The sequence below is a fragment of the Grampus griseus genome (assembly GCF_964374135.1).
Source record: "Grampus griseus genome assembly, chromosome: 2".
NCBI classification, from domain to species: Eukaryota; Metazoa; Chordata; class Mammalia; order Artiodactyla; family Delphinidae; genus Grampus; species Grampus griseus.
The window spans coordinates 8,052,385-8,196,563 of NC_139018.1; the positions used below are offsets into that span (position 1 = coordinate 8,052,385).

The window sequence follows — 144,179 nt, forward strand, 5'->3', positions numbered from 1 at the left end:
AGAGCCGTTTCTAGACCAACGTGAGAGTTGCAAGATTCCCCTCCTGTTGTCATGCATGGGGGCGCCTCCCCACACCAGGCTGGTGTGTGAGCCCCCAGCCCAGAATCACCACCCCAGGAGCATACTGCAGTTCTAGGATGCCCACCTTGGCTCTCGGAATTACATGCTGTGAACTATTGAAAATAAAACCCTGGGACCACACAGAGCATCGGAAAGAAGGACTGGCATTTCCAGGCTGGGAATTCCAGATCGAGGCGCCTGGGTGGGGTCTGTGGTCCCCGCTCCCGAGGGCAACCGGGGCGGCTGGCTGCCCTGCTTTCCACGGGTGCTGACGAGCAGGATGACGCCGTCATTCACCAGGAAAAGTTCACTTCCCAAAATACCACACACTGCAGGTAAACGGAAGAAAGGTCAGAGTGATGTAGGTGTGCATGTTATAAACCATCTCGTACATAAAAATTGCCTAATTACTGGGAAGATACGGAAGAGCACATACTACTCTGAACAGCGAAGCTTCGGGGCTGTGCAGGAGGGGAGAGCATCTTGGGATGTTGAGAACTTTAGACTTCCTCCAGCCGCAGAGAAGATGCCAAAATTCTTTATGCCCCCACCCCACTCCCACATTATTACATATAAAGCAACCTCTGTACAAATAGCAGGGAAACGTCATGTATATTTGAATCTTTTGTATTCATTTCATACTTAAGTGATGTGACTAATCATTGCTTCTTACTCTTTGCTCCTGGATTTTCATTATGAAGATTCAAAAGGTATAAATTTCATATATTAGGTTTGGAAGCATGTATAGCATGATACTTGGATGAATTACATTTTGTTGACTTCTGTCTATTTCAATCAGATTTTGAAATAAAATGGGTGAACACAGTGTTCCCCATCTCCTTTTATTTTGCTGGGTACCCAATCTCTCTGTGACCCAACTCAGCAAATATGGGTTCTTTACCATTCAATGATCAAATCCCTTCTGAAGCAATACAATTCTTCTTTTAAAAATAACTTCATAATTCATTTATCCCACCAAAAAATCATTTATTAAGTGTCTCTTATGTTCTAGACATTGGGCATCGTTCCAGTATTTCTGTGAGCTTTTTATAAAAAGACAACATATAGATATGTAATTATAAAAATAGTTGTTTATAAATGTAAAGCAGGGAGCAAATAGTAGGTTGATGGGATCAGGGAAGGCTCCCTGGAGGAAGTGAAGCCAGACTCTTAAAGAATTAATAGGAATCAGTTAATTGCAAAAGACGAGAAAGGGCTTTGGGGGCAGCAGGAGTGTCCCATGCAAAGACACGGAGGTTAATGGTGGAGTAGAAGGACGTGCTCTCACTGCCTCTCGTGAGAACACCAGAATCACAACTAGCTGCTGGACAATCATCAACAGGAAGACACTGGAACTCACCAAGAAAGACACCCCACATCCAAAGACAAAGGGGAAGCCACAATGAGACGGTAGGAGGGGCGCAATCACAGTAAAATCAAATCCCATAACTGCTCGGTGGGTGACTCACAGACTGGAGATCAATTATACCACAGAAGTCCACCCACTGGAGTGAAGGTTCTCAGCCCCACGTCAGGCTTCCCAACTTAGGGGTCCGGCAATGGGAGGAGGAATTCCTAGAGAATCAGACTTTGAAGCCTAGTGGGATTTGATTGCAGGACTTTGACAGGACTGGCGGAAACAGAGACTCCACTCTTGGAGGGCACACACGAAGTAGTGTGTGCATCGGGACCCAGGGGAAGGAGCAGTGACCCCAGGGGAGACTGAACCAGACCTACCTGTTGGAGGGTCTCCTGCAGAGGCAAGAGGTGGCTGTGGCTCACCGTGGGAACAAGGACACTGGCAGCAGAAGTTCTGGGAAGTGCTCCTTGGCATGAGCCCTCCCAGAGTCTGTCATTAGTCCCACCAAAGAGCCCAGGTAGGCTCCAGTGTTGGGTCACCTCAGGCCAAACAACCAACAGGGAGGGTACCCAGCCCCACCCATCAGCAGTCAAGCGGATTAAAGTTTTACTGAGCTCTGCCCACCAGAGCAACAGTCAGCTCTACCCACCACCAGTACCTCCCATCAAGCCTCTTAGATAGCCTCATCCACCAGAGGGCAGACAGCAGAAGCAAGAAGAACTACATTCCTGCAGCCTGTGGAACAAAAACCACATTCACAGAAAGACAGACAAGATGAAAAGGCAGAGGGCTATGTACCAGATGAAGGAACAAGATAAAACCCCAGAAAAACAACTAAATGAAGTGGAGATAGGCAACCTTCCAGAAAAATAATTCAGAATAATGATAGTAAAGATGATCCAGGACCTTGGGAAAAGAATGGAGGCAAAGATCGAGAAGATGCAAGTAATGTTTAACAAACACCTAGAAGAATTAAAGAACAAACAGAGATGAACAATACAATAACTGAAATGAAAACTACACTAGAAGGAATCAATAGCAGAATAACTGAGGCAGAAGAATGCATAAGTGACCTGGAAGACAGAAAGGTGGAATTCACTGCTGCGGAACAGACTAAAGAAAAAAGAATGAAAAGAAATGAGGACAGCCTAAGAGACCTCTGGGACAACATTAAACGCAACAACAGTCACATTATAGAGGTCCCAGAAGGAGAAGAGAGAGAGAAAGGACCCGAAAAAATATTTGTAGAGATTATAGTTGAAAACTTCCCTAACATGGGAAAGGAAATAGCCACCCAAGTCCAGGAAGCACAGTGAGTCCCATACAGGATAAACCCAAGGAGAAACACGCTGAGACACAAAGTAATCAAACTGACAAAAATTAAAGACAAAGAAAAATTATTGAAAGCAGCAAGGGAAAAACGACAAATAACATACAAGGGAACTCCCATAAGGTTAACAGCTGATTTCTCAGCAGAAACTCTACAAGCCAGAAGGGAGTGGCATGATATACTTAAAGTGATGGAAGGGAAGAACCTACAACCAAGATTACTCTACCCGGCAAGGATCTCATTCAGATTCGATGGAGAAATCAAAAGCTTTACAGACAAGCAAAAGCTAAGAGAATTCAGCACCACCAAACCAGCTCTACAACAAATGCTAAAGGAACTTCTCTAAGTGGGAAACACAAGAGAAGAAAAGGACCTACAAAAACAAACACAAAACAATTCAGAAAATGGTCATAGGAACATACATATCAATAATTACCTTAAACGTGAATGGATTAAATGCTCCAACCAAAAGACACAGGCTTGCTGAATGGATACAAAAACAAGACCCATATATATGCCTGTCTACAAGAGACCCACTTCAGACCTAGGGACACATACAGACTGAAAGTGAGGGGATGGAAAAAGATATTCCATGCAAATGGAAATCAAAAGAAAGCTGGAGTAGCAATATTCACATCAGATAAAATAGACTTTAAAATAAAGAATGTTACGAGAGACAAAGAAGGACACTACATAATGATCAAGGGATCAATCCAAGAAAAAGATATAACAATTATAAATATATATGCACCCAACATAGGAGCACCTCAATACATAAGGCAACTACTAACAGCTATAAAAGAGGAAATCGATAGTAACACAATAATAGTGGGGGAATTTAACACCTCAATTACACCAATGGACAGATCATCCAAAATGAAAAAAAAATAAGAAAACACAAGTTTTAAATGACAAAATAGACCAGATAGATTTAACTGATATTTATAGGACATTCCATCCAACAACATCAGATTACACTTTCTTCTCAAGTGCGCACGGAACATTCTCCAGAATAGATCACATCTTGGGTCACAAATCAAGCCTCAGTAAATTTAAGAAAATTAAAATCATATCAAGCATCTTTTCTGACCACAACGATATGAGATTAGAAATGAATTACAGGGAAAAAAACGTAAAAAACACAAACACATGAAGGCTAAACAACACGTTACTAAATAACCAAGAGATCACTGAAGAAATCAAAGAGGAAATCAAAAAATACCTACAGACAAATGACACTGAAAACACGATGATAGCTAGTGGGAAGCAGCCGCATGGCACAGGGATATTGGCTCGGTGCTCTGTGACAGCCTGGAGGGGTGGGATAGGGAGGGTGGGAGGGAGGGAGACGCAAGAGGGAAGACATATGGGAACATATGTTTATGTATGACTGATTCACTTTGTTATAAAGCAGAAACTAACACACCATTGTAAAGCAATTATACCCCAATAAAGATGTTAAAAAAAAAAAGAAAACACGATGATCCAAAACCTATGGGAGCAGCAAAAGCAGTTCTAAGAGGGAAGTTTATAGCTATACAAGCCTACCTCAAGAAACAAGAAAACTCTCAAATAAACAATCTAACCTTACACCTAAAGGAACTAGAGAAAGAAGAACAAACAAAACCCAACGTTAGCAGAAGGAAAGAAATCATAAAGATCAGAGCAGAAATAAATGAAATAGAAACAAAGAAAACAATAGCAAAGATCAATAAAACTAAAAGCTGGTTCTTTGAGAAGATAAACAAAATTGATAAACCATTAGCCAGACTCATCAAGAAAAAGAGGGAGAGGACTCAAATCAATAAAATTAGAAATGAAAAAGGAGAAGTTACAACAGACACTGCAGAAATACAAAGCATCCTAAGAGACTACTACAAGCAACTCTATGCCAATAAAATGGACAACCTGGAAGAAATGGACAAATTCTTAGAAAGGCATAACCTTCCAAGACTGAACCAGGAAGAAATAGAAGATATGAACAGACCAATCACAAGTAATGAAATTGAAACTGTGATTAAAATTCTTCCAACAAACTAAAGTCCAGGACCAGAATTCGCAGGTGAATTCTATCAAACATTTAGAGAAGAGCTAACACCCATCATTCTCAAACTCTTCCAAAAAATTTCAGAGGAAGGAACACTCCCAAACTCATCCTATGAGGCCACCATCACCCTGATACCAAAACCAGACAAAGATACTACAAAAAAGGAAAATTACAGACCAATATCACTGATGAATATAAGTGCAAAAATCCTGAACAAAATACTAGCAAACAGAATCCAACAACACATTAAAAGGATCATACACCATGATCAAGTGGGATTTATCCCAGGGATGCAACGATTCTTCAATATATGCAAATCAATAAATAAAATAATTTAGAATAAAAGCCATATGATCATCTCAATAGATGCAGGAAAAGCTTTTGACAAAATTCACCACCATTTATGATAAAAACTCTCCAGAAAGTGGGCATAGAGGGAACCTACCTCAACATAATAAAGGCCATATACTACAAACCCACAGCAAACGTCATTCTCAATGGTGAAAAACTGAAAGCATTTCCTCTAATATCAGGAATAAGACAAGGATGTCCACTCTCACCACTATTATTCAACCTAGTTTTGGAAGTCCTAGCCACGGCAATCAGAGAAGAAAAAGAAATAAAAGGAATACAAATTGGAAAAGAAGAAGTAAAACTGTAACTGTTTGCAGATGACATGATACTATACATAGAGAATCCTAAGGATGCCACCAGAAAACTACTAGAGCTAATCAATGAATAGTAAAGTATCAGGATACAAAATTAATGCACAGAAATCTCTTCATTCCTATACACTAAGGATGAAAAATCTGAAAGAGAAATTAAGGAAACACTCCCATTTACCATTGCAACAAAAAGAATAAAATACCTAGGAATAAACCTACCTAGGGAGACAAAAGACCTGTATGCAGAAAACTATAAGACACTGATGAAAGAAATTAAAGATGATACCAACAGATGGAGAGATATACCATGTTCTTGGATTGGAAGAATCAATATTGTGAAAATGACTCTACTACCCAAAGCAATCTACAGATTCAATGCAATCCCTATCAAATTACCAATGGCATTTTTTTACAGAACTAGAACAAAAAATCTTAAAATTTGTATGGAGACACAAAAGACCCTGAATAGCCAAAGCAGTCTTGAGGGAAAAAAATGGAGTGGGAGGAATCAGACTCCCTGACTTCAGACTATACTACAAAGCTACAGTAATTAAGACAATATGGTACTGGCACAAAAATAGAAACATAGATCAATGGAACAAGATAGAAAGCCCAGAGATAAACCCATGCACCTATGCTGAACTAATCTATGGCAAAGGAGGCAAGGATATACAATGTAGAAAAGATAGTCTCTTCAATAAGTGGTGCTGGGGAAACTGGACAGCTACATGTAAAAGAATGAAATTAGAACACTCCCTAACACCATACACAAAAATAAACTCAAAATGGATTCGAGACCTAAATTTAAGACTGGACACTGTAAAACTCTTAGAGGAAAACATATGAAGAACACTCTTTGACATAAATCACAGCAAGATCTTTTTTGATCCGCCTCCTAGAGTAATGGAAATAAAAATAAACAAATGGGACCTAATGAAACTTAAAAGCTTTTGCACAGCAAAGGAAACCATAAACAAGACGAAAAGACAACCCTCAAAATGGGAGAAAATATTTGCAAATGAGTCAACGGACAAAGGATTAATCTCCAAAATATATAAACAGCTCATGCAGCTCAATATTAAAGAAACAAACAACCCAATCCAAAAATTGGTAGAAGACCTAAATAGACATTTCCTCAAAGAAGACATACAGATGGCCAAGAAGCACATGAAAAGCTGCTCAACATCACTAATTATTAGAGAAATGCAAATCAAAACTACAATGAGGTATCACCTCACACAAGTTAGAATGGGAATCACCAGAAAATCTACAAACAACAAATGCTGGAGAGGGTGTGGAGAAAAGGGAACCCTCTTACACCGTTGGTGGGAATGTAAATTGATACAGCCACTATGGAGAACAGTATGGAGGTTCCTTAAAAAACTAAAAATAGAATGGGCTTCCCTGGTGGCGCAGTGGTTGAGAGTCCGCCTGCCGATGCAGGGGACACGGGTTCGTGCCCCGGTCCGGGAAGATCCCACGTGCCGTGGAGCAGCTAGGCCCGTGACCCATGGCCGCTGAGCCTGCACGTCTGGAGCCTGTGCTCTGCAACGGGAGAGGCCACAACAGTGAGAGGCCCGCGTACCGCAAAAAAAAAAACAAAAAACAAAAACAAAAAAAACAAAACTAAAAATAGAATTACTATATGATCCAGCAATCCCACTACTGGGCATACACCCAGAGAGAACCATAATTCAAAAGGACACATGCACCCCAATGTTCATTGCAGCACTATTTACAATAGCCAGGTCATGGAAGCAACCTAAATGTCCATCGAGAGATGAATGGATAAAGAAGTTGTGGTACATATATACAATGGAATATTACCCAGCCATAAAAAGGAACAAAATTGGGTCATTTGTTGAGACGTGGATGGATTTAGAGACTGTCATACAAAGTGAAGTGAGTCAGAAAGAGAAAAACAAATATCGTATATTAACGCATGTATGTGGAACCTAGAAAAATGGTACAGATGAACCGGTTTGCAGGGCAGAAGTTGAGACACAGATGTAGAGAACAAACGTATGTACACCAAGCGGGGAAAGCCGCGGGGGCATGGGGATGGTGGTATGATGAATTGGGCGATTGGGATTGACATGTATACACTGATGTGTATAAAACTGATGACTAATAAGAACCTGTTGTATAAAAAAATAAAATTAAAAAAATTTTTAAAAAGACACGGAGGTTAGATGGAGCAGCTCATTTGAAGAACTGCTAGCCATTTAAGATGCATGACATCGCCATGAACTATGAGTGGGAAGCCCTTTCTGGTTAGTTTTTCCTATGCAATAAATAGAGCTCCTTCTTGAGTCTTTTTTCTTCTTCCTCTCAGGGTGTGATGATGAATCAGTGTCAAAAGTCTATACCATTTTTTAGGAAATAGCCACTATTAGAGAGAATACATAAGCCAGGGTAACAGAGATTTCTAGGGAGATGGATGGGATTTAGAGGACAAAGGGAAATGGGAAGCTCTTGGAAGAAGGGCTGGTGAAATGAGAATCCAGAGGCCACAGGAAGCGACCCCCTGACCATCACAGGAAAAATGGCAGATGCAAAATCCACCATGAAAAGGGGCTGGGTTCTGCAATCCCATCTCCCCAACATGTGTGAACACACACACACACACACACACACACACACATCTAGGGGTCACCTGGGATGGCTCTTGGGTCATTTGTTCAGGTAGAGGGTTGATTAGACCAGCAAAAGTGATTGTGTGCTTGGGGAAGGAACCCCAGAAATGAGGGCTACTCTGTCAGAAAGGAACACTTGCAGAGCAGAGACTGAGTTGTATACATGCCAGGACTCACCAGGATCCTAGTCACAGTATCAAGGGTATCCCCAAGATCCTATCTGTCCACTCAGGAATGAAAGTGTCATGGCTATGGGTGAAGGGGACGACTTGACCTCTTGAGGACTTCTGGAAATGTTGACTCTATGTGATGTCCACCTACAGACCATGTCGTGCAAATACCATCCAAGGCTTTCCATTCACTGGAACTTCTTAACCTGGTGGTGACTTTGAGCTGTGTTCTTTTTTTTTAAAATAAATTTATTTATTTTATTTTTATTTATTTTTGGCTGTGTTGGGTCTTTGTTGCTGCGCATGAGCTTTCTCTAGGTGCGGCAAGCTACTCTTCGTTGCAATGCGCAGGCTTCTCATCGCGGCGGCTTCTCTCGTTGCAGAGCACGGGCTCTAGAGCGCAGGCTCAGTAGTTGTGGCGCACGGGCTTAGTTGCTCCGCGGCATGTGGGATCTTCCCGGACTAGGGCTCGAACCCGTGTCCCCTGCATTGGCAGACGGATTCTTAACCACTGCGCCACCAGGGAAGCCCTGAACTGTTTTCTTAATTTCTAATATTCCCATTTACCCAAAGCAAAGGGAAGTATCACAACCAGAACTCTTCTGAAAGGTCAATCTAGCCAAGGGAAATTCCTTATCAAATGTTATCAATTATGCCCACACCCCACTCAAACCATCTCTCTCAGTGATGAGTGCTGGCGATGCTGCCTGCTGTGCGGATCACAGGAGAAACAGAGGGCCTGGGTCTGGTGCAAATGAACTCATCATCCCGGGTGGGGAAATGGGCTTTCACATAGGAAACAGCAACACACAACACAATGCAGACAAGAGCCTGAGACGTGTGCTGAACTGGAGCCGTGGTCATCAGACCTTTACTGAAAGTTCACTTGATCACTGGTTCATCCAACTCTCCATTATCTGATGTTTGCCAAGCATCTTCCAGGTGCCAAGAACCATGGGGGATGCAAGGGTGAAGCAGAGTGAACTGCTTTTTGCTGATGAGGGGCAACAAGTGAGAAGACTTGCCCAACCCGCAGGATGGGGGCTTAGGACGGCTGCACCCCCCATGCTGTGGAAACTTAGAGGAAGGAGAGCACCAGCCCGCCCGCACCCCAGGCAACCCACGTATAATGACAGGGTGACACGGGGAAGGGCATACAGGGGAGCACAAAGGTTCGGGCCTCAGCCCGTTTGGGACTACCCTGCAAGGTAGGCCAGCTTCCCGGAGCTGCTGGGGCCTTTGTGTGACCGCAGCATTGTCTAACCTTACCCTCCGCCTCGCCTGGTTCCTTCACTCCCCACGGGCGCTGATGTGCTGGGGCCGATCCTGGGCACCTCTTCCCAAGTCTGCATCCAGTCACATCAGGGCGACAGCTGGAAATCGGCCATGGGGGTAAATTTACACCATGGGAATTAGCAAGCTGCAGATCAGGATCCCTTCCCACCAGAAAGTTGTGGTTAAACTTGTACCTGCACATGTGCCCGACTGTCAGCCCCCACTCAGTGAACTTCCTGCAGCAAGACCCCAGTTCAGCTCAGGATCCCTTCCCCAGAGACCCGGCTTAAGTCACCAGGTGACCTTAGGTGGGGCAGCTGTGCAACCCAAACCTGACTCAACACAGGGACTTCAAGAATTTCACCTAATCACACTGAGCCTTCTTTCTGCTTCTCCAATGAGAGGCTCGGCCTAGATGGGTGCGTTTTAGGCTGTGTTACATGGAGCACGGGATGCCCAGTGTGTCTGCAAGGCGGTGGAAAGGACACCTAATCCCAGCGAGGCCTACCCCTAAGCCCCAGCGTCCCCATCTAGTAAATGGGGACGAGGCCCTTGGGTTGTTACAACAAATGGAGAAGACCAGCGCCCAGCCCAGGAGCGTCTCTCTGCACAGGAATGAAAGGCTCCCGGACAGTGCTCCCATGAGGATGGAATTCGTTATTCTCCCAGAATCCCGTGGCTCAAAAACATGCCAAGTGAGATGAAATAGCCGAGGCCCCTTCTCTGCAATGCAGCCCACAGCATAGAGAGAAACGGTAACCAACCAACCCAAATGCAAGACTTTCACTCCCAACTTTTTCTTCTCTGTTGCCGCTGTAAACAGAAGACAGAATTCTAGGAGAGGCTTTTAATGGCCAAAGAGGTCAATAAAACCATCCCTTTAGAACCACTCTGGTTTGCTTCTCACTGTCAGGCTACTGGCTAGTGCAGTGGAAAGGCCTGTCTTGGGCTTTGGCAATCACACTCTTGCTTCAGAGAGGGGATTAGTTTTACCCCATTTATACGCATCCAGCTACAGTTGAGGGTTCATTGTTACCTTGCAGCGTGTTTGCTGCTGTGGCTCTCTTCTTGTGGAGGGTAATCAAGAGGATTTCTAGTAACCCAAGACGCAGTATCAGGCCTTCCTTGGAAGCAGATGAAAGCCATTTGTCTTTGGCATTCCGTTGTGCACCTGATTCCCAAATGATGTGTTTGGGAAGATGGTCTGAGACGTTGCTTCCATGTGGCTGTTTGGCAGTGTGCCTTCCCAAGCTCTGTCTCACATAATTTGAAAATTAGCAGCAGTTGCATTTCAGGTGGGGTGTAGCAGAAACACAAGACACCCAGTTTCATTGGAACTTCAGATAAATAATGAATCATGTTTTTTGGAGAAGCACGTCCCAGGCAGTATTGGGGAGATATTTACACTAAGAAGTTATGTGTTATCTGAAATTCAAATATAACTGGGCATCTTGTATTTTATCTGGAAATCCTCATGTTAGGGAACTTTCAGAAATCAAAAAGAGTAAGAGAAATCTGTGAGGTTCAACTTGACACAGATGCAGCCAGTTTTCTGATTCCAGGTTATGGAAGATGTGCTTCATGTCCATTGTCTCCCCTGGTCAACACTAACTCCTTGTATGCAGTAGCTAGAGGAGGGCCATCTATGAGAGAAGGTGGAGCATGGCAACATTCTCATGACCTGAAATGAGAACCTCCTAGCTTAGAAACATCATGAACTTTAGAGGTATTGCTGGAGTAGCAGGGAGAAAGCAGAGGAAAGAGTCCTCCAGACTCCACACACATTGAACATGGCTTTGGCCATCTGGAATGTCTTCTAAGTGATTTTAATTACTGCCCTGTGAGCAATTCCCGCCACTCTGTCCATCATTGCCATGTTCTTCTGGAAACAGAGGGGAGCTATGAGTTAAGAACCTCTGCCCTTTTCTAAGTTGGTTTATTTCTGGATTTGGTGCTTGATTTCCAAACAAGGACAGTGTACCACGTTATACCTGAGAAGTCAGCAGTGGGGTAGGGGGTGGGAGGAAGGGGTAGAGGATAGTGAGAGCCAGAGCTAGAGAGATGGAGAGGGAAAGAGGGACAGAGGGGGGAGTGCAGAGAGAGATCTGAAACTGTGTGTAGCACAGGACTTGCCCTCAGCTATGGACAGAAGATGCTTGATGGATTCTCACCTGTACTCCTGGACCAACTACCAGAAGAGATGGCGGGGGGGCATCCAAAAGCTTCTATACTTCTGTTGACTATAGAAGCAGTGCTATCGTGGCTCACTTCTGCCACCAAGCCCTGCACCCAAGGGAGTTAATGACTGAGGCCGTTCTTGCAGCCCATTGGTAATTATAAAATAACAAAATCACTTTCCATAAGCTACAAGGAAATTCAAGTCTCATTACTTAACACTGTTACCATTTAGGCCATGATCTGACACCAATAATTTGTTATTTTCAACTTCCTCCTGCTTAGGTATGAAAGCCATTCATGTTCCTCACCAAGTATTCCCAGTTCTTCTTCCCATTGCAACCTGGGTCATGGAACCTGGAAAAGAACAACAACAACAAAACTGTGGTTTTTAAGCCACTGAGATTTTAGAATTGTTTAGAGTTGTTTGTTACCTGGCCCACACTAACTGATACAATCAGGGTTGAAAATGTTTTGGAGGTGTGAGGGCCAGGTTGCAATGGCTGAGCACAGCACCGAGTTACCCTCAGAGATTGTGGCCACAGGGTACAGTGGCAAAAAGGGTGGCTCGGGAGGCAGACAAGTTTGGGCTCATATCACGTTGTATAACTCATTAACTGTGTGACTTTAGGCAAGTCATTTGACCTCTAAGCATCAGATTCCTGGAAAATCAGAGCAGCCTGATTTTCACTATGGTCACTTGTCACAAGGTCACTATGAAGATGAAATGAGATAATACATATAAAAGAGCACCATGCCTAGAACATAGTAAGCACTCAATAAATTAATAGTAAAATTTTATATTTATTATTACAAGATGGAGGCTCTAGGATAAGAACCCCACAACGATATTATTTAACAATCTCTCTCTCTCTCTCTTTTTGGCTGTAACACACAGCTTGTGGGATCTTAGTTCCCTGAAGAGGGATCTAACCCAGGCCCCCTGAAGTGAAAGGGCCAAGTCCTAACCACTGGACCACCAGGGAAGTCCCATATTTAGCAATCTCTGCTTGAAGCTTCCAGAGGTGAGGCGTTTACTGCCTCATTGGGGCTGCTGGCTCCCTTTGGATCTGAGAGCTATCAGTCGCTTCTCTGTGTGGTGCCGTCTCCCTTTAACTTCCACCTCATCCGGCCTGGTTCTGCCTTCTCCAGGGACTGCAGTGACTCTTATTCTTCTTCCACACGACAGATTTTCAAATATTTTAGACACCAACCTTCTCCACCACACTCCCCACACTCTTCTCCAAAATAAATCATCCCAGTTTTTTCAGTGTTTCCTGGTGTGACATGGTTTCTTAAGCATTCTCCACCCTTCCCACCCTCTTTGGAAGCACCTCACGTTGTCCAGGTCCATGCAAATGGGGCACCAAGATGTGGTCCGTTGTGTGCAGAGTGAATCAGCTGAGCAGCCTCGGTGTGGACATCACCTTCCTGGCCCAGAAGATGGTCATCAGCACAAGCCTCCTTCCTTTCCCCATGACCTGCTGCTGGGCCATGTCTTCATCCTGTTCTTGGGTAACTGATTCTTTTTTCCGAATATTAACACTTGGTGGATTAATTTCATTTCCCAGTTTTCCTCATCCTCTAGCCAGTCATTCATTCATTCAGCAAATATTTATCCCACATCAACCACGTGCCAGATGCTGCACTTATTACTGAGGCTCAAAGACCAAGACAAGAGGTTCACAGGCTACTGAGGGAGACTGATGATCAGAAAGACGACCAGACTCTCCTGACTCTTGCTATCATCCAAAGTATAAGCTGCTACGGCTAGTAAATTATTTCATCTGTAGACATGATAAGCAGGTTTCTATGTCTTTATATAAAAGACAATGGAAATGTGGACAGAAGGACTGAGCATGACAGCAGGACAGAAGGGACTCCTCTGGGGGACCTCTGCCAGCCAGCTATGACTCCACCTGATTATACAATGCCCACCTTTTTTTTTTTTTAACAGGAACATAAACATTTAATCATATATATACTACAGAGCTTTTTAGGATACCCATATATACAAATATTTACTTCAAATGTACCCTTTTCTTTTGGGAGTGTGAATAGGTAACACATTTCTTTTTCTTATATATGGCACGTATATATTTTTATGAATAACTAAACATATTCATAATCTTAGACCTAAATTGTATATATATATTTTTTAATTTTATTTATTTTTTATACAGCAGGTTCTTCTTAGTCATCCATTTTATACACATCAGTGTATACATGTCAATCCCAATTGCCCAATTCATCACACCACCATCCCCACCCCCCAACGGCTTACCCCCCTTGGTATACATACGTTTGTTCTCTACATCTGTGTCTCAACTTCTACCCTGCAAACCAGTTCATCTGTACCATTTTTCTAGGTTCCACATATATGCGTTAATATACAATATTTGTTTTTCTCTTTCTGACTTACGTCACTCTGTATGAGTCTCTAGATCCATCCACGTCTCAACAAATGACCCAATTTTGTTCCGTTTTATGGCTGAGTAATATTCCATTGTACATATGTACCACAACTTCTTTATCCATTCGTCTGTCAATGGACATTTAGGTTGCTTCCATGACCTGGCTATTGTAAATAGTGCTACAATGAACATCAGGGTGCATGTGTCTTTTTGAATTATGGTTTTCTCAGGGTATATGCCCAGTAGTGGGATTGCTGGGTCGTATGGTAATTCTATTTTTAGTTTTTTAAGGAACCTCCATACTGTTCTCCATAGTGGCTGTATCAGTTTACATTCCCACCAACAATGCAAGAGGGTTCCCTTTTCTCCACACCCTCTCCAGCATTTGTTGTTTGTAGGTTTTCTGACGATGCCCATTCTAATTGGTGTGAGGTGATACCTCATTGTAGTTTTGATTTGCATTTCTCTAATAATTAGTGATGTTGAGCAGCTTTTCATGTGCTTCTTGAATGCCCACATTTCTGCACATTCTCCAGGACCCTTTGCCTTAAAATAAAGTTTCACTCTTTTTATTCCTTCTAACTATTGGCAAAGTAAATATACAAGGGAGGGAGGGAGGGAGGGGGAAAGAAGGAAGGAAGGGAGGGAGGGAAGGGAGGAAGGAGGAGGAAGGAAAACTCAAAAATTTAAAAAAAAAAGGTTTAGGTTAGCATCATTTGTTTAAATAACTAAATCCAGAATCTGGTGACAAATATGACATTTGAAGATTTGCCCATTCCCGGTCACTGGCATTTTTTACTTTTTTCATGATTACTCAAAAATCGTTTCCACTACCCATGCCAGCACATTCTGGTGTCCCCTAGGGTGCAGGAGGTCAGTGCTTGGACACCTGGATTCATATGCCGTGTACAACTATTCCTCCCAACTCCACACTTCTCTTGAGCTTTGAGCATCCCTTAGAGAAGTATTTTTCCTTTAATAGTTCTGCTTGTCCTTTCATCTGCCAACACTTACACAGTGCCTGGCAGACAGTGGGTACCCACTGACCTAGCAGAGCAGAGGAAGCCCCTGAAGGGCTTCCCTGAGCAGCACAGGGCTCCAGGTTCCTCGGGGAACTGGAGAGAGAGCTGCAGGGGCTGAAAACAAGGTAGCCCACTTGGACCCTAGCCTTCCTTCCCCACTCAGCATGGCCTAAATCATTTAAAATCATCTCTAAAAATGTTTAAGGATAAAATGAAGGAAACATCCCCAAAACTGGGATGAAATACATAAAGAAAAAACAGGAGAGGTCCAACAAGTAACTGCTAAGAGGTCCAAAAACATAAAACAGAGAAATTGGAGGGAAGGACATAATCAAAGAATACTTCTCAGAACTGAGAAACAAAGTCTTCTGGTAGGAAAGGGGCACAGAGCCCAAGCCACATCATGTGAAAATCTGAAACAGCTTCCTCAGTGGTCACCGCTGGTTTCTACTCTTGTTCCTCTGCAGCCTGTTCTCCCAGAACAGCTCAGGTGGTCTTTTAAAAGGGGAAAGTGGAGCCTATCACTCCTCTGTGTGTAACTTTCCAAGCGCTTCTCATTTCAAGTAGAATAAAATCCCGACTCCTTTCCATAGCCCTGTGTGATGTGGTATGGCTTCTGCTGAACTGTCCAACTTCATTTTTGCGTCTTTTGTCCACCACTCCAGCCACACTCTACCCCCTGCACCTCAGACGCACTTGAGCTCAGGACCTTTACTCTTCCATTTGCCTCTATCTAGAACCGTCTTCTCCAGGTGGCCCCCTCCTTCTTGCCCTCCATGTCTCAGCTCTGACATCATCTCGTCAGAGGGATCTTCCCTGGTCACCCTGACTAACATAGCACCCGCTGTCCAACAGACTTTCTCCAAATTCATTTTTCTCTTGTATATTCTTCACTGTACTGTCATAATCTGAAATTATTGTAGTTATTTGTATATTTCTTATCTTTTTTTTCCCTACAAGATTATAAACTCTGGAAAACCTCATCTGTCTTATTCACGCAGAACCTTCAGAGTTTTGAACAGTGCCTGGAACAAACTGAATGTTCAATATTTGACAAATAATTGAGTTCCCAGTACAGCAAATGACAAGAAGCCTCGCCAAGGTATGAAATATTATAACGGCAAGGGGGGTAAAGAGAAGATCCTAAGAGTCTGAAAGAGAAAAGGGAATCAGAATTCATTGGAATTCCCCTAAGCAACACTAAATGCCAGGAGACAGTAGTGCAACATTTTAAAATATGGAAGGAAAAGACTTTTCAACCTAGGCTTCTATACCTAGCCAAACTATCAGATGTGAAGAGACATTAAAGGTATCTATTTTCAGACATGCAAGGATTAAAAAAATTAATAATAACCTCCATCACATGTTTTTAAAGAAGCTTCTGGAGGATGTACTAGTGCAAAGAGAGAAAATCAAGAAAGAAGCTATAGAAACCAGGAACAAGAGATTCAATACAACAAAGTGGTAGAGAAGTTCAGTATTACAATGAGGGGGAGCCCTAGGTGAAGAGCTCTGCAGGAACTCGGGGACTAACTAGTATTCAACGGAGCGAGAAGGAAGGCTCCAGGAGGCAGGCCTCTAATTAGAAAAAGAAAGAATTTGATAGATTTTTTTGATATGATTGAAATAAACAATACCTACCTAATTGAAATAATATAAACACTGACTACCAATTTATCTAAAAACATATAATTTTATTGAGATGATAGGAAAGAGTAGAAGAAAGCAAAGATCTCTCATTTTTTTAACCATGACAAGAACACAATACTTGAGTTTTAAAATTGATAACTAGTAAGTTCATTGATGTCACAAGATTCAAGATCAACACAAAAAACTTAATTACATTTCTTTACACTAACAATGAACCTGTGGAAACCAAAATTAAAAACACAACACCATTTACAATTGCTCCAGAGGAAATAAAATACTTAGGTATACACTTAACAAAATATGTAGAGGATCTGCGTACTGAAACTTAAATACTGATGAAAGAAATCAAAGACCTAAATAAATGGAGAGACATACTGTGTTCACAGGTAGGACGACTCAACATAGTAAAGATGTTGATCCTCCCAAAATTAATCAAAGTTTTAATGTCACTTCTATTAAAATTCCAGCAAATCTTTTTCATAGACATGAGTTTATTCTAAAATTTATGATAGAAAGGCAAAGGTTCTAGAATAATTAAAACAACCTTGGGCTTCCCTGGTGGCGCAGTGGTTGAGAGTCCGCCTGCCGGTGCAGGGGACACGGGTTTGTGCCCCGGTCCAGGAGGATCCCACATGCTGCGGAGCGGCTGGGCCTGTGAGCCGTGGCCGCTGGGCCTGCGCGTCCAGAGCCTGTGCTCCATGGCGGGAGAGGCCACAACAGTGAGAGGCCCGTGTATCACAAAAAAAAAAAAAAAAAAAAAAAATCTTAAAAATGCACAAAGTGGGAGGAATCATTCTACCTAACATTAAGGCTTACTATATCTTGCAATAATCAAAACAGCACATTGTATTGACAGAAGGATGAACACAGAGATCAATGGAACAGAAAAGAAAATCCACAGATACACCCACTTAAAATATGTCCAACTAATTTTTGACAAAGGTGCAAAAGCAATTCAACAGAGGAGGGGCAGTCTTTTCAAGAAATGGTTCTGGAACAACTGGATATCTATAGGCAAAAAAACTGAATCTTGACTTAAAACTCAGACTTTACACAAAAATTAACTCAGAATGGATGACAGACAAATGTGAAACACAAAAATAAAACTTTAGGGAAAAGTAGAAAATCTAGGGCTAGGCTGAGTTCTTAGACTTGATACCAAAAGCACAATCCATACAAGGCAAAATCCACAGTGGATGGGTGTTATAGAATGTTTGCATTCCCCCAAATTCATTATGTTCAATTCATACCCTCAATATGATGGCATTAGGAGGTGGGACCTTGGGAAGGTAGTTAGGGTTAGATGAAGTCATGAGGATGGAGCCCTCATAAATAGGATTAGTGCCCTTATAAGAGTCCAAGGAAACTCACTTCCCCTCTCTGCTCTCCTCAATGTGAGGATAGAAGCAGCTGGTAGTCTGCAACCCAGAAGAGGGCCTTCATCAGAACCAGACCATGCTGGCACTCTGACCTCAGACTTCTAATATATTTCTCCAGAACTCTGAGAAATAAGCCACCCAGTCTATGGTATCTTTATTATAAGCAGCCCAAGCTAAGACAATGGAGATCCCTTAAGTTTAGCATTCATAATTCAACTCTCTGGGCAAAAGAAACTTCTCTATGGAAATGGACTAGTCCAAGCAGAAAAAACCTTAGGATAATCACATGGTAGTGCATTGCTTCAAATCCTCTCTCATTCCAGCCCAAGCTGCAGTGACAGACTCCACACAGGCTTCCACCAGCTCGTGAGTGTAACCTGATGGCCTCTCTTATATTTCCTTCTTTGGGATTTGTATGAGATGCCTGCCAGGAAGAGCGGACCTTCCACATGTGCAACTCAGAAGTGTGGGAAGCTTCACACCCAAAGGAAGAGAGATGGGTTGGAGATTGTGAGATGCATTGCAATGGGCTCTTTGGAAGGTTCTGCAGGATGTGAGTGTCAGTCACTCTCAGGCGTAGACAACTTGATGATGCATCCCTGTAACTGTGCTCCCTCCTTCCCTGTTTCCATTCCCTTGTCCCTCACCTCTGCTCCCTGGGACCACATTCACAAATAAATTACCTTCACATAAGCCTTCATCTCAGGTGCAGTTTTCTGAAGGTCTCAGGGTAAGGATGGGGTTCTTCTAAAAATGGCCGATTCAAGTCGCTCTCCATGGAAGCCCCAAAATGCCAGCTCTAAGCCCCTCCCCCTCACACACACAGACTCGGAACTCCCATTCACCTTTTAATGGCTTGCACTTATATATAAATAGACAGCCAAGGAAGTGCCAGACATTCGAAGAAACCATCTAAAATAAAGTACAGGAACTTCCCTGGTGGTGCAGTGGTTGAGAATCCGCCTGCAAATGCAGGGCACATGGGTTCGAGCCCTGGTCCAGGAAGATCCTACATGCTGTTGAGCAACTAAGCCCATGTGCCACAACTACTGAGCCTGTGCTCTAGAGCCCATGAGTCACAACTACTGAGCCTGAGTGCCACAACTACTGAAGCCCGCATGCCTAGAGCCTGAGCTCTGCAACGAGAAGCCACCGCAATGAGAAACCCACACACCACAAGGAAGAGTAAGCTGCACTCACCGCAACTAGAGAAAGTCCTTGCGCAGCAACAAATACCCAACAACAAAGACCCAATGTAGCCATAAATTAATTAAATAGATAAAATAAAATAAAGGACAAAGATCCAAACAAGATGGGGGAGTGGGAATGCAATTTGTAGAAACAGAGACTATGTAGGAACAAAAAAGCTTCCAAATACTCTAATGAAAATCCTCAGCCATATAAGGAGATCCTGCACGCATGAGAAAGGACACTTGGAGAACAAAAAGCTCTTGGAAATTAAAAATATGACAGCAGAAATTTTTAAAAATCCTAAGAGAAGAAAATATTGAGGAAACCTCCCAGGAAGTAGAGGGAAAAAGACAAAAGAGACAGAAAGTAAGTGGGGGGAGAAGGAAGAAAGCTTAGAAGATCAGCCTATGATTCCCAATATCTGAACAGAAGCTCCAGAAAGAGAGAACAGAGTAGCTTCAAGTGCGCTCAACAGCAACTCTGGAACTAGAAGGTTATCAGAGTAATGCCTTCGAAACGTTGAAGAAAAATTATTTCCAATCCATAATTCTGTACAAGTCAAACTATCAGCCAAGAGGAAAGGTAGAACAAAGACATCCTCAGACATGCAAGAATTCAAAAAACTTACCTCCCACACACCTTTTTCTCAGGGAACTAATGGAGGATGTGCTCCTCCCGATAAGAGGGGTAAACCAAGGAGAAACACACTGGGCCAGGTAACAGGTGATCCAACACGAAAGAGATGCAAAGAGGAAACCCCAGGGTCAGCGGGAAGAAGCGACCCAGGAAGACTGCTGCGCAGGTGGGTGAAGCTTTGAAAACCTGGGCCCCAGGCCTGCACTGGGTTCTAGAGCCAGCCACTTGCCTTCAGCATAGACAGGCAAAGCTGCAGTCTCTTCTACTGATGGAATCACTAAGAGATCTTCAAAAAGGATAATATAAAACCGACTGAATAATGAGATGATATACGCCCATTGTGAGCAGTTACATTAAAATAGGTGTTTGACCTCATAGCTTGGCTAGAGCCTTTATCCCAATAAATTGCAATATAGAAAAAATAAGAGTTTGCATTCTTTCTTTCCCCTTCCCCATCCCGCCCCCCTCCATTAATGGATATGCAGATTGTGGCTTTGGAAGGCTATCCAAACCTGTAACAGTTTTTATTTCTGGGGCGGGAACCTAGGGCTACGGAAAAGGAAAGGTTCTTAATTTTTTTGTCATGGATTCTTTCAGTTTTTCATGAAACAAAAACAGGATTATCTTCTATCCAGATTCCTTGGTGGTCCATAATCTTAAATTTAAGACTTCACCATTTACCTTTTTTGAATGAAAGTACTTTTATATATTCTTGATGCTGGAAGTTAATTTTTAGCATATATATTTAATATACATAATAGGTTCCCATATGTGACATGGTATGCTATTTTAAAATTTCTGCCAATTACTTTCTTTTTTCCCATCATCCTCTCTAGTTTTTTTTTTGCAGTTGATGTAAAATACTATATGTTACAGGTGTACAATATAATCACTATTTACCTTTGTTCCTACTGATTTTTGTATCATGTACCATACATGTATTACCTATGAGTATCTCCTAAAAATTAGTTTAAAATAAAGTATGGGTAGGTGAGGTCTAACATATATTGTAGACATTATCACTTAAAGCCCACAAAGGCCATCCATCAACAGCTAGAGGGTCCCCTGAAAAACCACGGTAGGGCTGTTCCTGCCTTCAGTCTTCATGGGAGAAACCACCAACCCTGACCTCTTAAGAGAGTCTGTGACCCGATTTTCACAGCCAGTTCTATCTTTATCAAAGGCCAACTCGTTACCTATACATTTTTAATAGTATATTAATTTCACTGCATATCATCTAACACTGGATAAAATGATCTTGACCTCTTCCATCAGCTTCTGACAGAGGACAAAAACCACCAGAGAGGCCCTCCAGCATTTCTGGTCCTTTGTTAAGACAGGTGAAGCTCTTCATCTCTGTCAAGGAGGCCACACTCTCACTGATGGCAACCCAGCCATTTAACCAAAGGCTAGAGAAGCAAATCCAGACAAAAGATCATATGTGAATGTGAGCTACTAAACATATTTAAAATGGAAATATAATTATAACGAACCCTTGGGTTTCACTAGAATTTGTCTGCCAGGTGGCCTTCGGTAGGGAGGATAGCACCACCAAAGCTTACAGCTTGACAGCAGTTCTGAGTAAGAGAAAAGCTAACCAGAAGAATGGCCAGACACTGGGGCGTGGAAAGTATTCCAACCTGCCGCTTACTGCTTTAAAAATTAAGATTAAACTACAATTCCTAATATCTTCTGAATGGGGAAATAGAAAAAGTCACCATTTGGAGTTTAAGAAAAAAAAAAAAAGCCTGTATATTTTTGAGGCAGATAAACTCTTCATTTTAAAAGAGGACATCGGCAAATTCAACAGACTGGGGGTGGAGACGTTCTTCAGAGGCACTCAGCTGAGTCAGGGTGACAGGACCTATTTGCCTAGTAGTTTCTCTCCACATCTTCATTCCCGGGGTCCTGATGATTCAGAGAAAAAACCTCAACTGAACGTGCCTGCACCAGTCTAATTTCTTTTGACAGCCTGCTTCACAAATTCTAAAAAATTTTGAAATCAAGGATCTTTGAAAATGGAAAACAGACCCACTGTCCCAATATGGAGGGAGTGGGCACTCAATGAAGAAAGTAAAGTCTTGGCAAACCAATTTGCAAAGGGTTGGGGTGGGTGTGCGTGTCAGAGTTAGAAATGATCTGAATTAAAAACCACGAACAATGGGGACTATCAGTTAGGCACGAGGTCTGAGCCTATGTGCTGGCTCGTCTACAAATTTTTTTTTTTTTTAACGTCTGGCAGAATGTTTTACAGACTTAAACCCAGCAAGACTACAATTCCACCAGAAGGTGCCTCAGATGGTTTTGCTAATAATTTTGATCAGCTGAAATGGAGAAAAACATCATTTCAATTATTCACTTTTCAAACCCGTCAACTTTAAGTTGGAATATTAAATGCCCCTCTGCCTCCCTGTACCGCCATCAACCAAATAAAACCAAACCCCAAAGAACCCTCACGGAGAGGAAAAGGCAGTTGGCAGTGACAGTTCTGGATATGTTCATGTACTAAAAATCTCGTTGATGTTAATTTCTTGCCCCTCAGGAAGTTGAGTTCAGCTTATGTGTAACTTTGGGGAGAGAAAGTTCCTTTAGAGAACTAGGGGGGAGGCTGGCATTGCTCCTGCTGCAAAGATGCAAGTGCGAACCACCATATATTGGCTTTTGTTTTAATAGCCTTTTAACCAACTTTGTTAATGGACTGAGTGCAATTTAGATATGGAACTTGGCTAAAACGTAGCTTCAACTGGCTATTAAAATTTAAGAGCCAACTAAGATAGCTAATTACAAAAAAGCTCCAGTGATAATGCTAAGCAGAATTAGTAATAGCAAATGACAGTCTGTCTGGTCTTATTCCCATAGGGAAAGAAACTCTTAACTGAAGTCAACCAGACACTGTGCAGCCAACCTAATTGCATTACTGGTATTATGGGATACAAATCCGGCAGCTCGCTGGGACAAAACAGAGAGGGAAGTCTGTCAGGCTCGAGGCAGAAAGCAACTGACCCTCTTTTCCATACCAGTTACAGCAGGTTCCGGGAAATTTTATTTTTATTCACAGTTGATGGGGAAGTGTTCTTTCCTGAGGAAACTCCCTGTAAAACACTAGGGAGGAGTGAGGACGACAGGAAACAGACTCCAAAAAGCAGTTCAAAAGGAAAAGATCCTTCACCGACACAGGATGAGATTCTCCTGTTAGATATTTAGGTCTGAAAAAGACAACAATAAATATCAGACTGCTAAAAAGTTGAGCTTGTGGGGGGAAAATGTTTCACTTCTTTGCTTCATTACAGATACCCTCATTATGGCATCAGTGGAAGTGCAGGCTAGCTCTCCTGTGAAGATTTATCATGTGTGGTGGCCACTTTGAATCGGAGGTGCCGGAGTCTTTAACATTCCCCTAGTCAAGTGTCTCCCTGCTGTGCCTGTAAATGTCAGTCCAGTTTTTTCACGGCTGTGCGCACAGATTAGAAACAGCAGGAGAGCTGGGGAGTATGACTACACCAGTCAGGACACTTGTCTTCGTGGCACTGCTCAAGTGATTCTTGGAATGCAGGACCCTGCTGTTTTCTAATATTTACACACAACTGGAGTCATCAAGAGCAGTAAATGCGGTCTAAAGGCATCTTGCTTCTTTTGTTAGGGACTATACATTCAAATAGGGATATCAACAATAATACCACAAAAAAAAAAAACCCGCGGTTTTAAAAAGTTTCATATTCCTCCCCCCACCTCCAATTTTGCTGCTAAAAGACCAACCAGGTATTATCATGACTGTTCATTTAGCTCTTCTGTGTACATCACACAGTTCATTGGGAACAGCAGGGGTTCCGGATTCCTGACCTCAAATTGTGATTCTGCAGGCTGTGGCTCCTCTGACCTCCACAGGAACAGACAGGGCCTTGGGAACCATTTTGATATAATTTCAGCCACCTCTGCTTTCTGAACACTTTGCATGACAAATCAAAGACTTATTTTGGGCCTGTAGCACCTGGAATGCAGATGACTTCTTTTTCAAAAGCATAGTTAGGAAGTTTAACAAAAGGTGTGTCGGTGGGAAGCCCACTGTGACTGCATGTGTAATCTTAAGAAATGTCTAAATGATCCTTCCTATTTTTTTTTTTCTTTTTTTTGCGGTACGCGGGCCTCTCACTGCTGTGGCCTCTCCCGTTGCCGAGCACAGGCTCAGCGGCCATGGCTCACGGGCCCAGCCGCTCCGCAGCACGCGGGATCCGCCCGGACCGGGGCACGAACCCGCGTCCCCTGCATCGGCAGGTGGACTCTCAACCACTGCGCCACCAGGGAAGCCCTAAATGATCCTTCTTTAAATTATAAATTATAGGGTAAGTTACATATTTGTCTTAAGTTCTTAAACATCTGCCAAGGACTTTTACAGAAATTTGAGGGGTGCTATTCACCTTATTAAACCTATACAGTGATGTTTGTCAATTATTTCTCAATAAAACTGGAAAAAAAAAAACTTCAGGGGGCTGGTAGGAGGTGATGGGGTGTTACACAGGGACCACATCACACACCTTTGCAACCAGTGTTAAGCAGGTTAGGATGTGCACAATACTTCTCCGGCTGGAGTGACTCATGCATCAGCCCCAAAATGTTCTACAAGAGTTAATGAAATAAACGAAGACAAAAAAACAAAAGCTCTTTTTTGGGGGGTTGGGGGGGAGAACTAAAATGTTTAGAACATGAAAGTTTTCTTAAGGATCTTAAAGGCACATTCCTCTATCTAGAAAAGTTCAAGACGGAAACCATGACTCTCTTGGCCAGGCAATCTAACAGAATCAACATGTACTTCCAATTGTAACCTTCCCTGGACACATACTGCCCTAGAACTCTCCAGCGTTCAGGCTTAGCAGACCCTTCAGTCGTTCAGAACTCTTTTAAGTTCATATCCGACCCTTATAAGGAAAGTGTGAGGTATCTCTCACATCTGAGAATTATACCGAGAAGGCGCACCATGAACTTCTGTACTGCGCTTTTTATGTCAAGGTCAGAAAAAATATTAAATACAGCAATTTTTTAGTTATTAAACAACCTGTAGTCCAGGTGTTATAAGGTCTTCATTTACATCACTGTGATCACTTTTCACTTGCTTCTAAAAGATACCAGAAGCAGAAAGACAACCTACAGAAAAATGGAAACAGATTTCAGACTACTGTCCCACTTCCTCCCCAGCCCCCCACCCAAGGCGGGATCCATGCCTTTAATATTCCTTCCTGCCTCTGTACTCCAGGCACAAAGATTATCTTATAGACCAACTCCACTGATAACTCAGACCCTTAAAAAAGGGTTGACTTAACCAAGACAAAAAGAGGAAAGAGTGTTTTGAAGATCCTCTGCAGTGGTTCATAAATAAAACTGTACTTGCTTAATGGAGAAATTTTACAGGTAACTTCATGACGAGTCAAAATTACAAAAATTCAGGAACACTACTCATAAGTTGCAAAATACTACTGCTATAATAAAACTCACCAATATATGAATAACACATTCTTAGTACAATGAAAATAGTAAGCATTTTATTTGTAAAGTAACACCCAAGTGATAAAGAGAGCTACCTAAACCATCTGGTCAGCAGTATACTGCATAGAATCACTTCTTCAGTGCGTCTTGTATTCTTTATACCAGTAGAGCTTAATGAATCAGGGGTATATACAGAATAAACTGTGGAACTTTCAAAGACACACACACACAAAAGTTCACCAATGCAACTATTACAACTAGGAAAAATTATGTAAGCATGAAACAGGACTGAAAAATAACACAGCCAAAGGACAAGCGTTTGATTTTTGTGGTGGTGGTGAGATCATAAATGAATTTTCTCTTTCATTTTGATTTCTGTTAATGTGGTTTGGGCAGTAAATAAGAATTAATAAGTTAAATGGCACTAATTAAATCAGTGTGGTGCTGGCATAAGAACAGACAGACAGATCAATGAAATTGAACTGACAGAAACAGACCCTGGTATAAGAACTTAATCTGTAATAAAACAGGCAACACAAACCAGGATGGAAAGGGGCTGAGGAAGAGAATTTATTTAACAAATGGTAATGGAGCTACTGGTTAGCTATTTGGAAAAAAATCCACTGTGATCCTTACTTCATGGCATACATACACCACATTAAATTTCATATGGATTAAAAATTCAGAAGCATTAAAACACAAATCCTAGAAAAAGCCCTGGTAAATATTTCTGATATCAGGATGGGAAATATTTTAAAACAGTAGCAGAAATTACAGTGAAAGAGATCAACAGATTAAAGCGATAAGAATTAAATCGTCAACAAAAAATAAACTGGAAGAAGTCAGCAGCAAACATGACAGAGGTTAAGATCATTACTATACAAACAGTACAAACACACACATCAAAAAGCAAATAGAATGATTTGTTTAAAAATAAAAAATTGCTCAGGTTCACTAGCAATTAAAAAAAATTTACCTTATCAAATTATAAAAATTAGTAGCACTCAAGGTTGACAAAAATGTAAGTTGAGCACTGATTTCTGGGTAAAGTGTTAACTGACGGAGTTTTGCACAGCAAGTTGATAATGTGCACCAATAACCTTCCATTTTCATAGTCTTTCACCCAATGGTTCCCTTTTGAAAATCTAAGGAAATATTTGTACATGTAGACAAAGACTTATGCCCAATTTTATTCAAGAATATTGTTTATAATATCCCAATACTGAAAACAACTTAAACCTCCAACATTAGGTAAATGGTCATGAAAGTATCACGAATCCATAGGAAGAAATATTATAGAAACATAAAAACTATATTTATGAAGTATTTGTAATAACATGGAAAGTATTTAATGTTCACTTTAAAGAGCAGAATATAAAGCTTTTATAAAGTATGATATTTAAAGATAAAAATGCATAGAGAAGGCTGGAAAAAAACGTGTCAAAATATTAACAGTGGTTGTCTGTGGGTGGTAGTAATATGGCTAGTGTGTCTTTTGACACTTTTCTGTATATTCTAAATTTTCTACAGTGATCAAGTACTATTAATACACTTTGATGACCAGATGAATATAGTTTTAAAGGATAAACAAGCACACATGCACACAAATACATATAATGTATTTATATTTCCACCACTAATTCATTGCTATGCAACTTAGCTCTTGATATGCACATTTAAGTTAGTAATTCAAAGAAATAATTGGGGTTTTGTTACCCTGGCCTATTAGCGTTTGATTTGTCTTAAAAGATCACTATTGAAGAACACCCAGAAGATATTTTACATCAGGGCTTAGATGGTTATCAAAGATTTACCAGCTGCTGTCTAGAAAATATAGCACACATGTAGCTCCCATTGTCTGAAGGACAGGAGCCTGCACAGGGGTGGGTCCTTGACAGACTAGAAACCCTCACTAAGGTTTCTGTCACTAAGGACATAAGAAAATGGCAGAGAAGGCAGGACACATGGGGCCAGGAACACGTCCATAAGGATGTTGGATTGTGAAGGGAGAATAAAGAAAAGCAAACCCACTGGATGCAGGGATTGGAAAGAAAACAAAAACAACACAAGATAAAAAACAGTAAGTATGGAACTGAAAAAGGCAAGGGAAAAAGCATAACTCTGGCGGACAAGGAGGTTATTAAACCACTTCTTTGAAATAAGGGGGGGGGGTAAGAAAAACCAGAGTAAGGTAGGGAACAGAACAGCAGAACAAGGGGATAAGGGGATGCAGCCGATGAATCACACTGGCTACTATGGCTATTAGTTTTTCATTCTGCAGCCCTGCCAATAGAGCAACATTTGAGAAAATGCCAGCACTTATTAAAAACAATATGTGAGGAAATGTTTGTTTTCTTAATATTTAACCAACAGGTTTTGCTATGTTTTTGTGTTTTGAAAAATAAAAAAGGCTAAGGCACATACACAAAAACACACCACACACATTTTATCCTATTTTAAGCATCAATGTGTTTGAAACAGAACTTGAGAGTTGATTTAGATGTTACAAATAACCTTGGGACCATAACACTGATGAGGACTAAAATCCAACATTCTACAGAAAACAGGAGGAGGCTCTGCCCAAAATCTAGTTCTCTATTCTGTAAAGTCACAGTGCCCTAGAACTTCAGGAGGCATTTAAAAGATTAACCTTCAAAGGAAAGTCGGCAGATGTGCTTTGCGTTTTTCAGTATCCGACCACTGCAGTTATAAATGCTTCGTGTGACAACTAAATACCACATCAGAGAGCCAAAAGGTAAAGTGTGTTGGTTCAGAGTTGCTCAAAATTGGTACAACTCTGACAGTTTCTGACATGTCTACATCCACCTGTACTATTATTTACTTAGTATTTTCTTCAAATCAACTTGCTTTTCTAAAAACTGAAATACCTACTTTAGGCTTGTCCTAAGCAATAGAGAAATCACCAGTTTAATGTGCTATTTATATTCTAAATACATATTAAATAAATACTTACATATTTAAATAAAAGTGTACCTATACACCATCTAAAAACATTGTACAGGCTACAAGTGGTAAGGTGTACCACCCCTAGAAAATCCAGTCCAATCCCAATTTCTCTAACAAAGTAAATCTTGAAATTGTTCATGTTGAAATTCCAAGCTTTTGTTCCCAAGGCAACTATATAGTCTATATTTAAAATTTCTAATCACTAAAACTCTAAAGTGCTTGGTTTACTGTACAAATATTATACCATACCAAAAAAAAAAACTTGGAAGAAAAATAATCTCTTGTGAATGAATAAGCCAAATATATATATATATATATATATATATATATATATATATATTTGACAGTATTTCCTTAAAGGAAGCCAGTCTAAAACAATCTTTGATCTGGCCACCACTTGATAATTGCCTGTTTTCTTACCATACAGCTTGCATACTTACATAATTCTCAAGTAATCTTTCAAATACATGTATTTCATCTCTCACAGATAAACTTACTACTCCATTTCTTCTTTCATAATCTTTTCTCTTCTTTGTACCTCTCATTTCCTAGAGCAGGTGCTTAACAAATGCTTGTGGAACTGAGCAAAATCAATACAAAACAAATCTTATGCCCACAACAAATTTGTATCAAGCAAAAAGAGACCTTTATTTTAAGTTGTGTATTTCCTTAAAAGTAAGGATTTTGCCAAACATTTTATACACTGTAGGAAATATACAACGATTAGAAAAGTGCATGTCATAGTAATATTTCTTATATGTACCCCAGAACCTCAAACACACAGCATGGGACAGCTTCAAGGGTATAACCTTAATACTGTGAAATTTTATAAATTAGGCTTTAGTAAATTCTACAAAGTATTTAATAAAAAAAAGTCTGCTTTTCAAAGACATAGGTACTTCATTGTTTCCCCCACTCCACAAGACTCACATGAAAATAAAACAATACAGAAAAAGAGGAAAAGTCAAATGAAAGAAGGAAAGAGTCAAATGAAAGGAAGAAAAGAAAAACTGGTTCACAGTATTTGATTTACTTCTGGACTCTCTTCCTGGTTCTTGAACCTTGAAGAGAAAACAAAGAGATTTAAATCACTAATCATTAACTTACAAAAGCAAAAGAACAGAAATATAAGTATTTCCATACATGGTTATTAATATTTAAAAATCTAATTGACTATGATGATTTGTGGAGACGAAACTGATACACAAGTTATAACTGTTAATACCCTAAAAATCTTAGGAAATTGTGTTAATTTTTTAGTGTGTCAAAAAATATGCTAACAAAGCCGACCTTCTAGTTTGAAGTTATACAGAATGCATCCACTGGTAAAAACATACCCCATTTACACTGGTCCTGAACTATTTCTCCCCCAAATTTTTATTGTACAATTAAAAACATTATCTCCTAATGTAAACTATAGCAACAAGATAGGTACTCCATAAGCAACAAGGACCTACTGTATAGCACAGGGAAGTCTGCTCAATATCATGGGAAAAATATTTGAAAAAGAATAGATATCTGTATATGTATATATACAGATCACTTTTCTGTACACCTGAAACTAACATAATGTTGTTAATTACACTCCAATATAAAATAAAAAGTTAAAACAAAAAAAGATAGGTATTCCTTGGGGGGAAGCACTGAGGATATGCATATTGTGGAAAGCAAGGCATTTTTCTAACTGTGTTGCTTTTTAAAGCCTGCTCCCTCTACTCTTTAGGCAGAAGAGCACTGGGCTAATCCAAATGCAAAGTCTTGTCCACGAGGGATTAAACAGACCCCAGCTAAGTCGCCTTCTAGAAAAGTATCACATCTGATACTGGCCTAAGTGCCTTATGACAGTTCCTCTCCAACTATTCCTGCGCTGGAAGAATGCAGTGCTTCTCTACCGGGAGCATGTGGATCCGCCTCCCCGAGGAGACTTTGTCTCCCACCCCACCCCAGGCCACCTCCACCGCGAGCACAGCAGAGTCAGAAGGACAAGCTTAGGCCCGATCACAACTGCCTGTGGTGGCAAGAGGAGTGTGTCTTCCATGGCCTCGGGCTTCCCTCTGCCAGGAGAGAGCAATGGTACCACGGTGAGGGCAGCGTGGGGCCCACGATCAATCAATAAACACACTGAACAGAAAAGAGATCAGTACTTCTCTTCTGAAACATACAAAACATTCTTTGAATCTGGGACAAAATATCTACCACACATGTCTAATCATAAACAGTTTCTAAAGGCTTTCTGACAACAGGTTTATTTAGGTACTTAATTGGAAGATCAGTTTGTTTGTTATTTTTCCAAGTTCTAGTTTTTATTCAATTGCCATACATTTCAATTCATGCAAACTTCAAAGTTATATGAGTATCTTCTTTTCTCTGCCACTCATAGTGCATGGCCTACACTATGGTGGGTTTAAACTTTTGAGTTTTTTCTTCAATTTTTGTGATATAGCCTTCTTTTAAAAATATTCCATGGTAGATTTTTAGGTTTTTACTTCAACAATTTTGAAATTAATTTTCCATAGAAAACTGAGAACGCTGTGATTGTCTGAAATTGGAATAACAGGATATCGCAAGATCAAGGTCTATAATCAATACTATAGTACATCTCCCTTTCAATAAAATTCGAATCTATAGTCACATTAAAAAGGACACTAGGGCTTCCCTGGTGGCGCAGTGGTTGAGAGTCCTTCTGCCGATGCAGGGGACGTGAGTTCGTGCCCCGGTCCGGGAAGATCCCACATGCCGCGGAGCGGCTGGGCCCATGAGCCATGGCCGCTGAGCCTGCGCGTCCGGAGCCTGTGCTCCGCAACGGGAGAGGCCTCAACAGTGAGAGGCCCGCGTACCGCAAAAAAAAAAAAAAAAAAGAAAAAAAAAAGGACACTAAAGTCAACGATTATCGCTATATTCTCATTAATGTCCTAATTTGACATTTTACTCTTAGATTAAATTCCGTTACTGCTTATCCCCATTCAATCTAGATTTAAAGTTTTTCACTGCAACTAAGAATGCCATCACCACCTGCAACTTATTATATAATCATATTATGCAACTTAGAGACTTTATCAGTTCAGTATTTTTCCTAATAATCAATTCTGACTGTTGCAGAAAAAAATCTATTTCTCCTCCCGTCCCATATATACTCGTTTTCATAATACTTTACTAGTAAATATATACTCATTTTCATAATACTTTACTAGTGGTAAAAGGCCCAATCATAAGACTAATGTGTAAAACTTAATACTTGAAAAATAAAATATACAAGGTTGGGATACTCTTCTATGATTTTATAATGCAGAAGGAAAAAAACAAGTGGGAAATTTCTTTGTAGGGTGCCTTAAAAATATCTCTTTCTTGACTAGACCGCAACTATTCAAGGGGTAAACATAAGTCACGCTTTCCTCAAAGAATCCTCAAGAATGGTCCAAAATCCAAGGTACTTCAAAAACACCACCAAGAGTAGGCTGTTGAGTTCTGTCTGTTGTATGAACGGTAGGGACAAAGTATACTGGCCATAAATATCATGGCTGTATTAACTAATTTTTAGTACAGTTCTGAAATATTGGCCTGGTTTTGAAATGCCAGAATATGTGTAGTTTTTAAAGGTTTATCATTTTGTGGGGAAAAAATTACTTGGAGCAAATTACCAAATTTTCTCAATTGGTAAAAATCATGCCTTGCTTAAAACTACAAGGATTAGAGGCCTCTGTTCTTCTTGAAAACGACCCCTCACCCCTCTCTTTCTTTGAGAAAACCTACACAAGACACATTAGAAAGCTTTCAGAATGTGTTCTTACACAATAGACGCCCAGCTACTCAAAATGAGTTTAGGTGTATCGAGAAAATTATACACGTTTTTTAAATGGTCTAAATAGATATTAAAGGAAAGTTGTCCCCATTTTGCTAGGCACAGCATTCTGAGAGATCACACCGTGAGAAAAATCTCTTACCATATGTAAACCATAAATCGTGTTTGAAAATAAAATTGTTAATGAAGAAACTGACATTTCTAAAGCAGCTGTTAGAGGTGACCATTCTTGAAACATGTTTCTGACGCAAAATCTTAAAGCTCTAAAACACAGAATTCACTGAATTATATATTTCTTTAAAAAACTTCAAATGTAATAATGTGCCTTCTCATTCAGGTTACTTTAAACTGATGAATACATAAACATACATTTTCATGAACCCTTGGATCGCTTTAGTTTTCTTTGCTAGAAGCAATAACATTTTACTATCTCAGGTAATATTTCTCTCATTTATGAATATTTAGATAGTAAAATACCTTAACTAGCCTTATACTTTAGGGGGGGAAAAAGAATTACAATTGGAACAGTATTTAATTAAAGCAATTTAGAGTTTATATGAATAAAAGAGAATTTGATTATTTTTTATCTTCATTTTTTAATATCAAAAAGAAATCTGGATTATTCTCTTTAAATTAGTGATGGGGTCTACTCTCTTCTTTTGTCATTAATAAATAAAACAAAAATACGAATATATTTTCTCACAGTAAAAACAATCAGTATAAGGACCTTAAATTAAAATTTTAGGTATAAGAAACAGTTTTCGTAATTACAGTCAAATTTAAAATCACGTATGTATCAAAACAAATACCTCTGATGCTCACTAAGCAAAGTTCGGATAACAAATGACCTCTAGGCATGAGGAGACGCATGAGTCTTCCCTATGCACAGCTGGAAACTGGCTTTGGTCTAAATGGGTATCAACCTTACTATAACAACGTAAGCCCTTTCTTAAACTAAAATCTCCCGTTTTAAAATGTAAGGGATTTGAGTAAGAATATTACTCTATCTTCATAAGCGCTCCTTAACTTTGCTCCCACTCACTGCCACAGCCGCTGCTGCTGCCTCTGGCTGAGACATGCTTTGATGTGCTGCTCCTTGGGACTCCCCACCTCCTAGTAACAGAATGAACAAGACAGGGGAGAAAGGGGAAAAAAAACAAAAACAGGAGGGAATGGAAGATGGCAGCAGAAAAGTAAGAGGGACTATTTCAAAACCTTTAGCTTCCAGAGTGACGTTATACACTCGCTCTTCAGTTATCCCAAGGATTCTCTTGGGTAAATTCAGATAAACCTAAGGACGTACTATCCATAATATATAATGAAGAAAATGTTAATAAAAGCAGGGTGAAGATGATTCTCTTTGAAAGTCAATTTTTGCCTTCCGCAAACATGCATGGCTATCACTGTCAAAGGGAAGGTAAAAATACATCACTGGCCTAACTCTACTGGGCACTTACACTTTGATGAAATTTTTACCAAAAATAAGCCTCTTCTATTAGAAATCAGAAATATTTCAGGACCAATAAACTAATAAATAAATAAAAGGCAGACAGATAGAAGAGATATCTGGCGGGGGGTGGAAGTGGTACTGTAGCCAGCTCTGAATCTCTCCTCACTGAGGCAAGTAAACCATCTCTCATGAAACCTGGAACACATTTTCCCATCTTCTGAGCCCCACAGGTGTGCCTACACACCACAGACTGGCCATTTATTAACCAGACCAAAGTCCAACCTAGTCTTGCCCTTTGCAGATGCTGCCTTTGCTAATGTCACTTCTGGAACTACTCCATACTAAAAGTGCCTTCAGCACCAGTACATAAGTCATTGAAGAAATGACTTTATACCTTGCTTTTTGCTTTAAGACCTTTGGGAAGTGATGATTCGAGGCTTTAATTCCTTGCATCCCAACTTGCTGAGAGAAAAGAAGAGTTGGCAGACTCTGCAGTAAGCCACGTACTAACCACCTGACTCCTGACATTCCCTCTCACGCCCAGAGTTAGGCGGTAAGTGTGGAGAACCAGAGACACAGTAGCCTGAGAGGTAAGAGTTCTGGTCTCTACGTCTAACCCTTTCACAACAGTTCTGTCATTTAAATGCTCTGTGTCTTGGGCTCCATATCTGCAAAATGAGAGTAACTCCTGGTCTCAACTTCATGATTATAGACATGATTATAGTAAATAACACAATGTGAACAAAGGACATTGTGATACATACTGTATAAATATTAGATCTTCTCCTACATTTTTTAAATTATAAAATGAGAATGTTATGACCCAAATAGTTAACCCCTTATTCAGTGGGAGGAAATGAAATTTGTGTTTATTATATATAAGAAAAGAGCTAAGAGGCAAGACTGTTCAACTTACGGGTTTGTGTGGCCTCTTCTGTCTGTGTATCTGAGCATTCCATATCTTCGACACCAGGTTGTGTGCTCTGCTCTATTTCTTTCTTTCTCTTCTTACATATAAAAATTAAACAAAAAAAAAAAAAAAGAAAAAGATGTGGCATGATGGTCAATTAAGAAAATATACAGGGCTTCCCAGGTGGTGCAGTGGTTGAGAGTCTGCCTGCCGATGTAGGGGACATGGGTTCGTGTCCTGGTCCGGGAAGATCCCACGTGCCGCGGAGCGGCTGGGCCCGTGAGCCATGGCCACTGAGCCTGCACATCCAGAGTCTGTGCTCCGCAACGGGAGAGGCCACAACAGTGAGAGGCCCGTGTACCGCAAAAAAAAAAAAGAAAATATACAAACTTATCAGATATTAGCATATATATATGAATCTATACAGGTGTGGGTATGTCAAAACATACAGGAAGAATACACACAACTTCCTGGTGGGGGTCACCTAAGGAAAGGGGCGGGGGGTGAAAGAAAAGGGGATTAAGGGAACCTTCAACTATACAGTTAGTCTGGAAGTGGGTATACTTCTTATATCCACCTCTAACTTTTTATGCCTCATATAATTTATTATTGAAAGCCATGTTTTAACCATCAGGACTGATCATACAGAAACTCTCTTTGAAAGCTGATACTTGCTCAGGCCAATGATACTTATTTTCCCCATTTTACGCTGCATGTGTGGGGTGGGGTAAATGTACTTGATAAATAGGAAAATATGTGCCTGGCCCATGTATCGCATCAGTGGTTATGCCCTCTAAACTGATGGGGAAATTCTGTGGATCAATGATGGCAAACTTCCAATAAATGTTTTATAATTTAAAGTTTAAGAGGGCCATAAACCTTACTGTAAAAGAAGAGTCTTAAAAGTACAAAGCGCTCCTAAAATCTCAAAAACAGGTTGGATTTTCCACCACTCTCTCAGGCCTTTCCTATTTTCTACATATTTTTCTAGTTGAGTGTTACTTAGGAGTTAATGCCTACGTTCTGTCACCATTCATTCTTCCCAAATGTTCATACAATTTCTTTTTCTTACTTTCTATCACTACATTTCCTAACTAGCTCAGTCCTGTGTAAAGTTTTAAAATACTTAACATCTCTATACGTAGGTATAACTATAGAAGGACATTAGTAAGGAATTGAAAACTTTGCACTTTTCATGCAACTTTATCCCATGTAATCTCAAATTTAAATGTGTTAAAATCTACATCAGAATTCATTACTTCTCTAGGTTGCCTAAAATAAGTCTGTAGCATTCAGGAAATCATCTGATACTTCCCAAATTTCACAGATTCACGACACATCAGAATGTCCTCTTATATATTTTCCTAACAATATTAAGTTAAACTTTGCCTAAGAATTTTCCTCACTTCAGGCCATTTTGTGTACAGCTATAAAAGGGTATAATGTCTGCTGACAGGACATTGTTCTTTTGCCTAATGGCAACCATGGGTTCTGTTCCAAAGAGAACTACATGGGAAAGCACAACTCTACTCAAGCCGCGTTATGTTAAAACCTCCGAATGGTCAGAACTGTTATTATCTATGTATTACAGTTAATCCCACTGTTTCAAAATATTCTTAACGGTGGCTGTGGAAAGATTAAACCTCAGAGATTCCCATCATGGTCCTGAAGAAAATGCTTCACATATATAAACATAACATCTTGACTAAACCTTAAAAAACTTTCAAAGGCATTCATTTAGCAGATTTGTACATGGAGGTATTACTTCTCAAAAATAGCTGGAAGAGTGGCTGTAACTTCATATAACTGATGAGAGAAGGGGAGAGTGCCTTACATCTTTCTTTTCCAAAGTGTTGCTTCATGATTACTATCTAAACCCTGCTGGGCTGAACAGATTGGTTCGATAATTACATACAATAACTGCAGTGGGCAGGTAACCCTCAGCTGGCACAGGGCAGCTCCCCTGTGAGAACTTCCATATGCAAACTGCACTGATGGAGTGCATTAGGTACATCTTTCCTGCCGGTGCACAGGCCTGATTAACGCCAGCCAAGACTCCAAGGTTAGCATGTCAGCAGATTTGTGATGCATTAGGCAGGAATAAACACAGACACTTTTGTTCGTTCGGACCAAAATTAAGGAGGAATATTTCAGTACTATATTGCTTTCCATACAGGAGAGAATGCATTTTCCAGCTTTAGGAGGGCAGATTTTTAAATGCTCATTATAAAGGGAGCGATCCAATATGTTCTACCTAAGAGCCTAGTGCATTCATCTTGTTTTCAAGCTTATTTAATAAAAAGGAGCTTTCTTAATCTCCGTGCAGGTAAATTACATAGGAATGAAAATCAGACAGTATTCAACCAACAAAAGAAACACCTGTATTTCAGCAGTATGTACTGGGGAAAGCACTGAATTTCATTAATCCACACTTCAACTGGGTATCTCTTGCCCAACTTTTCTGACAATGTATATATCAATAGTGTGGATAGAAAGGACCAACAGTCTACAGACTAAGATCAATTAACAACAACCTTCAAGTTAAATATCTAAGTCTGTTATTCATTGCATAAGGCGATGAGTAAAATTCCAAACAATTTGCTGCCAGCTTCTTTCTACTGATATCACCAAATGCTTCATTTTGTTATTTGACAACTTTTTAGGCTTCAAATAGTACATAGTTTGGTTCTCTTTAAACAGAAAATGGCTTCACAAAGTGCATTAATCTCTGATTTTGTCATATGCCATACCAGGTCTCACAGGTGCCTTTATTTACATTTATAAATGAAATCAAAATATTGCATGACACACAAGAATAATTCATAAAGTTAGGACAGAGTTTTCTTTTAATTCAGCATGGCTAAAATATCTTTAAAAACTAGGTTTATTTTAAAGGGCATTAGTGTATATATTACACATTGTATTTTTGCAGTGCTCAGACTGCTAGGCTAAAACTTAGTTAAATTAGCAGCTTCTCACTTCCAATTTAGAAACAGGAAGACAAATCAGCGAGATGCATCGGACTGATAATTTACTAACCATCTAAACACTGACTGGAGATTAGTTATAGACTTAAAGCTGTTTTAATGGAAAAGAGAATAAAAGTCTTCAGAGACAAAAACCAAACACAATTCTTCACATCCCAACTCAAACATCCAAAGATACCCTCTAAATGCTTTCAACAGCATCTAAGAGAAGCCAATCAGATTCATGCTTGCATCAAAGGAGATGGGTACTGAAGAACTGTTGTTGGTTTTTTCCCCCTTATTACAAAAGTCATGAATGTTCATTATAGAAACTTAGAAGGTACAGCCTAAAATGTTTAAATGGTACTGCACGTGTGTGTGTCAAAGAACAAAGAACTCTAAACACAAACATGAGACTGCAATACGCAGTTAATCTTATTGGACTCATTTGATTAAGGCCACTGAAATCATCATGCAAATGTATACCCTTTAAAAATTACTATTACATTCCTTAATAGTAAGCAAAAACAGAATATGTTACTCAGTGTTAACTAAAAAGAAAAAGGACATATCTTCTATGAAGGTAAAGAAACGTATGTGCTACACCACAATATTTACAAAACCAATGGATTTTAGTTAAACTGCCCTATGTAGACAGAAAAAACTGAGGCTGGGGACAAAAGAAAGCTGGGAGAAGCTGCTCAGTGTTTCTAGCTGGTGGTAGTGAGAAGACAAGAGCTAAGGGTTCTTGGTTCTTATTAGAACTTCTTTCCACAGAACCACGCTGCCCCCCACGGGACTTTTCGGTGTGAAGTGGCAGTTTCCAGCCGTGGTGCTTTTGTTGTAACAGATCCCTTCCTAGAGAGCTAGCGCAAACATACATACGTGTGTACTTGGCAAGCCCAGGGTCACACTCTACTTTTCGTCTCTCCCACCCTGGACACTCCTGGAGGGCAAGGACTGGGGTTTTCCCCACACGCTATTATGTACCTTACACGTACACAAATATCTAGGGGTCTGCACCTGCTGAGCAACTAGTCCACTACTATTGTAGTAATAAAGAGCTGACTACGTGTTTTACCAAAAGCCCCTCAAAAACTGTGTAATGTTTAAATGGACATTAAGTAATTACAGAAATGTTTTGAGAAAAAGCAGGAAAAGGTCAGACACAACTGAAAAGAGAACAGATGAAAAGATGGGAAGTGGGTCAGAAAGTGAGTAAGTGACTTAAATGAGAGATGAATTTGAAGAATGGTCTAAAAAACTGTTATGATACACTGAAGTGATTTATTATTTTAAACAAGTTTCCATGGTAAGGGCTGCGATAAGAATAACGCACACTACAATTTCCTTCCACAGTAACCCTGATTCTATCGGAACAGAGGTAGGAATCCCATCATGTATTTTCTAAGCACCTACTGTGTGCTGGGCACTGATTCAGGCTTCATTCTCATGGAGAAAAACAGACACTAACAAATCGTTAAAGCAAAAGAGTAATTTTAGCTTTTATAAAAACATTAAGCACACACAAGTTACATTTCTAAAACTATTTGCATTTATGTAAGCCCTATAAGAAGTCATTTCAGAGTTCCGTAAATGAGTCTTTTTGAGTAAGTGACCAATGTAATCCCACACACATGGGATTTCACTCTGTGAAATATCAATCCATCTGTAAATGTAACACAGGCATGAGTGCATGGCCAAACCCTGATTTTGTTTTTTGTTTAAATTTAGATATCTCTCCTGTCCACATATTTAATTATCTATTCTGAAGGTAGTTAATAATTAACATATTACTCGAGCAATTTTATCATTTATTAGCAGGTCTGGGGGTTTAGCAAAAAAAAAAGCATGACTAACAAAATGTGGAATACCTGTGTCCTTCACTAGTTCAAGCTTTCCCACTCTTATGCCATGAAGAATGAAGAATTTGCTGTAATTATCTGAAAATGGTGCACCAAAGATTATTGCTAACTCATGAGTTAGCAAATGATACCGATGCATTTGTATACTCTGTCAGAATAAATAAACAAATGAAAACACTGCACCTAGGTGGCAAGCAGAATCGACTGCTTGCTCCATGGGCGGCACACTTTTAGCAGAAGCACTGCTTTCACAAAGTACGCGTATTTGTCTACTTGCTTATCTGGAGCGAATGTGTGTCCCTTCTGAAGTTGGGCCTACTGAGGATCTAGAAACAAGCTGCTTCACAGCCCTACCGTCACCCATCCTCCTAGAAAAAACACAGCCACTGAGGAGATAATGAGCTGAAAGAAAAGTTGAACCTGGTCACATGATCTTCAGGAGCACTACATGACTGAGAACTGACTCTCATCGAATTTTCATGTAATAATGGCAATCACAAACTGGAACCGTCTCCCAACAGCACTTCTGAAAACAGTAAATCCACCTTCCAAAGTTGGCAACAATGGCCTTTCGTGACTCTAATATCATTCATATCACAAGGACCACGAAACTTCCAATACGATCAAACCTATAGTCACTTAACAACTGAGAGATGTTTCCAGAGATTCAATAAACAAAGGTCTAAAGACTAATGGGTCACTGCATTCTCTTCTATGTTGGAATTAATATGACACTTCTTCATGCTTATTTTCCTCTGAAGGTTCCATGACCTGCACCATTAATATCAAACTTTTTAGCAAAGTTAAGGTATTTCAAGGGCAACTTATGGGGAGAGGCAAATGGGTAGCTAGTTATGGTTTATTTGTCTTTAATATTTTACACCTAAAATCACTAGGAGATTTTTAAGTGCCTTGAGCTCCTCTGAGGAAAAAAGCTATGTAAATGCGTAATAATAATTAATGGTTGCATGGCCCTGGACAAGTCATCTAACCTCTTCTGAATTTCACTTTCATCATTTGTAAGCAGATGTATCTCATTCAGTGCTGTAAAGTACATGTAAAATAATTTAATATTGACAGATTACAAAATACTATCAATACATAAATGTTCAACGATAACCTAAAGTTTAAAGGGTTGATATTCTATTACCAGCACTGAGCACCATCAAGTCCCCTGGAGAATTTTCAAACTTAAGAATTAAAAGCACAAGACTCTGAAGCTCTAACACTGCAAAATGAAGAGGCCAATATTTATAAAACTACATATTTCAATGAAAACGAAACCCTATGTATGTACTAGTGGGGAATTAAACGCTCTCAAGCCACACTTGAGCAAGTTTCTTACAAAATAAACCAAGCCACATTAGAGTTCCTATTAAAAACAGACTGCCTGACCGCCCCCATAAGGCTATGTCCACAAAATACATACTTCCTAAACTCATAGGGAGAAAACAGGAACACAGAATTCTCTGGCACTCAGAAGTCCTCTGCTTAATGTCAACTACCTATGGTCCTTTAGTATCAATCAACAGCTTCAATGAAAAAAGTTAACTTCAAACTCATTAATGTGATTTATCCATTTTTAATATGAGTAAGTTATGGAGCTGCACTTTGGAACCTTTATTTCACAGTAATTACCATCTTGTCTTTGTTGCAAAATCAACTTTTACCAATTCCCCATCATTTACTATTCAAAACAATCAATTTGAACACACATACTCACCAAGTGAATGTAAGCCAGTCTTCATTCACATCTGCCCAATATACTCTATTTCATAAACTGAATTTTTAAGGATGTATGATCTTAGTTCAAAAGATTCAAATGAAAATGTTCTGCTATTTTCTTGACATCAAGAAACCAGAAAGACTTGAGAAAATGTAAAGTCAGTGAAACAACAGTATTAACAATAATATTGCAGTTAACATTTACTGATTACTTATTATGTGTTCAGCACTGTTCTAAGCACTTTCTAAATCTCATTTAACCCACACAACAATCTTATGAGCAAGATAGATAACATTATTTCCACAGAAAGACAGCTTTAAAAAAATGTATCCCTTATTAAACAGAAACTCACACAAATGTTTAACATAATTCCTAAAAACTAGTCATGATATCAAAGAAAAAGGGAATCCTGCTCTAATACTGTCCTTTGTGATCTAAGTTTTGAACATATCTTATAAGCATATCTTTTTGTTATGTCAAAAATAAATTCCCCTGGGTACCATTCAAGGCATTTATATGACGCCAAATTTCCTTCTATATCTCTTACAATAAAGATCGCAACATGGCGTGTGTGAATAATTGCCTACATACATACATTGGTCATGTGGCTGATAAGTACTATTATTTAAAGTCTTTTAGACTTAAATGCCCAATATCTGCTTTGCCTATTTGCAAAAGGGTTGTTTTCTACATAGAAGCTAGAATTCCAAGGTAACTCAAATTTTGGTTTGCAGTGGTTCTCAACGATGTCTGTACAAGGTAATCACCTAAAAATCCTGAGGCTCAGGTCCACCCCCAAAGTTTTTGATTTAATTGGTCTGGGGTGCAATCCAGACAATGGGATTTATAAAAGCTCCCAGGTGATTTTAATGTGCAGCCAAGGATGCCGCCCCTGCCTTTCATCTACATTAGAATCACCTGAGGCACTTGTGGTATGGTGCCCTCCCAGATCATAACATGCAAAAAACAGCTGAAGACTCCACTCTGAAAGAAAACACAGTCCTCCCCTCAAAAAGAAAATTTTATAAAATGCATTGGAGGCTTAAAAAAAAGATTTAAAAAATTGAGGAAATGAGAAATGATAATTTTTAAAAACCCAGAATAAACAAGGAAATGCAGAGCTAATAAATAGAAAAATAATCATTATAGAACTTACAAGTATACTAGAAACACTGAAAAACAGCAGACTGAGCTGACAACTAAATGACATGAAGGAAACGTGTGGGATGATTACAGATGATAAAAAGAAATTGACTAAGAATTAAGCAGTTAGACATGGAAGATGTATATGATCTCTATATAGTCAGAGACAACTACAAACATCACTGAGATAAATGAAAGAACCTATATAAATATAGGGGTATACCATATTCATGGAACAGAAAAGAATACTGTGAAGATGTCAGTTTTCCCCAAAACGACAGTCAGTACAATCTCAATCAAAATCCCAGAAGAATTTTTGTGGAAATTAATAAGCTGATTCTAAAATTTATATGTCAAGTCAAAGAGCCAAAAACAGCAAAGACAATCTTAAAGAAGAATAAAGTTGGAGAACTTATACTATCAAATATCATTATGAAGCCAGTAGTTCAAACAGTGTGGCACTGACCCAAATACAGATGAGCAGGCCAATGGCACAGAACAGAGTGTCCAGAAACAGACCCGAACACATATGGTTACCTGAAAACCAGTTACATGCTGTGGGGACATTATAATCTTTTCAATAAATAGTTCAGATCAACTAGATATCCACAGGGGGTAAATAAACACCGACTCATACCATGCGCAAAATCAATTTCTGTTAAACTGTAGACCTAAATGAAAAAGATAAAATTTCTTGACAAAAGATTGTCTTCATGATCTTGAGGTAGACAAAATGTTCCTAAAATAGAATAAACAAAGCACTAGCCATAAACAAACAAAAACCTAATAAATTATGATTAATTAAAGTGAAGAACTTCTGTTCATCAAAAGATACCATACTAAGAGAGTGAAAAGATAAACCACAAGCTGTAAAAAAAATATGTGCAATACATATATTGCATATATATACAAAGTGCTTAACTCTGCAAATCAAAGGAAAGCAGACAACCCCAATTTTTTTTAATGGACAAAAGACTTGAAATGCACCTCACAAAAAAAGGATAATCAAGACTGACAGGCGGGCTTCCCTGGTGGCACAGTGGTTGAGAGTCCGCCTGCAGATGCAGGGGACATGGGTTCGTGCCCCGGTCCGGGAAGATCCCACATGCTGCGGAGCAGCTAGGCCTGTGAGCCATGGCCGCTGAGCCTGCGCGTCCGGAGCCTGTGCTCCGTAATGGGAGAGGCCACAACAGTGAGAGGCCCGCGTACCGCAGAAAAAAAAAAAAAAAAAAGACTGACAGGCTATGAAAAGGTGTTCAAAATCAATATTCTCAAGGAGATCAAATTAAAACCATAAAGAAATACTAGTAAACATCTACCAAAATAGATAAAGTTAAACATAATGCAATAGCTAGTGTCAGTGAGCAACTGGAACTCTCATAAGCTGCTGTGGGAGAGTAAACTGGGCAAATTGCTTGGCGGTATCTACTAAAGCTACTAAGCATACGTAAACCCTACGCCCCAGGAATTCTACTATGTATACACCAAACTTGAAATAATTATATATGTTTCCCAAAAGAATTTATAAGAGTGTTCTTAACAGCATTATTGCAATCACCAAAAACTGGAAACAATGCAAACATCCATCCACCAAGAGCAGAAGGGATAAATGAATCATGATATAGTCATATAATGGAGTACTACACAAGAATAAAAAAACAAAAGACTTTTGTTACTTGTGACAGCAAGGAAATTCAGAAATGCAAGGCAGAAATAGAGACACAGATGTAGAGAACAAATGTATGGACACCAAGGGGGGAAAGTGGCGGGGGAGGGGGTGGTGGAGTGATGAATTGGGAGACTGGGATTGACATGTATACATCAATATTTATAAAATAGATAACTAATAAGAACCTCCTGTTTAAAAAAATAAAATTCAAAAAGAAAAAAAGAAATACAAATGAATGAAAGACAGACACAAAAGTGTACAAAACGTATGGTGCTACTACTATGTTTTTCTTTCATAGCAAAACTAATTTATGGTGTTAGAAGTCATAAAATTGATTACTCTTACTGAAGGGGTAATAGCTGGGAGTAGGGCATGAGAAAGGTTTCTGGGGTTTCTGCAATGATCCGTATTTTGATTTGGGTGACGTCTAAATGCATACGTTCACTTTGTAAAGTTCAAATTCCACAATTATTTGTGCACTTTTCTGTACATATGTCATAATCTCACTCAAAAATTTAGGGAAAAAATTACTTGACAAAATCCAACCAAATAAGACAAGATTCAAAATAAAGAACTCAATAATGGGGTATCTAAGGAAAGAAATTCTTAGTAAACACTGAGTCCACTTAGATACAGAACTAAGGCTAAACTACCATTGAAAAACAGAAAGAAATGTATCAACTGCAACAATTTAAATTTACATAATTAAAATACAGTTTCTATCATTCTATAACACAAAAACAGCTAGATAGATCTTCACCAAATGTAGATGGTATATTTGGGGGCAATCTGACCTTAACTATAGGCTACATGGTATAAATTTAATACTACATTAGGTGTGATCATCTCAAAGAGATAGAAAGTTGTCCACCAGAGGAGCTGCAGGCCACTGATGTGCATTGGAAGACCTTGCTCTTGTTCAACTCTTTGTACCATGTTCCAGGCTGAGTGCCAGCAGGAATTTATTTATTATTTACTTAATAATGATTTTTAAGGGCATGGTGATACTTAGTGTCTTTCTACTTCAGATTTATGTCATCCCCAAATTCTGTGCTTTAAATACTCCTCTTAGGTTATCGAGACTAAAACCAGTTCAAAGTGGATACATTCATATTTCAGGATAGTTTCCCAATTTACTATACCATAATCAAGCACGGCTGTAAAAAAATGGATAGAAGGCTTGCTTCATTCCACTGTCGATCAATTCTTATAGGTTTTTTACCGTATCTCTTAGGAATATAAAGAGAAATATATATTGAATTGATTAAACTTATCCCTTTCAGAGATATGAGTGTCCTAAATACAAAGAACATATACTTTTATTTTAAAGTTTTAAAAAATTAAGACAGAGGAAAAGAAGGAGCAAGTATGCAATTATAAGGATTAATACAGTTTCTATGATGAAGCATTATATTCAGCTCTGAACTTCCTAGTAACCAGAGCAAAAAAGAATCTCAACTACATACTCCTTCCTAAAAAAGAGAAGGAATACTAATTTCTCAAAGAAGAGAGCTTTCTCTCGTGGGAGCCCCCAGACTGAAAAGCTGGATGGAGCTCTGCTCTTATCTGTTTTAGCTGTGGCGTATTTACAATTTATTTGAAGAAAATGTTCTGATGCTTTAAAAAGAAAAAGAAAGAAAGCTTAAAAAAAAAAAACCTGCTCTGGTCCAACTCTTTCACTTTACAAACAAAAAACAAAAGGCCAACAAAATTAACAACTCACCTACAGTTACATGGTTATCAAGGAGCTTCATGATCTTACCTAATCTTAACTTTTATTAGTTTCTTTTTAATACAAAAACAATCCTATATCAGCTCTGAGGGGAAAAAAAGCAGCAAACTAATGAAGGAAATCTAACAGTTCAGCTTTTTATTCATTTCCTCCCCCTAAATGAAGCTTTATACATGTAGGGGATGATCTAACAAGAAATTTCCAGCTTTCTGAACTACCCAAGGACACAAGAGAATTATAAGGTCACAGATGTTAGCTCTGCAGCAGACTGACCTACTCAGCTGTAAAGTCAGCCAACCCGCAGACACCAAATTTTCTCTAGCATGTAGGTACAAACAACAGTGATTTGCAAAGGAAAGGGGAATGGTACAGGACAAGTTCTTACCTCAACAGAGATCTTTACTTTTCAATCAGCAAAATTTTAGAGAAAAACACTACAGAAGCCAGCTATAAATATTAACGTACAAAAATCTGTCCTGAGCAAGGAGATGCATGCTGTATGTTTATACGTGTATGCAAACTGTAAGTTTACCACCTTACTCAAAAATTCCACTCAGCCTTCCATTTATCCTCTTCACTTAAAGCTGGATATGGCTTTCCACACGGTTGTTGACCACAAAAACACAAAAATGGAGCAGATGAAATTAAGACAAAACTTATGAAAGCAAAAAGATGTAAATATAGATGCATATGTATAATTTCAGATTCTGTGATGAAATTACAAAGACATCTACTATTAGCCAAAAAAGTCAAATTCATGATCCAATGTCAAAATTCCTATCTCCTTTGTAAGTTCTTTTAATATGCTGCTTCTTATTTTAAAGGGAGAAAATCTGTTTTTAACTCTTTATCTCATAGTTTGGAATATAAGATTTCCAAAGGAATCTACTGGAATTTACAGAGTTAACAACAATTAAAACAGTCAATAATGTAAAAAAATATTTTTCTTCTAAAAGCAGTTTTCCTTTCCCATGTAAAAGCAACTAGCACATTTTAGTAAACAATTTCAGATTGAAAAGGAAATTAAGGGCTTCCCTGGTGGCGCAGTGGTTGAGAGTCCGCCTGCCAATGCAGGGGACACGGGTTCATGCCCCGGTCCAGGAAGATCTCACATGTTGCGGAACGGCTGGGCCCGTGAGCCATGGCCGCTGAGCCTGCGTGTCCGGAGCCTGTGCTCCGCAACGGGAGAGGCCACAACAGTGAGAGGCCCGTGTACCGCAAAAAAAAAAAAAAAAAAAAAAGGAAATTAAGTTGATCAATAATTATTAAAAATAACCAATAAGCTGATGTATACCTGCAAAATCTAAATTTTAAAGTGATACCAGGAGTTATTTACATGCCTGTGCAATATTTCTACCATAAAGTTTATTATTTAACATTTCTTTCCAAAAAATTAATTCCCTTATATACAGATACACAGCTTTACATAATGACATTTCTGTAAAGAGCAAAATAATGTTCAAATGGGAAACACAACACGACAACAAACAAGGAAACTTTCAAATGGTAATTTTTCAAAACCAATTTTCAAATAGTAAATACTTGGACCACACCAATGAACAAGGGAAAAGTGAAAGACAAGATCAACCCTAAGGGGTGACGTGGGAGAAAAGAACACACAGACTATGAATTGAGTGCCCCGCCCAAATCCCTCTGCCAGACATTAGTATCCTGAGTTAGAATCTCTTTAGGAATTTCCTAACTTGCTACTGGACATAAGAAACACATAAATATTCATTTTTCTACCACCCTCTACGTATTTTTCCATATCATAAAGAGTTTGCTTTTACATAATGATGAAAAATATTTAATTGCATAGCAATCTGTTATTATTTTCTTTACTGAGCTACTGGTTCTCTTACCTAAAATTAATACTTGTTGCAATTATAGTCACAGGACGCCCAAAGGAAAATTCAGTAACAAAACTCACCTTTGTTATTGTTTTTGCTTTCAAACTTCCATTCTCCACAACACTGAGGTCCAGCTTGCTGTCATCCTTACTTCCTATAGCTTTCAGTCCTTGCAAAAGAATATCTCGTAACTTTTGATAAAGAGGTTTTTCAGCATAATCCAGTAATTTCACTGTTTCCATGTACTTAGCAATTTCATCTAAAAGAATAACACAATTATTTTGTAATTTTTTGTCATAAATACAACATACTTTTCTAAGAAAATGATACATGGTTATACTAAAATTAGAATGCAAATGTATAGCTTGTTAAACATGTTTTTTTCAATCACTTCTTCAAAGGAAAGTATGCTTTTGAATTCAAGAATTGTCAGATAAGTCAAATAAAAAACGTATTTTGAGAAACAACGTAAAAAACGTTTTTTAATTGTGAGATAGTAAGACAGAAGACATGCTTAACATTTAAATATATACAAAAAATAATTGCTGTAGTTTTAAAGCTATTTTTTTAAAAGGACCTAGAGTAAAGATTATAAAGTAAAATGTGCTTAAGTATACAATAAATATCCTAGCCAGTATTTTTTTTTGCCACAGAAGCCATTAGTTCTACAGAAGACAGCTGTATTCTTTGCGTAAATAAGAAATAAAACATATGAAAAACAGGTTGAAAAAGAGAAAAAGAAGCAAGGCCTGGTTTTCCCATAAGAGAAAAACCGACTTCTGAATGATGAAAGGTTTACTGTACACTGAGGCAGAACCAAACCCATAAAAAGAAATCTTACTAGTCAAGATCAACACTTTTCAACATCCATCTAAAAATCCATCTTTAGGCTAATGACTGATACATGTTATATCCCCAGCCCAGCCTTTCCACTGCTCTCCAGACTTGTATATCCACTGATTTCCACTGACTCATATCAAATCCCAACAAATGCAAATCCAAACTCCCGACCAACCCCTAAAACCTGTTCTCCCTGTGGTTTTCCCTGTCTTGGTTACTGAAAATTCCATCCTTCCAGCACCTCAAGCCAAGAATCCTCTTCCCACACCCCACATCCAATAAATTAAGAGATCATGTCAGTGCTACACACGCACACGTATATACACATTCATTCATTCAGGTATTCATTAAGCACCCACCACAGGCCAGGCATGTTTCTAAATGCCTGGGTACATGAGAAAAAAGAAAAAAAAATCCCTCCCTTCAACTTTCTTAATCTGAAAAAGGGGATCTATAGAAAACCTAAAGCAAACATTACCAAGTATGGTAACATACTGAACACTTCCCTGATGAGAGAAGGAAATGGCAAGGAAGTCCACTTGCCCAGTTCCCATTCTGCCTGAAAGTCCTGTAGTTTTTAGCCAGTACAGTAAGGCAAGAAAAGAAACAGAAGGCATCACGAGTGGAATGGAAGATGTAAAACAGTTTATTCATGAACATGACAGTGGATGCAGAAAATCCTAAGGAATCTATAAGAAAACTTCTAGAACCAATATGTAAATTTAACAAGGTCACAGGATATAAGGTAAATATTTAGAAATCTATTTTACTTCTATATACTACCAACAAGCAATTAGAAAAATAAATTTTAATAAAAATATATCACTTAACAATAGCATCAAATACCTAGTAACAATTATAATGAAAGACGGGCAAGATTTTTTCCAGATTAAAACTATAAAACACAGGTAACACAGAAACTGAGACCAAATTAAACAGAAGACATAAAGTATCAATAGTATAAAGATGCCAATGCTCCCCAGTTAGTCCAGAGTCCATGCAATCCCACTCAGAATTCCAGCAAATTGCAGAGGGACAGGATGTGTGCAGAACTGACAAGGTGATTCTAAAATGTACACAGATATACAAATGATCAAGCAAAACAGAAAGTCAAGTATAAAGAAGAAACAGTGCTAGAGGACTTAAACTACCATGTATCAAGACTTAAAGCTACAGTAATTAAGACAGTGGGGCCCAAGAAGAGAAAAAAAGAACAATGAAAGAGCCCAGAAACAGACTCACAAATCCACACCTGATTTAACACAAAGGCAGCATCACAGGGAAAGGCTGGTCTTTTCAAGAAAGGCTGCTGTTAACTCTGTTAACTATGCAAGGTGATAGATGTGTTAAATTATGTCAATCTTGGTAATCATTCTCCAATGTGTATGTACAGACAGGCACACCTCAGAGACATTGCAGGTTCAGTTCCAGACCACCGCAATAAAGTATCACAATAAAGCAAGTCACTTTAGTTTTTTTTGTTCCCCAGTGCACATAAAAGTTATGTTTACACTATACTGTAGCCTATTAAGTGTGAAATAACATGATGTCTAAGAAAATGTAGGTACCTTAATTTAAAAAACACTTTATTGCTAAAAAAATGCCAACAATCGTCTGAGTTTCAGCGAGTCATAATTTTTTTGCAGTGGTAACATCAAAGATCACTGATCACAAATCACCATAATAAATAGAATAATAATGAAACAGTTCGAAATATTGTGAGAATTACCCAAATGTGACACAGATAGGAAGTGAGCAAATGCTGCTGGAAAAATGGCACCAACAGACGCTCGACCCAGGGCTGTCACAAACCTTCAACGTGTAAAAAACACAGTATCGACCAAGTGCAATAAAGTGAACAGCTATAAAACGAGGTATGCCTGTATATCAAATCATCATGTTATACAATTATATTTTCAGTTATTCCTCAATAAAGTTAAAAAGTAAATAAAAACATCCAAAAAATGCAACAGTGGGAATTAATTTCACAAATGCAATACTGAGTGAAAGACAAAGAACTCCAATAGAAACCAGAACGTTAAAAATCCCTGCCCTCGTGGAAGTATCTATTTTGTTCACGCTATGATTCCATTTCTATATAGTTCAAAAACAAATCCTTAGTGTTGGAAGTTAGGCTAGTGATTCATTAGGCCAGTGGGAGAGGCTCGTGATTGGCAGGAGGCACCAGGGCGTGTTTCTGAAAAAGCCTATAACATTCTATTTCTAGATGTGGTTGGTAGGTTGCAAGTTTAAAAGGCATAAGGTCAGGGTGGACCTCCTGAAAAGGAGATAACTGAGCAAAGGCTTGAAAAGACTTCTAAATATATCCACACCGACCACTCCTCACTACCTGCACTGCTACTTCCCTTGCTTGGATTATTGCAGTAGCCTCCTACCAGCTCCTGTTTATACCCGGCCTTGCTTCCCTAGCAGTCGATCTTCACAACAGGAGGTGGAGAGAGTTCCCTTAAAGACAGACAATTCACATCCCTCTCCTCCAAACCTCACATGCTCCTGCTCAAAGTAAAAGCCAAAGCCCTATGATGGCTTAAAAGCAGGCATCCCTCAAGTACACCAGGCACTCACGTTCCTTCTGCCTGGAAACGCTCTTCTCCAGACTTCCCCAGAGCTCGCTCCCTATCTCCTGCCTACAACTATTCAATTGTCACCTCCTCAGTGAGGCCATCCCTGGCCACCCTATTTACAATTCCAATCCACCTCCTCGCTTCACTCCCCAACCCATCCCCACACCCCCTAACTCTACTCGCTGCTTTCTTCTTTCTGCCACAGTACTAACCATGCAATATACTGTGAAATTCACTCGTTTGTTTACTGTCTACCTTTCCCAACTAGAGCTTCATGAGGATAGGAAGTTTTATTTAATTTGTTCACTGGTGTATCCCTAGTGCCTAGAATGGTCCTTCTCACACAATAAAGCCTCAATAAAAAAAATAGTTGAATTACTGAATGAAATTCAGTTCCATTACTAAAAGCACTGAATGATAACTGAAGAAGGCCCACCTGTGGAAAGGTAAGTACCTGTTTCAGGAGAGCAGGCTGCAGTGGAATGATTACACTTAACAATGCCTAAGCTCCTACATTAAGGGATATTCCACAGACCTCAAGACTTTTTTTCTTGCAGAAAACAAGATTCCTAGGAACATTCAAGAAGTCTTTTCTTACCTGGCTTGTTCTTCTCAGGAAAACATTTGTCCATCAAACCTGCAATATTTTCTCTGTATCTGTTAAAAATTAAAGGCTGAGTCACTGTTTGAAACTTGATGCCATGGAAAATTATTAATATTTAATAACAGTAAAAAGCACATTAAGCAGCATTGTGCTACATCCTAAATACGCTTACGGACATTCTTCTAAAATAAATTCAACAAAAGACCAAGGAATCTCACTGTTTAACAAGTACTTTCTTATTTCTACACCAGTATCAGTTAAAACTATAGTCCCCATCAAGAAGTTCTGACTAAACATCTGCCTTATCATGATTTTGCCCCAAATAATTTATTATCAGTTTTCCTTTACCTAATTTTGGAATCTCTAACATAGTTGGGATCTTTCAAATTATCCTCCCAAGGAAGATGGCCACTAAGCCACTGGATCATGCAATAACCAAGGATTTCCAGGTCACCACGTCTTGATGGGGCTGTGAAACAAAAGAAGCAGACTCAGCACACTGAAACAATGTTTAAGGTAGAATTTCAGGTATATCTAAAGGAATAAGGTAAAAGGGTCAACTCTACAGTCTTGTTTTTCATCATCAAATCTTGACTTCATTTTGAAAAAAGCACCAAATACTGGGCAGTGTAAAAGAAATAATTTACCTCCAACTAATAATTTACTTTAAAACCCAAACTGGCAAACTCTACAGTTTCACACTGAGACTATTAGCCTAGGAAATAAATTATAAAACAATGACACGTTAAACAGTGCCCTTGGAAAATGTGAAGGTATTAAAAATGCTATAAGCTATCGAGAAGCCCAGAGAACTGGGGATTTTAGCTCCCCCCCAGTGTTGGGTACAGAAGAAAAAGAAACGGAGCGCTGCAGAAACAGGCCAACTTAATAGGTGACAAAATAAAAGTCTACCTGTTACAAAGTTGTAGCTGCATAAGAACCTTACAGACTTTTAGGGGGAAAAACCCCCAACATTCCAATTAAGCTAAATAAAAGCAAAAGAAAGCCTTATTGCAGCTGACTGAACTACCTCCTCTACTGAAACCCTGGTGATCTTTGAAGGGTGGGAGGAAGACAGGGAGGAGACACAGGTGCCCTCACATTGCACAAATGTAGGAGCCTAAGCTCTCCCTTCTTCCCCCATCCTATCCTGCCTCTTCAATTCTGATTTACTTGTCTAAGTGTTTACTGCAGAAGAACTGTGTAGGAATTCAGTTGAAAGCACTGGCAATGTAACTCTTGTTCAGGTGCCACTGACGTACCCACACCATTGTGCGCATCGATGCTGGTGAATTCAATCGTGCCATCGTGACATCTTTTGGGGTCTTCTTTGTATTCTTTATGAATTCCTTCTGGGCAGTACCGATAAGCAAGGCCATAATCTACCAAGTACACCTGTAAATGTCCAAACACCAAGACAAATTAAAGGCAAAATGACTACACATATACCCCCTTTAAAGCCCAGAAACAGAATACTGTCACTTGAGGGTAGATTCATCCACAAGGCCATACTATAGCACCCCAAACAAGTTAGAGCCAACACGCAAACAACAGCAAGCACTTAATTCTGAAAGACTTTTTAAAGAAAAACGTTGAATGACCATGTAGCTATAGTGCAGATATCACCCGACTTCTTTAGACAAGTATGTGTTACACCTGTAAATAATCTTGTCTCCTCAATTTGAGCAAGGATTATAAATCTTATACTTTTCCTTCCAGCATCTAAAACAAAACTGAGCACAGTAAACCATCAATACTTGTTGCAACACAACTGCTACACGCTGACTGTAAGACTCCTAACTTAGTTGACACATGTTAGTTATTCCCCTCTGTCTTCACTTATAAAATAACCAAATGTCAATTCACTTCATAAAGATATTTCACAGATTATAATAATGACCTGAAGACCTTTTAGATGAGGCTCTTAGCTACATTTAAATATTATATATTAAAGTCTTCATAATTAGAACTAAATTTTAGTATTATATATACACATATCTATGGGCATGTATGTGTATATCTGATTAGCATACAAAGCTAATAAATTTGGCTTTCCTCTATTCCAGAGCCACATATTACATCTCTAATTCTGGGTGACTGTCTCACAGATGTATGTATCTGGTCACAGGAGGGAACTGAAGTAAAAATTTGGGGCTGGATCTAACACATACATCTAATACTAGAAAAATTATCCCATCCAAAACATATGCCCAAAGGATAACCAAGCTGCAAAAATACTTCCATCTAAACAAAAGGCAGCATGTTTCAGTCAACTGCAAATGGAAATAAATTATATCTGTATTTATTACACAAGTGCCGTCTACTTCAACTAACAGCATCCTTCCCATTCAGGTCTCTAAGCTATGCTTTGTTTGTCTGCTTGCTTGCTTGCTTATTTTTAACCTAAACACATCTACAACAAGTTGCCTGGAAATTCTGTGATTGCCTTTAGGAGTTCTCCATTAGCCTGCTCTAGACCAGAAACTTTCTTCTGTTCTGCGTATACAGATTCCTTAGAGCTACTGTAACAGAGATGGGGAAGGGGAGGCAAATATACGAGATGACAGGAAAACAAAGGGGAGCCAAAGGAAAAAGGGAAAACTAAGCAAGAGGAAGTCAAAGTTAGGTCTGAGACAAAGAAGAATAAAGCACGGCATATCGACATACACAGTTAAAATGCTTCAATATTCCTTTCTTATACAAGATCAAGTAAGAAGTGAGAACACACATGAAATGGATTAAATACAGTGGCCCAACTATGTCAACGAAACCTTACTTTTACCAAAATCATGGAATCAGCTTCAAGAAAATTACAAATCCCTCTACTCCAACTAAACTGACCCAAATAAAGGTATAATAACATTAGCTTTTCTCCTTTCCTTAAAAAGTGAAAATTACAAAGTGAAGGTAATAGGCTTTAAAAATGCACATTTGAGGGCTTCCCTGGTGGCACAGTGGTTGAGAGTCCGCCTGCTGATGCAGGGGACACGGGTTTGTGCCCTGGTCCGGGAAGATCCCACAAGCCACGGAGCAGCTGGGCCCGTGAGCCGTAGCCGCTGGGCCTGCGCGTCCAGAGCCTGTGCTTCGCAACGGGAGAGGCCACAACGGTGAGGGGCCCACGTACCGAAAAAAAAAAAAAATGCACATTTGAATTCCAAACCCTACAAAATTTAGACAGCTAGGACATTTCCGTAAATCAACTGATTTCAATAATCAACATGTTAAAGACCAAATTCTCCAAGTAACAGAACACTTACATTTGATGGATTTCCTGAACAAAGGAAATTTTTAAAATGACAAAGCAGAAAGGCAAACATAATTCATTGGTGCACTATATAATTTTAAGCTTCCACCCTCAGATAGCTATTTGAAATTCATTTTGTATCACAAGTACTTCTTCTGAATATTATTTAGGGCAAAATAGCCAACTTGATAAAGTGCCAACAAATCGCATCAAAAATGTAGAATGTTAACTAGATAAAAGTGTCAAGAAGAAATATTATTATTACCATATCTACTTGAAAAAGTAAAACTTCTGCATGGGTTCAAAAGTTCATAGCGGGCTTCCCTGGTGGCGCAGTGGTTGAGAGTCCGCCTGCCGATGCAGAGGACACGGGTTCGTGCCCCGGTCCGGGAAGATCCCACATGCCGCGGAGCGGCTGGGCCCATGAGCCATGGCCGCTGGGCCTGCGTGTCTGGAGACTGTGCTCCGCAACGGGAGAGGCCACAACAGTGAGAGGCCCGCGCACCGCAAAAAAAAAAAAAAAAAGTTCATAGCAACCATATTTGTTTTCAAACAACAGGTTTTAAACAGTAAAAATTAAAGTTACAAAACTACCTGGTCAGGATTCTTGTAGCTGAGAAGAAGATTTGAGGCCTTGATATCTCCGTGTACGTACTCATGCTCGTGAATATATTCCAGAATATCCAGCTATAAAAGCATCATATAGAATAAATTAATGCAGTACCTAACACCAACCAGCAGAGGACCGAGCTTCAACACAACTAGCCTTTACTGGATTAAAAACGAAAAGAATGTAGCTCACATACAATTCTTAAGCTTAGCTGCAAGACAGTTTTCCGAGAAAACCTTTTGGCATTTGCTTCATATATTTTCTGAAGGTCACTCCCAAAGCGATCCATTATCATAAACCTGTAACTAAAGACAAACAAGAAAAGTCAATGAACAAAATGTAACTCAGGAAAACCTATTTTGCACTGAGTACTCTCCTTTCAAAGTAATTTTTTTCAAGGCAATGTTTACTAAGAAAGTAGAAAGACAAGGATAGAAAGAAGGAAGGAAAGACAAACATTTGAAACAAGTTCTTCCAACTAGAAATCTCAAGAGCTGTGAGAGCTTTCCTGTCTTGACTTTTACTTTATGGGCCTCCTGGTCTCAGCAAGCTACATGAGACAATATTCAGTGTAAGAAAACACCCACAGAGAAGAGACGACAGACACTTCAAGGTAAAGATAAAATAATCTGAGTAAGATTGATGTCACTAATTTTTGTCATAGTTAATGTTAATTTATGTTTCTGTATATTAGCTTCCCGCCTGTGACTGTTCTCTATTTTTTTTTTTTTTTTTTGCGGTATGCGGGCCTCTCACTGTTGTGGCCTCTCCCGTTGCGGAGCACAGGCTCTGGAGGCGAAGGCTCAGTGGCCCTGGCTCATGGGCCCAGCCGCTCTGCGGCATGTGGGATCTTCCCGGACCGGGGCATGAACCCGTGTCCCCTGCATCGGCAGGCGGACTCTCAACCAATGCGCCACCAGGGAAGCCCTGTTCTCTATTTTTAAGGCACATTTTAGCAGTATTAACATTCTGTTAAAATCAGGACTGTCAAGAGATGCTGTAACAGTAGCTAAATGCAATAAAACTGCTTAAATGGTATAAAAGAATTGTATACTAAGTACTCAACAAATAAGATTTGGGGAACAGTAAATATCCTGGAACAACATGAAGATTTTTGGTTTTGCCACAAACCAACTCTGTCACCTTGGCCAAGTCACGTTTCTTCTTTGGGCCCCAATTTCCATAGGTGTCAAATGAGAGGTAGGGCCTCATGCTTTCTAAGGTCTTTTCCAGCACCCAAATTCTAAGATTCAATAACCATGTGTTATATTTCAGTGTGTACTGAAAAACATCACCTAGTTGCAGTAACATGGTTCACTTTTTGCTCTGTGGACCACTTTTATCTTTATAGAGTTTTCCAGATTCTGAATTGTCTAGTTAAACCATTCAATAAATCAATAAAAACCAAGAACACACTCAAAATGTATCAAAATATCTTCTAATGGGGATAAGATTAATAACCATCATAACAACAACAGCTGGCATTTGCTGAAGCCTTGGTATGAGAACAGCACTATTCTAAGCACTTTAGATGTATCAGTGCATTTAAACCTCACATCACCCTTATGAGGTAGGAGGTCCCATGAGCCCCATTTTACAGCAGAAGAAAACTGATCATTAGTAGTTTGTCTTCTAGGAAGTGGTGGATCCATGCTTCTGACCACCACACCAAACACATCGAAATAAATGAACATAAGTAGGACCCAAAAACCCCATTTATATATTTTAGGTTTCTAAGATAAAAATACAATATGAAAAGTTCAGTAAGGAAGGAAGAGCTAACATTTAAAAGACAACACGCAAAATAAAAAATTCAAGATTCTACCTATTTTTGAAGTAGAAGAGAATTAGAGATCTGTCTAAACATCTTTTAATAAAATACTTAATGTCTATAGCGGTAAATTGATTTGTCCAAAGTCACAGAATTAGTCAGTGGCAAAATGTCTTCATTCTTGTACGATTTTCAGTACCCTGACCTCTAAAATATTAGAGGGAACAGTAATTTTGACTTCCTGATTTCCTCTGTACAACAGGTTTTGAGAGGTTGAGGGATGAGACCAAGGACAAATGTACACATTTGTTTTTACAAATAAGTGATGTGGTTGTGTAATTATTATGAAATAATATGTAGGTAACAAGAATACAATCTCTGCTGTTACTCTGAAAGGGAGCTAAAGCACACTTGGTTAATTCAACCAGAGATCTATTAATATATTACATGAAGTAGACCTTTGTTTTTATTCACAGATCACTCCACCACTGCTCTCAACAATCCCTTAATCGCTTCACCACGTCTAAATTATACACATCAAGTGAAGCATGATTCTGAATACTGCATATAAATTTTCACCACATTCTTCTGCAAGGATATGTCTACCACTGAGTACTAAAAGGAAAGCTACTTTTAAGTAACTTTTCTGAAGTAAAACCTTCGATGTATACTTTCCTGGGGACTTGGATAAAACAATGCAAATAATGGGAATATATAAATCAGTATAAATGATTTAATAATGATAGCAGCTAACATTTTTATGAGCCTAACACTGTTCTAAGCGCTTATATTCATATCACTTCAGATGAGTTAGAGGGGAAAGTAAGGATTTCTGGCAGGGGAGGGGGGCTGGAAAGACAATCTTACTTTCTATTTTTTTACTTTTGTAAGAACTTAAATGAGGGAATTCCCTGGCAGTCCAGTGGTCAGGTCTTGGCACTTTCACTCATGGGGCCCCAGGTTCAATCCCTGGTCGGGGAACTAAGATCCCACAAGATGTGCAGCACAGCCAAAAAAAAAAAGAACTAAGAGAACTAAAATGATTATTTTTAAGAGCTTCAACCATAAGAAGTAAATCAATATCTTATAGGTGATCAATGTTCCCGTTTAGGAAATACTTCTAGGCACTCTGTGTTACAGAAGACACAGGCTGAGTTGTAAGGTCACCACAAGTCAATGGTGAGTCAGCTGTACCTCGAGGGTGTCTGTCCCTTTGTTCAAACACGTGCCACGTGCAGTAGCTTCCAACTACCTACTGCACACAGGCCCCAAAGAGCCCTTTCCTCCCCATCTTCATTACCTACCTCAGCCTCTTTCTCCAAGTTATTTCCTTCTTTCTCATGTGTGTGCAAGTCCCCCCTTTCTTTGTTAAAGAAAGATGGCCAATTATGCATAAAATAATGTCATGTCTGAAAAAAAAATTCATTAAAAAAAAAAAAGAAAGATGGCCAAGAGGCCAGCCAGCAGGCCAGAAGCCTATTATGACCCTATGTTCATGTTACTCCCGACTTGAGATGCTATTCCTTCTCTACAGTGATTTTTTAAACCAGCAGTTCTTAATATTTAAGGGATTAAAGACCCCTTTGAGAGTAAAAGCTAACACACATATTCTAAGAGCTTTGCATTTAATACCCCTTATTATGTGGATAGGTGTTACTCTATTTCACAGATGACGAAACTGAGGCAAAAAGAAGTAACTTACCCAGTCACACACATTTTAAGGGGCAAAACACAGATTTGAAACCAAGTGTCTGCCTCTAGAATCCTTACTCTTAACTTAATCCTTGCTCTATACTATTTCTCCAGAAAATTTCTAAAAACTGTAGAAACTTGTCCCAGCAAAACCACATATAACAAAATGTTCTCTCGTCATTCCAGCGAGTTCCCACACTCCCTCAGAGGTGCCTGGGTTCCAGGATAAGAACTTCCTGGTGAACAACGCTGGCTGCCCCCCCAGCAGCTCCTCTGCTCTCCCTCTTCTCTGACAGAGCACCACTCTGGTTCAGGCTTTCCCCCCACTCATCACTGTGATCACTCTGCCCTTGCCAGTGGCTGGTTTAAGAATGAGCAGCGATAAAACTCTGACCAAGAAAACATGGGGGGAAGTCTGCCGCGAGACCCCTGGGAAAGGTTTCCCTGCCAGGAAAGTGAAACTCACAAGAAGCAATCCCATTTTCTGCTGTTGGGTACTATGTCTGCAGGTGAAGCCTAGAAATGGGCAGCCACCTTGAGACCATACAATGGAGAATTAATAGACAACAAAGCCAAGAGGGCAAAAGGGCAAGATAAAGGAAGCTGGGCACTTGACAATTACTTAAGAGAGCTGAGTCAGTTTTATCTTTACCTGCAGCTGAAAGCATCCTAACCAATATACCCCAGTTCCAACTAAATCTACTCTTCAAATCTCAGCTACCAGCATTGCTGAATGATGCTCCATTCATTCATTTAAATATTTTTAAAGTGTCAATTATGCATCAAAAGCATTGGAGGTTTTCTCCAACTCAACTCTGCCAGCAATATTCTCTCCATTCTGAACTCCTAAGACATGTTAAGAGTCAGAATCACACAAGTTGGCACTGAACTGGCGTCTGGTTGTCTCATACAGCTTTGTTTTTTCTCTTCAGCTAGACTGAAACCTCACAAAGGTGGGCAGATTATGTATCTAACAGAAAATGCCAAATTGAAGCCTGTGGGCTCCCTTTTACATAAATAACAAGGAATTTTCTGTTTGTTTGCTTATTCATTTTTAAGGGAAAAAAATAATGCAGGCAAGTTGGCTTTGTTCCTACTTGTCAGCTGGGTTCCAGGCAGCTGCTTCCACTCGGTACAAGTCCCCCAGACGAGAGAGAACACCTTGTTCGTCTCTGTTGAATACATTCCACACAACCCAGGTGAAGGCCAAGCAGTACTGTAGGTAGGTGCTCAGTACATAATTGTTGACTAAACAACTGAACTGCGAATGCTCAAAAAGGGAGGAGAAACACAAAACATGCATATTTTTACCTTTTTCCATTTTTTTCATGTAGACCAGACCCCCAATACTTAGGGACACCCAGGTACTTCAGTTTATGGGTACGAATCCATTTCTGAACTACAAATTAAAACACATGCTTGTGATTTCAATTTTGTTATACATCAGCAATTTTTCTCAGAAAAATCAAGAACAGAATGCCTAAGATATACATGCAATAAGATTTCACCTTTATTCATAAAAAAAGAAAGTGAACAATACATTGTACCCAACAAATGAACAGTACTTTACAATCAAATCATTTTTATTAACCCACAAAATTGTGTTATCCTGTCCTAAACATTGTCTTTAAAATGAAAAACCTGCAGAAAACATTTTTTAAAAAGTCAAACCACATGCAATTACAATTAATATCTCCAATTACGTAAATGTTTACTTGTTTCCACAGAAAGACTTACTTTTTACACCTATCTAAATGTTTTTTTACCTCATTCTAAAATCCTCAACCAGGAAACCAAGTTCGAGGAGAGAGAGAAGCCCCTCGAGAGATTCCCAAGCCTGATACCATCCTACCAGGAGATTCCGTGGATTTTTAGAGGGGACGGAAGGTGAGAAGGGGACTGGAGGACAGGAGGACAATGATAGCTAGAAGAGGTCCTGCTCTCTCCCTTGATAGTCTTCTAGTTCATAAGTGATGGAATCCCTGCAGGTTATGGTCTCCAGAATTTAGAAAAACACTCAAAAAAAGATTTGGAGACCCTTGAGGCATACTCATGGATTAGGGTTAATTCTCAACTTTTAACAATATTTCCTAAATCATATATTATTTATAAACTCTATATTATCAATATAAGTGAAATCTTATCATAATACACCTGTTAAGAGATCAAAATTCTTTCATACAAATCTCATTTAAATAGAATTTATCTGTGAAGTAAAAAGTAACAAAACATCATAATATAAGATCCAATGTTCTAGTCTTGGCTTAAACAAAACAAAACCAGTGGTCATTTTAAAAGCGCAAACGTATGTGTATTGTATTTCTTACTTTGTTCTGGTTTGGCAGCTCGCTGGTAGAACTTTAATTCAGTAAAAAGAGGTCCATTGTCACTGGGTTCCTTAAAACAAAAGAGTTCATTAGCACAAGCAGTAGTTAAAATTACTGAGTAATTTTCAATGAACCTTCAAAAAAGATTAATAAATCAATTTTCTTTCCAAACAATACGATTTTGATACTTCAGTTTATAAAATACGTTTAAGATTAAGTAAAACTCTTCAAAAATATTTCAGATAGTCTCAGAAGAGTCCGTAAGTCTTATATTTCTCTCAAGTTCCATTTCTACATGTGATAAACTATACAAAATCAGATATACAGCTCAGTCTTTGCAGAAGTTTAAGAAAAACTGTTAACCTTATTTTCATCATCATTAAGCTTTCTCTTAAGTAAAGATCAGCAACCATGTTAACTGTTTCACCAAAGGGCTACAAGATATTTCTGAGATTTACTGAATAATAAAATTTCAATACCTGATTTAATCAATTAGTGGCAAAATCCCATTCCTTTCCTGTTTCTCGTTACAATTTTATCTATTATCAAAACTGGCAGAAAACCAACCTTATCACAAAGAAGAGTGTTCTGGAACTCCCAGAGCAAACAAGCACTGTCCATGTAACTGTATCCTTTCCTGACACGGATTCTCATGATTTTCAAACTAAGGAGTCCTACAATTTACTTCCCACATGATAATTTAAAGTCAAGAGGAAAATAAGGCTCAATAAGAATTGTTTTCCATCAACTTTACTAAACTACACTTGTTTCATATTCTTAAGGGATATTAACAGTTAAAATTATTTGCAAAGACTCTTATATTCACAAAAAGCTATTTGACAAGTGAGAAATATCAGTCTGTTGGGAGTTCTGCCTTGTTAAATAAATCTGGAGTGGTGAGAAAGATCTTATAATTTTGTGGACTTTTTATACAGCAAACTTTGTCTAAAACTGATTAATACTTGTTTGATATTTCATGCTGATATTATCTTGTTTATTGAGAATCTGAGAAAAATTTTGAAAAGTAGCAAAAACTCCAAATAAGGAAGCTAACATTTCTAAACTAATTTGGGGGCGGCTTTCCTTTTAGGAAGTACGGGAAGAAAGTTATTCTGGACAGAATATCGGTGTAACTGGAGTTCCAGGGTCAGTGATGCATTAGAAGTGATAAATGAGGTCTACTACCTTAACTGAGAGAAAATTTGTGAAAATATGTAGGCTTCTGCTACTGGAGATGCCTTTTGCAAATACATAAAATATGTTCACCTTTTTTTATTCAAGATACTCTCACTCTCATAGAAGTGAATTTTGCTCCTTAAGGTGTAAACAGAACTACTCTAAACGCACAGTTCTAATACCTCAGATTTCTTACAGTTCAGAAAAATAGGAATCCCTAGTTAAAGTACTTATAGGAAGATTGATTAGGCAATATGCAAAGAGTCAGGCCGCAGCCAGTTAAGAATACTGGACAGCAAAAGAGCAACGTATATAGCCCTGGGATCAGAACCTGAAAATAAGCTAGCCTTGTCTGTTACAAGTAAGTATACTTTACAGCCCAGCCTTGGAAGAGAATGGTATACAAGGGTTTGGCATGTCATTACCCCTTAAGAAGTAAAAACTAACCAATCTACTAAGGTATGCCAAATCTCTAATTTGTGGACTCATTACCTGGAGTTTCACCATAACCTGTGGTTCCTTTCCTTGCAGCAGTGGGAGCTAGACAGACACTTGTGAATGTTTAGAGCCCATGGCTGAGAACAGGCCTTCAGCAGGAGTAACAAACTCAGTGTAAGAATGAAAAAAGAAATGGAAATTCAGGAAAGGAATTTTGGTAAAGTTACTCTCCAAAGGCTAACTTTTAGAGTAGCTCATTAACACAATTCAGGTCTGAAAGGGGTTTTCTTAAGACTAATCCTGGCTTATTACCATCAGTATAAAAGTCTGATTTATTCAGTTTCAATCTATGTCATATCAACTTTAATTCTCAAGCTTTCCTTCAGGCAATAATTTATTAAACTTATAGTAATGAGAATCAACCTATATAAATCGGGCTATTATATTGAAAGCCCCATTACAATGAAGGCTCTTTGAGCTCATTTCATACTTTTTCTAATCCAATAAGATTCCATTATAACAAAATAAAGGAGCTACTTCCTTGGCATTGCACTCGAGCCAAAGCTAGCTATTTCTGTTAAAGAAAATACCTTAACTCATAACTAAAATTTTATTAACATATTTCAAATCTAAAATACTTTGCCAACTCTGTAATAGCCAAGATTTAGAAAAGAAATTGGGACTGACATTTTAACTGGAATATCACTAAACGTTTCTTTAAGACTTCTAAGTGTCAAAATGAAGATGACAACAGAAAAAAGATTAAAACGTGATATATTTCAATGGCACCATCTAAAAGCAACTGGCTGCCATTTAAAAATGAAGCTGTATAAAGTTTCTCCTTCCTACCAAAGAATTATGAGACATGAATTAAAAATTCAGGTCACTTCTCATAACATCAATGAGGGAAATTAAACATCAGTCTGCAAACTTTTTTCCAGAGAACTTCGGAACACAGATTTCTATCAGTACATGTTGGAAAAGGACTATGATATAAAGAACTGTTAGAATATAAGATCCAAAAGCCTGGCCTCCAATTCTGCTAGTAGCTCACTGGCATGACTGCAAAGGGTGATTGAAAGAACTAATTTATTATACAATCCATTAACCAGAAATCACAAGAGGAAATTTTTCTCCTTGCATTATCCAATATTATAATGATCAATTTACCATTTCTCTCTGCACATTTACTTTCCTGAACTAAAATACAGATAGTGTCTCCCAGTTATCCAGAGGCAGAGAATACAAGTTTGCCATCTCTTGTGACCCAGCACCACGACTCCAAGGCTGCTCCCGTAAAGCAGTAAGGATTAAGGCCCTAAACAAAACCAGACACAGTCATTCGGGAGGAGAGAAAATGTACTTAGTATGTACTGAAACACCTATCTTAAATATGTTAGTCTTAACTTCATTTCTAGACCAAATGTAAGAAATGTGTGGGTTAATATTTGGAGCTCTTTAACAGAGCAGATATCCGCATTAGAAGCAACCAAATGTTCTAACAAGTCTTCCACATTAACATGGAAGCCCTACCAGAAGCACAGGGTACTTGGTGCCGCTACTGAATAAAAGGATCCCCACACAAAGGTAAACATAAGCATGCGCACAGGAGTCCACTGAAAATAATTAAGGTGCTCTGTGCAACAGACTGTACCAGTGGTTCTCAACCTTGATGCACAAAAGAATCCCTTTAATGAGACTTTACTAAAAATACCAATAACCAGGCCCTGTACCAAGAGATTCTAATTATCCTGTAGAACCAGAGCTGAGAACCACTGTTTGATTTGATATGCTATTACACTATTAAGTCTAATTTCACATTAAAAATCAATTTGCCGGGGCTTCCCTGGTGGCGCAGTGGTTGAGAGTCCGCCTGCCGATGCAGGGGACGCGGGTTCGTGCCCGGTCCGGGAGGATCACACACGCCGCCGAGCGGCTGGGCCCGTGAGCTATGGCCGCTGAGCCTGCGCATCCGGAGCCTGTGCTCCGCAATGGGAGAGGCCACAACAGTGAGAGGCCCGCGTACCGCAAAAAAAAAAAAATCAATTTGCCTTTGATTATTTCTTAAATAACATTTGCTGAGTTTTTTCTTTCTCTAAAGATAAAATACGTGCTTACTTTAGAAAATATGAAAATATTTTGATATATTTTCTCCATATATAGCTATTTTATAAAATTACCTCTATACCATAAATAATTTTGTATCTTGTTTTTTGGTAATTAATTATGAAATTTCCCCAAAGAGTAGTACATGTTCTTTGAAAACATGATATTTAATAGCTTCTGAGGTTAAAATGGCAAGTGTTTGTAAATAGTTCTGATTTTAATACTGGAAAGAAGTGATAATCATTTTATATATTTGGTGAATCATTTTGACTTTTAATACTACAAAGCTCTGAGAATATAAGAACTGCAGAATAGTAATGGACAGAGCTATGGCAATGCCTATCAGAAGCAAAGGTAAATCATGCATACAGGCCTGCACTAAAAGGCATAGACAAGAGGCAGAAGTAGGTGGCATCAGGAAGTTGTAAGGTGGTAAGCAATTATGCTTAAAAAGTTTTCAAAAGGATAACATAGGCATTAAGGGTGGCATAAAGAAAACAAAATTTAAAACAAGGTCCTTATCATCAAAAACTTAAAATCCAGGGCTTCCCTGGTGGTGCAGTGGTTGAGAGTCCGCCTGCCGATGCAGGGGACACGGGTTCATGGCCCGGTCCGGGACGACCCCACATGCCGCGGAGCGGCTGGGCCTGTGAGCCATGGCCACTGAGCCTGCGCGTCCGGGGCCTGTGCTCCGCAACGGGAGAGGCCACAACAGTGAGAGGCCCGCATACTGCAAAAAAACAAAACAAAACAAAACAAAACAAAAACCTTAAAATCCAGTTAGGGAGATAAAATAAACACATAAACTAAAACAAGTAGTGGCCTGAAAGGATATTAGCAAGTGAAATTGTAAAATAAATGGAAATAGAATGAGTGCTACAGAGGTTTAAAGGAATTCAGAAAAGACAGGTATTAGGGAAGAAACAAGCAAACAGCAGTCACTAAACGGTCCCTTAGAGAGGAAAGAAAAAGTCAACATTGTTTTGTTTATGGCATTCTTCCAGGATCACAGACAAACCACAACCTTGAAAATGTTACTGAAATACTAAATGCAAAAGAGAAATCAACTGAATATTTATCATTGTCCTAATTACAAAGAGAAGGAGTAATATAGGCTAATGGAAACAGAACTAAATTAGGAGATGGGAGACACAGAGTACTGAACTAGGGTTGGTAACAACTGGTTTTAAACTTAGAAATGTAAAGTAATTTGCTACCTTAAGCAGTTAGGAAATACTTCTTTCTACCCATTCTCTTTCATAACTCTGTAAGTGAAAAAGATCGTAGAAGTAAAGCTACATACATTGAATAACAAATAAAACACTTAGGATTACTCATAATGAAGAAGAATATTGTCATTCTAAATAGAACACAATTTAAAGAAGCTCAGGTTATACAGAAGAAAAAAGACATGGTGACACAGCAGCCCCACCTATGAGGCACGGCTCAGGCACACTTTCCTTCCACGACATAGAAATGACCAGTGCAGGGGAAGAAGCTGCCGTGTGGTCAGAGGGAGCTGTGTTTTCTGAACCTCATGAAGGTGAGAAGTCATAAGGGGACTTGCTTTCTCCTCACAATGGACACTATTTAAAGATCCTAAAAAGAAACTAATCTTACCCATAGATTTTAATATTTTAATATTGTCATATCAAAGACAAATGCAGATAATATTCCATGCAAATTCCATGCAAATGACCCAATTTAATAGTAAGAACTTTTGTTCCCTGATATAGCAGCAAACTAAATATTTCAAAAGGAATGTTATTCACTACTTCATGAAAAGGCATGAAGAAAAGCGAAATAGCAGGAGAAACAAACCAATAACCCGCCCCCCTAAAGTTACCAGCGTTACTTCTACCTACAGGCATGTGGAATAGCCGGCATCCAATTAGCCCTCCTACTGTAAACAAATACAAAAATTGGACAAAATATAGGAAATCACTATTCTCATACATTAGACAAAATAGGCAGTATAGGACTGTGACTTCTAAAGACAGGAAACAAGCAAAGTGAGCCCCATGACAGGACACTTACGATGCTGTGTGGCCAGAAGGGGAGACCAAACCCAGTGCACCAAAAACCCTGACACCAACACCAAACAATGAGATGGGAAATGTTTTAATCTTCAGAATATTAGAAAAAAACTAAAGACCAATATCCCTCATGAACAAAAAATAACAATCCTTAACAAAATATTAGCAAATCAATTCCAGCATTATGTAAAAAGCATAATACATCATAACTAAGTGGAGTGTATGTTAAGAATACAAAGTTAGTTCACCGCTCAGGTATCAATCAATATAACTGCCACATTAACAGAATAAAGGAAGAACATCCTATGATCCACCTCAGTAGATGCAGAAAAAGTATTCAGAAAGTAAACAGGCAAACTACAAACTGGGAGAAACGATTTACAACATATATATCTAAGAAAGAACTTGTATCCAGAACAACTCTCTTACTACCAAATTATAAAAAGCAAAACAACCTAGTTATTAAAAAAAAAAACGGGGGGGGGGGGTGGCCACAAAAGACTGAAGAGGCACTCCACAAAGGAAAATATATGAATGGCCAATAAGCATGATGAAAAAGTGCTCAAAATCAGTCATTAAGTAAATATAAACTAAAACTATGAGACACTACTGTACTTCTGATATCATGGCTAAAACAAACACACCCGACAGCTCCAAGTGTTGAGGGGAACACGGAGCACCCAGAACTCTCATACGTTATGTAAAATGGTAAAAACCACTTTGGAAATCTGTCTGGTACTTCTTATAAATTTATAAGGTATTGATCCAAGAAAAACAAAAATACTTGTACAAGAATGTTTATAGAAGCTCTATTCATAACAGCCAAAAACTGGAAACAATCCATATGTCTATCAACAGGAGATGGAAAACAAACTCTAGTATGGCTATGATATAATATTACTGAGCAGTAGAACTGACCAAGCAATTGAAATGCCAACAATATAAATGAGCCTTCAAAACACTATGTTGAATGTAAGTAATCAGAGACAAAACAGTAATGTACTGTATAAATACCATTTATATGACATTCTAGAACAGGAGTAACTAATCCACAGCAAAACAAAAACAAAAACAAAACATAAAAAACCTCAGACAAACCGTTTCCTCCAAGGGTGTGGGAAATTAGGGGTTTGACCAGAAAAAGACAAAAGTAGTATTTTGGGGATGATGGAAATGCTCTATATTTTAATAGGGGTTGGGGTATACAGGTATATGCATTTGTCAAAAGTATTCAAATTGTGTTTATTTATTTCCTTGGAAAAACTATGCCTGAATAAAAAGTTGGTGAAAACAATCACTAAAACAATTCAGGCCCAAAAGAGTTATTAACTCATAAGAGATCAAATATATTCTTTTTTAAAAAGAGAGTAAAATAAAACAAATCAAACGAAAAGACCTTGGGGTGATTCTAATTCGAAAATCTGTAGCCTTTAGGAAAATAAAGCAGGGTGAGGGGACTTATGTGGTAATTTGCCCAAATAACAGACCCTGTTACCTCTTCTATTTAACAAAAACATGTTCTTCACATGTATTAAAGAACTGTGAAAGAGGGGACTTACAAATGTTGGCAAGCAAGAAGATGCATACTACCTTGCATCCTAACAAAAAAATAGTAGTTAAATTAACTACTAAAAATAGTAGTTAAAAAACATTAAAATGTTTAAATAGTAGTTAAAATATTTAGTGCACCAATATATAAATTGACCTGGCTATTCAGAGTATGCCTACGTTAGACAGGATACTGTCTACCTTCACTCATTACAAACTAATTTCAACGTCAGTATAGCAAAAAGAAGTTTCAAAGTGGCCACAAATAAATAATTTCATTTACTAAAATGAAAGGAGAGGAAAGATAATTGGAAATAAAAAGAAAAAATTGACCAAATGTAAGTTCAGAAGCAAATGCAAGATAAAATACAATAAAATTTCATTAAAGTAGTACAGTCTTGTAGGATATAAATATAAAAAGCATCTCATCTGTTGTAAATACAGCTGAAATAAAAAGAATGAGTTGAATATTTTTATTCCACATCTGCAAAACTCCAGGCTTTCATTCATTTTTTTCCACAGATACTAGTGCCACTCTAACTCAAAAGAGAGGGGAGAGAATTTTTGAACTCAAATTATTTAAAACTATAAAGCTACTTTTGTGTCTCATTTAGTATTTATGAAACATTACTAAAAATGTAGTAACTTATGGTTTAATTAATTCTAGTTATCAAAAAGAATGTTTTACAAAATAAATACTACAACTAAATCAACAGCAAAGAAAACAATCAGCTGAAATATTTCCTTACCACTTTTACAACACAGGGTGCATCGCTGCCCACCGATTTTGAAGAATTCACATCAGCTGTTTGAAAAAGTGACATATGTAATATCAGAACAAGAAGTCGCATTATTATAAATAGCCTGTTACTAACCCTTTATTAGTATTTAGATCTGTGTATCTATAACCTCTTAATAGAATAAATTTCAGTTCCCAAATGTGTGTCTCAGGATATCATTACTGTATATTTCATCAATTTTAAAATTTTTCACGATTTAATATGTCTGAAATTGGAAGGCATCTTACAATTGCTATCTTCAACATGATCAATTAAGTATGAAAAACTGAGTTAAAGACTTCTTTAATTCAAAAGTACTCATGGCCTTTGATATGCTAATGTATGCTGTGAATTCCCAAAAGGATGATGACTGATACAATTTCTTAAATTTAACAAACTAGGGAATCCTTTTAAGGAGCATTAGGAAGGTAAGAAAAGAGGGAGCTAAAGCTCTAAAAAACATTCGTTTGGGAGAAAAAAATTCATCAAGATCAACAGTTCAGGATACTGGCACGAGAACTTTGAACTGCCATCCAGAATAATTTTAATGTGGTATCATTTTACTTCATGCAAATAAAGGAGCACAGTTGCCCTGAAATGCTGAGTTAGGAATATAAGGTTGCCCATATTCATTAAACACATATTTTTTACCAGATACCTACTACATGCCCGTTTCCAGGAAATGGATTTAGCAGTAAACAGGAAAAAACAATCTCTACCCTTATGAAACTAACATTTCAGTGGTAGGATACAGACAACAATTAAAATATAAAGTATGTTTGATGGGAGTAAGTGCTAGAGAGGAAAAATTAAGCAGGAAGGGAAGGTAGAGAGTGTTGCAAGTTAGTAAGAGACACCTCACTGACAGGGTGTCATTGAAGCACTGGTCTGAAGACTGTGAGGGAATAAGCCACGTAAATATCTGCGAGAACATTCCAGGCCGACCAGCACAAAGGCCCTGATGTAGCTGGAGAAGAGTAAGTGAGGTGGAAAGTAACAGGGGTCAGAGATCAGAAAAGCAGCAGAGAACAAATACAATGAAATGGATAGGTGACCTAAAGCTGTTGCTATGATTGAGATGGCGAGTCACTGGAAGGGTTTAAGAGAGGAATGGTAAGCTCAGACTTTGATTTTCTAAAGAATTCTCCAGGCGGCTTTGTGGAGAATGGAGGGTGGAGGGCAAGGGCAGAAGCAGGGAGATCAGTTAGGCTACTACAACACTCTGGGTGAGAAATGGTGGTGGCTTGAACCAGAGTGGTAGCAGACAAGGCGGTGATAAGTGGTCAGATTGTGGATGTATTTTTAAAGGAGAGCCAACAAGAATTGCTCATGAATTAGTTATAGAGGATACGAGGGGAAAAAAGAGATAAGGATGACTCCAAGATTTTGGCCTGAGCAACTGGAAAGAAAAAGTTGCTACTTACTAAGACAGAGAAAATTGCAGGAGGAGCTGGTGCTTTGGGGTGCCTTAAGTTTGAGATGCTTATTAAACATCCAAGTTCAGGTGTTAAATAGGCAGCTGACATACAAGTCTTGAGTTCAGAAAAGTGGTCCAAGTTGGAGAAAGAAATTTGAGAGTCATCAAGATAGAAATGCTATTCATTTAAAGCCATGAAAATGGAAGAACCCCTAGGGAATGAGTGCAGACAGAGAAAAGAAGAAATCCTAGGACTGAGCCCTAAGGCATTCTCACATTAGAAGCTGAAGAGATGAAGAGGGACAGGCAAAGGAAACCAAGAAACCACCAATCAGCTGGGAAGCAGCAGTATTGTGAAAAGGCTGAAGCTAAAATACTTCAGACTACAGAGGGAACACCAAGTCATAAAAATGGCTAAATGGGCAAATGAATAAGCCTGAGCTCCTTAAGGAACAGCCCCAAGGAACACATCACTTAGATACTGAATTAATAATAAAGCAAGGTTAAATTTTTTAAAATCAGCATTTAGTGCACAAAATATTAAAATAAGTATAGCATCCCAATAATACTGCACAATTCGAATGAGAAAAGGGGCAAAAGGGAAGTTCAATAGTTCATTCAAACAACACATACTGCAAAATATGCCAGGCACTAGGAAAACAATAAAAAGAAGAACTGTCTCACTGCCAAGGAGGACATGTTTATCCTGGAAGAAAGAAAAGTAATTCAGGGCAGCATGGAAAGTACTATGAAAGGGTTAACAGAGGGGTATTATACACAGATAGCACCTGCCCTAAGCTCAGCTTTGGAAAAATGAAGCAAAAGAAGAATCACACACAAAGATCAAGAGGCAAAGGGCAGCATGATAGACAAAGAACAGATTTTTGAGGAAATAAAAGGGATGAAGAGAAAAGTTACATAGGGACCAAACTACGTGAAGGGTCTGGTATGCCATTCTCAAAGTTTGATACTTTATCCTAAGGGCACTGGGGAGCCATTAAAGAAGTTTAAAATAGACTAGATCACTCAAGCCACAGCGTGAATAATAGGATGCAAGGGGGCAAGGCTGAGCAGAGAAAATTCACAGCCATAGTGAGAATCCAGACAAGACATGAAAATGACCTGCACTAAGGCAGTATCAGCAGAGATAGAGAGAAATCAATGGATCTGAGAAGTCAGACAGTTAAAGCAACAGGACCAGATGAAGTACTGGGAACACGAGTGAAGCAATACTTGAGAATGCCTTCCCAGTCTGGCTTGAGAGGTGTCATTCATTCAGATACTCCTCTCCTGATCATAAGAGAATCACGAGATGAAAGAGGATGATATAAATTTTAGACATGCCTGTGGGTCATCCAAATAGAGATTCCTTATAGGCCACTCACTGGCTATGGGCTTGGACTCAGGGGATCACGTCCTTAGCCACAGATAAAAGATCTGGAAATCAGCAGTAAAGAGACAGTAACATAAGCCAAGAGACTCGATGAGATCACTCGGAGAGACTAGACAGAAGGAAAAGTGAGCCAAGGAAGGAAAGCTGGAGAACACAGAAGTACTTACCAAGATGACTTAGCATAGCCAGAGAGGTAGGAGAAAAGCAGAGGTGAAAGTATTGTTATCATGAAAGGCAATGGAAGCAACTTTTATGTGAAAGAAAGATGAACAGTATCAAATGCTGCAGAAAGTATCTAAACAAAATTCAGAAGCAACCTTTCAGCAGAAAATTATCATTAGAAATTGCTGATGATCTTGAATACGGCTGTTTTGGTGTCAGTGGGCAGAGAGATAAAGTGGAGGCAGCAGTATTAAAGCAAATCCCTTCTCCAGGTTGATCGATCCAGGTTTTAAAAAGCAAAGTTTTGCCACAGAAATGTGTCAAACCATTAGATTTAAAAAATATTATTAGGTGGCACTTTCTGATGATAAATACAAACACAAATAAAACAGCTAGCACACATGCAAAGCAAGCTGCAACTCTGCCAAATGTTACAAAAGCAAACTAACTAATAATACAAAATGAAGAATTTGCTTGCTTTAAGACAAGTTCCCATCCCTAATACAGGATGTCCTAAGTCCACACATTCTGTGGTAGGGAGAGCTTATATTATCTGCCATCTCTAAATCACAAGGTCAAAAATATATACCTGGCTAATATAGCCCTAACCTTTCATGATTTATGAGGGCTTTCAGTTTAAGTCAGACAGCCTTGTTCACTGGAATGGGTTTGGTTCCAAACAAAACTAAAGAATCAACAACTATTTCCCCAAAGACAGGTGCCACTAACCTAGAGAGATTATAAAATACAGTAAAGTGCTGGTTTTTAAACTATGTTTCATGAACATACCTCTAGAGACTGCAGCTAACCAACTACAGCCCATTGGTCCCGGTTGAGTCAGACACCTCTTGAGTAAGAGCTGCTGCTCTTTCATCTATGTCAGTGGTTCTCAAACTTTCCCAGGCATTTGAATCCCCTGGAGGGCTTGTTCAATCACATTTCCTACAGGTGGGGATTTGTAGGTCTGGGGTGGGACCCGAAAAAGTACAGCTCTACTAGGTTTTCACATGACGCTAATCTAGTATTAATATTAGTATTCTGAGTTAAGATGTTGCTTGAAAATAAAAAAGCGTTCACTGCTAAAAATAAAATTTTATAAACCGCATGGCAGAAATCAAACAATTAAATCAAGATTAGAGGTGGAGTAAGAATATATAACGGAAAAGTTAGAAGGAAATATCAAAAGCAATCATGAAATGCACTGTGTCACTACGAACGTTCCTGGTGGAGCAGACAGCTTTAGAAGTCATCATGTAAAGTATGTTTTAAATCAACCAATTAGTTAACTTACAGAATCCCAGGGTTCCACAATGGGTCCCCCCAGATTTCAGGGTAAGTATGCTAATTAAATAGCACATTTCAGGCCTAATATGCAACTTCTAGGTCATTCTCCTAAATTCCACTATGATGACTATTAGGGTTGCATCAAAAGAGAAGGTAAATCCACACCTATTAAAGATCTGAAAATCTCCAAATTAAACCAAAACAAAGGGAATACATCCTAATTGGGTGGAGGTGGGGAAAGAAAGCTATGGCTTTCTTTGGGTCTCAAAGGAGATTAATATTATATAGAATATCTTAAAAATCTAAAGCCATATGCTCACTAATGACAATATTACAGATATTTCATCCTGTTTCTACTGTGATTAAATCAACTGTCTTCTCCACTCCCAGGTCACAGATGCATTTTTGCCTAATTATACAATATTTTGTTGACTGTAGATTATTAGAAACATCCTGTAAAAGTTTGCAACTAAGAAACTATCAATATTTTGATAACAAAGCATATACATCTTCGGACTGACAATTAGAAGTAGTCATACACTTACCAAGATATATACAACCAAAGCCACCTTGGCCAATGGATGATCCTAGTTTCCATTCCTTTTTGTTCATGTCAGTGATTATCTCCCCGGCTGCAAAATGTTCTGCAAGACGTCTCTTTGCAGGGCCCTGTCTTCCAGCTTGAGCTGCTTTTACACGAGGCATTTTCACTATAATACAAAACAAAGTAACATTCAATACTATAATCCTAGAAGTGCTAAAAACCTTTTCACTAAGGAAAGCTTCTGTGCAACAAAGATGCTATTCAAATTCCTACTTACTCCAAAACTTAAATAAAGGACATCTGTTAATTATAATTTATACGTGCTCAATCCTTTTGATTATCTCTTAACTTAGGAGAGGAAGCAATAAATAAAATGATCCATGCAATTACTTTCAAGAAAATATTTAAAGTTCCAGTGGTATAACATCATCTATGACTAAAAATGCTATTTAGCAACAACAAAAGAATTGCTCTATGAAGCTGAGGGGGAAAGGTACATCCAATTAGAATGCATACTCTATACAAATGCAATGAGGAGTTTACAAAGGTCAATGTTGATGGGATAAGAACACAATAGACACTGAAAACACAAGACAGTTAACATGAGAGGAAAGGGAAAGAGTATTTATGGCAAGACAGTAGATGCTTTACACATAGGCTTCCATCCATCCTCAGGACTCCATGAAGATTACATTATCATCCCCATTTTACAGATGACAAAATTAAGGCTCAGCCAAGTTAAGCAACCTGTCCAAGGTCACATACCTACTAAGTGGCTGAACAATAGAAATCTGCACTGAGGATTCCGTGGCTCCAAAGCCTCACCAACATGACCCACAATTACAAAAGTCACCATAATGAAGGAGTGACCACGAGAAATTACGGCTGTTTAGTCATTTGGGTTCACAGAAAAGGCAAAGCTGGTGATATCCAGCATTTGTATGTTTCCCTTCTCACCAACTATCCTTTTGGAGATGAATTCCTATTTACTTTACTTACTAACAGACAAGCTTAGCATAGCATTCATGGAGAGCAGTGTTTCACTGCGAAAAGAGCACAGGTCTATAACGAAAAGACCTAGATTCGAGTGTAGGTATGAGGCCAGTTTTGGGTGATCTTGAACAAGTCACTTCTCTCTGGGCTTTAAGTGCCCTTAGACATAACTTACTTCACTGAGTGAAGGAAGGGTGGGTCAGGAATGGTGACCAGCAAGGCTAGCAAGCTGTAGAGTAAGGGCCAAGTTCTTGGGCAAGGGTATGAACCCAGTGGCCCAGAAAAAAAGGAAGTAACACACTTAAGACTGAAGAAAAGAAAGCATGAACCAGACTGTGTGTATGTGTGGTGTGTGTGATTTCAAACTCTCAGATTAATCTATTTTAATCTATTAATTGAAAAAGATTTAAAACAAATAGTTCTTAGGATCCTGTAGTTCCCTAAAACTGTATTAGAGATACAGTAAAGAGGGTGATAAGAGCTGTAAGGCAGTCTGCAACATCTGAAATGGCTATTCAGCTGAAAGATGTCTGTTAAGATCCGACAATTTGCATAAGTAGTTTGGTTTTGAGCCTAGATATTCTAAATACATACGTACTACATTAGATTGGAATTGTTTTAGCAAATATCCACCCATATCACTCCACATACACAAACTCCGTTTATGCAAATGCTCTTTATTAATTTATTGGGGATTTTTAAATTTAACTTTTTCCTACAGAATACTGATGCATCTTCATTGTCTACATCTTCTCTAAGTTAACAAAAGAATCTTCAAAATGAGTGTGTCCGTTATTTCTTCATATCAACTAATTCTCTTAATATGTTTGTAATCATTATAAAACTTTCCTGAATGGAATTTCAGGTGTAACCATGACAGCCCAGACTCAAAACACCAAAAAGGGTGACTTTTAGCGCTACAGTAGATTGCGTAAAAGAAATAACTAAGCCACACAGTACTTCCAAGTACTAAAATGAATGCCTTCTAAATTTTATCCAGCTTTATCAAATCATGAGAGTAATGTCCTATTTGATGAGTTCCTTATTGTAAGAAGGAACTGTCTTCCTTATTAAGACAGTTTAAATGCTTTAATTCAAAAAGACTTTCCTGAACTTACAAAAAAAAAAAGTGAAACCCCAAAGTGAAAGATCACACCACATACTAATCAACCCAGAATGACCAACACTAAGACGCAGCCTAGTCTAGTAAAATTACTGAACTTAATAGTAAAAGAAAATATTCTTTGTGCATGCAGGCCAAAAAACGATAGTTTATAAGGAAAGTAAAATCATATTGTCATCACTTTGACAGCGACATTTTATGCCAGAAAAAAAAAAAAGGAAGTAACATACTTAAGACTCAAGGAAAGAAAACCTGAACCAAAGAGTCTATACTCAGTTAAATTTCAAATCTAAAGACTTCAAAGTGTTATCAACACGGAAATGGGAAAAGGGAATAAGAATCTACTAGAGAACAAGCCTCAGATATCTAAAATCACTAAAGAAAAGCCACTATAAGAGCTGACAGTGAGCAGTAAATACTTATTTGTAGAACTGAGTTTCAACAAGGGTTATAAAGGAGAGGCTAGAATAGATAATGGGTATATGTTCTGACAATGTGGACATAGTACAATCGCAAAAAAAGGGAAAACATGCAAAAAAAAATCAACTTTTCAGTAATCATATTGTGGTGATACTTAGTTTTGTTAACTACAGCTATTGTGGTCACAGATGTGGAATAACGCAAATGAATAATTATGTGATGTTTTAATTCTATCATCACTGTCCTTAAAAATCAGGATTCAAATATGGAAGAAAAAGGATGCAGCTGAAAGAAGAGGTAGGATTATATTTGAAGTATTTTTTTAATTCAGAAGGTACGTTATCTTTTACAGAAACTATATACACACACACCTTTGTATTTCCTAGCCCCATTCACAAAAAAAAGCTTAGAAACAATAAACAACCCAATAGCAATGAGCATCCCTAGTACACAAACGGTATTCCTGAAATACCATTTCCTGTTAAAAGAAACCAGGTTCCTTGAGAAATGACTGATTCCAGGTCTGGAGCTGGAAATGTACAAGATAAACCTGGAACACCTCGTCATTTCTAGATGTCAAGGAAGCTATCAAAAACTACTAGAGTTATGTCAAATATGTCTAAGGAGTCAACTTGAAAGATGTTCCCACTACCAAAGATGAGCCAATTTGAGTCAATAAATATAACCATAATGGACTGAAACACACAAAATGGGTAAAACCAAGAGTTCATAATAGTAAGAAAACTTAAGTGGTCATCTCTAGAGGATAACAGGAAACCACTCAATTTTGAAAACCAGTAAATAAAGGGAAAGAATCCAGCATCTATCCTTTCTTTCTTACATGAATTGTACCACTGGGTAACCAAATAGAAGATGAAGAGAAATTTCTCCTTACAGAAAAATTTCAGCTAATAAGTGAATAAGAATGGTTTTAGCTTAACACTAATTCCACCTCCTAATGCATTAATGGATCCAGACATTGCGCAATGATAGCTACTAACATCAAAATATGAGATATCCAGACATTATATGCCTCCTGATAAAAAAACACGCCACTACCCATAAAGTAATCCTGCGAAATAAGAAATAAAAAATAAACGGACCCTGAATATGATTTAGCCTATCAAGTCACTGGATATGAAGGGAACAGAAGAATATGATAAACTAACACAGGAATGCAATCGGCAAAATCCTAACTGTGGGAAGCCCTACAGTGCATATAACACCATTTCTTCAACAAATAAAGGGGGGAAAAGAAGAGATGAGGGAGAAGAAAACTAGATTTAAAAAGACTTCAAACAGGGCTTCCCTGGTGGCGCAGTGGTTGAGAGTCCGCCTGCCGATGCAGGGGACACGGGTTCATGCCCCGGTCCGGGAGGATCCCACATGCCACGGAGCGGCTGGGCCCGTGAGCCATGGCTGCTGAGCCTGCACGTCCGGAGCCTGTGCTCCGCAACGGGAGAGGCCACGACAGTGAGAGGCCTGCGTACCGCAAAAAAAAAAAGACTTAAAAACAACATATCTAACAAAATCTGGCAAATCTAAACCACAGTGTTTAGGGGTGCATATCTGAGTGCTAAAACTATAAAGAAAACGATTACCATAAAAGCTAGAACTTACTTTGGGGGAGCATAAGAAAGTTGTGATTAAGATGGGGCACATGGTGGGCTCAGTAATATCCCTTGACACAGGTGGTGGTTATAAAAGTACCTTCTAATTCATTTGGTTTATATTTGTTTAATAAGATTTTCTGTATTGTGAAATATTTTATGGTTTTTAAACATTAAAAAATTACTGCTCCTATAATTAACAATCTCCAAAGGATCAAAACTGGAAATCTTTTCATACTCCATGAGCTTGTCCAATCACACACATCCAAAAAAAAAGAAAGAAAGAAAAGTCTCCAAAGTAAAATCTGTACTTCATTTCCTGTGAACTATTAAGAGCCTTTTGCTTTTTTATTTATAGGCACTTCTTATATATTCTATATATATTAAAGAAATTAGCTCTTTACATTGCAAATACTTCTTCCAATTTATTTATCTTTTAATACTGTTTATTTTTAGCTTTTGGGTTTTATGTCATCCTTAAAAGACCTCTCCCAGTCAAATTTCTTTTTTCAAACATCTCCATGTTTTCCTTTAGTTATTTTACGGTTTCATAAAATTTCTTGGTAAATTTTTTATCTGTCTACACTTATACTGGTATAAGACACGAGGTCGGAATCCAGCTTTTTTTCCTTTTAGTCAGCCTTCCATACACATTAGGGAGATCCACAAGTGTTTGAGGAACTTAAATATATCAAACCAACCCAAGTAAACTAAGTACAGAAAAAGTTCATATAAACTTGTACAATGTAAGTCCTAGATTACGTTTCTTTGGAATGGAATGGAATGGAATGGAATGGATTGTTGGTTTACTAATTACTACTTGAAACTAACTTTATGCTTGGGTTAAAACTTCCCTCACACTTCTATCTACTCCACATGAACGTGAAGAAGTCATTGAAATATACTCTGCTGCTCTGGTAGAAAGGGGCCGCTACAACACAAAATTTTCTTTAAAATGCCCCTAAATGAAACTCCCTTCCTCCCTTTGCACAAGTGGCTTCTTGTGGAAAAAAGATGCGGAGGCCTCCCTTCTGCCAGCCCTACAATTTTAGGCTGGCCACAGACAACCGACAGCTCAGAGGCTGGCTTCTGCTGGATGCAAGGGGGTGGCAATGGCAGTGGATTAATAAATAAGCATTTGGTCAATAACTCATCTTTTAAAATGTAGAGAGACACAAAAGACTTAAACAAATGCAGCTGGAACACCACACAGTTATGCAGGGCAACTTAACATGATAACCACCCTTTAAAAAAACATACTACCTAATTAAGGTTATGATTCTTAGAGTGTGCTGCTGGATTCTATTTACTAATATTTTATTTAGGAACAAAATTGATATTCATAAGTAAGACTGGTCTGTAGTTTGCTTTTTTCTAACATATTTATTTGTTTTGATATCAATATTATGCTCACTTCATAAAAACACTTTTGAAGTTTTTCTTCTCTTACCACAATATAAAGAGTTTACACTGCATTGGAATTACCTATCCCCTAGAAGTTGTGAAGATCTCAAGCCCGAGAGGCTGACGCACTGAGCGCTGGTAAGGGGGTGGAGCAAGTGGAGTTCTCACACATGGGCCAGTGCTTCAGCCATTCTGAAATCTGTTCTGCAGCAGCTGCTACGTGACCCAACAATTCCTCTTCTATGTATATACCTGAGAGAAATGAAAACATGTCCACCAAAAGGATAACAGCACCTTTACTCAAAACAGCGAAACACTGGAAATCCACATGTCCATCAACAGGAAAATGGACATAATAAAATAGATGAACCTCCCAATACTAAGTTCAAAAAAAGAAGCCAGACACAAGACGAGACACTCATGATTCCATTGCACTAATCTGTGACGAAAGAAGTCAAACAGCAGAAACCACTGGGAGGAGGAAATGACTATGAGTTGGAAGAAGAAGGTTTCTGGGGATCTGGTCGTGTTTCATACCCCAGTCTGGGTGATATCTGAACTGTATGTTCACGTCATTAAAATTAATCAAGTTATACACTTATGATTTATTTCATTCTATTTTTTCAGTTATGTAAAATTAACACGGTAAATTACACAAACATTAAGTGTTGTAACAGGGTCCAATCAGGAGAAAAAGAAAATGCACAAGTAACTTAAACAAGAACGCTTAATATAAAAAACTATTAATTTCTAAAAGGTGGTTGACTACTAGAAGGAGAACTCTAAGGAATAGAAAAGGGAGGGAGCAGATACTATCTACAAGGTTAAGGGAGAGAACACAGAAATGAACTCTTCACTGGAAAGGCTGTAGCTACAGCCCACCGGGTGGCAGAGTTCTCTAGGGTGCCAGCTGGTCCATAGGAATCCACCCGCTGGGGTCCTGGTGGAAGCAAGATACTGCCTACCAGGGTCCTAAAGAAAAGTCACAGAGTAAGCATGCTGGCATCCATACCTTAAGAGAGGAAAAAAAAAAAAAGCACACTACAACAGCAAGAGAAGCCCCTTCCCCACTCTGCCTGGCAGTGTCTGTCCCTCACCCTCTACTGACTAACCTAACCTTGTGCTGGAGAAGAAAACTTGTTTACAGGGTCTAGTTCAAGTATCACCAACAGAGCAAAAACAAGTGTATTTGGAGTTGAGAAGCAATAAATTGATAACCTGCACAAATGTATACACAGGTTGACAAACGTTTGCACATGCATACACACTTGAGAACCAACCACACTGATCAAGATACAGAACATTTCATCATGCCATCAAGTGTCCTAGGGCCCTTTTCTGCCAACACCCATTCCTGTTCTTCCCAACAAAGGCCAGTGGTTGTGCCCCTCGGGGTGGGCCACTTCCTTTGGAGAACCCTGCTCTGCCAGTTTTGTCTGAGATGGGTCTCAGACCTGAGAGGGCCACCTTTCAACATCCTCCCACAACCCCATCTGACCTTCACTGCACTTGGCAGCCCCTCTTATTTTCTGGTTCAGAGTAAAAGAAGTCTCCGAGTTTCAGAGAATATGAAATCGATGTGTCTCAAATCTCCTTGTTCCTTTTCAGAGGATTTCTGAAAAGAAGAAAGGAGAATTATTTAAAACCAGAAGTCCTTGCTCAAAAACTATAATAAATAACATGACCATAAACATTTACCTCAGTAAAGAACTTAAAATACTCATTGGAATTAAACAATTGCTTTAGTACATTATAGGTTTCTCCTAATAATGAAACCAATACCTACATTAAGGTTTCTATTAAAGAATAAAACGGAGGGCACAAACCTCTACCAAATTAAATCTTTCTGCATAATTTCTGCCCACCTGGAGCAAAGCAGGTTATGACGGCCAATCCAACAGAGAGATTTCAAAGAAAAGAAAGTTTACCGTCACTGACCATTACATAAACTGACCACTTCTTTTCTCACTGATATTAAATGAAATTCAGATGCAAGTGAAAAGCACATGAAAATGCAAATCAACACTGCCCTTTACTGAAATCACTTGCTGGTATATCCCATATTAGCATATTCACCAAAATTTAATTGTAAACAGAGTAATTATGGTACTGAAGTTATTAAATACACAAAGCAAGCTTGGAACTATACATATTCAAATAGAATTTCAGTGGCAGATCAACTTTTATATCTGAAACAATACCCTAATTAATAGTCAGCTCTGGTAATAAAATGGTCCTCTGTTTTTCAGATAACATTCCAAAAAAAGTTCTGCTGTGAATATTAAAAGTTTTGTGAAAAGAGTCTTAAAATTCCAATAGCTATATTTATCACAATATGGTACTGTATTTAGACAACTGGCATTTTCCAAGTCCTGGATTCAAGTTTGGAATATTTTTTTTAATCTTCTGCTGAGGAGAGAAAAAAGCTTGAATGAATCAAATAATTCCACTTACACTTAATGAGCTCTATGAATTCATCATACCCAAACTGGGAAATTACAATGCTGTATAAATCCTGTCACATACTGGATGACTAGTCATAAATTTTCCCTAAAACAGGTACGCACGTAAGTTCCTTTGAGGGGGTCATATATTTTTATGAAATTTTCTTTAAAGTCATAAGCTTCTCTGATGTTTTAAAACTGTATAGAGACACAGTGATTCAAGGATAATTTTCACCATGCCATTAACATGGTACCAGCATATTCTCAGCTCCACTCTTCGTAGTAGAAAGCACTTTCTCACCCTCCCCTATCTACACTTGGTGAAATCTTTTCCATATGCAAAGATCTAGCTCTTTTTTTTTTTAACATCTTTATTGGAGTATAATTGCTTTACAATGGTGTATTAGTTTCTGCTTTATAACGAAGTGAATCAGTTATACATACACATATGTCCTCCTATCTCTTCCCTCTTGCATCTCTCTCCCTCCCACCCTCCCTATCCCACCCCTCTAGGTTGTCACAAAGCACCGAGCTGATCTCCCTGTGCTATGTGGCTGCTTCCCAAAAAAAATAGTCATGAAGAACCTAGGGGCAAGATGGGAATAAAGATGCAGACCTACTAGAGAATGGACTTGAGGATACGGGGAGAGGGAAGGGTAAGCTGGGACAAAGTGAGAGAGTGGCACGGACATACATACACTACCAAACGTAAGATCTAGCTCTTCTACAGTCAGATATGACCTCTGAAGCTTCAGCACTGTTCTTACCTCTTACTGCATTTGATAAATGTTCCCTTAAGTTTATGAACTCACTAGGTAAGAGAGCTGTCTTACAATACACTGCACTTGGTAGGATTTCAATAAAAGCGTAAAATTATACAGCAGAAAGGTTAAGTTTCTTTTCCTCAAGTACCTGACATCTAACTTTATCCTTAATATATAATGCCATTCCTTTTAAAAGCCCAGCAATTGAAATCCATGTTGAACCCTATTTATTCTCCTCAAAACTGTAATTCCCCCTCATAACTCTCAACAGATGACCTCATCTGCTGCTTTAGAGAAAAAAGCCACAAACTTCAAGTGGAAATTCCTTTTATCTTTCCAAGACTCAAACCTACAAACCACCTGCACCCACTTCAGGCCTAACTTTACATCCATCCTATCCTCCTTCTGTGATCACAATTTAGGGAAGCCCTCCTCCTCCATCAAACATCAGCTCCTTCTTCACCTGCATCCCATCCCCTCCGACGTCCTGACATAAACTATTAATTAACCCCTCTGTCAAATGTTCAACATCTCCCTCAACTAGATCCTTCCCATCAGCTTTTAAATATGCTCATGGCTTGCCCATTGGGGGAAAAAAAAATGTTTTTTAACCCCCCTGCACTATCATCCTAACTCTCTCCTCCCTTTCAGCACAAAACCTGTACTTATGAACACGTCCTTTCTCCTCACCCTCCCCACAACTCACTCCATCCGGACTCTCCCTTCACAAGCCCACTCAAACTACTCTTGCTCAGGGCACTGAACCCGATGACTCGAGGAAGCATCTCATTTGTTCCGCTCATTACCCAGCAGTGCTCAACACTGTTGTTAATTCTTTCTTTCTTGAAACGTTCTTTCCTTTTGCTTTCACAACACAACACTCTACTGGTTTTCACTCTACTGTTTCTGGCCACTCACAGTCTAGGTATTTTGGGAGACACAACAGTGAGTAACACCTCATTCTTTCAAGGATTTTGTTCCACTTTTTGATGTATAGTTTTCCAGGATTGTATCATGCTAAAAAAGCAGACCACTGTACATGGTCTTACACCAAATACATCAAAATACAAATCCTATAAGAATAAATTACATAAAATAAAAATATGCCATTAAATAAAATTAAGACCTCTGGAAATAAAATTAATAGCTTTAAAATTAAGATGGAGGCATATACAAAAAATATAATTGATTGATATGAATATTCTTTAAGCTAACAGATCTGAAAAGAGTTGATAGTGTCGAAGAGATATCTGCACACCCATGTTCAGAGCAGCACTATTCACAACCACCAAAATGTGGAAGCAACCTAGGTGTCCGCCCACAGGCAAATGGATAAACAAAATGTGGTACAGATGTACAACACAGTATTATGCAGCCTTAAAAAAGGAAGGAAATTCTGACTCATAACATGGAGGTACAAATACAAGTGGTATTATTTCAAAGACTGTTCTTATACATGCTAATTACATAAATCTACTTGTTTTCACAGCAGTAAATAAAGGTTAACTGTGAATTATGTGAACTTATGAAGAAGAGTAATGATTTGTTCATACATTCACTCAACAAACATTTATTGATAATCTGCCACAGGCCAAGCACTTGTTCAAGGCACTTGCTATACTTCAAGGAACAAAACAAAGGTCCTACCATTTAACACTTATATTCTAGAAAAGACAGATAATAAAAGCTAACATAATGGGTAAGTTTTAGAGAATGGGTAATATTTTAGAGAATGTAGATGCTATGTTTCAAAAAAGAATAAAGTAGAGCAGGTTGGGGGGAGGGGATAGAGGACGGGGAGTGCAAGGTGACCGGGGGCAGCATGCAGTATTAACGGAGAGGTCATGGTCAGCCCCACTGAGGAGGTGAGATCTGAGCAAAGATGGGAAGGAGGCCACGTGAGTATCTGGGGCAGATATCCTAGGCAGAGGGATGAGTGGTGCAAAGACCCTAAGTTAGGAGCCTGTCCCGCAACCAGAGAAGAGTAAGGATGCCAGTGTGACTGGTGTGGACTGAGCAAGGGGAAAGAAGGAGGAGAAGTCAGAGAGGGAACACGGGAGCAGCAGATCAAATGGAGCCCCGGGAGCCACCATAAGGACTCTGACTTTAGCAAAAGGGTAAACATAATATTTGGAACGGGTTTATACTTGCATTTTAATTCACAGTCCTTCAAATGAATCAAAATGAAGTCAAAATGAATCAAAATGAAAATCATACTCTGAACACTCAAGAAGAATTCTCCCACTGACCAATTTCTCACCAAAATTTTTACTTTTTATATTTCTGGTTAACATGTATTATTCCATCCTCAAAATCTATTTCATCTGTAGGCTAAACTTGATATCATGATTACCAAAATCTTAAGTGCCATTGTCACTAAAGTCACCTCAAGGTAGGAATGGTTTTATAATGGATCAACTTCCATTTCTCAAAAGTACGGGACAGGACTAGGCCCTATTCTCCCTTTAACTTAAACTAAGTTATTTGGTAGTGCTACTTGAGTAGATGGTTGCAACTTTTTGACAAGAAATATAAAACTTTTACCATTCTATGCCTCCTTTAAAATTTAAAATAAAAATAACACTCAAGGGCTTCCCTGGTGGCGCAGTGGTTGAGAGTCCGCCTGCCGATGCTGGGGACATGGGTTCGTGCCCCGGTCCGGGAAGATCCCACATGCCGCGGAGCGGCTGGGCCCGTGAGCCATGGCTGCTGGGCCTGCGCGTCTGGAGCCTGTGCTCCGCAACGGGAGAGGCCACAACAGTGAGAGGCCCGCGTACCGCAAAAAAAAAATAATAAATAATAGTAATACTCAAATCCACAGAATTCTATATTATTACAAGTCATAGTGTCTGCTTCATTAACTCATTTACTCAACAAATATTTATTGAGCACATACTCTGTGCCAGGAACTGTCTAGAAGATGGAAATAAAGCAGTGAACAAATCAGACAAAAATCTCTGCCCTCGTTGAGCTAATATTTTGTTTAGGAGAGACAGATAATTTTTTTCAAAATTAAAACATGAGCTACATCCAATGGTAATAAGTGCTAAAGGAAAAAAATAAAGCAGGGACATGGCGGGGGGTGGGGGGGCAGAGATGAAACCGAAAAGATGATCTGGTAAAGCGTCACAAGAAAGTGACATTTAAGCAAAGACCTGTAAATAAAGTGAGTGAAGTCAGCCATGCAGTGATCTAGAGGAAGAGCACCCCACACTGAGGGAGCAGCGAGTGCAAAGGCCGAAGGCCAGGACATGCCCAGCCTGTCCTAGCAGCAGCAAGGTGGCTGGTGCATCTGGCAGAGAATGAGCTCAGGGAGAACACTAGCTGGTGTCAGAGACATAAAAGGGCAAGGTGTGGCCATCACGTCCAACATGGAGGCCCCTGTAAGGACACTGACTTTGAATCTAAGTCAGATGGGAAATCACGGGAAGGTCTGGAGCAGAGAAGTGGCATGCTCTGACTTAGGTTTTCAAAAGATCACTCTGGTTGATGCGTCAAACAGACTGGAAGGGGGCAAGGCAGAACACCTACCAGTTATTCCAATGGCGTTGCTACTGGAATAACCGCTGACTGCATTCATCCTTACTGAATAGTAAGGATGTCAACTTTTTACAAACTGACCTGATTTTAAGCAGCTGAAGAGAGGGGTACAGAAGAATGTAAGAGGTTTTTTAACTTTACACAAGCTACCCACCCCCAGAAAAACAAGTCTACAGTACCAAGTAGAAACAATCAATATTAGTGACAGATGGTCTAGGAAACATGCTAATCATCTCATATTCTAGATTTTCTAAGTTCTACCTTTATGGCAATTTAGTTCACCAGGAAATTAAACATTTGAACTCATTTATTCCAAAGGCATTTATAAAACACCTCCAGAATATGTGCTGGAAACTGTGCTAGGGACTGGAAATATAAAACCAAATAAAATGCAACCTTTGGCTTCAAGAAGCTGCACTTAGCTTCATGCAAAAACACCATCACACAGTTATGATTTAATATTACACCATCAGCTTCAAACAAGGATCAATAAAAAGCCCTCCAGGTAAAGAATGTTTCTGAATCCTTTGATAAAACTATTTATTAAAGACAGTGAGCAGTTGTACACATCAACTCTATTAGTTTCAGGGTGGGAAAAAAGTGCCTCTTCCAGTGATGCAACTTTTTAAGATATTAAGAGCTATGAAACTCCTGTTTCCCCTTTTTCAGTGGGTGCCTGGAAGTTCAGAGCAAAAGTATAAACTCGATTACATAACTATCCATTGTCAGAGGCAGTAATTCTCAATCCTGGCTATACATCATGGTTACCAGTGGAACTCTGAAACAGTAAAGGCCCTACTCCACAAGAGCCCCAGCATCTTCTATTTTAATCCTGCACAGGGGGTTGTGATGCACAGACTGGACCACTGGTCTAGATATAGTCATCCCTCATTATCCTCAGGGGACTGGTTCCTAGATCCCCTTGGATACCAAAATCCACTCAAGTCCCTTATATAAAATGGCATAGTATTTGCATATATTCTACGCACATCCTTCCATATACTTTAAATACTATCTAGATTACTTATAATACCTAACACAATGTAAATGCTATGTAAATAATTGTCCATGTGGCAAATACAAGTTTTGCTTTGGGGAATTTTCTGGAAATTTTTTCTCAAGTATTTTTTTTTTTTTTTTGCCGTACGCGGGCCTCTCACTGTTGTGGCCTCTCCCGTTGCGTAGCACAGGCTCCAGACGCGCAGGCTCAGTGGCCATGGCTCACGGGCCCAGCCGCTCCGCGGCACGTGGGATCTTCCCGTACCGGGGCACGAACCCGTGTCCCCTGCATCGGCAGGCGGACTCTCAACCACTGCGCCACCAGGGAAGCCCTCAAGTATTTCTGATCTGCAGTCAGCTGAATTCACAGTTGATTGAACCTGTGGATGCAGAACCCACAGATATAGAGGCCAACTGTATTCTGGTACATCTTCCTTTCTTCATTAAGTCATTCATTTTCAATGTAAGGGCTCTATTACATACAACTCTATTGTATTAGAGGATTTTAGAAGTTGGATAAAAAATATAAAATAGTGAATGAACGATTCAGAAGGAGCCTCCCCAAAAAACACCCTTTTCCCATCCCATCATATCCCAGGCCAAAAACATTTATCCATATTTCAAACTTATTTGAAATTAAGAAGTAATTACAGGGCTTCCCTGGTGGCAGAGTGGTTAAGAATCCACCTGCCAATGCAGGGGACATGGGTTCGAGCCCTGGTCCGGGAAGATCCCACTTGCCGCGGAGCAACTAAGTCTGTGCGCCACAACCACTGAGCCTGTGCTCTAGAGCCCGCGAGCCACAACTACTGAGCCCACGTGCCACAACTACTGAAGCCCGCGTGCCTAGAGCTCGTGCTCTGCAACAAGAGAAGCCACTGCAATGAGAAGCCCACACACCGCAACAAACTGTAGCCCCTGCTCGTCACAACTAGAGGAAAGCCTGCATGCAGCAACGAAGACCCAACGCAGCCAAAATTAAATAAATAAATTTTAAAAAAAGAATTACATATTTTGGTGTAAATGGCTTCCTGCCAATCTACAGTAAGTCAAAGAATAAAATCAAATAGGAGATAATCAGTCAATAAAGAACTTCATCACCTCTTTTGCTAAATTACATTGTGAACAATTTGAAAGCAATACATCTAAGGACAGTCCTCTTACAAATGAGCCAGTTAATCAGAAGTTGATTAATGCATTGGTTTAGTGCTAAGAAATCATATGCAAAATAAAATACAGAATCTTGAGTTTTTATAGCCACTTCACAACAATACACAGGGTCTTCTTCATATATTTACTTTTGTCCCCACAAATCCTACAGTTGAGACAGAACTATAAGGATGACCACAGGAATAAAAGTAGAGTTACTACCAATACCATTTAACACAAACAACTGAGACACAGGAAGGTTAACTCAGTTCTGTTAGGGACACCCAATCAGTCCCCTGGTTTCACTCAGAGAACCAGGCATATCAATAAAAGTATGAAAAACATTCACAGCTGTATGGTACCCTTAGTAACACTAACAAAATAAGAGTCAAATGTAACACAATGAGAATTTAGAAGTGAACCTCCAGAGATAATGATCCCATCAATTCATAGATTTATTTCTGAAAAACATTAAGCTAAACTCAAACTGTGATACAATCTTTAGAAGCAATTGTCACACTAGTCATGTTTTCACACTTAAGCTGGAAAGAACTAGGTGAAGACTCGAACTTCTAACTTGGAAAAATAAAGTGGATATCTTCACAGGAGAAAAATTTCTTCCTAGTCAGATTTTTTAAACTTGTATTAAAAAAATGATTAACATTAGATTATAAAAAGTTTTGGTATAGTGAATAAAATGTTTAAAATACAGTATCAAATGTACTTCTTCAACTTTTATTTCCTTTAAATGATTTCCAGAAGTTCTAAAAGAGGAAGACTAACTGCAGAATTAATTTTTAACTGAGAACACATAGTATGGTACAATTTCAAACACAATCCCGAGATACCTCACTGCCACCACTTGCCCCCAAAAAGGAACGATGTCATGAAGTTTTTGCTGTGCACTTCTTCTGACTTTTGATGCAGTGATTAAAACATCCATCCATGGAGTCCTAACAGGTCTCCACGAACCAACCATGAATAAGACACTACAGTAATATTTAGAAAACTTCCTGCTCTGCCCAGGCAAAGGCATCAAATCTAAGAGAAGAACAAGCTTGAAGATGCCAACCTCAAAGGGAGGTGGGTGCCTAGCTCCTTGACCCATAAGCCCTACAAAAAGAGCTGAAAGGAACGCTTTTTTTTTTTTTAATTAAATTTATTTATTTTTGGCTGCGCTGGGTCTTTGTGGCTGCCGTGCAGGCTTTCTCTAGTTGCGATGAGCGGAGGCTACTCTTCATTGCGGTGCACAGGCTTCTCATTGCAGTGGCTTCTCTTGTTGCGGAGCATGGGCTCTAGGCACGCGGGCTCAGTAGTTGTGGCCTGCAGGCTCTAGAGCGCAGGCTCACTAGTTGTGGCGCACAGGCTTAGTTGCTCCGCGGCATGTGGGATCTTCCTGGACCAGGGCTCGAACCCGTGTCCCCTGCACTGGCAGGCGGATTCTTAACCACTGCACCACCAGGGAAGTCCCAGAACACTTCTTTATGTAAAGCAATCACAGGAACTTTTCTAAAATTAGAAATGTTGAACTATATTGCTAATATTTTTTATAACATTTAGCACACTTTGCCAATCCTGTAAATGACAGCTTTCCCATTAGTTCTCCTATTTGGGGGGCGGGGGGGCGGGTTGCAAAATTAACTACCAAACGTTGCTCGTGGTTAATTCTCCGGGTGTTCTGTATTAAATCTCTGCAAGATAGCTGCTGAACAACATCTTTCCTTATATATTCTTGCAGCAGGGCTCAAAGGAAGACTATTTCTAAATACTCTAAAGGAAATTAGGATGACCAGATAATCAAAGTAAATCAGAAGAGTACTACAGACGTAAAAAATTCTGCATGAAAACAAAAGAACTTTGCAGAATCTCAGAAACAAGAAGGGTTTTCTAAGCAACACATAAAATAAAACACATAAGGCCTAAAGAAAACTGATAAATTTGACAACAATTCTCCACAGGTTAAAAAATACCATAAACAAATTCAAAAGACAAATAAAAAATACCTACAAGACCTATGACAAAAGGCTAATTTTCTCAGTACATATTCAAGAATCCTTTAAATTATAAGAAACAAAAGACAGAAGCCCAACAGAAAAATGGGAAAGTGACATAGAGAGGCAAATTCATGGAAAAAGAAATAAAAATGACCTAAAAAAAAACCTTATTAGAGGAATTTTCAAATGCATACAAAGTAGAGATGTGATATAATGAACTCCCATGTACACGTCACCCAGCTTCAACAATTATCCACACATCGCCAGTTTGTTTCCTCTGTATAAACAATCCACTAGCCCCTCCCAAGACTAGTTTAAAGCTCACCTCAAACATCATATAATTTCATATGTAAATTTTTCTAACAGGGACTTTTTAAAAATACACTCACCATATATCATTGTCACACCTAATAAAATTAACAATTCCTTAATATCACCTAATAAGTGTTCAAATCGCCCCAACTTTTTTTTTTTTAAAAAAGTCTTAGAGTTGATTTTTTAGTCACTGTAACTGGCTGATGTGTCTTTGAATCTCTTTAACAGACAAGTGCCACCTCTCTCTTTAATTTTTTTTCCTTCCCCTTGTCATTTGTCCTGTAAAATTTCCCACACTTTGAATTTTGCTGATTATCTTAAAATTGTCATGTAACCTTTTCTCCTATATTTTTTGTTATTGCAGTTGCTCAAAGTGTCCTATCTCTGGTGTCTGCCTTTCAGCAATAGACCACCAGGAACAAACCTGTAGTTAAATAAATTGGGAGAACACACACCACAGGAACAGTGGGGCATCTCATAAGAGAATGTTGTAAAGAATCTATGATAGGATTTGGGCTTTGGTTGGGTAATTTGGGGGAGGGCTAGGGAAGCAGGAATTTCTCTAGTTTCTTTTGGATGTGGTTAGAAAGTGGGGTAATTCTATGCCGGGTATCTCAATAAATCTTATCTGAGGGGAGACTAGAACCAACATAAAGCAGTAATTGGTAAAGAAGCTGCGGTCACTCATTCTGGCCAAGTATTTTGTGGGTGGCAGCAACCTTGCTCTTGTTTGTGCTCTGTCTCATTTTTCCGTGCTCTCAGAGAAACTTTGAGGCATTCTGTGAGATTGTTTATGTTTAAATGGAGAACAGCGTGGTCTAGCGGTGACACCAGGCCAGCTTCTGAGTGCCAGGGCCGCTCTTCTCCTTTTTCTTTTGCACTAGACAATGAAGCCCTTCAAGTTGACCACCGTGTCCCTCTTACTCGACCCCAATAGTGCTGGGTATTTTCCTTGCCTCACAACCATTGACAGGTAAGTTAACAGGGCCAAGATTCAAAAAATATGTATGGCAAGTGTAATTTTTGCAAAAATGCCTTTTTTGCTAATTAACTTCGAAGTACTGAGAGTGTGCATACTGCAGAATCATTTGCAAAATGAAACGTCTTAAAGTGGTAAAATATTTGCTTTAATGACTAATAATGTAAATGTCATAAAAAGAGTATAAAAGACAAAACAGAAACATATTCAATGTTACTATAAATACACAGCCTAACTATTAAATAAAAAGAAGGATGACTTCCAGTGATCAAGAGGACAAAATAATGAAATAAATAACTGATGTAAAGCTCTTCAGAAAAAAGTTTTTAGTTCTTGTTTTACTAATACAAAACGTTGACAAAAATTCAGTTGAAAAACCTTGATGTGATAAACTACTGCAGAATATATGAAAAAATAGTTAGAAAATAATGTATAAAAATAGTACCATTATGAGACTACAAAAGGATCTATTCCAATAACGAGCAGATGTACATTTTCCCGTCTAAGGTATTCCACAGTTACATATTTTGCCAATGGAGGCTGTTGCCAAGAGAATGCAAAAGGGCTTGAGAGCACTCTCAACCCTCCTGCTCATTATAGAAAGAATGAATGGTCCCTGAACAAAACGGAAAAAAAAAAAAGGAAGGAAAACCAAGGAAAAACATGTTTCTAGTTGAAAATAAATCAAAGTGAACATTAAAAGGTTAATGAACTCAATAATAAAAAGGCAACCCAATTTAAAAACGGACAAAGGATCTGAACAGACACTTCTCAAAACAGATAAACAACTGGCCGATAAGCACACAAAAATATGCTCAACCTCACTGGTCATTAAGAGAAATAGAGATCAAAACCGCAAAGAGATACCACTTCACACACACTACCATGGGTATAAACAAAAAGACAGAAAATCACAAGTACTGGTGAAGATTTGGAGAGATCTTCATTGCTACTGAAAATGCAAAATGGTGCAGCCACTTTGGAAAACAGTTTGGCAGTTCCTAAAGAAAAGTTAAACACAGAGTTACCACATGACCCAGCAATTCCACTGGTACGTATATACTCAAGAGAAATGAAAACATATGTCCACACAAAAACTTGTGCATAAATGTTCACAGACAGCAGCATTACTCATAATAGTCCAAAAGTGGAAACAACTCAAATGTCCTTCAAAGGATGAATGGATAAATAAAATGTGACATACCCATACGCTGGGATTTTAGTCAGCAATAAAAAGAAATGAAGCACTGATTCATGGTACAACATGGATGAACCTTAAAAACATACTAAGTGAAAGAAGCTAGTCACAAAAGACCACATATTGTATGACTCCAATTATGTAAAATTTCGAAAATAGGTAAATTTATAGAGACAAAAGCAGATAAGTGGTTTCTTAGGGCTCTGGGGGCCGGGCGGCAGTGGGTGATGGCAGAAAATGGAGAGTGACTGCTACTTGGTAGGGGAGTTCTCTTAGGGTTGATGAAAATATTCTAAAATTAGATTATGGTTACAGTCCTGTGAAAATACAAACACTGAACAATACCTTTTAAATGAGTGAATTGTATGATAACTGAACTGTATCTCAATGAAGCTTACTTTTTAAAAAAAGATTAATGAGAGGGAAAATGTGATACCAATGACAAAGGAAGGAACAATAGCTATCCTGAAGTTATGACATTCTGTGTAAAAAAACTATACCTTCTGAAAGAAGGGTAGATATCACCCCAACGCAGGCTACTAAGAACACAGAGGAGCCAGCAAAGGGTACACTTTGTTATGTCACCAGTGTGGTTCACTGACTACTCCATTGAAGAGCACAAGTATGGTATGCAGCTATTCGGAGGATATGCCACCTTCCAGAGCACACATGCAACATGAGAGAGAGAATTCACTGAGACCAGAACTCATTTGATCATGAATGACTTCTGCTGATTCCTGAAACTCTGCATTGTTATCTGTGATTCTCAGAAGTTCAAGTAGGAAACTGAAGGAAAGGACAAGCGAAATGAATAGTATATGTATATGACATTCAAAAATGGAATTGGCGTCCTGAGCCATGGCTTACTAAAACAGAATGATGAGCTCCTGGCAAGGGACAGAGAATAACAACAAGATCAGAAGAACAGGTGCGGGGGCGAGGACTTACCACCGTGATCAAGAAAGCTCTTTCCTCAGTAGCTTAGATGACAATCTAGATGGCATACTCATCATAACTGGTGATAACATAAAGCTGGGAGATATCAAGAACACATCAGATAACAGAAACGAGTTCCAAGAATATTCTGATAGGCCTAAATAAAACTGTAAACTAGGGAGAATAATCTAGCAAACTACAGCCAGGATGAAAATCAGAAAACATTTCATTCAAATCCTTCATTTTGCAGGTGAAGCTGAGGCCACAAGGGTTTAATAACATGCCCAAATTCAGACGGTGCATTAAAGGTAGATTAAGGCTGAGAATACAGGAACCCTAACTCCCAGACTGGTGTTCACCTGACCCAATGCTACCTGCTACTACTCATATAGATTAGCATATAGAGAAAAAGAGAACCTTGACCCTTACCTCACAACACACAAAAATCAACTCCTGAAAACTGAGACCTAAATGTGAAAGGTAAGATGATAAAACGTCTTGAAGATAACATAGGAAAATATCTTCATGACCACAGAGTAGCAAAAACTTTTTAAACAAGACACAGAAAACACTAGCCATAAAGGAAAAGATGGGTAAACTGAAATTGATTAAAATTTAGAATTTCAGTTCATCAACAAGACACAAGAGTGAAATGGCAAGTCATAGATGGAAAGGGATTTTTACAATTCATATTTTCAACAAAGGATTCATATCCAGAATATACAAAACTCCAACATTTCAATAAGAAAAAAGACAACCCAGTTTGTTAAAAATTGGTAAAAGCCTTGGAACAGGCACTTTACAACACAGGATACCTAAAAGGCTAATGGCATATGAAAAGGTGCTCAAGTCACTAGTTATCAGGGAAATGCCAATTAAACCACAATGAAATCAACACAACCACAGAATGGTTAAAAAAATTTTTTTAATGTTTAAATGACAGTACCAAGTGGAAGTGAAGTTGCAGAGCAATGGGAACTCTCAGTTTGCTGGTAGGAGTATGAATTGGTACAATCATTTTGGACAACTGTTTGGGAGTAACTACCTATTAAAGCTAAAGATACATATGCCCTATGACTAGCAACTCTACTCTTAGATCTACACTCAACTAAAATGAATATACATATGAAGCAAGAAATATGAACAAGAATGTTTACAACAGCATTATTCATCAATTGCTCCAAAGTAGAAACTATTCAAATATCCATCTACAACAGAATGGATCAACTGTGGGCTATAATTTGAGGTAGTTTTAAAAAATGGTCACAAATTTTCTGACACACCTTCCATAAAGATGTGAGGTCTAAGTTCCCTCCCCTTGAATCCAGGCAGGGTTGTGTCTATTTCAACCAACAGAGTATAGTGGAAGTGATGTTATGTGACTTCCAAGGATAAGTCACTCTCAGGAAGCTTCCTCTGGGAACCCAGCCAACGTGTTTGAAGAGCCAAAGCCTCGTGGAGAATCTGCAACCAGGGCACACCCACCTTTATAGCAACCACCATACTAGTGATAAGGTGATAAAACTTAGTCCCAAAACAGAAGAGGAAGAATATGCACTGAAGAAAATAAATATAACACCAACCTAAGCCCCTACACATGCAATGTCCAATTTAAGCTTGGTTTCTTATTACAAGGGCCCAGAATGAGGATGCAGGAGCTCATCTCCAAATTGCTGTGATTTTATCCAATACCAGAGAGACTGTGCTCACTGGATATTTCCTAAATCTCCTCTCCTTCTCAAAGGAATCTCTGCTTCTGGAAACAAACATTGACCTTCCTCTTGTTATATATGATCATCAACCCCACTACAGCCTTTTCAGCAGCAAAATCTGAACACTATCCAAAGAGTACACCACGGACTCAAAAGTTGCAAAGAAGCAAAGCAAGTTTCAAGTAGAAGTTTCTGACTCCATTCAAACTGTTTTAGATATACCGCTGGAAAAATATCCACTTTCAAAAAAAAAAAACAACAAATTAGGTGCTCTGATCAACAATCCCAGATGAGGATTTCTCCGGTGGCGCAGTGGTTAAGAGTCCGCCTGCCAATGCAGGTGACACAGGTTCAAGCCCTGGTCCCAGAAGATCCCACATGCTGTGGAGCAACTAAGCCCATGCGTCACAACTACTGAGCCTGTGCTCTAGAGCCCGCAAGCCACAACTACTGAGCCCACGTGCCGCAACTACTGAAGCCTGCTCGCCTAGAGCCCGTGCTCCACAAGAGAAGCCACTGCAATGAGAAGCCCGTGCAGCAATGAAGAGCCAACGCAGTCAAAAATAAATAAATAAATTTATAAAAAATAAAAAATTAATATGGTTGTTGTTTAACCCCAACTAAGTTTGGAGTGCTGTGTTATGTAGTAATCGATAACCAAAACTAATGTATTATGCAATAACAGATAACCAGAACTACCGAGCTATTAAAAAAAAAACACAACATACTATATATGCAACAACATGGATGAATCTCAGATACAATGTTGAATAAAAGAAGCCTGGTTAAAAGGAGTACGTAATATAATTCCATGTACATATAAGTTCAAAACCAGGCAAAACTAAGCTATAGTTATAGAAGTCAGAAGAGTGGTTACCAGGGTGGGAATAATTACTAGAAAGGGACACAACAGAGACTTCTGGAGTGCTAGAATAGCAAATGTCTTGATCTTGGTGGTAATTATAGTGTGTTCACTATGTTAAAAAAAAAAGAAAAAAAATCATTGAGCTAGCTAAGATTTATGCACTCTTCCCACTATGTATTGTTTTGAATCAGTAGAACTTGGTAACCTAACAGTTAAGGGTATGAAGGCAAAATAAAGAATGACTCTAAGTTTTCAGGCATAATTGACTAGGTAATGCCATTAACTGAACAGTTAAACCATGGGGCAAATAAAAACAGAAGCAGAAAGCAGAGACAATGTCCTATTCATTTTGTATTCAAGTACCTACCCCAGTACTCAATACACAGTCACTCTGGCTTCCAAGATACTCTTCTCGTTTCTATCCTACCTTTCTGCCCACCCCTTCTTGGTCTCCTTTGTTGCCTCCTTTGTGTCCAGCTGCCTCTTAATATTGGGATTCCTCAGCCTTCCGTCCCCAATTCCCCTTTCACAGACGTGCACACGCACAAACGCACACACCTTTCTCCTGTATTTTCAATTTCAGTTGACAGCATCATCATCACCTACTTGTTCTTTTGAACTAGAAACTTCAGAGTTGACCAAGAATTGGGATTGCAGTTAGCTAAATTAAAAAAGAAAAATTTAACAGGATAAACGTAAGTTCTCATGCTTGAGCACCAAAACCAATGCATAAAAACAGAATGAAGAAGATATGGCTTAAACAGATCTAGGGGTTTAATTCAACTCTAGGTTCAACCATGATGTGGTTATCAAAAAGATATAGCTGATAATAAAAATGTAGTATGTAGAAGAAAGGCAGTATTTTTTCCTAGCCTAATAGAAGAAAAGTGTGTCTAAAACCAGAGATGCAACTCAATTTTTTACTAATCAAGCCCTGCCTGGAGTACTGTATTCAATTTTAAGCAGTACAGTTTAAACAGGGGATTAAATCAAAGGAAAGTCACCAATGTGGTGAAGTGACATGAAATCATGCCTTGTAAGGAACAGTTAATGAACTAGATGGAGGTGTTTCAACTCAAAAAGACTGAGGAGACTAGATGACGGTCTTTGAGTATTTGAAAAACCATTACGTGGAACAGGAATTCAGCTTGTCCTACATGTCTCCAAAAGACAGAATTGGGTGGGAGAAATAAGAAAGTAGACTTCCACTCAATCTAAGAAAGAATTTACTAACAGCCAAAACTTTATGAAAAACAGGGACAATTTTGCCTCCCTGGCCAGGGATGCTAAACACCCAACAATTCAGAGAACAATCCCCTACAACAAAGAGCGACCCATCTAAATGTCACCAGTCACATGGTTGAAAAACCCTGTTCTAGAAGTAGTGAGCTCCCTGCCATCGGAGGCATTCCATTATAGACCAGACAATGTGATGATATACAATACATGACTTTCAAGAATGGTGGGAAATGAGTGGAATAAAGATTTTCTGTTTCGATAACTCTCCAGAGAAAAATACCCTCAGGCATGTTACAGTGATGATGATATGGTGATGATGATAAACACTTACTGAACACATACAGTGGACCAGACATGATACCAAGTGATTCATTGTACATATTTCACAGGTCATTCTCAAAACCACCTATGAAATAGCTACTATTTCACCTTGATGTGATGGTAAAATTAGGTTGCCCTGATATCATACAGCTGTCAATCTTGGAATTCAGATCTACCTGACTCCAACTATGTACATCACTGTCCCAACCATAAATACTAATGACTTCAAAGCTTTCGTACTCTAGAAAACAAATGAAACAGCACGTATTCTAGAAGTATCGGGACAATGTCTGAACAGGTTTGTACTCACTGCAAACCTAGTTGGCTGGGAGAAAGAGTAAAGGATTATTTGAAGTAGTCCAGTGATGAAGGAGAGATCAATTATACTGACTGTCCCCAACTGCCTACTTTTGTAAGAGCCAAGAAGCTCTTATATACCCATGGAATCTCAGTCAGAAGCTGAGATTAATGATGACATCCCTTTATCCATAGGCGTGAAAGCTCAGGATGGACAGACGTTTGAACATCCCCGACTGGGAATCCTGCCCTTAACAAATACACTAGATGCAGATACATGGTTTCTTGGCTGCCTCTACGCAAGCCCATCTGTCAGGATGGCAGTGTGCCTGCTCACATGTTGGTCAAACTGTCACTAGGGCATAGGTGCCAAGCAATGATAGTTTTAAATGGGCAGCTTGCATAGCACTGTAAGAGCTTGCTCTTCTGCAGGGGAAAAAAAACCAAAAAACAAAAAACTCCGCTTTAATACTGAAGGGTTGCAATCACAAGTAAAACTGTCTTGGTCAATCTGAACATTTCAGTGGAAAAAAGATCCAGACTTGTGGAAAAGAGTCAGACTAAGGAAATTAAATCAAACAGAAAAAGTGCTTTGAAGGCAAATAAGTGATTGCACTAAAGCTTTTCACATTGCCAACCTTTCATTAATACACGTCACGGTAATCTCTTATGCAGTAAAATCCTTTGCTCAACAAGTCATCATCGATGTTTTATAAAAATGGAATGAAATGGCTTCCCATGTTCTAATTAAAAAGTAGAAATGCATATGGATATTTAGCAGTTTGACGTTAAATAAGTTCTATTTGTTAAGTGGCTGTTTTTTAAATGACAGAAGTTTAATCCACATCCAAGATAATCTTTTAAATGCACAAAAGAAGGCAGAAACCAAATGAGTTTCCCAAAGGTGAACAGAAAAAGAAATATAATTTCTTCGGGGAAAGAATCAAGAACAGGAAGTGGATGCTAAAACAGAAACTGAGTATTTTGGGTCACAAATTAATAAATTAGGACTCGGGGGCTGTCACGTATCACATCCCCCTAACTATAAGGGGGATGGAATAGGTTTAGAGATAGAATAGGTTCCTATTCTATCTCTAAAGATCCTTTGGATCACTGGCATGAAGTATCTAACATTCTTATTGCTTGGAAATTCTTCCCTCAGACTAAAACTCTAATGCTGCAGTTTGAGCTGTGTGTCCTTGTTCAGTCCTCGGTGATTTTGAAGAACAGCTGGTCATCATCATTCTCCATGTGGTTCTTCATATACAAGTATCAGGACATACTGATTAAATAACCCCTAAGTCTCCTCTTAGCCATGATAAATAAAAGTGATTCCATTAACTTTTCCTCACTGGACCAATTTATCAACTCTTTACGTTTTTATCATTTCAGTTGCTCACCCCTTGGACCCTTTTTAGGTCTGATAAGAAATGTCACCCACATCAACAATGAGCCAACATGTACAATTTACTAAAAGAAGCATTAAAATGAAGGAGTTTGAAAGTCCAGCAGAGTTCCCAGTATCCATCACTGAGGACAGTGGCAAAAGTCTGAAATCTACTATTATTCTTCTAGGAAATACAAAGGGACATTGTTATAAAGTGACACCACTGTTTTGGCTTTGTGGTAGACGTCTGTAACACAAAGTACTAAGTCAAGTTCAGGGTCCTGGCTATAACCTGTTCTTCCTACCAACCTATTACTGTACTGCTATACGTGCCCCTAAAACAACTTCTCTTGAAGACCATCTCTCCCATATCATTTTTCCTGCTCAAGAACCCACAGTACATTCTAGTGGCCAATGAAACTGATTATAAACTGGCCAGCAGTTTTCTAGACTCATGAACCAACTATCCTCCCCTTCACTCCCATGACTCCCCAGAACAGCCAGTTCTTACCTATTTTCTCTAGGACCTAACTTTGCTCATGCTATTCTCTAAAATGTGTTCCCACTTCCTCTCAAATCTATACATAAATTTTTTTCAAGACTTAAGGCATGAGTCTCCATACCTTCATACACCTTCATAAATCTGTATTAATTTTCAACCTTACTTGCTTACTCATTTCCTCCTATCTTCATTTTGTATGCAGTTTACAGTGTACAGCCAGCTGATTTTTGATAAAGGTTAAAAAAAATGATTCAATGGAGAAACGGTAGTCTTTTCAACAAATGGTTTGTCACAGTTGGACATCCATAGACAAAAGAAAAAAAAAAAAAAGAACCAAGACCTAAACGTCAAACCCTCTGCAAAAATTAACCCAAAACGAATTCATTGATCAAAATGTAAGACATAAAATTGTAAAACAGAAGAAAACTTGGAACATCTACTTGACCTAGGGTTTGGTAAAGCGTTCTGAGACATGCGCATGACACCAAAAACGATCCATACATTGGTAAGTTGAACTTCATCAAAATTAAAAACTTTTGTGCTGCAGGAGACACTGTAAGAGAATGAAAAAACAAGCCACAGACTGAGAGAATATATATGCAAATCACATATCTGGCAAAGGACTTGTATTCAGAATATATAAAGGATACTCTAACCTCAACAATAAGAAAACAAATTAGAAAATGGGCAAAAGATTTCAACAGACAAATCACCAAATAAGATATGAATGTGTGGGAGTGAAAAAAAATTTTTCCACTACTCTTCTAGGTTCTTTTGGCTGGTATATTAATTAAATTGACATATGACAGATTAGCAGGAGAAAAACAAATTTAATTACCTCCATAAAAATATGGGACCCAAGGGTAAGTTGGGCAGTTGAGGCTAATATACCATCCTGAGCTAAGGAAGGGGACAGGGGCCTGGGACTTCAAAGGGGAGGAAGGTAACTCAGACAATAAGATCAGATGTTTTGTTATTAGATGCCAAACAGAGAGGGCTTTCAGATAAAAGTTAGCTCTGGTAATAGCTCTCTCTGAGCCAGACTCCCTATCTAAATTCATTTGGCAGTTGAAGTGGAGGTAAAAAGCTCTTGAGTCTTGGGTCTCCACTGTCTTTGGCTTAAGGTAATCTGCATGCCATAACGGCACATTTGGGGGAGGCTTTTTCTGAAACCCTTCAAATGGCAAATAAGCACATGTAAAGATGTTCAACATCATTAGCCATTAGGAAAATGCAAATTAAAGCCATTATGGAATACCAATACACACCTATTAAAATGGCTAACATAAAAAATACTGCTAACACCAAATGCTGGTAAAGATGTGGAGAAATTGATCTCTCTTGTAGTGATGATAAGACTGTAAAATGGTACACCTCTGGGAAAGTTTGCAGTTTAAACACACACTTACCCCTACAACCCAACAGTTGCACTGGAGTATTTATCCTAGAAAAGTGAAAACTTATATTCATACTAAAACCAGTACATGAGTGCTCATAGCAGCTTTATTTGTAATAGCCAAAAACTAGACAAACCACAACCTTCAATGGATGAATATTATGTGGCAAAGCCATACAAAGGATGAGCATAATACAATGATCAAAACTAGGAAACTGACATTGATAGTGTTAGTAATAAAAGTACTTACTCAAATTTTAGTTTTTACACTGTGTGTGTGTGTGTGTGTGTGTGAGTGCACATACACACACGTGTATGGTCCTGTGACATTTCATCACCTATAGAGATTCTTATAACCGTCACAATAAACAGGACATACAACTGTTCAATCACCCCAAAGAAACTGCCTCATGCTCCCCCTCTATAGTCACACCATACCCCAAGCCCTCACCTTAGCAAAACTGATCTCTTCTCCATTTCTATAATTTTATCATTTTGAGAATACTATATAATGGAATTCTAATCACACAACCTTTTGAGGTTGGCTTTTTTCACTCAGTACTATGCCCTTAAGCTCTATCCAAATTGTTGCTTGTGTCAATAGTTTGCTCCTTTTTGTTATGAGTAGTGCTCCATTATATGGCTATACCACATTTTATTTGACCATTTACCCACCGAAGGACGGAAGGACGCGTTGGGTTGTCTCTGAGTTTTGGCTATTATAAACAAAGCCGCTAGGAACATTCACATACAGGTCTTTGTATGAACATAAGTTTCTATTTTCCGAGGATAAAGGCCCAGGGGTGCAACTGCTGGGTCATGTGTTTGAAGTATATTTAACTTTTTAAGACACTGCCAAACGAATTCCCAGAGTGGCTGTACCATTTCACATGGGCAGCAACATATGAGGTAATGAAAATTTGAAAGTCACAATTTCTACAATGCTTTCTAAAAGCCTGTAAAACAAGTAAGATTAAGTCTCTTAAATGTTATAATCTGACCTTAGTATTTTTTAAATGGATTTTTAAAACTTTTTTCCTGATTCCCACAAAAAGACTTCTTCTTTATTACCGCTAATGAAGAATGTATAATCAGATATAATCTGTATGTTGACAGCTCTGTTGCTGTATTATATAAGCTGCAATAAGAAGTGGAACAAAAGCAACATTGCCAACAGAAACAGCAAGTTTGTTTCTCTGTGTTCCTGACGCAGTCTATGAAGACTAAAGGCCTAACAGCACTTTCTAACACACAATGTGATCACAGTCCATTTATACACAGTATCAACAACGGCAGTTTGTTCAGCTGTTACTTGGTAAGACAATTTGAGGAAAGCAACTAATCTGAAATAAGGCTGTAGTTATCTTAGCTATAAGATTCCTAACTTCATGACTTTTTAAAAAATTTTGGATATAATTGACAATTAGATAGATAATGGAGTCTCCCTGGGATTCCTGAAACAAGGAGCTAGATCTGAAGCAGACATATCTATCCCAAATGTAAACAGCAATAAGTCTGCCAGTCTGCAGAGAAAACAAAATAAATGCACAGAAAGAAACTACAAAGCCGTGAAAAGAGTGGGATGGTGCTGCCCTTGTGCCCACTGACTTTCCAGTTCTCATCAGTCCCTTTCACGACCAACTATGTAATTCTGGATATTGAGCTCCAAGACAAATGTGTCCTTACAATATGACAGAACGTTGTCAAATCTCAAATTAATAACCTTGCAACTTAATTACATGACTTCCATCTAGTGTATCTTCCCACTTAATATATGTGCCTTATTGATAAACATTTTAGTATGTATATATATTTAATATTCATCCTAAATATTGGCCAGTGTGGACAGCATCTATATAATTTTCAAATCTGAGAGTACTGGCTTCTATCCCTTGGAGAGAGAGGAGTTATTGCAAAGAATCATCAAAATCCATGTACCTACACTAAGACTAAATAAATAATACAATTCAAACCAAGCTGACAAAAATGTTGTGGCTAATAAAATTCCCTTTTTTTTTTTTTTTTTTTGGCCTCACCGCACAGCATGCAGAACTTCCCTGACCAGGGATCGAACCTGTGCCCCCTGCATTGGAAACATGGAGTCTTAACCACTGGGCCACCAGGGAAGTCCCTAAAATTCTTCATAAATTTACTCACCGATATTACTAGAAGTAGTTTCTTGTCATTAGTATATACTGGTGAATATTAAAAATCAAATTCTAATTATGGGGGGAAGGGCAGACTTAATACCTCTCCAGACTCTCTAGAGAGCTTTTCTTTCATCAAGTGTCCATATGTCATCCAGAAAAGAAGAGCAGAATGTGCTTGAGTTTGAGTGCAAAGATTTAAGATGACATTGGGAGAGATGGAGCAGGAATAATTGGGCAAGTGCATGAAATTATTTCCAAACAACCACCTCAAAATGTTAGGTACTTAAATATCATTCAGAAGCTAAGGGGACAAGATATTAAAGGGCACAGCCCTCTTTATAGCTTTATAATGGCACGTACGAACATATTCACAGGAATTCGGGTCAAAAGGGCCAAACATGCCCTAGAGTATAAAGACATCTTGGTTACACCACCTAGCTAAATGCTTTGTCAGGATTCTATCACCTTTCTAAATTAATACTACACCCTTATTCCATATTTTCTACATTTTATCACTAAGAGTATAGTTTTCCAAACGTGCCATACACATTTGACTCCTTCTGTGGTGGTGGCTAGACAACCGAAGTCAAAAAGAATGACCTCTATTAATCTAAAAGAACACTTGCTTCGACAAAACACGATAGCAAGAAGAGACTCTGCACCCAGCACAATTCCTGACATACAGTAGCCACATGACATCTGGTGAATAAATGAGTCCACCTCTGCTTACTCTGAAAAATAACCTTGGCAAACATGTAAAACGTCCTACCAGTCTGAAAAATATTCTCCAGGCCTATTCAGTTACCCATCATTCTTAAAACCCATCAAGACCAATTTCCATGAAAGCCTCACTCACACACAGAGGCAGCATTTACTTTCCATTAGGTTCAGTGCCTGATACATGGAGATATCAACATTTGCACACTTGCATAAATTCAGGAGTCATCCTTCTTCTTCATTTGATATAAGGTAAATTTTTAAGCTTTGCCTCATTTCCAGTAAGTTTTATTTATCAAATCAAAAATACTTTCAAAGTTTCATTTTTTAAATCAAAATTCTATTCATAGCACATTATATCTTCTTAGGGATGGTTTTAAGGGGAAAAAAACATAGCTGTCAAAATAAAAATCTTGTTTTTCTTTCCTAGACATCTGGGACATTCACTTATGTATTTATTATTATTTCACATTAGTTCTCAAATTTAAAAAAAAAAAGCTGGCTTATTTAAGAAATTTAATTTTAGGATCTGTCAACATTTTGAATGCACTACTGTTATTTTTAAAATATACACTTGCATCCTGGAATAAAACTTAGCATAAGCTTTCCATATAACCATTTCCTGGGCACTAACTAACTTACTATATGCCAGGTTCTGTGCTTGACACATTCCTCCATTTTCTCATTTGTTTAACAAATATCCTCTCGCGTTTTTTGCAGCGCTGAACATTAAGAAGCCATTACACTCTAAACCTGATATTTGCACTAGATACTAGTACTAAACGGACAGTAATGCTTAACACAAGTTTACTGTCATTGGATTCAAGTTGTGTTACCATATTAACTCAGAATCTGATCAGCAATGATGAGATGCACAGAGAATAGCACCTGTGGCAGCTTCGGCAGAAGCTAGCGTTAAATGACAACTTAAGTTGCATTCCCTTCCACAGGTAGCTGATCAACATCACCTTACCCACCCAGAAATTTAATTCCAATTGCTACAGGCCATTTTGAACAGCACAAACATAATTTGAATAAGATGATTATATAAAGAACCCCTGCCCCCCCTCTGAAACTACTTTAAAATTGTAGATTAAATTCTCCCCAGAAGTAACACACTCAGCATGTCATGGAAAATAAGGGGCCTTTATTCTTAACTCTTAAAAACAAATGCTGCCCTACATTTTTTTAAAACTCTTGCAAATTTCAGACTCCACAGATGGGCAACTGCAGTTTAAAAAAAAGAAAAGAAAAAATAATAATTAATGAGACTCTTTGACAGTTCCCTGAAACCGCCACCCTCCCAAGAGCAAAACTGGTATTTCCAAGTTGTTCCAAGAAGGCGAGACGGGGGAGGGAAAGGAAGAGTCAATACAAAGCATCGGGGGGAAAAATGGGTGACTTGATAGAAAACAAGTTAGAAAAATGGGTGGCCTCAGTAGGAACCCAGTGGCTGCTTCCCCTTCCTCTCTCTCTCAACCCAGCGACGCTGGTGCTGTTCGTCGAATTTAAATAAATCACCTATGAGTTTTAAGACCGGAGCCAAAAATTATTTCGACAGAAGGAAAAACTATTTGCTGCCCTTGAATACAGCTGCATCAGCAAAGGGAGCCAGCCTGCAGCTACGGAGAGACAACAAAGGACAACCGTCAGAAGGATGCGAAAATCCCTCGTATAATTCCCCACGGAGCTCCACCGCCTTGAACCCTGCGGTTAAGTGCAAGCTCTCACCCGGCCTCAGTCGGATTCTGCCAGGTTAGAAAGGCCTGGAACGCTATCCTCCGGGGAGCGGGTTCCTTCCCCCAACTCGGATCTCAAGACCAACGTCACCTCTCCTGAGATGCCCTCCCTCAATCCCACCACTGTGGCCCACAGTCGCCTGTCCTCATTTTAAGGGAGCTTTTCAGCATCTGCAAAATGTCATATTTGCTTCCATTCAGTTTCCTCTGAAAAGGGTGAGCTCCAAGACGGCGTAGGGAGCCCGGCGGTCTAGGCTGGCCTACAGAGGTCATCTCCCAGACCCAGCCCGAGCAACCAGGAGGCGGTGCAAGTATGACCAGCCTACATGCCGTCCAGAACCGGGAACTGAACCTGGGGGACCAGCCTGGCCGGTGCAGGCAGCCCAGGGCCGCAGCGGGGCCTGAGGGAGCCCCGGCGGGAGAGGACGCCAGCGGCGCGCCGTCCGCAGCCCACTGCGCCGCCCAAGGTCACGGCCGCCCCGCGCCGGCCCAGTCCCCGGCCTCCCCCTCCACGGCGCCCTCTCGGCGCTGGCGCTCTCGGACCGCTCGGCGCATGGCCGCCCTACCCCGAGCTGCAGACCCGTCGCCTTCCGCTCAATACGAACTTCCCGCCGGTTTCGCCGACTCGCAACTCTTCAGCTGCTCCGGCCCCTTCACACCCCGCAGTATGCGGCCTTCCCATTGGCTCAGGCGAGCGTGAGAGGCGGGGCGAGCGGGAACGCGCGGAGCGGGGCGGAGCCCGAGATGGCCCCGCCCCCTCCCCAGAAACGCCTGGAGCCGCGGGCCGGCGCTACCACTGCATGCTGGGAAATGGAGTCTTTTACTGGCAAAGCGAGATTCCCGGTCCCTCTGCCCCCGTGGGCTTCTGGGAAATGTGGTCTACAGCCTCGGAGTCCGTCCTTCTGGTCAGATGCTGTACCCGGCAAAGCTGTAGGAATTGAAATAATTGTTGCCAGTGTTCGCAGTAGCTTTATTTATTAAATTATAATAATAAGTGTGTTGACAAAGAGTTGGATGTAAAAGAAGTCCTACGTTCTCCTTTGGCCGAGTGTCCCCTCTGCCTACAGGCGCTTGCGTTTTCCCACCTTCTGGTCCACACCCTGAAGCTCATCCCACAGCAGCTTGGTTCAGTATGCTGTGGCCTGGCTCTGGAAGCAAACAGCTCGCGATCAGATCCTAGCTCTTCCACTCTGTAGCTTTGTGACCTAAATGACTTAACCTCTGTGAGTCTCATTTTCCTGTTTCTGTCGTGATTAAATGAGTGCCTTGTACGTAGAGACAGTGCTTTGTATGTAGTAGATGCTAAATAAATCGTAGAGTATTAATATTATTCTGTCCATTCACAGCCATGAGTCTAAATCCTACCTGTCTGTCAAAGCCTATGTCAATGCCTACCTAACCTTCTGTAGTATTCCATCTGTAATTCTCTTATGTCACAGTTTGCTTTGTAATTCTAATCAGTTGTCCACGCCTCCATTACCCACGAGACTGTAAGCTTATTGAGGGCTGGGATGCTGTTCTAGGTCAGAATCACCAAAGCCATAGGCAGAGGGAGATTTACAATGAAACTACAGTAATGAAGTTTAAGCACAGGTCTCTTCCAAAGCCTTCTGTTAATAGCTTTGGGGTTTTTTTATTTGCCAAGGTAAGATATTTTTGTATGATTTTCTTTGAGTGGACCCCAAAATTGTGTGAACTCTGTCCATTGGACAGTGCAGTATTGTGCCTGATGACCCACATTTGCACCTCCAGATACCCCCACGTGCTCCAGATGCTCCTCCAGCCTGCCCTCAACCCCAGGAGGCTGAGCTGTACAAACCACTTCCAGGTTCCTGTGCCCCTGGCTTCTGGTGGATTTGGCCAGTAGAGAACCCCACAGAGAAGCGGAAGGGAAGAGAGTAGTTGCTGAAGGTAAGGATTTTCCTGGATCCTTGTTGGCAAGGTCACCTCCCGTTGGCTGGGGCCCTCGGCTGAAGGCCACTGCTGCCTGGCCCTCCCCTCCAGCTTGCAATGACAGCTCCCTCCCTTCGTGCCTCAGACCTGCAACTGATAACACCACAGCTGCTGCTGAGACAAGGTTACTGCCCCATTCCCGTGGTTCCCACCCTCACACTTTGGCAATACTCTCATTACAAATAAACTCTCTTCAAATAAACCCTGTTTCAAACATGTCGTCTGCTTCTTGTTGAGACCCTGATGGAAACACATGCACAAGGTGAGCACCTGATGATTAATTGTCGGCAAAGAGGTCTCAAGGTTCACACATCTCACAGGTGTGGATTCCCCAGCAAGAATCTGTGGCCAGAATCCATTGAGAGAAAGATATTCTTCACACACACACACACACACTAAGAAGACTTGGAACAAGACTTATCTGTCGCATAGTGACCATGTTCCCCTAACTTCACCATACACGTGCAGAAGAAATGTCCCTGACTCCACACTGGGTTGACAATTGGCTGGCTTTGAAAGACACTTAAATCAGCAACAGTGTCTGGAGTTTTCCAAGGTGAGAATGGAATGTATTGATTCTGGAACTCATGGCTCCCTCATCCTAACTCAGATGACTTACTGTTAAACGATGCTTAAATGCAACCATGTCCCAAGGCAATTGCCAACTTCTCTGGCACCATGCACACGTGCTGAGATGTCCTACCAGTGCAGAGCATGGCAGGACATTATTCCAAGCTGCTGTCACAGAGACTGTGTATCTGAGGTGCTGTAGGTGGGGATACAGCGCTGGGACACAGGAGGCCCTCGATGAATGTTTATGAGTTGATAGCTTGGTATCAACATCAGGATTCTGCAGAAGATTGACCCGTGAGGACTTGCTGGGGCTGGGCTTTAGAATTTAAGAATTGAACTTGGGAGGAAATATTCACGAGTATAGTCCTGCCATATATTCAAAAATATCTATACAGTCCAAACAAATGTTTACTGAGCACTTACTGTGAGCCAGGGATTGGGCTAACCTCTGGGAAATCTGGGGGTTCTGGTTTAACGAATGTTTAAAGAGGCCTTGCTATGTATTACACACTGTGCTTTTTCACATACGATATCTCAGTTCTTAAACAGGAAAAAAATTCAAAAAGTTTAAATGATTCCAGGCCCTCAAATCTACTTCCAAATGTTGTTTTTACTGGCTCGCTATGCACAGCCTCAGTACGTGAGGATACTTAGAGCGTAATAATGTCAATACTGTGATAGAGATTTGTGCAAGATTCTGGCATAGTCAGGTAAAGGGATTCTGTGACAAAGGACTATCATGGATAAAGCAGTGTGGACCATGACTGGGTTCAGCCCAATTAATAAATATTGTTCCTGCTGCCCATCAAGGGCAGACCAGCTGAGGATCTATGCGTGGGATCTGTATTGATCTGCCACATAGGCCCCGGAGTGTCCTCTTTTACTTCCAGGAACTCTCCAACCCGAGTATAAAGGCACAGAATGGGAACCGTAATGCAGGGCACTTTGGAAAAGGGAGAGGAGGTTGGTAGTAGCTAGACCATGGCAGAAACTCAGTCTGGGAAATTCAAACAAGCACGATAGTCACTAGGAAGCGACACTGCCCAGGCAGTCTTCAGCAGACGCTGGATCTACCAGTGAGTCAGTTCATGAGTCCTTGTCCTTTTCATCTGTAGAATGGGCGCAGTCATCCTGGACCAACAAGTTCTGCGCCTCCCAAGGCTGATGGGGGAGGTAGATGAGGTCGTGTCTGAGAAGGGCTTTGATCCTCCTGGAACAAAGCTGCTAGGGTGTCGTTGCTCAGTGTACGCATCGTAACAACAACCCAAGGAATTATTACCTCTTGGGAGGAGGGGAGAGAGAGAGGAATGAGGAACAGAATATGTTCAGAAGTCTTCCGAGTACACTGATCCTGGTTCCTACTCATCCATTCCCTTTTGATGTCTCATCTCATTCCAGGGGCCCAGAGCCCCTATTTCCATTTTAGCAAGGGCTTTTGAGCACTTATTATGTGCCAGTCACAGTGTCCTTACGGATTCATAATCCAGTGGGAGAGCCAGACGTGTTCACAAATTCTAGTAACTATGATTTTTATGAGCATTTATTTATTATGTGTTGGGAAAACCATTTCATGTAACCCTGAGAGGTGGGTAATATAATCCCCAATGTCCAGATGAGGATACAAAATCCCAGAGAAGTGAAATGATTTGCTCAAGGTCGTACTGCTAGTGGTGGCCGATGGAGCTGGCTGACTCCAAACCCATCCTGATATCAATCACAGCTGCTGACTCTTGGAAAATGTAATGAGATAATATGGTAGCACTTAGACTCCGTGCAGTGAGAATGCAGGAAGCAGAACAAATTGTTCTGCCAGGCCTCATAGACAAGGTAACACTGACCTAGTTACTCTGCTGAACTTATCTAGTGACTTCCACAATAGTAGAGATAGGTTCTTTTGGATTTAATGATACAATAATTAATGATTATAGATTGTTCTGAGGTCAGAAGTGGATGAAAGAGGTTTTAAAGTCCTAGGCAAATGTTTCCTGCTTGTCCTTTTCTTTGTCCTGATGATGATGATGATGATGGTGATGATGACAGCTTTCATTTATTAAGTTTTAAGCACTTTTCAGGAATTTACTAATAATTTGCAAACAACATTTCAAGAAATCTTCACAATAACCCTTGGCATTTGATATTATCCCTCTCCTGACTACAGAGATAAGGAAATTGAAGCTCAGAGAAGGTAAGTAACTGATCCAAGTCACATAGCTACTAAGTGATACATTTGGGCTTTAAGTCAAGGTTTAGGCTAATTCAGAAGACCAAACACTTAACCACTCTCCATGCAGTGCACCAACCATTCATTTCATGTGTTTATATCTCCTGAGCATGTTTTCAGGATGCCATCATTATTTGTCTTCCCCAAGATTTGAGAGATTAATGGTACAGAAAAATTTAATGTGCGAGCCTCCAAGAATGACTGAAATGTTTCACAGTGTACTGGTGAAACTCCCTGAGCTGAGGAGGATGTGAGCTGCCAGCGGATGGGTTGCTTTCTGCCCACTTGTCGAGAGGAGTGGCAGATACGGTCTACTGACACTCACACACATTTCTACTGCCTTCTATTGTCATTTCCTGCTGCAGAGGCTACAAAGCTAAAACCTGCATTTGCCAGGCACCCTAATGCTTAGGACTCTGGATGCAAATTAGGTTCCACCAGTGAGATTCCTCAAGGAAGATTTGGAGGCAAAGTGAGGTGCCAACACAGTAATGAAGGCTTGGGATTTTTCTGCAGCAGTGTTCCAGTGCCATTTGTCTAATGCCATCAGTGTCAGAAAGCAGTTGTGTTGGTGGCAGCAGGAGCTTCCTGATCCCTGGGTGGCACGTACAGTTGTGAGTTTGTGTAGTAAAGAATTTAACCTTGCCCAAGAAGGGCTCTGGTCTTCGTTCTCAGCAAGGTGATCTCCAAGACCTTGGAATGTCAGATAGGAGTGTCTTTGTTTCCAACAATATGACACAGGGTAGACGCTGGCCGTGCTGGAAGGACCAACAATGCAATTTATGATCGGTGCTTTGGGTCACACAGTATAAGTCAAACTCCACAGGGACTGGAGACTGAGATCAGCATGTGGGCGATGAATCATACTTTTGCAGTGGAGTCCCAGTAAAAACGCTAGACACTGAGGCTTAAGTGACTGGTTGGCAATTACTCCACATGTATTGTCACAGACTGATGCTGGGAAGGTAGCACTGTCCTAACTCCATGGGCAGCGGAGCTCCACATCCTAAACCCTCCTGGCCTCTGCTTCTGCCCTTGCAATTTTAATCTGCATCCTTTCCCCATAATAAAATATATCCGTGGGTATAACAGCTTTCAGTGAGTTCTGTGAGTTCTTCTAGCAAGTTGTCAAAACTGAGGGTGGTTTGGGGAACCCTCTACTAAATCTGCAATTGGTGTCAGAAGTGAGAGTGGTGGTCTGTGTTCCCTCTGACTGTGCAAGTGACGAGAATTCCTAACCTCTCTAGTCCCAACGGCAGTCTCCTCATTTCTTTCCCCTTTTGGTAGTGGCAGAGCTAGTGGCTTCCTAGGTAAGGCAGTTCTGTGTTGCTCTCACTAGTGCCTGCTAGTCTAGCCCTTCAGTGACTTTACAAGTACCTAACTCCCTATATTAAATCCCTTTGTACTTAAAATAGCTAGAACGGTCATTGTGTCCTGCATTAAACTTCTGCTAATACAGGAGAGGACCTGGCCTTGCTAAATGACATAGCAATTCGAACATGCAAGCTTTTTCACATTTTAATGTCTCTGAAATCAGAGTATGTCTTACAACCAATGCCAGTTGTAATTGGTGATTTTATTTTTTCTTTATTAGTAGCACATAAAATAATGGGGCATCTTACAACTGATGGAGTCTTAGAATTTATTAAATTCTAGGATACCTGGTGCTTGCTTCCTCAGAACTTCTCTCTGGATCATCTCTCCCCTTCATTCCGCTCCCCACATTGCACACTGGATCTGACCCTCTCAAACACCCAAGGATGTGGAGCCTTCCTCCTTTTTCCCACTCCACACTTTTTGAAAGTGAAGACAAACGTCCTTAGAGAAAGAGGGAAGCAGTGTGGTAATGTGATAGGAGACAGACCTGAGTCTGGAACCTCCCTCTGCCATTTAATTGCTGTGTGACCTTGGATAAATTATTAACCTCACTGAGCTTCTGCCCTCATCAGTAAAGGCTAGCAGTTGTTGGGATTGAATGAGATAGCATGTGTGAAATTCCTGGCCCCTGGTAGGCACTCAGTAAAGTTTTTGCCTCCCCCTTCCGTTCATACCTCTCTTATTTTCCTCCTTCCAAACACCATGAGGTCCACTTCTCATGTCACTCCGTCTCCAGGAGCCAAGCTACAAGCAGCTGTCATCATGTATTGTCAGTGGTTTGCCATAGACCCAGGTCAAATACAAACACATACGTGTTCACAACCAGCTGCCAGGTTGTAAACTACGAAAAGAAGGAGAGCTTTTCCAAAAACAAAAGCAAATTGTTGCTTTTATCTTTGCAACCATCCAACTCGTGTTATGTTTTGATTTCAGGGCTGCTCCAAGATTCTGGGACAAAAGGCACTATATATAAGCATTATTATGAGACTCAAAAGGGCTCTGAGCAAAACAGAATCCTTTTATCACAAGAGAATTGGAGAGAATTGTTGCCAAATATAGTCACTGTGTGGAAGATGCATTTTTCCTTTATTCCACACATCCTCACCATCACTAACTCCTTGCTTTAACTAAACCCATAGCCTATCAATTAGTCTATAGGCAAATATTTTAAAATAATAGCAACCAACATATTTTGGCAGTTACCATGGGCCAGACATGGTCCCAAGTACTTTACATCTAGAATCTCCTTTGGTTTTCCCGGCCGCTCTATGAGGTAGGTACCATCATTAGCTCATTTTACAGGTGAGGAAATTAAGTCTTAGGGAACTTAGGCAACTTGCCCAAAATCATACAGCCAGTAAGTGGTGGAGGCAGGATTTGAACTCAGTTCTATGATGTCAATGATTATGGTCTTCCTTGATGTCAAAAGGAATGTGGGATGTTACACAATGAAGAATGCACATGGCCCCAGATCTTCAGAAATCTGGGATCTGATCATGAGATAAGTGTCGAGCTCAAGTGTAGATTAACAGAATTCCTAGAAAATAGCAAAAGGGGACTGGAATGAAAAAGCAAATCTATTATGGGAAGGCTTGAGAGGACAGTGACTTATTTAATCCTCATTATCAACCCGGAAAGGCAGGTCTGATTATCATTACCTAACAGGTGAGAACAGGAGCTTTAACTGTGGTGGTGACTCGTTAGTGACAGAATGCGGTTTTATACCCAGGACTGTCTGACTCCAAAGCCATGATAACTCCACACTGCCTCCTAAAACTAGATCAGTGGACGTTTTTTACCCTCTTTTCTGCCTATTTGTCTCTGGTGAATACCTTGAGAGAGAATGAATAATCAGGCTGTTGATAAATTATACGCACGTCAAGCAAATAAGTCAATTGTTTTGCCTCTAACAGGTGTGTCTTGATTGCAAACCATTAGTGACCATTAATAAAAGAAACCCAGGTTGTAATTTCCCAGGATTTGCATTTCACACCAGGGAGCTGAGCTCAGCCAATATTTTCATAAGCTAACACCTGCAGCAGAGGCAGAAAGCATGACCTGAGGTAACATTTATCTTTGAGAATTAAAATGTAAGCCACAGGACAATTTGTGAACTTGATCATTCTTTCCCCTGACTGTCATTGGTCTTAGCTTAGCATAGAGATAAGGCCTCAGGTGTTTAAAAAATCTGTTGAGCAGCTTTGAGAGGATTCAGGACCTAGTGCAGAGCCCTTCGAGGCATCCGCTAGTTTAAACTGAAGTTTATTCATTTACTGTTTAACAAAGGTTTACTGAACACCTACTAAGGCCCGGGCGCTGCGCTAGGTTCTCAGGATAGGAATAAACAAGACAAGATTTCTGTTCCACCGTTGCCCATTCTCTCTCCTTAAAGCACTTTCTCCTCCTGGCCTCTATAACACTATTCTGCCCAAGGTTGTCTTTCCTTTTCTGAATGCTCCTTTGCGGTGCTTCCTGCCAGCACTTCTTCTTTGGCTCCAACTTCTAGGTCTTCAAGGCCCTTTTCTCTACCTTTATGTTCACATCTACACAGATTTCAGAGGGTGGAGAGAAAAGCTCGGGAATCATCAGCATATAGTCAGCTTGTTGTTAGAAATGAGAATGGATTATCCAAGAGACAGATGAACTAACCCAAGGACCAAGTGTGGACTAAAAAAAGAAATCAGAGCATTCTGGTGGTGATGGTGGAATTGCTTATTCATACTCACCTCCCACAGGACGGTAGCCAACAGCAGGCAGAAACTGAAGGGGATTTGACCCTTGAAAACAAGAAGCCACCCTGCAGGAGATCCATGTTTATCTGACTTTTCCACTGAGGACACTCCCCAGTCCACAGGCCACAGGGTGGCTAGAACTCAAAAAGAAAGCCACAGTCCTTTTAGCCTGAAGAGTCAGAGGGTGGAGTCTGAACAAACTGGAAATTGGGGAGGGGCCGAGGATCTCAGAATGGAGAGAGCCACAGGGCAGCCCTAAAGCTTCTATATAAACACCCCTAAAATCTTTGGCTGATCAATGGATCGCACCTGCACGAGCAAAACTCCAAGGCTGCCCAAAAGGGAAACAATAATTGGAAGGTTAGAAGAGCAGGCGGAGATTTCAGCTGCTAACCACTGCAAGGGAGTTTGGAGTCTGAGCCCTACCAAGTCAGAGGAGGTTGGTTAATTTCTAGTTAATTTCAGGCTGTCCAATGAAACCCAAAATGTACCAGGCCTGAAGAAGAGGGCTATGTCTAAGGATTAGGGAACTAAGAAAGGGAGACCCAACAATGTCAGTAGCTTATTTTAGGCATACAGGTAATGAGTGGCAGTGCTGGGATTCAAATCCAAGGGCTCTGCCTCCAGAGCCCATGCCCTCAACCACTGCATTCAAATTCGCCTCTCTCAGCACCCTGCATCCTTCGTTTAAAGCACTCACCACCAAAGTCAACAACCAACGTCATTGCACATTCAGCTGTTTGTCTCCCGCACTAGAAAGATTCCTAAGAGCAAAGGGCTTGCACAGTGCCTGGTACACAGTCCAATAAAAATTTGTTGAATGAACAAATGAATCATTTGGGATGGCTGACTCACCAAAGCCTATGCGTGTATAATTTATTAATATATTTTCTATTAGTAAACGTATATCATTAAATATGCGTTCCTGCCATATAACTTCACCCCCTGTTATCCTGGATGGAATTAAATCACCAATAATCACTCCAGTTTGTAGTTGGGTTTATTTGTACATATCTGTTACTGACTGTTTTTAAGCACGATCAGGAATTTCTAAGTGTAATATGAATGACTCAGTATTTTGATTAATCAGCTCAGTAGGGGAAATTTCCATGGTTAATCAGACTGAACATAAAGATAGGGCACATGCTGAGAATGAATAGAGGGGAGGGGAAAGACAGAGAGAGAGAAAGACAGAGATGAGAATTTTCTTATAGTCAGAAAGGCAGTTTTGGGCTTCCCTGGTGGTGCGGTGGTTGAGAGTCTGCCTGCCGATGCAGGGGACGCGGGTTCGTGCCCTGGTCCGGGAAGATCCCACATGCCGCGGAGCGGCTGGGCCCGTGAGCCATGGCCACTGAGCCTGCGTGTCCGGAGCCTGTGCTCCGCAACGGGAGAGGCCACAACAGTGAGAGGCCCGCGTACCGCAAAAAGAAAAAAAAAAAAAAAAAAAAGAAAGGCAGTTTGAGTCAACACCACAGGACTTACAAAGTTTCTGTTTTCTCATAAACTTTGGTTGGTAGCTGTATTAGTTTCCTGTGGCTGCCACAACAAATTGCCACAAATTGTGACTTAAAAGAACAGAAATGTATTCGCTCATAGGTCTGAAGACCAGAAGTCCAAAATCGAAGTGTCAGCAGGGTCAGAAACTAGGGGAGAATCTTTCCTTGCCTCTTCCAACTTCTGGTGGCTCCAGGCATTTCTCTTTTTTGTTTGTTTTGTTTTGTTTTGCGGTACGTGGACCTCTCACTGTTGTGGCCTCTCCCGTTGCAGAGCACAGGCTCCGGACGCACAGGCTCAGCGGCCATGGCTCACGGCCCCAGCCGCTCTGCGGCATGTGGGATCTTCCCGGACCGGGGCACGAACCCGCGTCCCCTGCATCGGCAGGCGGACTCTCAACCACTGTGCCACCAGGGAAGCCCTCCAGGCACTTCTTGGTGCTCCTTGGCTTGTGGCAGCATCACTCTAATCTCTGCCTCTGTCTTCACATGGCCTTCTTTGTGTGCATCAAGTTTCCCTCTCCTTTCTCTTTTAAGGACACCAGTCATTGGATTTAGGCCCCACCCTAAATGATCTCATCTCAAAATCTTCAACTTGATTACAGCTGCAAAGACCCTATTTCCAAATAATGTTACATTCGCAGGTATGGGGGTTAGGACTTGGACATATCTTGTTGGGGACAGGATTCAGCCCACAACACCAGAGATAGCAACGTCACTGTTGTAATTTCCTCTGATACGATACAGAGAGGGGGCTGTGCCGACAATTTCCCACTGACCCCAGGTGTTGCTGGGCATGACCCCTGCTGTCACGTGCCCTCCCAAATTGGAGCCTGCTCTGGCCCAAGCACAGCCACTCTGAACGATCCCCACTCTCCAGAGATGGAAACAGAGGCTGAAAACATTAGACCAGCTGCTCAAGGTCACACACACGGAGGAGTCAAGATCTGAACCCAGGTGTGTCTTCTCCAGAGCCAGACATGTGGCCATCCCACACTGCCTGAAACACTCCCATTATTAGAGAGCCACTGTACTCTTTCAACTCCTTTGTTAAAATACAAACTCTTCCTGAGGGGGGTTAGCCAAGCTTTCACGGAAACCCTGATTTTGGAGGAATGTATTAGATGACCTTCTAGAACACAAGAGATCCCAGGGGTATCTATGGGGAGAGAAGCAATAAGGAGGAACTTGATATCAGGGTAAATTCACACATTGAGAAATCAGTGCCCAGAGAGGTTAAGTGATCTGACCAAGAGTACACAGCAAATCAGTAGCATAATCAGAAATCACACCTGAGGTTCCTGACTCTGCATAAGGAAACTTGGAAGGTATCAGTCACCCTGAAATATCCTAAATTGGCTGGGCCAAAGGGTTGCTGTCAGCGGAAGCAAGTATAAACAGCAAAGTCCTAACCAGACATTGAGAAGAGGCTCCCTTGGGTCAACCCTTCCCAGGAGGCCTCCCTAGCTGCATAGTTCAAAGAGGAGAGTTCAAGAGCATGGAGCTGAGGGTAAGAGACCTGAATTTTCGTGGTAGGCCTGCTACTGAAGACTCAGGAGACCTTGAGTAAGTCACTTCTCCCCTCTGAGCCTCCGTCGCTTTAACTTGAAGGAAAAACATTGGATTTAATCATCACAAAAGTGCCTCTGGCACGAAGCATTTATTATTCATAAGCTTCTAGAGTTTGAGCAAGCCTCAGGGCCAGCTAGAACTAGTTCTAACCCCAAACGGATATCTGTTGTTTCCTCTGCCCGACATCCTCTCCCCCTTCCTCTATCAGCAGCTTCCCACAATTCCAAAGGGAACCATCCTCTATAACTTTTACTTCACAGTTGGAAGGCGCTGACACCACTCCCTGCTTCTGCTCTAGGTTGTCATGTAACCCAGGCCTGGCCAATTAGTGTAGCTGTACCTGAAAACTGTGATTGGCTCAGGAATAGACACGTGATCCAATCCTAGCCTAATGAGATTCAATCCAGGGGCTTTGGTTGGAAATTCTGGGAGAAAGAAGTTCTCCTCCTACTGACTTGGCCAAGCCGCCAGAATGTGAACCTGGGGCAAAGGGAGGGAGTATGACTGACCCCAATGTCAAGAGACAGAGGGGAGCCAAGTCCTGGTAACATTGCTGGATACACCCATGCCTGAACCTAGAACACTCCTGAGATTCGTAGTGACGTGAGCCAAAACAGTCACTTTTTTTTTTTTTTTTTTTTTTTGCTTAAGCCACTTTGAGTTATCACTTGCAACTAAAAGTTTCCTGATTGATTCAAAAGCCCTCATTTTAAGGATGAGGGAATGGAAACCAAGAGTGGGAAAATGGCTTTTCCATGTAATCTGACAGCAGGAAGCACCTTGGAGCCCATCAAGTCCAATTCTTACTATTTACGGGTAAGGAAACTGGTGTCCAAAATGAGATGGAACTTCTTATGTGTATACAACACATACACACACAGAGCAGTGTGAGTTGTCTTATTGCAGTGCTGAGAAACTCTGTTTATCATCAAACATTTCATACATCCTATTACACGTGAGAGAATAATTATCTAGCCTGGTGCCGTGAAATGCTTTTTCCCATAATGGAATTTTACTCTGGAAGTGTATTTTGGTATTAAAAGGTTCCACTTTATAATGTCGATGGTTCAATCTGTGATCTAAAAGGCACTTAAATGCTTTGAACAAGAGGCATAAAAAGCTTTTATTGCAAAAGCCTTGCTGGATCTACCAATTTTGCCATTGATCCTTTTCCCCAGAAGGCTTCTCTGGAAGCAGCCCAGGCAACAGCTAATCCCACGGTGGGGCTGGACCTCCAGCTAGTGAGTAAGACATGTGTCAGAGGGCTGCACTTTCCATACACCCATTTGCAGATATTGAAACCATTTCTGGTTGGACTGCAACAAGCCTCTTCAGGCATGTGACTCAAGCAAAGACATCCAAGCCATCCAGATTTAGAATTAAGCCCAAGGAGCTTAATTCTAACTCCCTTTGTTACTCCCAGTGTGTGTCCTTGTTGTACTTCAACAAAGTACAACCTTGGTTGTACTTCATCTGTGACATAAGTTCCATAATATTAGTTCCCAGTGTTCTTGAGAGCGGCTGACTTATTACAGTTGCCAAGAAGCCTGATACATGGAGGTGCTCGGTGAACACAGGTTCCCTGTCCCTGGTTGACCAGATTCTTCAATAACTGAGGGATTTGGGTCCCACTGAGAGCAGTGGAGCAGTGGAAGAAGCCCACACTTAGAGCACAGAGACCACTGATCTCTCGGCTTTACCCTGGGCAAGCCATTCACTTCTTGAACTCTCCACTTCCTCATTGTAAAGGGACATTTGAATACGTCACAGAACTGTCATGGTAAGATGCTCAACATCGCTACGCATCGGGGAAATGCAGATCAAAACCACAATGAGATATTACCTCACACATGTCAGAATGGCTATCCTCAAAAAGAACACAAATAACGAATATTGGTGAGGTTGTGGAGAAAGAGGAACCCTCCTACACCATTGGTGGGAATGTAAGTTGGTGCAGCCACTATGGAGAACAGTATGGAGGTTGCTCAAAAAACTAAAAATAGAATTACCAAATGATCCAGCAATCCCACTCCTGGGTATATATCTGAAAAAACGCATTTGAAGAGATACCTGCACCCCAATATTCATAGCAACATTATTTACAATTGCCAAGATATGTAAGCAACCTAAGTGTCCATCAACAGATGAATGGATAAAGAAGAAGTGGTCTATATATATAATGGAATACTACTCAGCCATAAAAAGAAGAAAATGTTGCCATTTACAGCAACATGAATGGACTTAGAGAGTATTATGCTAAGAGACATAAGTCAGACAAGAGAAAGACAAATACTGTATATCACTTATATGTGGAATCTAGAAAATACAACAAACTAGTGAACATAACAAAAAAAGAAGACGACTTACAGACATAGAGAACAAACCAGTGGTTACCAGTGGGGAGAGGGGAGGAAGAGTACAGAGGTAGGGGATTAAGAAGTACAAACTATTGTGTATAAAATAAGCTACAAGGATATATTGAACAGCATGGGGACTATAGCCAATATTTTATAATAACCATAAATGAAGTATAACCTTTAAAAATTATGAACCACTATATTGTACACCTCTAACTTATGTAATATAGTTCATCACTATACTTCAATTTTTTAAAACAGGGGAAAAAAAGAACTGTCATGGTCACTTATGTTGTGCTTGAACCCATATGATTGTCTCCATCCCCAATTCCATGTGACCTCGCAGCTCAGTCACCTGCCGTGGAAAAGAGCATATCATGGGCACCTCTTGGTAACTGACAATTGCCAATAGCTGGGTCCTGGGACATTTGGTCCCCTGCCGGGTGGTCAGGAGCTAAATGCAGGAGTATCCCCTGAAAAGGGCTGTGGCAGAGCATCAATGGGAAGCTGGGATAATAAAACAAACTTCCCAGAGTGTGTACCATGGACCAGTGGTCCTAGTACGGTTCCAGAGTAAAGTAAGTTTGGGAAACATGGCATCCTGTACTTTCTGTTAGGAGGTTTTCAATGCCCATCAGTGCATTTTATTCAATCTTGGGCTTCCCAAACTTATTCCACCACTGAACATCTTTCCCACAAGCAGCACCTATCCTCATTCCACGCCACTAGTGGGAGGCAGAACACACCTGGAAAGCAGAGCTCCAAGATTCCAGAGGCTGAAACAGACTTTTCAGCTATTTCTTAGCTCTGATGCTTCATATGCTATCACTCTGAACTTCTAACATGAAGCCATTCCTCAGGCCACACCATCCACCTGTTCTCAAAGCATTAATTCCTACACCCATTCCACATTCACAGAATGCACACTGCTTCCAGGTCCTCTCCCAGGCAAAGACAACCCCCTCAGAAATACGGCTCCTGATTGCAAGGAGCTCATCGTCTAAAAGGGAGGAAGGACGCCTGAACAGATGGTTACCATGCAGAGTGACAAGGTGCATAAGATAAAGGTGCCCCTTGTAGGGTGGGATGGGGTGGGGCGGATGTCAGAGAAGCTTCGTCTGAAAGATGAGTTGCTGCCAGAGGAAATCGACCGAGGAGCAGGCATGGTACGGAGGCAGCACATGCAAAGGCCCTGAAGGAAGACAAGGGGATTTCTGGAATTACAAGTACACTTGGCCCTTTGTATCTGCGGGTTCCAAGATGATTGAATTCGTGGATCTAGAACCCATGGATATGGAGGGCCGACTGCACTAGGCCATTATATAAAAGGGCCTTGAGCACGTGAGGATTTGGTATTCACAGTGAACGTGGGGGCCTAGGACCAATTCCCCCTGTGGATATGGAAGGACCAGTGTAATTAAATCAGGATGGAGAACAGGGGTTGAGGGAGAGGAGTAGAAAGGTAAGTAGAAACCAGGTCATGCAGAACTTACAGAGCCATGAGTGCCAAGAGCTTAGGTATCCTTCAGAGGCGATTGAGGAGCTCCGTATTTGTGAGTGTGTGTGTGCGTGTGTGTGCATGTGTGCGTGGGTGTGTGCAAGGGGCAGGAGAATGACGTGGTTAGATCTGTGGTTAAGAAAGGTAGTTCTGAGACCCCGAGGAGAAGGGCTTGCAGAGACCACCTGGAGCTTTGGTCAACGGCTGACAGGCAGGATGAGTTTTAAAGCTTAAATGTGGCTGCAAATTCTGTCAGTCTTCCGACAGAGAGGTGGAGTTTGTTTCCCTTCCTCTTGAATCAGGACTGGCCTTAGAGACTTGCTCGGCCAATACAGTGTGGGAGAAGGGACACCGTGAATTCCAAGTCTAGGTAATAAGAACCCTTGGAGTTTCCGCCTAGCCCTGGAATATTCACTCTGGAAGGGGGCCAGCTGTTCAATTCACCTAGGACCACCATGCCGTAAGGAAGCCCAAGCTAGCCACTTGGAGGTATGTACTGAGAGCAAGATGCCTAGCCAGGCAGCCCCAGCTGTTCTAGTCATCCCAGCCTAGTCATCAGACACGTGAGTGCAAATGCCCTCTTGGATAATACAGTCCTAGCAAACACAAGGTGGAGAAGCATCAGGGAACACAGCCAGCAGCCGGGACCAAGCCCCCAGAGATGCAGACTTGGTGGAGCGGCTCAGTGACCTCTGATTGTTCAAGTCATCTGAGCTGAGGCCAACGCATCGTGCAGCAGAGGTGTCTCACATTCCTGCCCCCCTTCCTAAACTCACAAAATTGTGCATATAATGAAACGGCTGTTGTCTTATGCCACTAAATTTTGGGGTGGTTTAGTGCCCAGCAAGCGATACACAGAACACTGGACAAGCTCAGAGCGTCAGATGGAGTAAAAAAAATAACCCGTGAAAAGATAGGAAGCAGTGTGTGCGCACACACGTGTACACACACACACACACACACTTTCCAGGCTCGTCTCCTGGTTCACAGCTCATTCTCACCCTGTCTCCTGCCCCAGCAGGTGTCACCTCATTTAGCCACAATTCTGAAGCCACAGGAACAGGGGCCCATTTGAGGAAGAGCACAGCATTAATATGAAGAACAGGTGGGTTTCGTTAATTAACGAAACTTCATGCAACTCCAGGAGCCGAGCAATGACGCCATGTCAGTTGGTCTTTCGTTCCCATGGCAAGATCACCTCTGTGGCAAGTCTTTATGTTCCTGAGTTAAATCCAAGACCTCACGGCAAAGCCAGCAAAAACCTCCCTTTGAGGAAGGCATTCGGGGAATGTCAAGCCATTCATCTCCCAGGGCTCAGAGTCTGCCTGGTACAGCTAAAGGTGAAGCTTGGCCTCCCCTTCACTTTCTGACTGGATGTGCCGGGGCTGAGAGGCCTTGGGGAGGGGAGCCCATTCCCCAGACGGAGAAAGAGAGGCCTGGAGGCCTAGTGTGAACAGCCTCACCAGGCCACTCCTGGAGAGGCCCGGGCCCTGCTCGGGGAGGGGAGACTGGCACTCAGATCCTGGTTCTGAATCTAAGAGTCTCTGCAACGTGTGGCTATCTGTCTCAGGGTGGGTGTGGGGTCATAGTGACCTTGCAAACTAGTCTGTTAGGTCTGGGAGAAGGAACCTTGAGACCAGCTTTCTAAACAGTTGCTATGGGTTGAATTGGGTCTCCCCAAAATTCATGTTTAAGTCCTAACTCCCCATACCTGGAAAGATGGCCGTATTTGGAAATGGGCTCATTGTAGACGGAATTTAAGTTAAGATGAGGTCCTACTGGAGCAGGGTGGGCCTCTGCTCCAGTGTGACTGGTGTCCTTATAAAAAGGGGAAATTTGGGGCTTCCCTGGTGGCACAGTGGTTGAGAGTCCGCCTGCCGATGCAGGGGACATAGGTTCGTGCCCCAGTCCGGGAAGATCCCACATGCCAAGGAGCGGCTGGGCCCGTGAGCCATGGCCGCTGAGCCTGCGTGTCCGGAGCCTGTGCTCCACAATGGGAGAGGCCACAACAGTGAGAGGCCCGTGTACCGCTAAAAAAAAAAAAAAAAAAAAAAAAAAAAGGGGAAATTTGGACACAAACATGCACATAGGGAGAACATCATGTGAAGAGTGGAGTTCCGTGACCACAGCCAAGGAACAACCAGCAGCCGGGAGAGAAGCTTGGAACCTATACTTCCCTAGAGGCTTCAGAGAGAGCACGGCCCTTCTGACACCTTGACTCCAGACTTCTGGCCTCCAGAACTGTGACAACAACTTTCTGTTGTAAACCACTCAGTTTGTGGTACTTTGCTACGGCAGCTGTAGGAAGGTAAGACAAGAGGTCATTTGTTTAACAAACATGCATCCATCAAGATCCTTCTATATCCTGGGCCTTATGCACAGAGGTGAGTAAGACACAGTCTTTCCTTGCACTCAAGAGCCTTCTTGAGAGAAAAACTCATTACAAAGCAATGTGCTAAGTTCAAAACAATGGCAGTGCAACAGTGCAGAGAAGAGGCTCCTAACCCAGTCCAGGGAATCAGGGAAGGCTTCTGAGAAGAAGTGACATCTAAGATTTGGGTGATCCCCGGGGCTGTGAGGGACCAGGTTCCCATTTGATAAGGGCCACGGTTGTGTCTCACCCGGAGGATTTGGGCACTTGACTCCTTCTCTCCACTTAAGATAAAACCCCAAACGGCTGGATGTGGCCAAGATAAGAATCCTTTTTCCACATGGGGGTTCTTGTTAGCATAAGAACAGCTAAAACCATTGGAGAAAGTCAGTGAGGGCTTCCTGTGTCTTCACAATTCTGTATGAATTCCATGGGGCAGGGAAGGTTTGTAATTTCATGGACTCCAAACCCAGCAGGGTCCAGATAAGAGCCTGGCACCTGGTAGGTTCCCTGAAAGTGCTCATTGAATGGAAAGGAGACGGGACTATACCCCAGCCCAGCCCATGCCTGGGGTCACACTGACAGCTGTGACCACCTGCTCCTTCACATCTGGCAGTGGACCACACTTCTGTGGCCAATGCCATGGGTAGGAGGTGAAAGGAAGGAAGTCGCATCATACAAAACGGCAGCCAATTGGGCATCTGATTGGATGTCTGACCCAAGGTGAGCTAATAAATTCCTCCCTCCAAGGGTTTTGAATTGAAAGATGGGGAAAAGAGATGATGAAAGAGAGACAGGTGGACACCAAGGGAGTCTGAGACAGAGAGTGAGACAGAAAGAGAAAGAGAGATGGAGAGAGAATTTAAATGGTCTCTGTCCTTGGTACTAGCCCCTGAGGCTGGCAAAGTTCACCTGTAAGAGACAGGAGATGGGGATTCCTTTTATCTCTACCTCCAATCCCATTGGCTCCTCTAAGGAAGACTATGAAGAATGCCTACCACCAGGTGCCTTGGTGGGTTATTTGATAATAACACAACGAAAACCAAGAGAAATCTTGGCAAACTTTAAAGAAAATACAGTTAATTGCCACTGACATTCTCCCTTTAGTTTCCCAAGCAGGCCCTGGGTTTAATCACATGCATTATTTTAATCAGCCTGCCAATCACATTTTGAAATCTTTCATTTTTAACATAATTACAGTAGAATACCCACAACCCATCAATAATATGGATAAGGCAAGATTGATATTGTGTTTCCAAATGGGGCCTGACAAAGCCATCACTGCTTTTGTTCAGAGGAAGAAAGGTAGGCTGGCTAGCATCTCCCTCTGCCGTCAGGACTGGGTTGAGTGTACCTGTCTAGCTCGTCACTCACAAGAGGCTAGAAAACCTCACTCGTCGGAACTGTAATTGGGAATTTTCAGTTATTCAAGCCTCACACGTGTGATTCTCATTGAGTAACAAATTCAAACGAGTGCTCAAACCAGGGGCCTTTTTGCATCAGTACAGTCTGGTATTGTGAAATGGAGGCCTATTATGACTCTCTGTTTTATGTTAATTTGCCTCATTTTACTTATTAGTTCCTTGCTGTAGATCAGTTTATCCGCATCCACTACTCTCAACAGATAAAACACGAGCACTAGAAACTGTAAACTTTGAACCTGCGACTTTTCCAGGTAATTCGCTCATATGACCACCTTCCCCCTTGCCCACCTTTTGGGTCTTGTCTTTTCAAGGTAGAGCCTTGACTTTATTCCCAACAATGAGTGTTAGAAGCTCTGGACAAATTGGCAGACAAATTGTTAAAAGAAGGACTTTTTTTTTGCATACAGAGCTCTGTTCCTTCAGGAGAGGGAACCTGATGCACTTGGCTAAAGCACTGAAGATGGGAGAAAAGAAGGACATTCAGGTCTTAGGAGAGCGCGTTCTCACTCAGACCTCTTTATTAGAAGCATCCTTCCTTAAGAACATACATTGGGTGTGTTTGACCAACCAAAGGGGGTGTGAAATAGCTTAAAAGCAAATCCTGGGGGTCTAGGACAGAGGTTCAGGGGGTCAGCAGTATGGCTCCCAAGCAAGAAGATCTCAAATATTTTCACACAGCACTGACCACCCACCCTGGGACTTGAACCCTTTTCAGCAAGGCCAGGGCACCGGCAAACCTCCCCTCGGGCCCACACCCTGACCTCAGACTTCTAGCCTCTAGAACTGTGGAAGAATGCATGTCATTTAAGTCTCTCCATCTGTAGTGCTGTGTTACCACAGCCGTCCTAGGGAACCAGTACAATCTTTATGCGACGTGACCTCTCCCTCTCCTGCCTGGGCTCCAGCCACTTGGTTCTCCCAGCTGCGTCCACCTCAGGGGCTTAGCACTGGCTGTTCCTTCTGTCTGGGATGTTCTTCCTTCAGGTCTCAGTTTAAGTGTTATCTTAGTGATGAGGGCTTTCCTGACTACGCTTTTTAAAATATAGCAACACCTGCCCCCCACACTGCCCCCCGCTTCTCTTCCCTTCTGCTTTATTCTGCTTCCTGCTTTATTTTTCTCTAGGATAACGTTCACCACGCTGACACACTGCATCATTTGCTTATTTATCTGCTCCTTGCCTGTCTAGCCCCTCCTCCCATAAAATGTAATCTTGAGGGCAAGGACTTTGCGTCTTCTGTTTACGAGTCTAGCAGTCGTGGACCCGTAGTAGCTACTCAAGTAATATTTGGCAAACAAATGAATATATAAAATACTTACTATAAAAGAAAGAAGAAACCCTGACAGAAAATAGACAAAGTGTGTGAATTGTCAAAGGCAAGTCACCAAAGAAATAGAAATGATCAATAAATATATGAAAGATACACATTACTATTATATAACTAATAAAAAGTAAAACAACAATGGAACATCATTTTTCACCTAAAAGCTTAAACACTTTTTTTTAAGATTAAACTTTTTGTGTGTATTTTGTGTCGATGAGGGAACAAGAAGAGGCCTTCTTGTCTCCTGTTAGCTGGAGCATCAGTGGTAAGACTAATAGAGGACCCCTGTGGACGTATCTACCAAAACTCTCACGTACATAGCCTTTAACTAAGCAGTTCCACTTCTAGCACTCCATCCTAGAGAAATAGGTGCGCATGTGCACAGAAACATACTTCATAAGCATGTCCACAGTAGCACTGGAAACAGCCTGCCTGTCTGTCAACACAGGAGGGTAAATGACTGTAGCTCTGTACTATTGGAATAGTATGTAGAGGGTGAAAAGAATAAGATAAACTGGAGTTGCTCACAGAGCAGATTTTCAAGAAAGATGCAAAAACGGGGTCACAGAATCATACACAAATATGGTCCCATTTATGTTTTTAGAAATTTTAAATATTTTTACGTGTATTGTATACGTTTATAAATAATTGTAAAAAGGGCCAGAGAGGTAAGTGGGAAATTGAACAGATGGTTATCTGGGGAGGGTAGTGGTAGTGAGAGGGCACGGATGGAGATTTAAAAATTGTACTTGCTAGTTTAGCAGCCCTGGACAAATACTTCACTTGCACGTGATTTCACAGCTAATCCACGTGGGATCTGGGACAAAACTCCAGGTCCCTGGATTCTTAGTCCAAGGAGTTTTCCCTGTTCCACAATGCCTCCCCAGAATATCAACTTGAACAGCAGTGTTGATGAAAAAGCTAAGTGAGATGCCACACCCTTCCTGCAAAACCTGTAATAGGATAGGTAAGAAGCATCAGATGCTAAATACAACCAGTTATATTTTCTGTACACCAAATGAATTCTTTAAAATATCTATTGGGTATCTTCAAGGCTGTCCATGCAACATTCCTGAACCTGACATTTTAAACACAGGCCACTTTATCGGCAGCTACTTCTTTCACTGGAGGCCATGTTTCAGTGGACAGGATTTGGACATCTGAGCCACAAAGACATCAGTTTAAGTCTCTGTTTCACCATTTATGAAGGCTTTCTGAGTTTCAACTCCTTGTTTACAAAATGGGGATTATCATGAAGATAATCGTAGGATTATCATGAAGATAAAACAAGAAAATAATTGGAAAATGCATAGCACCGTGCGTGGCATATAGCTGTCATTCAGTAAATACATTTCTTCCCTTCTGCTTCATTCAGCTATAATTGGGAGCTTCACGCATCTATCTATTACAAGAGAAGGAAAGATTTCTTTCATAAGGCACATTGCATTTCTGTGCTGAGGCAAAGCTTTACAGGAAAATAATGGAATAGGGGCCTTCTGATTGGAAGAAACCTAACAGATTAGTTTGTTCAACAACCTATCTAGGTCCTGAAGTCTCTCTTGAATGCTTCGAATGCCAGAGAAAGCATTATCCTCTAGGAGGATCTGCTCTTCCATCCACCAACCCATCCATCTATCCATCCATCCATCCACCTCATCCATCCATCCATCCATCCACAGTACATTCCACAAACACTTATTGAGCAAGTGTTATGGACCAGGCATGGTGGTAGACACTGGAGCTTTTGAACTGAACATACCGCAGTTGGGCTGTCAAGGAACTCAAGAGTCTAGTGTGTGTAAACAGATGACAATTAACACACTGTGACAAGTGCTATCATAGACTCCTCTTTATTTATTTATTATTTTTTTTAAAGAATCAATTTTATTTATTTATTTATTTTTGGCTGCGTTGGGTCTTCAATGCTGTGCACGGGCTTTCTCTAGTTGCAGCAAGCGGGGGGCTACTCTTCATTGCGGTGCGCAGGCTTCTCACTGTGGTGGCTTCTCTTGTTGTGGAGCACAGGCTCTAGGTGCACGGGCTTTGGTAGTTGTAGCACGTGGGCTCAGTAGTTGTGGCTTGCGGGCTGTAGAGCGCAGGCTCAGTAGTTGTAGCACATGGGCTTAGTTGCTCCGCGGCATGTGGAATCTTCCCGGAACAGGGCTCGAACCTGTGTCTCCTGCATTGGCAGGCAGATTTTTAACCGCTGTGCCACCAGGGAAGTCCCTAGACTCCTCTTTAAATTGCTGTGGGAGAATGGAAATAATAACTTCTGGGGGTATCAGAGAAAGTTCCCAGCAGGGATGGCATTTTATTCAGAAGCTGAAGAATGTCTAAGAGATATTTCCTAAGCAAAGAAGAGAGAAAAGACATTACAGACAGAGGGAACAGAAAACTGATTACAGAAAGGTACATACACGATATGCTCAGAAGATTGCAAATAGTGGGGCATGGGAAGGGTGCATGGTAGGGAGGAGAGTGGGCCGGGGGAAGAGCGTCAGACAGTGGGCCCAGAAAGGGGACAGGAGGCGAAACTCTGCAAAGCCCTGCAATCCCCGCTGAAGTTAAAGTTCTGATGAGTAGGATAGTTACTCTCTAGAATTCTCCTTAAGAAAATATGCAGAGAATCCCCATGACGTTCTTACATTAATCTGTGCTGCCGGCTTGGCTTTAGATGCAGCTCTGCAGAATATATTTTTTAAAGTTTCATTATGCTACTGTACATCAAAATAGACCAATATAAATTATAATATGGTCATGCCAATAGGACTCGCAAACACAATATTTTAAGTTTATATTGCATTCCAAGACCCATAAAAATTATTCCGAATGGCTGTTTGCTTTTTGAAGCCAAATGAAAAGGTATTTGCAATTTGATTATTAACAAATCAAATCACTGATACCATATTGGATTCGGTACATCTCAAACTGACTGAGAGCGAAAAATCCTCAGTGGTCAATTAGGTAGCATGGCTGGTTTATAGTTTCCTGTGAGTCATTGAGAATAAGCACCACAGCCAGCTCCGATTTTCTTTTGATTTATTTTAACCATTTCCCTGATCTGAGGATTTCTCTCTAGGCCTCTGCCACACATTGGAGCTTTTCTCTGACTGAGGCTGATATGGGTATAACCAGATGGATAGTTGACTGAGTAAACAGCGCAATGTGTAGATAGGTAGGTGAATGAATGAATGAATCAAAGAACGCATCATCGTGTGGATCAATGAATGCATACCTCTTTAATGCACACCAGTCTTTTAAAAATATTATATATATATTATTGAAGTATGAAATGTTGTGTTAATTTCTGCTGTACAGCAAAGTGATTCAGTTATACATATATTTACATTCTTTTTCATATTCTTTTCCATTATGACTACTCACAGGATATTGAATCTAGTTCCCTGTGCTATACAGTAAGACCCTGTTGTTTATCCATTCTATATGTAATAGTGTGCATCTGCTAATCCCAAATTCCCATTCCATCCCTCCCCCAACCCTCCTCCCCCTTGACAACCACAAGTCTGTTCTCTATGTCTGTGAATCTGTTTCTTTTTCGTAGATAAGTTCATTTGTGTCATATTTTACATTCCACAAATAAGTGATATCATATGGTATTTGTCTTGCTCTGTCTGACTTACTTCACTTAGTGTGATCATCTCTACGTCCATCCGTGTTGCTGTAAATGGCTTATTTCATTCTTTTTTATGGCTGAGTAGTATTCCACTGTGTATATATGTACCACATCTTCTTTATCCATTCATCTGTCGATGGACATTTAGGTTATTTCCATGTCTTGGCTACTGTGGATAGTGCTACTATGAGCATAGGGGTCCATGTATCATTTCGAATTATAGTTTTGTCTGGATATATGCCCAGGAGTGGGATTGCTGAATCATATGGCAGCTCTATTTTTAGTGTTTTGAGGAACCTCTATACTGTTTTCCATAGCGGCTGCACCAACTTACGTTCCCACCAACAGTGTAGGAGGGCTCCCTTTTCTCCACACACTCTCCAGCGTTTGCTATTTGTAGACTTTTTAATGATGGCCATTCTGACTGCACACCAGACTTCTAAGAAGTAGAAGCTCCAGAGCCGAGCTGCTTCCATCATGGTAAGAGTGCTGGCATTCTCACCTCCAGGATTTTGCCTTTTAAAAAATATATATTGTAAAATACAATATAATTAAAACATAAAATACCTTTTCTTTAGGTGTGTTCAGGGCCTTTTGAGAGCAATGGCTAGAGAAAAAACAATCTATCTGCCCCCAAGTAAAAGGGATCATCCTGGATTAGGGTCCCCTGTGCGGTGTCTCTGATCTCTCAGAGGGTTCGGGGGAAAAAACCCTCCTTCCAGCAAAGGCACCTCAGCCTTGCAGCAGCAGGGTGCGTTTCTGTCTTTGAGAAAGTCTCTTCCCACTTACTTCAAGCAGAGACCTCGATTTCAGGGACTCCTTAGCTGACCCAAACTCTGCAAAGGCACAGAAATACATGACCTGGGAAACGCAGGGCAAAGGTCTCTGTGGGCGGAGTGTCTGGGGACCTAACCTCCTGCTTCCGGATCTGGAAGACTTGTGTTCGGTTCCTTTCCTCGCCGTGGACAGGATTTGGGTTTGGGGAGCCACAGCTTGTCCTGCTTTGCTCAGCTTTGAAGCTGCCTGTAGGTTGCTACCAGTGCTGATGGCCAACTCTTCAAAACGGACCCTGGGGACAGCTCTCCCAGGCTTCCTGCCACAGCGTTCCTCCTCCTAAGCCTCACAGTAGATTAGACAGGACAAGAGTTGTATCTTGAGTTTTTCTAAAATAAGAGGAAACAAAGCTTTAGGGAAGTTAAGTGTCTTACACAAGGTCACAGGAATGAACATCTATTTGTGTCTATTAGGGGTCCATTTTCCCTTCTTTGGCAATAGTCCCTTAAATATCCTCTTGGGAAGTGACATTCCCCGTGCTCAAGCCATGGTTTGGGCAGGGCTGATGCCTAGTCCTGCTTCTAGAGGTAAAGAATGTCCCTTCTGCATCACTTCCCTCCAGCCACATCAGGAAAGGTTTAAGGAAGATCATGTTACTTGGCCAATGGGATGTATTTCCAGGAATTTTGTAAGGGCTGAGAAAAAGCGGGTCTGTCCACTGGTATTGCTGGAAGCAGGGGTGATACAAGTCTGGAAGTTCTGAGGAATATCACTGGAAAGAGGTGGTTTAGAAAAGAAGCAGCACAGAAGAGAGCAAAACATGAGAAAGGGAGAAAAACTGGACCCAGAGAATTATTTGAGCCCCTGGATCCAACCATGCCTGAAACTAGACCTCCCTGGACTTTTGCATTATGTATGTGTTCTGGTTATCTATTGCTGCACAAAAAACCATCTCAAAATTCAGTGGCCTAAAGCAGTCATTTCTTATGATCTTCTTGGTCCTCTGGGTTGATGGGCTCAGTTGGGTGGGCCTCACTTTTATTCAGATGTCAACCAAGCTGGATGTGTAAGGTGGCATCTTCAATAATGTGTCCGTTGACTGGGTTAGCGTAGCTGGACCACCTGGGAGCTGGCTGGGCATCTCTTTCCATGCAGCTTCTCCATATGACTCTCTTGGTCTCATGACAGCTGGACTTCTTACATAATGTATGGCTTTTCTTTACGGTGAATGTCCCAAGAGAAGGTGGAGCTGCAACGTTTCAGCCTCCGAAGTCGGGCAGCATCGTTTCTGCCACTTCTGTTGGTTACAGATGAGTTTCAGGGTCAACCCAGACTCAAGGGGACGCACCTCAATAAGGCATGGATACCAGGAGGCAGGATTCACCAGGAGGCCGTCTTAGAGACGAGCTCCAGGACAGGTTAGAGTTAGATGCACTGAGATGATGTTTCCTTCACCCACAACCCCAAAAGCAAGTTTAAGCAGAGCCTGGATTAGGATGTAGGCCTGCTCTCCTCTGCCTGTTGCGATCCTACCAGATAAGCCCAAACCCAACACGCTTCTTGGTGTGCCCCTCCCCCAACTTCTACCCCCCCGCCCCCCTCCAATTTCTCCTCCCCAATCAGAAGTAATTGCCTTCTCTTGGCTATACTGCATGGTTGGAAATCAGTTGGAGGAACTGGACAGAGCCTGAGACACCACTGAGTCTCAGCTCCCTGCTTCAGCAGCTCTGGAAACAGGCCCAGAGAGGTCATGAGTAGCTACCAAAGTCACACCGCAAGTTAGGGGGCTGATTAGGGAAATGTTTAGAGCCCGTGCTGGTAGAATGGATACTGTGTAGGCATCTTATTCGCTCTCCTGGATGGCAAACACCTTAGAAGCAGAGACCACACCTTCCATCTCCATCGTCCCATGGCTCCTTGAACAGGTCTTGGACAGGGAAGACCTTCAATGCTTAAACAAGCATTGTTGAAAATTTACTGAGGCAACTCTTACACCGGGAATGTCCCTGGCCGACTCTGCTTTAATCTGCCGTCTGGTCCCTGAGGAGCCACCCCTCTGCTCCTGCCGCCCTCCAAGGAAGGAAGGCAAGGAGGGACAAAAGGCAGCTTGAGGACGTAAAAGGCAGCCCCTGGGCTTGGCATCCCAGGGCTGGCTTCTAACAGAGGTTCTGCCAATTGCCCGGCAAACCTCCATTTCCTTATCTCTATGGGAGATACACTCCCAATCGTGTGGCTGTTGGATGCAATCGTGTGTACAAAAGGACTTTGAAAACCCTAACAAGCTACACAAAAGCAAGGGGCTGGCACCGTTAATAGACTGGGATGCGCAGACTCTAGTGAGCTGGTGGGGCAGGGAGAGGAGGGCAAGAACCCAAGAGGGCCCTGATCCTCGCAAGAGATTACCAGCCTCCCCCTCGCCTACCCTGCACCCCTCCCCAGGCCCAAAGGATGAGCACTGCCCCCAAAGCTGCCAGTCACAGCCCAGGGCGCAGGGAGAGGCCAAGCCTCATCCGGTTTCCTCCCCTCCCCGAGACCCCCCACCCATTATTAGCCCCGAGTGGGGAAGGAGACATGACTAATTGTGCCCACAGTTGCCTCCTGGCATGGACAATTAGCCACCTGCATCTCATTCTGAGGGACCCAGAGGCTAATTGCATCTGCCAGACCCCATGGGCTGTGTGTGTGTGTGTGTGTGTGTGTGTGTGTGTGTGTGTGTGTGCTCACACGTGTCTCCTTGAGTTACCAGTGGGCACCAAAGCAGAGGTTGCTAAAGTAAGTGGGTATTATTTCATTTAACATCTGCCAAGAGCCTGCTGGTCCCTGAACACAAAGGACCAGACCAGGGCATGGTCCTTCCCCAAGGAGGGGGGACAAAGGAGGCTTTCACTGGTAAATGAGAAAAGCAGAGTCCTACGGCTGGTGAGCACCCTGGGAGTCATCCTGGGGTGCGGCAGGGTCTGATCAGAACCACCCTGCCTCGGGTTTCTGGAAAGATGCCATCGGGACCCTCCTCTACCCCATCTCCTCCCTGTCGGAGCAGTGGGCACACTCTGCTTTGACATAGATACACCGGCCTGGGAGCCTCCAGGCTGGGTTGGGAGCATCTCAAAGGCAGAGCCCGTGTGTGTCAGGCTCTCTCCCTGGGTCGGGGTCAGGCACACAGGGTGTTGAGGAAAGGCGTGCAGAATGAATAAATGAATGGGCGAATGAATGAATGACACCTGTTGCCCCCAAAGTGCTTCAATGCTTTCAATCCTGTGCTGTTAGGACACCTCACATCCTCTTGCCTCACACCCACCCTCGGGGACAGTAAGTAGAGACCTCCCGTGGCCCTGCTTTCCATACTCAGCCCTGGCTCGACCTTCTCATGACCCCATCCTGCCCCCGACCCACGCTAAGCTCCTAATCTTTGCTCTCACCCCCGAGGACACTGGACACCATCTAAGGGCTTCTGGCTGGGATTCCCACCCTCCTCTTTCTACTTTATACCTCCTTAGGAAGGGTGCCTGCCCTGGCCAGTCGCTGGGGACTCAACCTTATCAGGCCAGCTCACCTGACCCCAGAGAGGCAGGATTAGGGGTGCTGAAGACCACCTCCTCTGGACCACTTGAGCCCCTGCCTGGCCAGGCCCGCACCTGCTGTCCTGCCTTCTCTCCCCTCCCCCAAACTCCATTCAGCCTTTAGAGTCACCTCAGAGGCTCCTCCCCAGCAGAGCTCTCACCAGCCCCCACTCCCAGGAGAGAAACCAACCCACTATCTCTGCCATCACACGCCTTGCACCCACCCACACTCACTCTGCTCTCCATTGCCCACCTGGAAATCACTTGTACTGGGTTGAACTGTGCCCCCAGAAAAGATATGCCCAAGTCCTAACCCCAGGACCTGCAAATGTGACTGTATTTAGAAACAGGGTCTTTGCAGAGGTCATAAGTCGATCTCGAGATTAGATCATCCTGGATTTAGGACTCATGTCCTTACAAGAGAAAGGAGAGGGAGATTTGACAACCAGACACAGGAAGACGCAGGGAGAAATCCACGTGAAGGTGGAGGCAGAGACTGCAGTGATGCAGCTGCAGGTCAAGGAACACTGAGGACTGGGGGCAGCCGCTGGAAGCCAGGAGACAGGCCTGGGACAGATTCTCACTCAGGGCCTTCAATGACAACCAAACATGCTGACACCTTGATTTCGAACTTCTGGCCTCCAGAACTGGGAGACAGTGAATTTCTGTTGTTTTAAGCTACCAAATGGGCTACAATTGCTACAGCAGCCCTAGGAATCTAATGTCCCACCCGTGAAGGATCTGACGGCTAAAAGCAAGCTGCACGTGTATTTCCAGGAGCCTGATTACATGTGAGACCAAAGACAGTGCCTGGGCTTGTGTTGTGCATGAGAACATACGCCTCTCTGAAAAACATTCCAATTAATTTTAAAAAGAAAAGAAAGCTGAAATGAAACGCTATGACAGTAAAACAAAACACATCAGCATTAGGGATTTGGTTTGTAGCTAGGGTGACCATATGTCCTGGTTTCCCTGAGACAATCCTAGTTTATCCCTATTGTCCCAGTGTAATGATGAACAGGATCCCTTCACTCTCAGAAGTATTCAGTGTGGATGGCAAATTATATGGTCACCCTGCCCATGGACCATGAGTTTTCTGTTCCCTTCATAATAACCATTCAGAACCTTACCCTACTTCTAATCATGTCTCCCACCCCATTGATAGTTTAGATTACTGTTCAACAAAATTCACTGCCTCCTCACCCCCACCTCCATGGGAGTATTTTTCTCTGTCCAGTAGGTGTAGGGCTTGGTCATTATGACTCTCCTTAACCTCATGGTACAAACGGGTAGGCTGTACTTCCCTGCTGCTGAATTTTGGTCCTAGCCATGTGACTTGTTTTGCCTCAGGGGATGTTATTCGACGTGACTGAGTTGAGGGTTATAAATCATTTGCACAAGTGGGGTTTGCCTCTTGCACCTATACTGTCACATGAGAGTTTTTCCCAGGTAGCTGCTGCCCCTTCAGCCTGGGCTCTGGCATGAATGCCCTTGGAGCAGACCTGAGCCCAATCCTCAGGGAGAAGCCAAGCCCAGCCTAGGTCAGCTGCACCCCAGCCAGTCTGCAGAGGTGTGAGTCAAAAATGTATATTGTTGTAGTCTCTGTGGTTTTGTGATTGTTTGTTACACAGCAAGAGCTGACAGATACACCCTGAAACCACCATTTGATCCCAGTATGTTTGTGCTCACTCTCAGTTCCCTGGATCTAACTCCAGACTCCTGATCCCAGCTTCAGAGCCTTTGCTGACCCTTCCATCCTGCCTTTGGGAAGTCCTCTCCAAATCAGGCTCCAGGAGTAGGGGGATCTGGAAAATTATAACACTCCTTCTGTTGTGTCATAATTAAACAATTACATACCTGTGAACCATCTAGACCCCTGCTGCCCAACTAAAATAGAATGTGAGCCTCATATGTAATCTAAAAGTTTCCAATAGCCCCATTGAAACAAAACGTGAAAAAAAGCAGATGGAATTCACTCTAATCATAAATTTTATTTAAAATAATATATCCAAAACACGATTATTTCAACACGTTACCAACATTAACTTTTAACTCTACTTTTATATATTTCTAATGCATAATAAATATATATTATTTAGAAGATATTTTGCTTTCCTTTCCATACTGTCTTTGAAATTTGATGTGAATTTAATGTGTGCCCCACATCTCACTTCAGATTAGTCGCCATTCAAGTACTCAACAGCCACATGTGGCTTGTGGCTACCATGTTGGATACCGCAGATCTAGAACATGGAACCTAGAACCCAATGCTGCCAATGTTTAGCATGGTACCTGGCACGTAGGAAGGACTCAATAAATTACTATTGAATGAATGAACTCATGATAAACACACAGACATTGTTTTCAAGCTGGTGTTAGTAGGCAGAACTATTACACATGTTAAGAACAGCCATGGCTTATATAAATCAAATTTTCATTCTAAAGAGTGGTGCTGTTTTGAAGGACCAAGTTGGCTAGTGCTTCATCTGAGTTTCAACATAATAATCTTGCCCAAAGGGGGCATACTCAACTAAAATATAACCTCAGGCAGTATTTCCCAAACTTGTTTGACCATGGAATATTATTTAAATTGTACCATTTTGTCAGGGTGCCCAGAGGAGGCTCAAGAGATATTGTTTAAATTAAAGTCGACAGCAAAAAAATGGTCTCACCGTTGAATTAATTGTGAAAAGAAATGATCAAAATTTGATCCATATGCTTAATATAAAGTAAACATTGAATAATTGCACCAATAAATGTTAAAATCGTGAGATAAAATGCATAACAAAGACAGGCAATTTTCAAACAGAAAACACACAGATTGGCAGTAGGAAGGCAAAATGCACAATCCGCTGCTAAACATCACGCTTCCTGTACCGAGCGATCTGTCACATGACTTCCTCCTATTGTCAGGGGCAGGAGAGCTTTTCCGAAAGGGAGGTGATCACTCTGAAGTGAAAGCTACCACTAGTCAAAGGTTTCCTGAGTCCCAGGCACTGTTCTAAGCTTCCGAGGCAGGTACTACAATTAACCCATTTTACAGATAAAGAAACTGAGTTGCAAAGAGATGGAGTCATTTCCCAGGTCACCTTGTGCCTGGGGACTCAGAAACACCATACAGCCTCTCTTGTTTGATGGTTAGAACAGCTTTACTAAAAAGCTTAGCATTTTTCTAACATCTGCTTTAAAATGAATTGAAGATGAAAAAATGCCCCCAGCTGGGACTGCTCCTTTGCTTGGTAACATCTAATGGAACCTCTGTGCGCCATGGAACAGAGTTTGGGAAATGGCGTTCAGGAGCCGTACTCAAACGCAACGCTGCCAGAAGCTATGGTAAGCTGTTTACTGATTGACTTAATCACCAGGCTTCCTCCCCACTCCATTCCCAAAAAGGCAGCTTCTACTAAAACTAGAATCAGATCAAGCAGAAGGGTATAATAGTCTAGGTAATGCTACAAAAATGAAGCCCAAATTTAGCTCTGGGCTTCCCAACACCTGGAGTCCAGAGGGAAGGATGGCAGGCCATGGGGCTCTTATTTTCTAGAGGTAGGACCCAGGCTGTATGTCAGGAGAACCAATTTTTCTTGGCCCAGAGCCCTAGAATGCATTTGTCATAGGGACATTTGCATAAGTGGCAATGAGCAGTGTAATGAGTTATGTCCCCAATAGTCATTTTATTAAAAAAATGCAGTGATGTTCCTTGGGTGGCTTTCCTTATATCATTGTGTAATATTTGCTGAGGGCAAAATATTAAAGTGTTGTTCTGCATAGGCAATGCTAAAGAGGAATTTAAGTGACTATAATGCCTTAGTTTATACAAAAGTGCACACGGAAATCATTCTGGAATTTCAGTTTAAACTGCTTTCAGATCTCTCCCCTCCCCCTGACCCCTACTGCCAGGGCCCCGAGCCAGCCCCTCCCCATCTCCTTCTAGCCTTTCTCAGGAGTCTCCTCAAGGATCTTCCAACCCCGTCCACCTCCAGCCCCTCCTCCGAATTGTCGCCACAGTGATTATCCTAAAACTCAGATCTGAGCATGCCCTGTGTTGCTCAAAACCCTGCCACTATTCTGCTAGAGTATAAGATCGACCACCTCGATCGCTTTGCTTAACTCTAACCGCCCCCCTCCCCCAGGGTCTGGCACATAACAGGGGCTCCAAAAATGTTTACTGCTGTGTAAAGGTATCGTTCAAAAATAAAAAATAAAAATGAAGTGCAAGGCTTCACTCCTGCCAAGGTGTTGGTTCCCAAACTCCGTATCCACTTGCCTTTCTCTGTGTCTTCTCTCTTACTGGTCAAGCTCCACCTGTGAACATCAAAGTCAAATGCCATCTCTGCTATGACATCTTCCTCTCTGTCCCCAGAAAGGAGGCAGGAATCCCTCCTTGTTAAGGTCTCCGCAGCCTCCAGCGCAACAGGTAAAAAGACATGAGTTTCTTTTCTACGAAACAGAAACAGACTCACAGACATAGAGAACAGACTTGTGGTTGCCAAGGGGGAGGGAGAGTCGGGGAGGGATGGAGTGGGAGTTTGGGATTAGCAGAGGCAAACTATTATATAGAGGATGGTTAAACAACAAGGTTCTACTGTATAGCACAGGGAACTATATTCAATATACTGTGATAAACCATAATGGAAAAGAATATGAAAAAAAAGGTATATGTATGTAGAACTGAAACACTCTGCTGTACAGTAGAAACTAACACAACATTGTAAATCAATTCTACTTCAATAAAATAACTTATAAAAAAAAAAACAACATGAGTTCCAAGGTCAGGAAGCCCGGCATTGAGGGACTCAGGGAAGTCGTTTAAGCGATCTGAGCCTCAGTTTCCACATCTAGAAAATGGCAGTGGTGTAGGGAACCACATCACCAGGCATAAATTAGGAACAAACGGGATAGCTTTTTAAGTTACAAAGAGCTACCTTCTTGTCGGCTGGCTCCTCAAGCCTGTTCCCCTCTCACCCACAGGCTGCTCCAGAGCACATGGTCCAGACTCACCTCGGCATCCACCAGGGTGCCTAGCAAGGGCCCTCCATCAGAAGAATCTAAACGCCCGCAGATTCCGATGTGAGGGATGCGACACGTGCGTGGACTTTATGGCAGGTGTCCTAGGTCTCGAACCCAAATTTTCTGGGCAATATTCATACCTATCCAGCATAACTCCCAAAGCTTCCAATCTCTTTGATTTCATGGTTCTAAGTATAGAAATAGCCTTCTGATTTTAAATAGAAACTGGGGAGCTGAAGACCAGGGATGATAGTCTTTCAAGACATCCGGGCACAACTGCAGAGTTCAGGCAGGGCACGCAGCTCGGAGCGGGAATCTGCCTGACAATCTGAGTGAATCCTGAGGCGGGGAGAGCACGGTCTGAGCATGTGCTCTACTGGAAACAGGCTCAGCCTGGGCAAGAAAGATGATTAGCAATAAATGGAGAGCACCTCAGGGGACCCTCCCACAGACAGTCTGTCACCCAGTGTTTTTACCATTCCATTTCAAAGTTTAATTAGATAATCACTTTCCAATGCTTAGATGCAATTAACCCCTTTGGAGCGGCCCTGGGATGCAGTCACCTTTCACAGGCCACAGAAGCTGAAATGCCCACGACGGTCTTCAGCATGCAGATTTGAGAAAAACATTTCTCAAAGAGAAAAACAACTGACAAATATTTGTGGGCTCTCAGAAGAGAGCTTTTCTCCTAAATGTCAGAAGAAAACAATTTCTCATCCAAGAGTTCAGCCTTCACCACCACGCAACTCCAGAAACAGAAAGAACACTCCTCTGCTGTAGCTGTCTTAACTTCCCTGTTAAGGGGGATAAAAGGAATTGCAACCTCTCCTTCAAGGCTGCTGCCTGGTTAGCTTCAAAGACACACACCCTCTCGCTCACTCATTGGTTGCTGCGCTGGTCCCATTTCAGTTAAATCAGTGGGAGACTGTAGACCCCCTTTGGTCCCCTCTGATGCCCCAAGCTAAGACGGCAAAGAACCAAAGAGAATTCAAAATGTCCCTGGACTTCTGAAAGCAATTTGTTTATGTGCATGGCTTTTGACCCTTACAAGGTAGACAGGAAAGGGACTGTTACGTTCATGTAACACACAAGGACACTGACTCGGGCGGGGGTGGGGGGGTTACATACTCAATGCCACACAACTGGGAAGAAAGAGCTAGAGAAAGACTCAAACCCAGGGCCCCAGATATGGACTCCCAGCCCCAAGCTCCTTCCACCAAGCCTTTCTGTTTATCCAGCAAGTACTTATCAAGCACCTACCATGTGCTAGGCCCTGGGGATTCAGCACCCAGCAGGACACAAGAACTACCTTCGCTCAAGGAACTGGAAATCTAATGGAAGAGGTAAACACACACAAGCAGTGTGAGAATGGCTGAGAGACGTAAGCCCTGGAATGCACCAGATCCCAACGGCAGGCCCAATCGGACGCTGGGAAGCCAGTGGGAAGTTAGCTCCGCAAAGCCAGGACGAGGGTGAGACAAGGGAGGTGCCCAGGGAGCAAAAGTTAAGGAGACACCTGCTCTCAGGGGCATGCTCTGTTATACAAAGGTGTGCTGGTAAATGTTTAACAACCGGCTCCGTGGAGAAAACACACTTGATGTGCCCATTTCCGTGGTGTAAAGACTTTCATGACAACTGATTTCAAGCTCCCCACGTGACGTCACTGCAGAGTTAGGAAGAGATATATCCATGCACTCTTGGGGGTGGGGGCGGGCTGGTGCCAGCCGGCTCCAACACACCCCTGAGGTGACATCTAGACCGAGGCCTGAAGAGCTGATGACGTTTGGATATAAAGGATGGATTTGAGTTTGAGGGAGACCAGAAGCAGAACTGAGGACTGAGTTAAACTGAGGTGTTTATAGGGCTGCCCCATCCGATACTACAGTGACCTGCCATATGTGGCTATCTGATTTAAATTTAAATGAATTAAAACGAAAGGAAATGAAAACTTCAGTTGCTCAGTGGCACTAGACATGTTTTAAATGTTCAACAGTCACATGGGGCTAGTGGCTACCGGATCAGACAGCACCGATTATGGAACATTTCCAGCAACATAGAATGTTCTACTGGAAAGTGCTGTAGGGTAGAAGGGAGAGAGAGCGTGAATTTCTGGCAAAAGAAGAGAAATTCTGAAATGGGAGATGAAAGGTCATCTAAAATAAACTTCCTCAATCTCTCCATTTTACCCACGGTCAGCCTTGAATGAAGGATGGAAAGTAAACGAGAAAGAAAGAGCAAAAAAGAAAGAGCAAGAAAGAAAGGAAGGAAGGAAGGAAGGAAGGAAAAGAGAGACAGAGAAAGAAAGAAGGAAGGAAAGAAAGAGGAAAGAAAGCAAGAAAGGAAGAGAGAAAGAAAGAAGGAAGGAAAAAAAAAGAAAGAAAGGGAGGAAGAAAGGAAGGAAGGAAGAAAGAAAAGCAGGGCGTCCAGTGCCTTGTCTGCAAGGAGACTCCTGGGTGAGTCTCCTCCCTGTCATAGAGAAATTTACAGCCCTGGCACAAATAGGGGCTTTGCACACACCAAGCAGTTTGGACCATTTCCGGACAGTGTACCACACAGCACGCTTGGGGAATCACTTACATTGCTGTTTGTGGTACCTGGAGCCCAGAGCTACTGCTATTGCTGAGAGGATGCTCAGGTGCGGGCAAAAGAAGGTCAGGTTTGGGTTAAAACCCCAATGAGAAGCAGCTTTCTCGGACTTCCCTGGTGGTGCAGTGGTTAAGAATCCACCTGTGAATGCAGGGGACGCGGGTTTTATCCCTGATCCAGGAAGATACCACATGCCGCGGAGCAACTAAGCCCGTGCACCACAACTACTGAACCTGCCCTCTGGAGCTCGCGAGCCACAACTACTGAAGCCCACGCACCTAGAGTCCGTGCTCCACAGCAAGAGAAGCCACCGCAATGAGGAGCCCATGCACTGCAACAAAGAATAGCCCCTGCTCGCCTCAACTAAACCCGCACACAGCAGCGAAGACCCAACGCAGCCAAAAATAAATAAATTGTTTTTTTTTTTTTTAAAAAGTAGCTTTCTCTCAAGAGGGTGTACTATGCATCTTCCTCACTGTGGCATCAGCATAAAGGAAGATGGTGAGGGCCACTGAGGACGTAGCCGCAGACAAAGAGGTCGGGGAATGTCGAAGGAACCAGCCGCACATTCAACAGCTAAGGTGACAGAAGATGCCCAGAGCCCAGCACTGCCCAGGTCAGGGAGTGGAGGCAGGATTCCAACCCAGGTCCACTCTCCTCCAAAACCTATGCCCTGTCCTTTATCCCTACATCGTCTCAGAATCTGAGCACTCCAACACTTCTATTTCACAGCGCCAGTACATCCTAGGACTTGGTTTCCTTTCCATCAATAATACTAAGTTTTCTTCTCCAAGCCCTTGTCACTTTCACAACCACTTTTAAAAAGGAAAAAGAAAAGCAACTGTTTTATTCTATTCTAAAGGAAAATTCATGCTCCTTCTAGAAAACGAGAAGTCAAAAGAGGGCTAGAAGGATAAGGGGAAAAATCACCCCTAGTTCCACCATGCAGAACTGTTCACTGTGATGGTGTTTACTGTGTGTGACTTTTACTTCGTTGAGTGTCATTGTGATCACGCTGTAGACTCAGCCTTGCATCCTGCTTTTGTTTCGTCATTGTGCTCTTACAAACATGATTCTCTATGCCAGCATCAATTTAAGGCAATGGATAGACCACAGTCTACGTAAACAGTCCACTTCTATTGGACATTTAGATTATTTCCAATTTTTCTTTCATAAATGGCAGCTCGATTTACATCTCTGGGGATTATTTCTTTGGGCTAGATTCCCAGAAGTGGAATTACTGGGTCAAAAGTTATGAGCATTTCAAAGTTTCTTGGTACGGATTGCCAAATTTCTTTCCAAAAGGGTTGTAACCGTTTATATTTCCGAAAACTCTGCATGCATCCCTCCTTCTCTCCTCTCTCACCAGCCCGGAGTTTGATTGTACTAATCTTTGCTCACTTTATA

The 144,179-nt window shown here is 40.7% G+C and overlaps 1 protein-coding gene across 1 annotated transcript; it reads right to left on the reverse strand.

Moving 5' to 3' along the window:
- Positions 1-29,084: 29,084 nt before the first annotated feature.
- VRK1 (VRK serine/threonine kinase 1) lies at positions 29,085-106,952 on the reverse strand. Its single transcript, XM_082649142.1, has 13 exons — positions 106,881-106,952; positions 74,123-74,287; positions 69,292-69,347; positions 61,239-61,308; positions 60,223-60,310; positions 55,645-55,753; positions 55,433-55,525; positions 52,857-52,989; positions 51,943-52,063; positions 51,589-51,647; positions 47,646-47,824; positions 34,621-34,711; positions 29,085-29,516 (listed from the first exon to the last, which is right to left on the reverse strand). The coding sequence occupies exons 2-13, from the start codon at positions 74,280-74,282 to the stop codon at positions 29,485-29,487; spliced, it is 1,191 nt and encodes a 396-aa protein (XP_082505268.1). The 5' UTR covers positions 74,283-74,287; positions 106,881-106,952; the 3' UTR covers positions 29,085-29,484.
- Between the last annotated feature and the right edge of the window lie 37,227 nt (positions 106,953-144,179).

Excerpts from the sequence above, each read along its gene's own strand:
- VRK1 (XM_082649142.1), bottom strand. The coding sequence starts at position 74,282 with ATGCCTCGTGTAAAAGCAGCTCAAGCTGGAAGACAGGGCCCTGCAAAG. Across the intron at positions 60,311-61,238 it reads AGCTGCCAAACCAGAACAAA|TTCAGAAATGGATTCGTACC; the intron begins GTAAGAAATACA and ends TTTAATTTGTAG. Across the intron at positions 55,526-55,644 it reads TGCAGCTAAGCTTAAGAATT|CTGGATATTCTGGAATATAT; the intron begins GTATGTGAGCTA and ends ATGCTTTTATAG.